The sequence below is a fragment of the Oncorhynchus kisutch genome, linkage group LG17 (assembly GCF_002021735.2).
Source record: "Oncorhynchus kisutch isolate 150728-3 linkage group LG17, Okis_V2, whole genome shotgun sequence".
Taxonomy (NCBI): Eukaryota; Metazoa; Chordata; class Actinopteri; order Salmoniformes; family Salmonidae; genus Oncorhynchus; species Oncorhynchus kisutch.
This window is the reverse complement of record NC_034190.2, coordinates 61,337,974-61,482,152: the sequence shown is the minus strand read 5'-3', so window position 1 is coordinate 61,482,152 and position 144,179 is coordinate 61,337,974. Positions and strand designations below refer to the sequence as shown.

Sequence of the window (144,179 nt, the reverse complement as noted above, 5' to 3'; positions counted from 1 at the left end):
TCAAGCTCTCCCCGTAAATGTTGCGGTGACGTAGTGTCCCCATGAGTGACAGAACACTGAGCCATTCATAGCGCAACAAGAGAACATTACCAACCCCTATGCTCCTTTTTTCCCGCTGGCTGCCCCACCACCCCAGAAAGCACTGAGCTAGGCTGAAACACCTGTTTTTTGAAGCTGCCTTACTCAAGAAAGCAAAAAAGAGACAATTTTTGTATTGTAGCTTTACTAACTCAATGATTTTCTTTTAACATTGTTTGCAAACTGATATGTAACAAGTACAGCGCATTGCAAAAGTATTCACCGCCATTGGCCTTTTTCCTATTTTGTTTCATTACAACCTGTAATTTAAATTGGTTTTTATTTGGATTTCATGTAACAGACATACACAAAATAGTTGAAATTGGTGAAGTGAAATAAAAATAAAAAACTTTAAAGTCATGCGTGCATATGTATTCACCCCCTTTGCTATGAAGCCCCTAAATAAGATCTGGTGCAACCAATTACCTTTAGAAGTCACATAATTAGTTAAATAAAGTCCACTGTGTGCAATCTAAGTGTCACATGATCTGTCACATGACCTCAGTATATATACACCTGTTCTGAAAGGCCCCAGAGTCTGCCACACCACTAAGCAAGGGGCACCACCAGGCAAGCGGCACTATGAAGACTAAGGAGCTCTCCAAACAGGTCAGGGACAAAGTTGTGGAGACGTACAGATCAGGGTTGGGTTATAAAAAAGTATCAGATACTTTGATCATCCCACGGAGCACCATTAAATCCATAATTCAAAACATAAAATAATATGGCACCACAACAAACCTGCCAAGAGAGGGCCGCCCACCAAAACCCACGGACCATGCAAGGAGGGCATTAATCAGAGAGGCAACAAAGTGATCAATGATAACCCTGAAGGAGCTGCAAGAGCGGAGATTGGGGTATATGTCCATAGGACCACTTTAAGCTGTACACTCCACAGCTGGGCTTTACAGAAGAGTGGCCAGAAAAAAGCCATTACTTAAAGAAAGCAATAAGCAAACACGTTTGTTGTTTGCCAAAAGGCATGTGGGAGACTCCCCAAACCTATTGAAGAAGGTACTCTGCTCAGATGAGACTAAAATTGAGCTTTTTGACCATCAAGGAAAAAGCTATGTCTGGTGCAAATCCAACACCTCTCATCACCCCGAGAATAGCATCCCCACAGTGATCATGCTGTGGGAATGGCAGCATCATGCTGTGAGAATGTTTTTCATCGGCAGGGACTTGGAAACTGGTCAGAATATAAGGAATGATGTATGGTGCTACATACAGGGATATTCTTGAGGGAAACATGTTTCAGTCTTCCAGAGATTTGAGACTGGGACGGTTCACCTTCCAGAAGGACAATGACCCTAAGCATACTGCTAAAGCAACACTTGAGTGGTTTAAGGGGAAACATTTACATGTCTTGGAATGGCCTTTGCATCTTCAAAGTGGTCGGCAGGTTGTGTAAATCAAAAGATACAAACCCCCAAAAATCTATTTTAATTCCAGGTTGTAAGGCAACAAAATAGGAAAAATGCCAAATGGGGTGAATACTTTCGCAAGCCACTGTCTAAATGCCAAAATAACATGCAACACAGGGAGAAATAAATACATGTATTTTTTAGCTAAACAGGTGGGGCTCAAACAGGTTGGGCTCTGCCCCACCTGCCCTTAATGACAGGTCGTCACTGGTCTGAACTACAGTCTACCTTCACTGTATTACAGAAAAACTTTATGGACCAGAAATTCAGATTGAATACAGGTAAATCTAAGTCTGTTGTTGTCTAGAGCTCATACAAATAATTTAAACATATGTACTTTGGATGGTGTCCATATTTATGGTGTCCCTGATTACAAATATCTGGGCATCTGGATAGATGAAAATCTGTCTTTTAAAATGCATAATGATGAGTTACTTAAGAAGCTGAGAGTAAATATGTATTCTATAGAAATAGGTCATGCCTTTTGCAAAATAGTAGAAGTAGAAGGCAGATTATTCAGTTGACATTCCTGTCAGTCCTAGACTATGGCGACATCATATGTATAAATGCAGCTGCCACTTTATTAAAGCCGTTGGATTATCAGAGGCGCTTTATTACGGGCGACAGTTTCGGTACTCATCCCTGCATTCTCTACCTGAAATTTGCTTGGCCCTCTTTGATGTCACATAGGTTGATACATCGCTATGTTTTCATGTATGAAGCCCTTTTACAAAAACTTACATAATTACTCAACTTTAGACTTACCCGGTCTAAGGGATGGCTAACCCTGGAAATTATTTCGGTCACTGTGTTAACTCAAATCTGGTTTACCTTTCTTATACCTTATTTGAGGAACAATCATCAAAATGTTATTAAATTACTGACCTTATTCATGACCATGTTTTTCTCTCAGCTTGCATTTTGTATTTTTATTTTGATGTGTGTATTTTCTGTAATTCAGCGCATGTGGCAAATAAAGTTTAATTTGATCTTTAAAAAGAGACCTTAGTGTCAGTATGACTCCCTGACAAACTAAAGGTTCAATAAAAAATAAATATGGTGAAATACTAGAAAAATGATTGAAGCATTGATTAGAATCTATGAATGATCTACAGTTGAAGTCGGAAGTTTATATACACTTAGGTTGGAGTCATTAAAACTCGTTTTTCAACCACACCACAAATGTCTTGTTAACAAACTATAGTTTTGACAAGTCGGTTAGGACATCTACTTTGTGCGTGACACAAGTAATTTTTCCATCAATTGTTTACAGACAGATTATTTCACTTATAATTCACTGTATCACAATTCCTGTGGGTCAGAAGTTTACCTACACTAAGTTGACTGTGCCTTTAAACAGCTTGGAAAATTCCAGAAAATGTTGTCATGGCTTTAGAAGCTTCTGAAGGGCTAATTGACAAAATTTGAGTCAATTGGAGGTGTACCTGTGGATATATTTCAAGTTCTACCTTCAAACTCAGTCTCTTTGCTTGACATCATGGGAAAATAAAAATAAATCAGCCAAGACCTCAGAAAATAAATTGTAGACCTCCACAAGTCTGGTTCATCCTCGGGAGCAATTTCCAAACGCCTGAATGTACCATGTTCATCTGTACAAACAATAGTACGCAAACATAAACACCATGGGGCCACACAGCTGTCATACCGCTCAGGAAGAGATGCGTTCTGTTTCCTAGAGATTAACATACTTTGGTGTAAAAAGTGCAAATCAATCTGCTGAGATGCTGGAGGAAACAGGTACAAAAGTATCAATATCCACAGTAAAACGAGTCCAATATCGACATAACCTGAAAGGCCGCTCAGCAAGGAAGAAGCCACTGCTCCAAAACCGCCATAAAAAAGCCAGACTACGGTTTGCAACTGCACATGGGGACAAAGATCGTACTTTTTGGAGCAATGTCCTCGGGTCTGATGAGACAAAAATAGAACTGTTTGGCCATAATGACCATCGTTATGTTTGGAGGAAAAAGGGGGAGGCTAGGAAGCCAAAGAACACCATCCCAACCGTGAAGCAAGGGGGTGGCAGCATCATGTTGTGGCGGTGCTTTGCTGCACGAGGGACTGGTGCACTTAAAAAAATAGATGGCATCATGAGGATGGAAAATTATGTGGATATATTGAAGCAACATCTCAAGACATCAGTCAAAGGTTAAAGCTTAGTCGCAAATGGGTCTTCCAAATGGACAATGATTCCAAGCATACTTCCAAAGTTGTGGAAAAATGGCTAAAGGACAACCAAGTCAAGGTATTGGAATGGCCATCACAAAGCTATGACCTCAATCCTATAGAAGATTTGTGGGCAGATCTGAAAAAGCGTGTGAGTAAGGAGGCCTACAAACCTGACTCAGTTACACCAGCTCTGTCAGGAGGAATGGGCCAAAATTCACCCAACTTATTGTGGGAAGGTTGTGGAAAGGCTACCCAAAACGTTTGACCAAAGTTAAACAATTTAAAGGCAATGCTACCAAATACTAATTGAGCGTATGTAAACTTCTGACCCACTGGGAATGTGATGAAATAAATAAAAGCTGCAATAAATCATTCTCTCTACTATTATTCTGACATTTCACATTGTTAAAATAAAGTGGTGATCCTAACTGACCTCAGATGGGGAATTTTTACTTGGATTAAATGTCAGGAATTGTGAAAAACTGAGTTTAAATGTATTTGGCTGAGGTGTATGTAAACTTCCAAGTTCAACTGTATATGTTTCCAGTATCACAGGAGGTGAACTGTTACAGCAGCTTTGATTCTGGAAATTGTGACGATCTCTGGCTACTGGGAGAAGTGACAATGGATGACTGTTGTCTTAACCCTCACTACGGATACATTGGAGCAGACAGAAAATGCAAGTCTTGTGGGTGAGTACAGAGTAATACGAAATGCTCTGAGACCAGGTTGGTGTCAATGAGTTTCAGATTTGAACATCCAATGTCCCAGTGCAGGATGTGATTTGTTGTGTTTTTTGACACCTGTAGGCCACCTTCATGGTCTGAATGGACTGCTTGGGGCCGCTGCTCTGTCTCCTGTAAGGAGGGAGTTTCGCAGAGACGACGAGAATGCCAGGGACAGGGAAAATGTGCTCAGACGACTACCCATAGAGAGATTCAGAAACTCGCGTTAGAGACCAAAGTCTGCATTGATTCAAGCTGTTGTCCAGGTACATACCCTCTAACAGACAGGGAACATAAATTTAAAAAATATCAGAAGTCAAAGTATTTTGGGCTTCTTTTGATGATCTTGCCTAACATTTTTAAGAACAAGGCCAATGGAGTAAGTGGGGTCAGTGGCAGCCCTGCTCAGTGACTTGTAATAAGGGCGTAAGAAAAAGAGTGAGGACATGCACCGAACCACAACCTAGATGTGGAGGCAGCTGTGACGGTCCAAGTGAAGAAAAGGAACCCTGCGTGGTTGATCTCATCTGTCCAAGTAAAACCATCAGGATTTAGAAAATACACACTATTCCTTCACGTGCAGTAACCATCACCATACATGATACAAGTTTGGCATGTCTTTCCACTGGAGTAAGTCCGCTCTCCTCTTCTTTTGACTGTAGCTCATGGTGGTTGGTCTAACTGGGATGCCTGGCAGCCATGCTCGGGCACTTGTGGGGGGGAGAATTTACCCAGACCTACACAGCGGCGCAACAGATCATGCAACAACCCACCACCGTCCTCAGTGCCCCCTGGTGACGAATGCCCTGGGTTAGGGAGCAACACTAGGACCTGTGATGAGCTTCCTTTCTGCCCTTGTAAGTGGCATTGCAAAGCAATCCTATTTTCCTCTGAGGTTCTGACTGCTACCCTAAAGTTTTTACTTGTTTACATACACAGAATGTAGCAATGACATGTACTCCTACTGTATGTGAAACAAACCTCCCTCTTTATCCTCAACAGCGAATGGTAACTGGGGGCTGTGGGGCCCCCCCAGCTCCTGCTCCGTTACCTGTGGGGTGGGGATTCATGAAATGCTCAGACAGTGTAACAACCCAGCCCCTAAACATGGAGGTCTGCCCTGCTTTGGATCCAATAAAGACCAAAAAATCTGCAATACCAAAAACCATTGCCCAGGTAAAATATTGACAGCCAGAAGAGAACCCATTCCTTCTGCCCATTTCATCAATTATTTACATTTGAGCAAATATTGTTTTTAGCAGAATAGCCATTTGATAAAATTGCCTCTCTAAGAAGGATTATAGCTGTCAACAGCTGATGTTCAGTTTAGACGTTTATTTCGTCACTGTAATTAGAATAATATTATACACTTTTACAGAAATACTATTACTGTATATGGTACTCTGTAGTGAAAACATTGTATCCTTCTTGTCCTCCTAACAACTGAAAGACTTCCCATGAGGATAATAGTTATTTCTTTCTTCAACAGTGGATGGTCAGTGGTCGCAGTGGGGGAGATGGGAAGAATGTAAATCTAATAGAGGAAAAATTAGTTGTCGAAAAATTGGTGGACAGCAAAGACGGCAAAGATGGTGTGAACACACAGGTTTTGATGGGGAGACGTGTGAAGGAAAGATAACAGACTACAGGGCCTGCTATGACATTAACTTATGTCACTGTGAGTTAAACAAGTTTTAGCTTCCATTTATTAAGCTGTGTTGTTTGCTTTCTTTCATTACATTTTATTCAGCCCAAGTGTTGTATGTTTTTGCAGCGATAATTGGATTATACAAATTATGCATTTCATATGCAGTAGGCTAAAGGCATCCACATGCATAGGTTTGGTTCGCTCCTTGCTGAACTCGGCTAGGTGAAGTGATCGTCTGTGTTCGCATACTCCCTTAAAATACCTTCGCTTGAAAAACAAGAAAAAAGTGGCAAATTACTGTTTGTCCCACTTGAGACGCCGAAGCAACAAGTACACTTCCTGAAAAGAGTCCAAATGAATCATAGATAACTCAATAAATCTGTAATTCATTTTGACGTTTTTGCAGAGGAGGTCTTAGTCTCGCAATTGCTCATTTAACTAAGATGTTTGGGGCAGTATTTCTCAAATGAGAAAATGTGTATGAAAACTAATCATTTGTTGTTTAATGACAAACACTTCATAGGAGAATCCCTACTATTGACCAATCACAGATGAAGGGGCGTAAACTTCAGCTACCAAACTCCAACAAGCCTAAAAATATATATTGTGTGCTCGAACAGCCAGATAAAATACAGCCTAATACCAAAATGAACAAAAACGTCACAAAATGTTTTCATAATATACGTGTGAACTGTTTAGACTGGGAAGAAAATGGTAAGCTTAAGAAGTAATATTCCTCACATAATGCTTCACTTGTGTTTAGTTGATGGTAAGTGGAGTGAATGGAGTGAGTGGAGTCAGTGTGATCCCCCCTGTGGAGAAGGAGCCAAAAGGACCAGAGAACGAAAGTGCATACCTGATCTGTCCGCATATGAGTAAGGAGACTGACTGTATAATATATACTATTCCCTGATTAACCAAGTAGCTTGTGTGTATCCGCTCCTATGCCTCTTAATAAATAGGCTACATACGATTTATGCATGGCTTGGTCTCTGTGGCACATTCAGGATTATCCGGCGCAGTGTGAAATCTATGCACTCTGCTGTGTTTTGCTGTGTCAGGTGTAAATTAGGTGAATCTAACTTTTTATTTGATATTTGTTTCCTTGCCAGTGAGACAGTAGGGTTTCATATTAAGGTTAAAGCCTACTTTGATGGGAAACCATTTGCGAACTGTACACTGTTGAAGGACCCAAAACAAAGTCTGGCCTGTATGAATGTTCCTCCATGTGACACATAGGTAATATCTTATTAACACTGCTTTCAGTTACAATATGAATTTCAAATGGACTTTGGTCAGCGCTAATGCTTTCTCTAAATTTCAGAGTTTTCCACGAATCTTTTGACTGCTTTGAGGAGGACTTAAGACAACTCAATGTTCAACAACCATCAAACCACAAGTCTGGAGGGGAATACACATTGTCAATTTCTAGCAATGTGATTTCACTGCCTTTGGTCATGTGTCTGTGCAGCATTCATGAACCATCAGTAACACAAAGTAGTTTATTATGACTACACTTTTCATAATAGTGTAATTTCCTGAAGAAATAAAAACATTGTTCACTTCCTTTCAGCTTATTACTTTAGTCTGAGACATTTTTTTTATGAGCTGGAGCAATTATGGCAAACTTAATTAAAGCATACAATTTGGTGAAGTGTTTGACTTTAGGCATTTTAGACAAATTATATGAATATTTCTACTCAAAACCAAAATGTAACATTATGCAATATTTACTGTAGTTAGACTGGTGTGATGAGCAATGCAGGGAAATGGATTGGTGCAGTGTGGATGATAATGTGTTGAAAGTGCTGTGTATGCCTCTGGTAGTTTTTATTTATGTATTCCTGTGTTTTCTTCAAACATGTCTGGGAACTCCTGTCTTATATGGGACACCATACAGGAAAGTATCAAATTGCACATTCTGTATTAGCAGAACACTGCTTCCACAGTATTATGTAAAGTATGGTTTATTCTACATGGAACTGTTACACTGGAAAGTTATCAAAACACTTTGTTTAGAGTATCTACATAAGTTCAGCAATTGCCCTCTTCTCATATTACTCTGTAGGCTACTTACCAGTGCAAAGCTTCCTCCTGGAGGAAGGTTTGAATTGGTCATTAGGCAGTAATCTACAGAGTGGTATGAGAAGAGTGCCATCCTCCTGCATCTCACATCTGCCTGTTGTTATTGAACTATGCTTGCTGGACCCATGGGTTGAGGCAAACTGTCATCCAGGATGAAGTGTCATGTACTCTACCCATCCTGCCACCTGACTGCACCTGTCTATAACCTGTAATACATGACATACTATAGATTGAAGGGACTTCATCACCCGCTGGAGACAGAACCTCACCCAGAGTGCTGTGCATGTTAGTGTGTGGTTAGACAGCTGAAGTTGTACGCTACACACAATTTAGAAAATAAAACTAAGTGTATGCATACTGTCTTTATATGCACACCAACATGATACTTACAGCGTAAGGTTGTCTTTGTAGCACGAATACATATCGATTCTTAGTCAATGTATTGTAACGACCCTGGGTGTATACGTGCGGAAATCGACTCTGCCGGAACGAAGATGCTTTTGCGGCACACTCGATAGCGCGCCGGACCTCGGGCTCGAAGGTCGAGGGTTCGAGACCTGCTCCCTGCTGTTTCATTACAGTATCTACACAAGCTGGGCTATGTTTTTGCAAAATTCCCGTTGTAGCCTTCACCTGTTGTAGGGAGATTAGTAGTTCTGGGCTTTGTCTCACGGGAAAGATCTAACAGCGCACATAAGGAGAGACGAGACACAAGTAGCTAGTTATATAATATTGTGTTGTAGGACAGCTGAGCTGACTCAAGACTGGGAATTCAACTCACAGTTGATACCTTTTCCACGGTAACATATTTAACTAGGCAAGTCAGTTAATAACAAATTCTAATTTACAATGGCGGCCTAAGAACAGTGGGTTAACTTCCTTGTTCAGGGGCAGAACGACAGATTTTTACCTTGTCAGCTTGAGGGTTTGATGCTGGCCTAACGGTGTAACCACTAGGCTACCTGCCGCCATTTACATGACGCAATGAAACGTTGAAGCTAAATTGCACGCTACTTTTGTAGCAAGGTGTTGTAGAGTGTCATAAAAAACACATTCCTGACACTGGCTCTTGCCATCTTGACAAAATTTATTAGACAGAGAAATATCAGTTACAGTAGATAGGACTGCCAACTGCAGTTATCAGCAAGCTATGCTAGCTAGCTGCTGTCAGCTTGGCTAAACACAAGGTCAGCGCAGACTTTAGCCTACACATACTGTAGAACTGAATTAGCTCAGCATCTTGAGAGATGGCAAGTCAGTTAGGTGGGGATAAATCCTCAACTTCAGAATGTAGTTGTAAGGTTGCAAGTTCAAACCCCCGAGCTGACAAGGTACAAATCTGTCCTTTTGCCCCTGAACAGGCAGTTAACCCCATGTTCCTAGGCCGTCATTGAAAATAAGAATTTATTCTTAATTCTTAACTGACTTGCCTGGTAAAATACACAAATAAAATAGTTATCTCCTAGCAAAGTTAACTTTGCTTATCTCACTGTACTCACTACTGGCGTAGATAGAACAATGAGCCAGATATATTTTACTGGATGTATGAATGTGAATCATCACGACCCTGGGTTTATGAGCGCGGAAAGTAAAAACGTTGTTAAAGTTAGCCAGCTAGGTAGCTGACTTCTGTGGCTGGCTACAGTAGGTGAGAACCGGGGTTGAAAATGTTTCGAGGGAATCTGAACGTGAAGGTGGAGGTAGGGGACGATTACGGACAATGAGGTGCGTGTGCATGGACGTCGGAGGATCTGGCTGAGGAGATCGCCAGGGCGTCGGAGCCTCGATGTCCGCTTGAGGGAGGACGTTAAAGTGATGGCGGCTATAGCGGGCATGAGTCCTTTGTCGACTGTGCTTCGCGCGGATTCTGGTGGGCGGACCGAAGGGGTGACGTCGACGCGGCGGGACGAGGAATCTGGGGCTCAGGATGTAAACAAACATGGCGGCGCCCAGTTCCCGGCTGCGTCCGTATCTGTTAAGACCCCGAAGTATTCCGGTAAGGCGGATTGGGAAGCTTTTCATGCTCAGTTTGAACTGTTAGCTCATTTTAAGGAGTGGTCTAATGAAGAAAGGGCACTGCAGTTGGCTTTATGCCTCACGGATGATGCTCTGGTCTGTTTGATATTGATTAGCTCCGAGGACAGACATCATTATGGTGCTTTAGTGGGAGCACTGAGGAGGCGCTATGGACAGTGTGTACAGCCCGGGCTGCTGCGCTCCGAACTGAGTAATAGACGCAGGCAGCCTGGAGAGCCTCTACGGGTGCTAGCTAATGACATTGAGAGCCTGTCTCGGCGGGCATATGCTCACATGCCCCCTCCGTGCAGAGCGAGCTAGCACGGGACCAGTTCATACAGGCGCTCCCTCCTAAGGAGCTGCGCATACAGATCCAACTGGCTCATCCTGAGCTGATCCTCATGAGCTGGTGTGGGCTGGGGCTTTGGTGGGGGTGCAGGGAGACAGACCCTCTGTGCGGGCTGTGGGGCAGAACAGCCCAGAGCCGGAAAAGCCTGCATGGGTGGCTGAAATGACAGAACTCATTCGTGCTGTGTCGCTAAAGACTACACGAAACACACACCCTGGTCCCAGGGTCTGCTGGGGTTGTAGCCAGCCAGGCCATCTGCACCGGGATTGCCCCATGTTCCCCAGAGCTCAGGGAAACGGCTCAGGGTCCGCATAGACCAGGTAGTGTGGACCCCTGGCTTTCTTTCCCAACCACCATCATCTTCAGTAGGAGCCCACCGGCACAGACGGGGAAGCAAGGCTCCACTTCCCCCAGAAGCAGACGAGGGCAAGCGGCTGGAGCCTGTTGCTGTGGTGGGCCGGGCTGGACCTGTGTTGGAGACTTTCGTCATGTCCCTGTCACTGTGGAGGGGGTGCCCTGCTCTGCCCTGGTGGACACTGGGTCCACAGTAACTCTGGTGAGGCCGGATATTGTGCCAGGTTGGACTCAGTGTGAGCCCACAACTGTGCAGCTCCGCACAGTCACAGGTGAGCTGGCACCCATATGAAAGGGGATAATGACGCTGACAGTAGGGGGCAGGACTGTGCGTCATACTGTGTGGGTGGTGGCTGTGCAGGACCCTTGTATCCTGGGGTTCGACTTTCTTAGGAGCACAGGCTGCCTGTTAGACCTAAATGGGGGCACAACTGAGCTTCCAGGGAGGGCCGGCAGTCACCATGGCCCCCCCTAATGTCACATTCACACAACCCAACAAACCCTTTACTCCAACAGTTAAAGCAGCAGAGACTCATGGCTGCCCCCCCTCCCCCACATCTGTGTGTGACTTTTCCCCAGCCCCCCTGTCACCTACGGCTGTGTGTTACATTCCCCCAGCTACCTCCACGACACATCTTTCCGTGAGTCTGGGCCGCTCCCCCCCAGCCCAGCTACGCCAGATAGGAGAGGAGAGAACACTGTCTGCAGTGAGGGAGATATGAGGGAGGAACTGTGTTGGTCTTGACCCCGAGCAGCAGGAAAGGTTGTGACAGTTGCTGTTTGAATTCAGAGACAGCTTTGCGCTGAGTGAGGAAGAGGTGGGTCAGACTCATCTGGTGCAGCATGAGATCGACACACGTGATGCTCGACCCATCAAGATGCGTCCCCGCCGTATCCCGCTGGCACACCAGGAGGCGGCAGACAGGGCTGTGTTGGAGATGCAGCGGGCAGACTTCATTGATCCCTCAGACAGCCCCTGGGTGGTGCCAGTCGTCATGGTTCCTAAGAAGGGGGGCAAGCTGAGGTTCTGTGCGGACTACAGGCGGCTGAATGAGGTAACCAGGAAGGACTCATACCCCATACCACGTATCGATGAGTCGCTGGACCTGGTTAGGGGGTCCGCCTGGTTCTCCTCACTAGACCTCCTAGGTGGCTATTGGAAGGTGCCCCTCTCCCCAGAGGCCAGAGCCAAACCTGCGTTCTCCACTATCAGAGGACACTGGCAGTTCAAGGTCCTGAGCTTCGGCCTGTGCAACGCTCCAGCTACTTTTGAGCGTTTGATGGACAGCATGCTGGATGGCATCCCCCGACAGCAGTGTCTGGTATACCTCGATGACATCCTGGCCCATGGCAGCCCCTTCCAGTCAGCCCTGGTGGCGCTTCGGCGTGTGCTGGAGTGGGTGGCTGCCGCAGGTCTGAAGCTCCACCCCGAGAAGTGCCACTTTATGAGGAGAGAGGTGTCCTTCTTGGGCCAGAGAGTGGGGAAGGAGGGTATCAGCCCTATGGAGGACAAGGTGGGGGCTGTCCGAGACTGGCCCACCCCCACCAACCAGCGTCAGCTGAAAAGCTTCCTGGGCCTGGCCTCGTACTACAGGAGGTTTGTACGGGGCTTCTCAAGCGTCGCTTCTCCCATGAACCGCCTGCTGCCGAAGGACAAGGCCTTTACTTGGACCGTGGAGTGTGACGAGGCCTTCAACACCCTCAAACTGATCGAGGCCCCCGTGCTCGCCCCCCCCTGACCTCACCTTGCCCTTTATCCTGGACACAGACGCAAGCAATGTGGGCATGGGTGGGATGCTGGCCCAGGTGGGGCCAAAGGGGGAGAGAGTGGGGGCGTACTTCAGCAAAACATTTGACAAACATGAGCGCCGCTACTGTGTCACCCGGCGGGAGCTCATGGCTGTTGTTGCTTCCGTCAAACACCTCAAGTACTACCTGGGTGGCCTGCCCTTTACTGTAAGGACTGACCACTCTGCTCTCCAGTGGCTCATGTCTTTCAGAGAGCCAGAGGGGCAGGTGGCTCGCTGGTTGGAGGAGCGTCAGCCGTATGACTTCACAGTGGTGCACAGGGCAGGGGCACGCCACTCCAACGCCGACGCCATGTCCCATCGGCCCTGTACTGCAGACGGCTGCCGCCACTGTGAGCGGTGAGAGGGACGGCAGAGAGAGCTGTGTGCTGAGGCGTGCGGGCCTGTCTGCTGTGAGTTGCAGACTGTCGACGTGGCTGAATGGGGGCAGCAGCAGGGACAGGACACAGACCTACAGCCAGTGCTACAGTGGGTAGAGGCGCAGGTGAGGCCACCATGAGGTGACAGCGCTCTCACTCACGACCAAAGTGTTGTGGTCAAAGTTTGAGAGACTGCGGCTGGCAGATGGCGTGCTACAGCGGGCATGGAAAGAGTCAGCTACGGGAGAGGAGAGGTGGCAGGTGGTGGTCCCAAAAGCACTGCGGGAGGCTGTGCTCCAGAGTACTCATGGGGGGAGGGACTGGACACTGGGGTCACAAAAACACTCCGCCGCCTCCATCAGGGCTTTTACTGGGGGCAGCTCAAGAGGGATGTGGAGGACTTTTGCCGCCTCTGTGACCACTGTACAGCGAGAAAGGGCCCCCCAGGCCGCTCTCATGCTCAGCTCCAACAGTTCCCATTGGGGGCTCCCATGGAGAGGGTGGGATGTAATCAAATCAAATCAAATCAAATTTTATTTGTCACATACACATGTTTAGCAGATGTTAATGCGAGTGTAGCGAAATGCTTGTGCTTCTAGTTCCGACAATGCAGTAATAACGAACAAGTAATCTAACTTAGTAGTTGGGCCGTTCCCCACCACAGACAGTGGAAACCACTGGATGCTCACGGCCATGGACTATTTCACAAAATGGCCTGAGGCCTATGCTCTGCCTGACCAGGAGGCAGAGACCATTGTCGACGACCTGATAGCGGGGATGTTCAGCAGGTTTGGAGCTGCAGAGTCCATCCACAGCGACTAAGGCAGAAACTTTGAGTCCTGTGTGTTCGCCACCATGTGTGAGAGGCTGGGTATGCACAAGACCCGCACTACTCCTCTCCATCCTCAAAGTGATGGCCTTGTGGAGCGCTTCAACAAAACGCTTGGACAGTAGCTGGCCATCGTCTCTGCCAAACACCAGCGTGACTGGGACAAGCACCTGCCTATGGTCCTCATGGCATGCTGCTTCGCTGTCCAAGACTCCACCTCCTGCACGCCTGCCCTCATGCTGGGGAGAGAGATTCGCACCCCTGCAGAGACAGCGTTTGGTCGGCCCCTGGATAGCCCTCATGTTCCCCCTGGGCCGGAGTATGCCCGGAGACTCCAGGACCGCCTGGAGACAGCCCACACCTTCGCCAAAGAGCAGCTGGTGAATGCAGGTGTGAGGCAGAAAAGGAACTACGACGTTCACACCCGGGGAAGGCACTTTGTGGCTGGGGAGCTGGTCTGGGTCTACAGACAAAAGAAGGCTGGAGAGGGTAGGGGAGGTTGTTTACCGGGTGTAGCTTCCTCCCAGGGGGAGAAAGGTGGCACTGCACCGGGACAGGTTAGCCTCATACAGCCTCATACAGTCTCATACAGAGGGGCTTCTTCTCCCCAAACTCCCCTCTGTGTCACCGCGTGGTTCCCCCGGAGCCACGGACTGTATTCCCCATTCCCGTTTCCTTGTCCCCCATATCCCTTCCTTCATCCCCTGGGTCCCAGAGGGGCAGCCCTCTGCCACGGATGGAGCCCCCTGTTTCACATCTGGACACTCTGCGACCACCACGGCCACGCAGGCAAAGGAGACCTCCGGGTCGCTTCATGGACTTCGTTTGTTCCCTCGGGGACGAGGGACTTTGTGGTGGGGGGGTTGTGTTGCGGCCCACACAGACAGCTGTGTGTTATGTGTTAGGCTATTAGTGGGTTGTGTTGTACTTACCAGTGTTCGCGGGGTCCGACATGCCAATCAAACTGCTATCTGCCAATCACGAGAATGCCTGGAATGTTCTGATGCCAGGCATCCTGGCGGTTGGCGTTGTGGCGTGGAGGGGGGTTGGGCAGGGGGATGGAGCATTGGAAGATAAGACCAGGTTTAGCCATTGTTCTCTCTCTTACATTTGGCCTTCACAAGAGAAGCTCACGGTTGGTTTGTGGGGTCTTTCATGTATTTGGCGTGGGCTACGGCCAAACAGTAGCCTGTGTAAAGTTGGGTTAATAAACCGTCAATTCGTAAACCCAAGCCTCAGTCTGGACAATTGTTCCTTTATGATCTAGTCAGGTCATTACAATATCAAGTATGGTGATGAGACAAAGCCCAGTGGCCGGCAGTGGGAGAAGATGGAGCGAGATCGATTTTGGCTGACATTCTGCTAATTTTCTCATCTATGAAATATTTGATCTCCATACAGTTTTCTGTTTCCAAAACTAAAATCTATAACAGAGTGGGCTGCGTTTTGTAGACATTACCCTTTGCCAATGATTTTTTTTAAATGCATTGTTTACAAGCGCGCTTCACAGAGTAGGCGTTCCCGAACGGGAAGAGGTCTGCGTGTAGTGTTGTGTCTCTCTTGTCGTGATGAGTGTTTTGTCCTAGTTTTTTTTTTTTACCCACCCCCTGTCCCCGCAGGAGTCCTTTTGCCTTTTGGTAGGCCGTCATTGTAAATAAGAATTTATTCTTAACTGACTTGCCTAGTTAAATAAAGGTTAAAAAAACAAAAATATATCAAATAAATCAATAAGCAAATAAATGCACCAATATGATCTCAATAGCTAGTGCTTGGCTCTACCCTGATGCAGACAGTGTCAAAAAAATGATGCAGACAGTAACAAAGGTTTATTACTAGAACAGGGGGCAACAGGTCAAGGGCAGGCAGAGGTCAGTAATTCAGGTCAGAGTCCAAAAGGTACAGAAGGGCAGGCAGTCTCAGGGTCAGGGCACGCAGTCTCAGGGTCAGGGCAGGCAGAGGTCAGTAACCCAGGTCAGAGTCCAAAAGGTACAGAACGGCAGGCAGTCTCAGGGTCAGGGCAGGGAGAATGGTCAAAACCAGGAAAACTACGAGACAGGAACTTTAGAAAAGACAGGAACAAGGGGAAAAACACTGGTAGGCTTGACAAAAACGAACTGGCAACAGACAAACAGAGAACACAGATATAAATACGTTTATATATTATCTCTTGTTATATAAGTGGGGGTGGAGACAATCACAAAGACGAAACAGGTCAGGGTGTGACACCTTAGTTGTTCTGCCCACTATGATTAATTTGCTTCCATTGGAAACGACATGCTCTGGTCTAGCTTGGGTTAGTTATAAGCAATATTTGCTACTGGCCTTGTTTGTTGTGATTGAATGGCAAAGACACACCCAAGAAACACCCACATTAAACCACATCCCCAAGACAACAAAGGTCACGTATATAACCACAGTTATGTGAGCTATTGGATCACTCCAATATCGTATCTTTCCGCGAGCAGGCACTACTTCCACCTCGTGTTCTTTTCGAGGCACCGTAGATAACTGACAAAGAGGATTGGAGTGATCAAATAGCTCACAAAACTGTGGTTACATAGGTAACCTTTGTTATGTAGCACTATATTCGATCACACCATTATGGTATCATAATACCCGATTTAATCAGTGAACTAGGTAAGGGCCAGACATAGAGCAAAGTCCCGTAGGACTGAGCTCAGACCAGTCCTAGTTGCTATGTCCCTCTGGGAAGTGGAGGCAACTCCCAGCACAGCCGTTCCGACCTCATTTGCAGGGGACAACAATGATTCGATAGTACCTACAAATATAAGGGCCGGTCCACGTCTGTCAAATAAGAATGAATGGTTAAGACAGAGGGTGACACTCTTATTTGTACCCATTCTGAAAAACATGCAGTACTCACTGAAAAGGAGTTCACCCTCTTAGTGGAGGTAGTAGCCAGCAGGAATGCCATGGATAGGTGCCTCAAAGTCATCAACTCTAGGGACTCGAGGGCGGCTTAGCAATCGCTGACAGCACCACGTCAACGTTCCAGTTTGGCACCGAGCGGGCCATTGCTGGTTACAGACGTCGAACTCACTTCATAAATTTGGCGAGCAATGTGTAGACAGCCATGGGTCCCTCTTGGCCTTCGTCATGGCATGCTGAGATAGCGGCTAAATACACTCTCAATGTGGATGCCACTCGGCCAGCATCGAGCAGTGTCTGTGAAAACCGTAAAACCATTTGCACATATGGCTCAGAATATTCCCCACCACATTTGATATGACGCATAGGTGGAAGAAACCACAACGTGTTCACCCCATTGTCCTGAAAGCCTAGACTGGTCCAATAACATCTCTCAGAGGCCAAGCCCGAAGCTGGAGGCGGTGCGGGTCTGGATGCCACAGTGTTCCCCCAGCCTGAAGAGTAGGTCGGGACTTATGGGCAGCTACCATGGAGTGCCCGAGAGGAGAGACAACAGAAGGCTGAACCATGGTGGTCTCGGCCAGCATAGAGCTATCAAGAGCAGCTGGTGGCCAATCAAGATGACCCGGTCTAGCATAGCTGTGATCAGGGGAAATGGTAGGGCTGGAACTGTTGAAGAGCTAGGTGAACCACCCTGAGCTCCAGCACATTGTTGTGTTGACCACTCCATGGGAGGCTCCAGCGGCCAGCTGCCTCTGAACATGGCACCTCAACCCGTCAGAGATGCTTCAGTGCACACCAGCTCTCTGCGGTGGACTCTGATCAGGCTCAACCCGTTTAACAGGGACAACCACTTCGATAGGATCCTCAAACATTCACTCAAAACTATCCATTTTAAAATAAGGCTGTAAAGTAACAAAAAGTGGAAAAACTCAAAGGGTCTGAATACTTTCCAAATGCACTGTACTATGTCTATAGTAAACACTGCACGATACTGTGTAATAGTTAAGATTACTACGGACCTACAGTATCAGCCTTTGTCTCATACACTATCTGAATGAAGGAGAGGAGACATGAATGGTTGTAGCTTTTCCATGAGGAAAAATAATTAAGCCAACAGTGTAAACTGCCAGACAGTGAAGGAGCAGGGCATTCTACCTCACACACGTTTATATCTTATTTCTTGCTTTATACGTGTGGGTCGGCTGTAATTCACGACACATTTATAGATTATTTCTTGAAAAATAAGTGGGGGTGGAGGTTGGCAGGACTTAAGGGAAAGTGTGTTTATAACCGTGCTTAGTCCTGCAATGGTCACCTCTCATTAATCTAGCTACTTTGCATAGCTCGTTATCTAGCTCACTCTCAGGGGAGAACTGCAAGTCCGCCAGAGCGAAACATAAACAGTCTCCCGATCTTGCGGGTTAGGTAAGGTCCCCGAACCCAAAAGCTATAACTGGGAGGGTTCTGGTGGAAAGACAAGTCACACAGACAACTAAGGCAAAATCAAATCAAATTGTATTGGTCACATTCACATATTTAGCAGATGATATTGCGCAGGTGTAGCAAAATGCTTGTGTGAAGCGAAATGCTTGTGTTCCTTGCTCCAACAGTACAATAGTATCTAACAGTTCACAACAATGCACACAAATCTAAAAGTAAAAGAATGGAATTAAAAAATATATAAATATTAGGACGAGCAATGTCAGAGTGGCATTGACTAAAATACAGTATATACATATGAAATGAGTAAAACAGTATGTAAACATTATAATAGTGACTAGTGTTCCATTATTAGTGACCAGTGATTCCATGTCTATGTACAGTGGGGCAAAAAAGTATTTAGTCAGCCACCAATTGTGCAAGTTCTCCCACTTAAAAAGATGAGAGAGGCCTGTAATTTTCATCATAGGTACACTTCAACTATGACAGACAAAATGAGAAAAAAATCCAGAAAATCACATTGTAGGATTTTTTATGAATTTATTTGCCAATTATGGTGGAAAATAAGTATTTGGTCAATAACAATATCAAATCAAATGTATTTGTCACATACACATGGTTAGCAGATGTTAATGCGAGTGTAGTGAAATGCTTGTGCTTCTAGTTCCGACAATGCAGTAACAACCAACGAGTAATGTAACCTAACAATTCCAAAACTACTACCTTATACACACAAGTGTAAAGGGATAAAGAATATGTACATAAAGATATATGAATGAGTGATGGTACAGAACGGCATAGGCAAGATGGAGTAGATGGTATAGAGTACAGTATATACATATGAGATGAGTAATGTAGGGTATGTAAACAAAGTGGCATAGTTTAAAGTGGCTAGTGATACATGTATTACATAAAGATGCAGTAGATGATAGAGGACAGTGTATACATATACATATGAGATGAGTAATGTAGGGTATGCAAACATTATATTAAGTAGCATTGTTTAAAGTGGCTAGTGGTATATTTTTACATCAATTTCCATTTTTAAAGTGGCTGGAGTTGAGTCAGTGTGTTGGCAGCAGCCACTCAATGTTAGTGGTGGCTGTTTAACAGTCTGATGGCCTTGAGATAGAAGCTGTTGTTCAGCTACTGTGGGGACAACGTCATTGATTAACTTATTGATGAAGCCAGTGACTGATGTGGTGTACTCCTCAATGCCACCGGAAGAATCACGGAACAGTCACTGGTTCTTCCTGCTTTAATTTGATTTAAAATATATGATGTAGATAGGGAGAGATTGTGTGAAAGGGTTAGAGAGGCTAGAGAGGCTAGAGGGGATTGGGGTTTGGGTGGTGTAGTGGAGGGAGGAAAGTGGTGTCTAGAGCTCTATTCCACGTTCTTAGAGGAACAAGACTAATGAAGAGAATTTAATGTAGATAGGCAGTGACTGGCCTCACACTCCAGTACAGTAGATGGCGGCTTATGCACCTTTAACGTTGGATGCGATCCTCCAAGCCAATCCCAAAGAAGAAGAAGAAGACGAAGAAGAGGCGGGGCCTCTTTCCTCTCTGAAAGAGGTCAATTCGGAGTTTGCCTCGTGCATGCTCGATACATGTCTGGAAATATAAACACTAGCTGCCATACACTTCTGTTTTAGATAACTGCCAAACACTGGGAATAAATGGAGGCGTTCAACCAGCTGATCTTGGAATATCCTCAATTCATGTACGGAGGAGCCGGAGCAACGGTCTTTATGGCTGGGGGAGCTCTGATTTACAAAATTGCAACAAGGTATGCAGTAAACTAGCTAGTCTGCCATGTTTGCTTATCATATTTCACGCTGCTAATGAGCCAACTAGTGTAATCATACACTACTAACATTTAGTTGCAGCCATCTAAAGCGATCAATATAAGATCCTATGACCAAATAATATTCCTGCAAACCGCCTGTCAACTGGTAATGAACTAGCTAGATAGCTGCTAGCTAACTAACGTTGTCCATGGCGAGTGGGCCCCCGCGTGCGCCTTTGATTAGTAGTAACATTACGCTACAGGATGTCCACCTCGAATGTATCACGTTTCATTTATTTTAACACACCCGGTAGTTCGCTAGCCTTAACCTAGTCTGATATAATTAGTCTATAATACAATCAATTGGTATCTACTAGTGGTGAAACGGTTCACAAAACGGACGGTTCGGTACGATACAGTGGTGTCACGGTTCGGTAACGTTACGGTTTCAAAATTAAGTCACATTGCAGTGCCTTAAACCAAATAGGACCACTTGAGACTGGTTACTTGAAGAAGAAGGAAAAAAACAGATTTTCAAGTTTTCTTAAGTTTAGGGTATCCACATGATCTGCATTGAGCACAGATCGGCTTGCTGTGACAATGTCAGCCGCTGTGGAGAATACCCTCTCGCTAGGGACAGAGGTCCCAGGCACAGCCAGGTAGCGCCTTGCTAACATGGCAACATGAGGGTATATTAACTCTTTGGTCTTCCACCATGTAAGTGGATCAGCATCCAGTGCAATACAGTCCACTTCCCGGTAGGAGGTCATCTCCTCTATGACCTTGGTTCCCTCCTCCTGGAACAATCTCCAAAAAGCTCAGCCATGCTAGACTTATTTTCTGGAGGAGAACCCCTGTCAGCTGCCGTCTCTGGAGAGGGGTTGGCTCCTGTGGTATCTGTGGCTTGACCTTGCAGAATTAAATTTGATGAAAATTGCAATCTCTGAATTGGCTTTAAAAATATGATTTGTTGTTAGAAATATATCATACTATTATGACAATTGCAATTATTACTTAATCATTTTTCGATCACTAATTAATAAAATAATGTCACATGAACAAAATAAATACAATACCTGTTGTATATTGGTCACAATCTCTGCTGTGAGTTCATTGTAGTCTCAGACGAGCAGCAGCATCCTGGTGCAGCAGGGACTTGAACTTGGGGTCCAAAGCAGTGCTCTTGTGTAAGAAGTCTTGGACATCAGGGTCAGCATATCTAGGCTCCTGGTTACCTCTGATAGCAGTCTTGACATCCCTTACTGCGGGTTCATCTTCATCAGATGCCATCATTGTTTTTCATAGGCAGGACCATGGAAAGTGATGGAATGCTCTGTGAATATCAGTGTTGTGACTGTTTTGAGAGATTTGCACACTTTGATAACTTCCTCTGCTAGTCTTATGTCATTTTCAGACAAAGTCACTATTGTTGACATTCTTCCTCACAGCTTGATCAGTCAGTGTAGAATACACCAACTTTCTGCTCAAGGTATCTCTCAGCCATGTCATGGCTTGAATTCCATCTAGTAGGGACATCTTGGATTAGTTTGTGGTTTGGCAGCTCCAGCATCTCCTGTTTTGTCTTGAAAACATGTTCAGCAGTTGTGCTTTTATGAAAGAAGGATATACCACCTTCCTGATCTTTGCTAGGAGGCGAGAGATTGGATTCACTGACATTTCTTTTTGAGATGCTAGATTAATTACGTGAGCAAAGCATCCTATCTGTGGCCCCAATCCAGCTAGTGCAACTGCATTTACAATATTTAATATATATTAGCGTTGTCAGTGGTCACAGGAATTGTTAAATTATCCCTCTCCAACTTCCACACTGCAACTACTTCCCTTAGCTCTTCCTCCAAGTTTACACTGGTGTGACTACACTCAAGGGGACGTGTTTGAAGGACATGGCTTTTTATCTCCCACTCTGCCGTAATGAAATGAGCCGTTACAGTAAGGTAGCACTCTGTAGATCAAGTAGTCCAACTGTCTGGTAGCGAAACAGACAGCGTTTTTGACAACTCGCTCTCAAGTTCTTTATTTTTTAAAAACATTTATTTTAATTTGACCCCCTTTTCTCTCCAATTTCGTGGTATCTAATTGTTAGTAATTACTATCTTGTCTCATCGCTACAACTCCCGTACGGGCTCGGGAGAGACTAAGGTCGAAAACCATGTGTCCTCCGAAACACAACCCAACCAAGCCGCACTGCTTCTTTAACACAGCGTGCCTCCAACCCGGAAGCCAGCCGCACCAACGTGTCGGAGGAAACACAGTGCACCGGGCTACCTTGGTTAATGCACACCTCGCCTGGCCCGCCACAGGAGTCGCTGGTGCACGATGAGACAAGGATATCCCTACCGGCCTAACCCGGACGACGCTAGGCCAATTGTGCATCGCCCCACGGACCTCCCGGTCGCGGCCGGCTGCGGCAGAGTTTGGGCGCAAACCCAGAGTCAAGTTCTTTATTTTAAACATATTTCTGAACCCCGCATTCTACTACAGAGAAAGGTCTTGTATTTGCCGCTATGAATTTTGCTATCCCTGCGCTGATTTTTTGATAGCCCTACCGTAGTCAGCCGCATATTTTTGCTTGAAGGCTGTGGGGAGAGGTGGTTGCTGTTTCATTTTTTTCACGTAGTCCCACCAATTGGCACTGTGGGGTGATGTCTGCGCAAATGAGTAGTCATGTTACTCGTATTGCCACTCGAATAGTCTATTGGCAATGAACAGAGCCTACATATTGTGGAAATTTTATCCACCACTTGTTGGCAATCCTCATTATAGTTTACAGGGAAACCGAAATGTTCCCAGATGGCAGACCTGAATGATACTGGTGTGTCTTCTAGTTCTGGCTTGCCATGTTGCTCCTTTGCATTTACCTAACTGCTAATTCCTTTATCGGCTAATTGCTGCTACGACGGTCTCTCAGCTCTGTTCTCACTGGAGTGAAATAACTAATGAACTTTTTTTTTGTTTTTTTGTTTTTTGAATACAACCTAATTACTATGTGGATATTTTTCCCATGTTAATTTACATGCCATTGGTTAATGCAATAATATTTTCTTTACAATGATATGTGTATATATTTTCCTAGCTATAATATATGATTAAAGTCATGTTCGGTTCACAGTGCGTACTGCACCGTGGACCCTGTACCGAACGGTTCAATACGAATACACGTACTGTTTCACCCCTAGTAATCTACAGCCTTAAAAAACGAATGACTGCAAAATCGTGTAAATGTTCCTTACAATCCAGAAGGTTTCATACAATTACACTCAAACTTAACATACTCTACTGGTTGTCTATGCGGTCTCAATTTTAGACATTTGCTCACCAATACCAGCTATTGAACCAAGCATGCCATGAAAATGGTATATTCTGAATCGGGAGGTTGGAAAACAATCCACAACCTTTTTTTGGTTTTAAGATTGAAATCTGAATAAAGTGTGTTTCGTGGCATGTTTGGTTCAATAGTTAGAACGTTTTATATTGCATATTCAGATTTCTATTGAACCAAGAATGCCATGACAAGGAGATTTATTTATTCGGATTTCAATCTAAAATTAAAAAAGAAAGGTGTGGATGTTTTATCATCCTCCCCTTATTCAGAATTTACCAATGTCATTGTATGTTTGGTTCAATAGCTAGTATTTGTGAGCAAATTGTCTCACATTTTGGTACCGCATAGACAATTGGTGGAGTAAATTTAAATGTAATTTCATTCAACATTCTTGCTTGTAAGGAACATTTACACGATTTTGCAGGCATTCGTTTCAGGCTGTATATACCAATTAATTGTGTGTTATGGCCTGATTAATTGGACTAGCCTAAACCATGCTGTTTGCAGATATAGTTAGCTATTTAGTTTTACATTCAAGTCACACTTTTGCATGACTATCCTATGATGTGTTTCTGCGAAACCGTGTTCCATCTAGCCAGAGGTGGTACCAAGTCACGATTATTGAAGTCGCAAGTAACAAGGTCAAGAGTCTCAAGTCTAGTCACAAGTATAATGGGTGAAGTCCAAGTCATGCATTCTAAGAGCAAGTCTCAAGTCTAGTAAAAAAGAAAATCTATACATGTAGTTGAACTTGTCGTTGCAAATCTTTGTATTTTTATTGAGGCTACCAGGCAGCCCTTTTTCTTATTTTGTCTACAACATATATTTTGATTGTCATTGTAAAATAGGGACCTTGTAGCAGTCGTAAGGGCATGAAATCAGCAGAAGACAAGGCAGGTTGACGTGCTCAGAGTATATTTATTTACAGGTCTTGGTGATCCAATGGTGAAAGCGCCATATCATACTAAATATATGATTAGATTGACCGAATATACACAGCCTGTGTATGAGGCTTAACCTGTCCTGTCTGAACGGACATGGGTAGAGGAGGGTAAGACTGCACAGCTTCCCCTTGAAACCAAATCGAATGTCTAACAGGAGCTCAAACAGGTACATACAGTATAAGCATTTGGCCCCTCCTAGGATCATACAATTACCCACTTGGCAATTCCAACCGATAAACTGGTTCTACAATGTAAAAGACAATTCCCCATCATTGGTACATTCGTCTTAATCAGACTTAATGATATCTCATCACCGTTCACACATGGAACAATAATTAATCTTATTGAACCTACTGACTCAGTGCCTATTTTTATGTGCAGTGAGGCACGTGCACTCCTATAATGCACAAGCTGAATGACAGACCTAGGACACAGAACTCCGACACCCTGGGATATATGAACAAAGAACCATACAGTGAGTTAAATAAACAGAACTTCTACCTCCATGAGTCTTGCGAACGTTCATGTGCGTAATAAACATTGCTCCCACTCGGAGGGTAAGAAATGGTAGGACTAAATTAAAATGTATGGTATGAATCAAATGTCTAAGTGTTGCAATAAAAGGTATGTGGATGGAATGATGAAACCCCAGCAATTATAGATTTGCTACATGCATTTAAATGTGTGAAAGCAACGTCAAACATTTCAACAAGAGAACAAAGCACTCTCCTCCACTGACTTGGCGATCACAAGTGGAGAGATACGCCTACAGTAATTAATTTGAACAGATTCCAAATGCAATCTTCATAAGTAAATGTATACATTTCAACATTTTTGACAGCCTGCTAAATGGCCAGTAGGCCTACGCCAGTAGTTGTTGCTTGGTGCTCCATTGCTGTTGAGTTTGCAAAATAAACAGTTCATATTATTGATCACCAGTTTTTTATGTGGAGCTTCCTATTTATGGCCATCCTCTCGCCCTACAATTTGACGTTTGCGCTGCACCCAATTCTATAGCTGTACGGCAGTCTGTTTGCTAGCTTACCCAACCTCTCTCCAATCAGAGGGCCGAGTGTGTGTTTCACTAGCCAACTCTTTTTTGCAAGGACGGTGCTGCGTCTACTGTCTGGCTGAGTGGAGAGTAATGCATGGAGAACTTAAAGTAATTTTAAAGTAATCAGTCTCAAGTCGAGGGCCGAGTCTTGAGGCTCCAAGCCATTTTAATTTCTATCAAATTTGTGACTCAAGTCCACAACGCTGCATCAAGCTCTTTACCTGGATCAGCAATATCACCTTTAGACAGTGTATCTAAAGTAAAACACTTCTCTTCCCTATACAGAAAGAAACCCACACATGTCAATGTGAATTGCTGGTTCTGCAACCAGGACTCAGTGGTCCCATATGGAAACAGAAACTGCTGGGACTGCCCCAACTGCGAGCAGTACAACGGCTTCCAGGAGGTACTGCAATTCATCTTACTGCACACACAATTAAATCCACACTACTGATTGTCAATGCAGCTGATTGTTGCATGTCATAGATGGTGGACCGTGTCAAAATGATGGATATTGCTTTGTCAAATCAGTAGCCAGGCTTGACTACATTTTTTAGCCACTTGTCCTTTGGACAAGTAGGACAGAATTACTATTATTTTTTTATTTTTTTTACCCAAGTCACTTATCCTAAATTAAATTGTAAAAAATCTTTAACACCATTTTTACATCCATGTATGACACAAAATAAACGCATTACTATATTTTTTACCATTAGAGAATCACACAAATGTAGGTTACAACACTGCCGCTTTAAGGCTCTACTGGAGGATGGTTGGCCCCTCTTGGTAGCCTCTAAAGTATTGTAACATTACAGTTACAACCAAATACTTTTGTCTTTATAAAATAATTCCCTCCAGGGCTTGAAATGAAAGGTATGCCGTCATCCCTGGGACAATAAATAATGTCTGATTCAAAACTGACTCTGGGATGACTGATCCAGAATTTATATCACTGCACATTAAAATGTTTTTAGAAGCAATGAAGCTGATGCAACAGATCAGACGTTTAGCTTAAAATGTTGATCTAGTTTTACTTCTTTATATTATAAGCTCAACAATGTGCACAATGCAATTAGCTGGAAACAATTATCATTAATATATTTGACAAACATGACTGCCGTTTAGCCTGGGGGTGGGGGGTGCCTAATTAAGTCATTCAAGTTTGGCAACATTTTCTGGCGTTTCATGTCCGCATCGGTTTGGACATGAGGCTGTAGCCGATCACGTACACTTTGCCGTGTAGGCTTTTTTTATTTATGTATATGAAAAATAGATTTGAATATTATTCCAACGTTATCCAATTCTGATCAGAGTTATTGTTTGATTTGTGATTATTTTAATTTTTTACTTGTCCATTCAGACAACTTAAATCTATTTTTCTAGTCAGACAATATATTTTTTTTATTGTCTCGGACAAGAGGACAAGCGTTAATGTGGAGCCCTGAATAGTACTTGCACACTTATCTGTAATGCCATATACATTTCAGGGATTCGTGAAAGGACATTTCATTTGTATTATTTGATCAAAAAAATAGCTTCAGGTGAATTTTATAAGGGATAAGAATTGTTTTTATAATTTTCTGTATTATCCATTTCCATGTTTCTCTGCCAGGAAATGCCCTTGTCCTGAGCAAAGGATCATCATTTTAAGCTCAGGAATGAGCAGGGTCAGCTATAGATTACTTGTGTTGTCATAAAACCTAGCGGTCAAACACGGAAATGATTCCAATATTATTCATCAATATATTCGGCTCTATTTACTGATTTGAAAATGCTAATTGGCAACAAAGTAGACAAATCCCTGCAAGCTCTTGGACTTCGTCTCTAGCCAACACCTTTGCTGTCTGCTAGCTACTAGCTGCCTTGTTCCAAAACAAAAGATATATTGAACATTTTCATCTACAGTTCCATATTTTATTTCACTTTGTTGGCTTATTTACATGCTTTTGGTGTTGTACATATTACTATCGTGGTAGCAGTCAGATATTTACAATCCAGGGTTTTTCTGCATACAAAAGTCTCAGGTGTGCTGTTTATTGTTAATATTTTCAGTGTAAATGACTAAAACCAGATGTAAAGTGTGTAGAAAAGATAATGGACCTACATTGCATTCGGAAATTAAAAATAATATAAAAATAAAAAACATACCTAATTTAGATAAGTATTCAGTCCCTTTTGCTATGAGACTCAAAGTTGATCTCGGGTGCATCCTGTTTTCATTGATCATGTTTCTACAACTTGGAGAAGATGATGTTTCTACAACTTGGAGAGGAACTGCAGAGAAGAATGAAATAAACTCCTCAAATACAGTTGTGCAAAGCTGATTTTATTAACCAATACTACTCACCCAACATGTGTGGACCTTGGCTGCAATCGTCTGGTCTGCCACTGCTCCCTTAGCAGCTGCCACTTTGGCACAAGTCAACAAGTTCAACTGTGGAGCGTGCGTTATAGATCAATACCATCAATTGTACCCATTGTGCCGAGTAATGACTTAGGGCAAAGTAATGACAGGGCTGATATATATGCAATGCATGCCAGTCTCTCTTGGCTAAGAATTATGGAGAGACTGACTGCATCACTTCTTTTTTATAAGAAACAGTTGAAACTCAAATGGTTTGCATAGACATGCCATCAGGGGTCTTTTCATAGTCCCCAAATCCAGAACAAATTCAAGAAATTTTACAGTATTATATAGAGCCATTATTGCATGGAATTCCGTTCCATCTTATATTGCTCAAATTAACAGCAAACCTGGTTTAAATTTTTTTATAAAACACACCGCGCAACGCCTCTCCCTTATTTGACCTAGATAGTTTGTGTATGTATTGATATGTAGGCTATGTGTGTACGTTACACACAAGACAACACAAAACAATATAAATAATATACTCAACTAGAAAAAAAAATGGCTTTAAAGACACTACTTTAGACAAGTTAAACACACAGGGCAGAAGGCTACAAAGGTTAAAGGGAAATCTGTAGTACAGGGACAGAGCAAACACCTCACCATTGTTCCTGTAAACAGTCAAGGGATAGAGGTGGAGAAATGCAACCACTCACAGACAGTCATGGCCACAGACTGACCATCCACTGGACCAAAAAAGAAGAAGTTTCCAATGCTTCAAAAGTAAACAATTAATAAGAAAAACAGGGCAAAACAAGCTCACATTTTAGTCTCTGACCGAGCAAGGCATCCGCAGGACATAATCGATAAGCACATCATCAACCTTAAAGTAAGTCCGGAATGGAGCCCAGGCCTCAAAACAGTTTGGTGTTCCCACGTGTATAGATTTTTTTTTCCTTCTAGTTTCAGAGAGCACAACACATCTCTCACACAACATTTATAAGATGGGGGAGCTGCCATCTTCTAGTTCTGTAGTGTTAGCCGTCTAGCTAAAATAGTTGTCTAAGCAACAGTGGATTCTTGATAGGGGGGTACCTATGGGCAGTACACCAAAAATGGCTGTGAGGGGAGATGGATCTATAACAGTGTCCATATATATCAGAGAAACATTTTAAATATGAATTCCCAGAAACCTGACAGTTTGACATCCCCAAAACATATGCAACCGTGTGGCTGGTTCCGTTTTACATCTGACACAGGTAGGATCAAAACCAGAGAATATTCTTCCAAGTTTGGCCCCGGACCAGTGGATACGGTGAACCACCTTGAATTGAATTGAGGCTGTGTCTAGTGCTAAAATAGGACGAATGCACCCTGTGCAGCACAGATTCCCAGGTGTCTTCCCCAAGTTTCTCCCCCAAACCCTTTTCCCATCGAGTCTTTAAAGGCACCAAAGAAGGGTTCTGTAAGTCATGAATGATTGCATATACATCTGAAATTGCGCCCCTGGGAAGCTTGTTCAGTTCCAAGATGCTCTCTGTCGCTGTATTCGCCTATGGGGAAATTCAAGTGTGTTAGCTCTGACAAAGTTCCTAGTCTGGAGATAGCGGAAAAAGTGGGATTGGGGGAGGTTGAACTTTTCCTGTAGCTGAGCAAAAGAGGCAAATGTATCATCAAAGAATAATTGGGCTAGTGAGGAGAGGCCTAGTGAGTGCCAGATGGTAAAAGCCCCATCATTCAAAGATGGAGGAAATAAAATGTTCTGATTGATTGGTCCTGATAGAGAAAAGCCTTGGAGGCTACAGGCTAAACGGAACTGATTCCAAATTTGAAGGGACTGCTTTACAATTGGGTTGACACACCTTTTGCCTAGGGACACTGGGAGAGACGAGCACACAACACAGAAGAAAGTGCAGTAGGTTTACATGATCCAGACTCCACTCTGGGTCCAGATGGTCTAGGGCCAGTTGGATCAGCCTGCAGCCAGTACAAAAGGGCTCTGAAATTTGCAGCCCAATAGTATGTCTGAAAATTTGGTAGCGCTAAACCACCCAGTTCCTTGAGCTTCTGTAAATGTCTTCTACCAATCCGCGGTGCCTTGCCATCCAAAATAAAATACATGAATGTTTGATCCAGTGAATTAAAAAAAGATTTTGTAATAAAAATGGGTAAACATTGAAATAAATATAAAAATTTGGGCAACACATTAATTTTAATGACATTAATCCTTCCAATAAGAGAAAGAGGTAGCGAATTCCAAAAAGTTAAAGATTGTTCCAAACTGTCTGCTAGAGCAACAAAGTTTTCCTGAAACAAATTTGAATATTTCCTTGTCACTTTAACTCCCAAGTAGGTGAATTGATCCCAGACAATCCTAAATTGAAAACTTGCAAAAGAGCACTTTAAAGCAGCCTTATTTACAGGAAAAAGCTCACTATGGCCTAGATTCAGCTTGTACCCTGAGATTGATTCAAACTTTTTAAGAACAGATAAGGCACACGGCAATGAGGTATCGGGGTTGGAGATCAACAGAAGGTCGTCAGCATATAGCGAGACTTTCTGCTCTAAGCCTGTCCTGATTATACCTTGAATGGCATCATTAGAGCGTAGTGCAATGGCGAGAGGCTCGATTGCCAGAGCAAACAACAAGGGGGAGAGTGGACAACCCTGTCTGGATCCGCGGTGCAAGGGAAAATAATCAGAGAACAAGTTGTTAGTCCGTACCGAAGCCATGGGAGAAAAATAAAGAATCTTTATCCACGCAATGAATTTGGGGCCTAAGCCAAATCTGTAAAGGGCAGCTGTTAGGTAGTCTCACTCAACGCGGTCAAAAGCTTTTTCAAGTGAGACCACCACCTCCAGGTCCCCCGATGCTGGGAAACAAATGCCTACTTCTCACAAAGCCAGTCTGGTCAGAGTGTATTACTGGGTGCAGCATGCCTTCCATACGGATGGCTTCAAGCTTGGCTAGGATTTTGTAATCGCAGTTTAAAAGCGAGATTGGGCGATAGGATCCACATTCCAGGGGGTCTTTATTTTTCTTTAATAGTAATGAAATTGAAGCCGGATAAAGACTGGGCGGTAGCTTTGAGGTATTAAGGCACTCTACAAGTCATCGAGACAAGAATGGGCAAAGCAGACCAGAAAACGTCCTGTAAAATTCAGTTGGAAAACCGTCCGGACCCTGTGATTTACCACTTTTTACCACTCATTGCGGACACTGCTGTTGCAATCTCCTCAGGTGTAAATTCTTCTTCTATACAGTTATGGGGGTCTGTATCAATTGAAGGCATATTCAAGCCATTAAAGAATTAATCAATCAGCATAGGGTCTTGAGGAGATTCAGAGGTGTATAGCGCAGAGTAAAATAGTTTAAATTGATCAATGATCTCTTTATGTATAACTGTGGTAGCACCAGACAGGGTCCTTATTTGTGGGATTAAACGTGAGGCCTCAGATTTACGGATCAGTGATTGTACAGTGATTATTTCAATCAGGTGTTAACGCTGGGTTGGGACAAAACCTTTCACACACTCCTGCTCTTCGGGACTTGCAATGACTGAAATATACCAAAGCAGGAGAATAGTCTTCAGGCTCAAACAGCTTACCTATTTGAGAGGTTGGCTTGTGAGTGCCACTTTCAAAATTACTGGCTGAAATTATACAGAACAGTTCTAGCATCGCTTTAAAATAGATTATTAATATTCGGATTCAATGTTAATCATTGTCCTGCAATATATGCTTCATTTATTGAAGTACTTTCTGTGCTAGACATAAAGGATAATGTTTGCGTTATATATCTTGTTTTATGTTCTGAATCTAGAAAAACATGCCAGAATGCTGATGAAATCGCCCCCCCCTGGAGTATTATACAGTGGCATAAAACAAAATACATTTGTATAAAAATATTTAAATAATGTAATGTTGGAATGAAACAATCAAGGCCTTTAAACACTTGTTGGACAATGAAGATAAAATGCCTTTTATGGTGTCTGACGGCGTTGACATGAATACAGTTAGGTGCATTTAATGAAAAATACTTTTAATTAGATTGTTCCATTACATGGGATAATAGCTGATACTTTATGTAATAATATTTATTTCAACAAATAAAAAATCAATATTGTTAATATTAAGAAAAAACGGAAAGAAATGGTCCCATCTTTCAAGAATCCCTGAGCCTCACTTTGGTCCTTGTACTTGTCTTGCTTGCTTCTAGAATGGCGACTACAACAAACCTATTCCGGCTCAATTCTCGGAGCATCTAAACCATGGTGTGTCTGCCGGCGTGCCCTTGCCTGAGACACCAAAGACACTGCAGTGGGTCAACTGTCAGATGCTGTTGTGCAAAAAATGCAACAACAACCAGTCCGTCAAGATCAAGCAGTTGGCCTCATTCATCCCAAGGGAAGATGTATGTATTTTAATTTTTTTTACTGTTTGATTTGTGGAAAACTGCAGTGTGTGTGATCCACGGTGAGTTTGTATAAAGCCAATGTGGTCATTACAAAAACAACAATTCTATTTTGGTTTCCCTACCCTAGGAGAACTATGATGAGGAGATTGAGGTGTACAAGCACCACGTGGAGCAGACCTACAAGTTGTGCAGACCCTGTCAGACGGCCGTGGAGTACTACATCAAGCACCAGAACCGCCAGCTCCGGGCTGTGCTCTTCAGCCACCAGCTCAGACGCAGCAGAGACTGTGACAAAGCATTCGTAAAGGTCACTTTCAATGGAAACAAGTCCATCTGATAAGACTGAGCAAGCATCAGCACTATACTTATAGTAGAAAATGATCTTCTAAGAAATATAAATGCGTTTACCACTGTCAGGTCTTTCGATGAGTTTCAGCAAGAAATGATTTAAGTGGATAAATTGAATACTCCGCAGAAATGGGTGTGCACATTTTATTAACCTTCACAAGGGGTCTAGATGTGGCAGTATAAGAATTTGCATCTATCCTTACGCTCTAAACTTTTTTTTCACAGAGCTCCTACTCCTTCAGCACACCAGTTGGAGTGATATTGCTTCGTGTCATGGCGTTCTTCACCTGTGCCTTCCTAGTTGCAACAGCATTGTATGGCTCTGTGGACCAAACTGCATCCGCTGGGGCACCCCAAACACTAAGTGGGGGGATCATCCCTCCAAAGCCGGCTCCCTCCAACAAATCCACTCCCAAAAACGGTAGCAGCGAGGCTGGACAGGTGTTGCAAGACCTGCTAGAGCTGCTTCCAGAGGAGGCCGTAGAGAATGCAAAGCTTGTCTGGCAGTATGGAAGGAACCATCAGATGGCTGTGGTCTCCATTGGCCTGCTGACCTGTATCACTGGTGTCTGTCTAGGAGGACCTGTCAGGTAATTCATTCCTCTTAGCTCATTGTTTCTATGACAAAGAATTCCGGGTATGCACTGGTGCCTGAATCTGGAGTTTTGTCTATTTAAATTGAAATGATCTTTGTGAATTTTGACCTTTTGGGCATTAAGAGAAGGTCGAAGAGGGCCTGAAAAGAGCCTTTAAAAAAAAATCCAGATAGTAGTTATATACTTTGTTCCTGGTTTTTCAGATTGAGGCGAATTGATGCTGTGGCCTCTGTCCTGTGGTTCCTGGTCTTGTGCCTGTACTTGGTGGAGAGATACCTGAAAGCTGATGTCTCAAGCTGGCTGGATGCAGTCAAACTCGGCACTACCTCCTTATGTTGCCTGGTTGGCTTTGCCGCTGCTGTGGCAACACGCAAATCCATGGGCCCGAGAAGAGCGAGAGGTCGAAGGTCAGAATCTGAACAGTGACACTTAAATGTACTTATAAGACCCACCGAATACACTAGGACACACTTGTGAACACAGGATATGTTTCTATAACGCATATGACTTTCCCACCCTTTCTCATCTTTCCTTTGCTGATATTAACCAACTAATTGATGCACTCATGTTATTAGCCTAATCTGAAGATTTCTTACTTGGCATTGGTTGTCTAATGCAGCTTTCTGATTTATCCTGTTGATTTGAAAAGTAATTTTTACCAACAACCCTATCTAAACTACACAGGGACTCCCATTAAGCATGGAGCATAGCACTTAAATTGTAGCTGTATTTTCGGACTTTTGAAAGAAAATGAAAAAATATATATATATATATTTCTTAGAAAATCGAAGTCAATTGTCTGTGTAACAGATATGAACAGATCGAGGTGCTGCCTTTTTCTTTGACATTAGCATTGCTCAAGCCTCAATCTTGTTTTTAAAACCCTGATGGCTAATACAACATTTTGACTGGGCAAACCACGCCTATCAAATTTAATCGAAGGCCTAAGAATGAGTAATTTTATTTCTAAACCTGATTATTGTGACGAATCCTGGGGTAGTGATTGTAGTGGGAAAGTGGTTTTAATCTGAAAGTTCTACAACACTTGCTAGCCGGCGAAGTATTTTGGCAATATCGTCCGATGCCTCCCATTGTGTGCTGTACGTTTGGTATTTGGTGGACAAATCAACCTTTTGGAAGGAGAGAGTCTGGGGACAGGCTTTGGCAGAGGACTAGTTAGTTTAGATTGGGGGGGAAAAACCTGTTCCCAGAATCAAATTGAGTAGCTGGCCAGCATGCACACAATATTTGTGTTCTAGTTGCTGAGATTATTCAAAACCCAGGATTGTTTGCCGTCCAGTACACTTTGCTCACTGCCTGGGCTACACTACGCATGTAAAATGGAGCCCATAGTCTTTTGGCCAAGTCCCATGTGCGGGTTTCTCTTTGAAGTTATTGTATTCTTCCCATGCACCTGCAACAAGATATCTCACATGTGATTTTTTATGTTTAATGCCCGTGCCCTACACCACTGTCAAGTCCAGTTGTGCTGAATTCAGTAATTCATCCCAACAAGTTTTGCACTGTAAAAACAGTATGGTTTGTTTGACCTAGCCTATTTCACAATAATGATGGAAATCTAGCCGCTGTGATAAGCTTGGGTGAGAAGGTGTCTCATTGTTAAACCACTAGGCTAAATATTGTTACAGCACTGCTTTTTACCTAAAATATTTTCCCCTTTTGTTTTGCAACTATAAAGACCACACTAATATAATGGTGTTGGTTTGCTTTCCTGGCACACTGAATTTATTCTTGAAGTTTTGAATTAAATGATAGTTGGGTAGGTGTTGTGAAGAAAGGTTTTGTTGACACATCTTTACCAATATACCAAAAAGACTGACTACTCTTGGTATTGAAACTCAAAAGTGCCACTGCTTTTGACCTGTATTTCTCTACTGTTGTGTAGCACAGGTCTTGCCTAGTTGTATAAAGAAGACAAACAAGCTTATGATTAAGTGAAAGCTGTATACAGTTCACATGTAGTTTCCCCAGGTAGAAGGTGCTCTCCTGAATATTTTTTTCATATTCTGTGTACACAACAGTATTTATTTATTTTTTATCCCCCAGAGAGGTACATTTTTGTGGCAGTCTTTAGAGGACATTTGAGATGCCAATCCTCTCTAACGTTCTGTCTTTGCATGTTAGGTTCTGATGTAGAATTCAATATCCTCTTGTAAAGCATATGCTAATCCATATTTTAGAGAAAGTAATAGGCCTAACTATACTGCCATCTGCCTCCACTTTACCTTCCTAATTTTGTGTTCGTCCACAGCATATTTACAATATGTAGTCAATATGTAGTCTATTAAAATCCACTGACAGCTCCCGAGCCCTCAAGCATGCACTAATATTGGGTTTGATAATACTTTGTGTTTAATGTAGCTTTTGAAGGTGATGTAAAATTAGACAGGAATGCTACGCATAACATGCTATAACTATTCATGTGTATCTTCTTTTTTTGTTGTTGTGAAAATTACTTTATTTAAATGATAGATGTGAAGAACGACTGTAGATTGTACTCGAGAGTAACATTACTGCACCAACTCATAACTTGTATGTTGTATTCTCAACTTTTTGGTTTATGTACCAAGTCCAGCATCTGTAACCAGGTTTCCATCTAACCATTTCCTTGGAGGAATTGCCTGGCGCATGAAAAAAGTCACAACCGGCCTGATGGAAACAGTAATTTCCGGTACTATTTTATAAATTTGTTTGTTTGGTCAAATAAATTATGAGAGTAATGACGGTGGAAACGCCTTTGTACAAATATTGATATAAAACGCATCATATTGAATATGAACTTGGAGTTAAGCGACGTGTTGTCCTCACACGACGACTCGGGAAAGCTTGCCGTTTATTAGGCTCCAGATTAAATACATTCTGATGAAAAAAGTGCATGGTGATGAGCTTCTCCTTTCCAATAAATATCGAGGGTGTTACTCTGGTGATATAATCATCGATGCTTGGCTGCCGTTTTGACAAATAATCTGTCTCTTATCCATAATAATCTCATGTAGGTAGCCTAACAGCACTGAATCTGCCAGCTGTTGGCAAGAGTACATGTGTCAAGACCATAGTGGGCACATTTGCTATTTAATGCAACAGTTTTTGACGAAACCATCAGAGTTGAAAATGTAATGGAATTTAACCGCAAAAGTTAATTTTGTGCAGTAAGTCAGTTTGATGGAAACACGGGCATATTGTTTTATGCAGATTTTAGAATATCATTAAATCTTTCTCCAATTGGCTGGAAACCTATCTTGAGACAATACCCACAGTCGGTTGTGAAAATCTGGATTTCTGTGATACAGATGCTGTCCAATTATTGTTACATTGCTTTGACAGAGTTTTCAGTCTGCAAAAATATTATGAGTATGTAGCTAATATTTATGTAATATGCGTTACAATGCCAAATGTATTTAACGGGTTCTAGCACATTTCCCTCTGTTAGTAGTTTGGCATTTTCCTCTGAAAGCGGACTTGACTCTTCATGTTTTTCATCATATGAGTATTGTTTATCTCAACCAATGTTTTTAGCAAACATTTGCCTAACCTTATGCTTTTAACTGTGTTGTGAGCATACGTCTCTTAGTGTCACTTGTGTATGTTATGTATGTTCCTATTCACCATAGTAACAAGGGATTACTTGATAGTTATTTTAGTTTATGCCAAATTGGCGACTGTAGGTTATGAAACTTTAAACTATTTGTGCCCATTATTTATGTGTGCCGCTAACAATGTGATAGTAAGAACTAATGAGTTGTGAATCTAGCGCATTTTTTTTGCTTACCTTTTTATACTGTGTATGTGTTGCAGTGCTGAAACACTAAAAGATTCAGTACCCTGAAGGGAGATTGAAGTGTTCCCCATTTTCCCCAAGATTAAAACGATTGTTCAGACAAATGACAAAATAAGTAATCCATTTGTTTCCTTACCTCTCCTTGTCCAAAGACTGCTTTACAGGTAAGGAAACAAAAATATAAATATGAAATTTGGCTGAACTATCCCTTTTAATACACCAAATAATTTATGGTACTTTATCTTATCATTAATATATGAGTATGGAAGGATTAATGCGTATTCCAAAACATACAATATAAGCTTTCATATAATATCCAATGCCCATTTATGTGAATTTCCTATATTTTTGGTAAAGCAACTATTCAAGCTATTCCGTCCATTCTAAAAAATCAACTGCAGCATATTCCAACTGAAACAGGTTCTCTTGGGTACTGCATCTTGAATATTGTAGGTTGTCACTACCCTTCATATAGCCTATTGGGTTCATTTTGTATTAGTAAACCATGTATGCTGGATCACTGTAAATCAAATTAAATAAATTACTGAAATGTTATGCCTTTTCTATTTATCCCATTCTTTTGTGAGAAAAATGCCTGACCTGTTCTTAACCCTTACCGTAATTTTTTTTTATAGCTCAGACACACCCAAAGAGAAACAGCTAAAAGTAGCAAGTAGGTATTGTGTGTTTGCAATCACCTGCACATAGTGGTCACTGACAAACGGTGGACATTCAACAGGTGCAATTGTCAGAAAAGGATGTCTGATGTTCCAGTCAATGTTAATCCTGTATTTTGACCTTTACAAAATATATTTCTGTGGTTTTCACCTTAACTAGTATAGTCTAGCCTACTTTTTAAATGTGCTTAGGAAGGGAGCACTACATTCTGTCAGCACCAAGTAGCCTAGATTTGAAGGGGGTATAGTGTACTGCAGTGTTTCCCAAACTCTGTCCTCGGGACCCCAAGGAGTGCACATTTTGTTTTTTGCCCTAGCACTACACAGCTGATTCAAATAATGAACTAATCATTAAGCTTTGATCAGCTGTGTAGTGTTCGGTCAAAAAACAAAACATGCACTCCTTGGGGTCCCGAGGACCGAGTTTGGGAAACGCTGGTGTACTGTGTTATATAACATTATTTCGATCTATTTATAAACTGGGTGGTTCGTGCCCTGAATGCTGATTTGGCTGACAGCCGTGGTATATCAGACTGTATACCACGGGTATGACAAAACCCTTAGCCATGGTATATTGGCCATATACCACTCCTCGTGCCTTATTGCTTAAATAAATGTTGTGTGTACTGAATGTAAGTAAGCTACTAAATGGACGTGGCAGTTGTGTGTGTACTCCTGACTAAAAACTTTTATGAATTGTTCTGTGTTTGCCACTAGCCCACTAGTATAACAGGCACTGTCAGCTGGTTCATGTTTGTCAGACAGCTGGGATAGACTGTCAATGGCTCGCATTTACATATAGCCTCATCACTATACACAGTATCCCGTGTCTAACATTCACTGCTGGATAGTTGTTTGATCCTGTCTGACCATTACCTTAATGTACACTTGAATAAGTATTGGCAGGGTGGATTGGGGTATACTCTGGGTCACCATTTGTCAGACAAAGGGTTACTGTCATCGACCAGGATTTAATAGGTCTACCTTCATTAATGATGTTGAGTTGCCCTTACTAAGGGGCAATCTGCAGTTAACACAACAGTGGTCATCCTGTAAATGTTTTGGTTAACAGCTGAGGGTTGGGGCTGGAGAAATCTAACCACTCAAATTCATCAACAAAGCAATGGATGCAAGGTCTAACTTTAATCCACTGTTAAATACAATGTGATCCTTCTCGATTTGTGTTTCCCCCCCCCACACCTTTTTATAATTTATGTACAGGGGGCAATGCAGGTATCATTGTAGCTCATTTTCAATTGTCTGTTTTGCGGAAATTGTTTGCGCTAACCTTCAATTTGACTAGTTGGACCTTTACAAATACAATTATTAATATTACATCTGTAAAGTAATTAGAAAATATTATTTTACAGATGTAATATTAATTGTATTTGCTAAGCACATTTCTAGCACAATTTCACAATATAAAAAATGTCTAAAGGCACAAGGCTGCCATTTTTACATCGACATTAAGTCATTTTTGGGTAACAATTAAGTACCTTAACGTAATACATTTACAATAAAAAGGGTCAGAGCTTTTTAGCTAAAAGATTTTCAAGCAACAATTCTGCTAGGACTGTCTGGGAGTGGACTGAGTGGAGAGTTGAAACCTAGCTGTTATTGGCAGAGGTGTGGAACTCTTGGTCTATTAACCAATTTACCACATGGTGATTAGAAGGTCCTATGTCGTTGCTGGTGGAAAATATAATCTATCAGGAAATAACACTGATCACATGTTTTCACACTTTCAGTGTTCGTTTCATCAGTTGTACAATATGATATAAAAACTGAATTTTCACTGCACTGGGCCTTTTTAATAAATACTTTTCTGGAGGGCAATACAGAGAATTTGATATGGAATTGTCACCCCTATTGTTAACAATATTGGCCATGTTAAAATCCCCCAAACCACCTCTACCTGCAAAGTCTCTTCTCCATTTTGATTAATGTATTTACAAAAAACGGAAGGAAAACCCTGTTACTGATTTTCAATTCGCATAGCTATCTGCAGAGGTGTCGAGTTCAGTGGTGGATCGATTGTGCTCTTCTTCTGTTGCAGGTACCTTTCCGGTAGCTCTGTGGACTCGCTGTATGGTGGCCAGGCTCCCCTGCTCTCTCCCATCTCCCCTGGCTCCTCCTCTACCTTCATCCCCACTCCACCCCCAAACCTCTCCCAGCTCATCAATCGACAGAAGAGCCCCCGAGAACGCAAAGCCTCTCCCTCTTCCCTGCCCGGTCGCCTCAACCGAGCCCTGTACCTCGGCACCATCCCATCCCTCGCCAGAACAGGTAAGATGGCTGGCGCCTTAGGTTGTCTTTCGGGTTCTGTACATGACTGTTCTGCCTTTCATTCTATGCACTGTGATTCAGCGCCACCCGGTGTTCATATTTAATTGTGTAGTTTCCACTTCTATGGTACTTTCTTGGCTGATTATCAAATTAGTTATACCATAAGGAGGACAGTACAATGACATAAGGCAGTAACAGGGTTAAGTGGCGCGGTTATTACATGCCTCACAACATTGGTAACTAGCTAGTAGAATTCTAAAACATGCCTACAGAGATCACTGAATGACTTACATTATTTTGTATGCATGTTGCATGGAGGTTTATTTGACCGGGAAATGTTCTAATTCAGGGTTTCACAAGCTCGGTCCTGGATCCCTCCCCTGGGTGCACGTTTTGGTTTTTGCTCTAGCATTACAAAGCTGATTCAAATAGTCAAAGCTTGATGATGAGTTGGTTATTTGAATCAGCTGTGTAAGTACTAGAGCAAAAACCAAAACGTGCACCCAGGGGTAGCCCTCAGGACCAAGTTCGGGAAACCCTGTTCTAATTGATAGTGTGCTCATCATGTATTTTAGATTCCGGCTACCTGTTCAGTGGAAGTAGGCCACCTTCACAGTGCAAAGACTCCCCACCTTCAGGTAACATTGAGCAGTGGATAAATGTTGCAATTTAGATTATCTACAACACGCCCTGTTTTTTTCTGTTTCTTTTCTTGCAGTAGAACAATTTAAGGTAACCTTTTCTTGCACAGAGACCCCCACCCAGGCAAACCGTTGACCCATATGTTAGCAAAAAAGTTTTGTCTTATCAGGTGAATGATAATGGTAAGAAGAAGTAATAACCATTTTAAAATAATAGATTTGGCAGATCGTTTTTTATTTTGACCCCACATTATAATTGGAAGAAGTTTAAACTCTAACATACCTTTCTAACTAATAGGCTTACTCTAAACACATTTTTGGTATTATCAGCTGTGTAAACAACGGTGAGCAATGTGTTAGCCAAAATTGAATGTCTTAAATCAAGAACGATTACCAGCAGCCAGTAGCACTTGCTGTGACTGGTACTCACAGGTGCTTTTTCAAAGCATATGTAAAGCCTTGTTCACAATGGAAGTTTGAAGTGACTCAAATCCTATTTATTTGCAATTTTGTATTTGTCCTCAAGTGATGTTTAGACTGTTATTCAACATATCTTGTTGCTTTCTCGCTACTCTGTTGCCTGTTTGACTAGAACACGTGGTAGCTAACTAGCTTGTTAATTGTTTTCAAACAAATGAGTGAATGTGCTAGAGCGCTAAACAGCTAGCTAGTTGACTGCTGTGACTAGCCAAAAAGGACTCATTTTGAAAGTTGGATCATGTTATCCTTTGAGGCTTTATGTGTTCTTACCCTATGATTTGAACATTCAAAGCAACTGGGAAACGGTCCATGGCAGGCACTGTTGTCAACTTAGCTTGCTACATAACGTCTGAGTGATAGGAAGCACAAGCACCACCACCGATCAGCCTATACCACTGCACACACACCCGTCGTTACTATAACAACTAGCATAGCCTTGTCAGCAAATGACTGATGTCTGTACACACACACATTTAACTTGCTGTCTGGACGGTCAGTGGTCGAAAACGGATTTGAATAACAAAACTAATTTGAGCATAAAGGCCTGTAGTGTGCACAAGTTAGTTGACACCAAATAATATATTCTATTTTCTATTGTAAGCATGCAATTTTCTGTTGTTGCTAGCGATATTTATAAAAACATTTCAACAAATATTTGTTCCTTTTTTTGTTGTATCTTGTGGAACCCCCTGCTTTAGCATCTTCTCGCACAACATTCGATGTAACATGTTAAAATCTGCTATTAATAACAGAACAGGTTAATGAGTTTTGCAGTTGTTGCATAGATTTGACTAAAACAACTTCCACCTTTTTTCTTTCGGAGCAGATTATTTTTCCCTGAAGTCTGGGAGCCGTCCGTCATCCCCAGGCCCCTCCCCGACCCCCTCGGTTGCTGGCTCAGTCACGTCCAGCTCCAGCTCTCGCCACCGCCGCCCCCTCATCAGCCCGGCAAGACTCAACATCAGTGGACAGAAACTCCGCCTCTTCTCATCTGACACAGAGCACCAGCCCCCACCCACCCCGACCCCGCCACACCACTTCTCAGCAGAGCCCGCCCCTTTTCACAGCGGAAGCTTCCACCTGCCAGACGTATCCCCATACCACAGTAGTAATGGTACGAACCACTGGGTGTAGATATGCGTTTATGAATGTATTTTTTTAAGCATGAATATGTGTGGTTGTATTCAAAGATCGTACACGAAATGTGATATTTCAAGTTTTATTATTCATATGTGTAGGATACACGTGGTATACACCATCCAATGAAATGCTTACTTGCTGTTTCCTTCTTGCCAATGCAACAACAATAAGAAATTATAAAAAATAAGAAAAAGAACAAAGTAAATGGCTCAGTAGTATAGAATAAACATTTATAGGCTAATATTTACATGTTACATGTTTTGGAGAAGGAGACGGGATTACACTGATTCTCAAGATTTTTATGCTTTATGTTAATTACTGGTGTTAGCGTCTATCCATTTCATCTCTTTTTAGTCGTATGTGTTCATCGATGACTCACTTAACATAGTCCGATATCATAGCTGTGAGAAAGGACTGACTTCGGGTGCATGTGTGTTTGACTGACGCATGGCTCCACTGCGGTGTGATTCCAGACTTGAGCTCCTTGCTGAAGGAGGGCAGTGTAATCTCAGAGGAGCGTGAGAAGAGACGGGGCAGCTCCTCAGGCTCCTCAGCCTGTATGGTGGACACCACAACAGGAGGCATGGACAGCCCCCCCGGATGGAAAGGTGAGCACTGATATCTAGTAATGATCTAATAGAGAGAAATCTAATAATCAGATCTAACCAAAGACATTGTCATTATTTAATTGCTTGGTTGGTTATGGATGATGGTTGACAAATATAAGAAAGATTGGCAGGAAATTTACCCAATCTACATTTCAATGAAATCAGACATATAAATTAAAGGTGGTTCGGAACCAAGGTCTTGTGACGAGTAGGCCTGCCTTCCTAGTTAGCTGAGAAAATGCCTAGGCTTTAGCTCAGAGTGATAACACACTTGTGGCACACAGGCAACCCAGGTTTGAACCCAGGTCGGTCACACTGACATTTGTTTTCTCTGTTGTGGTTTGCAGGTCTCTTGGGTCGCTCTCTTTGGCCGGGCATCCTCCTAGCGAGCCTGAGCGCCAACTTGTTCTTTACCTCCCTCTACCTGTATCGCAACTGGTGAGACACACCTCAGTCCTTCACAACCTGTATAAAAATAAATAATGTTGCATAAATAATATGCCCCCAACAATTTAATGGGAGTATGATATGTGCAAGCTAATAAGCTGTGGACATATGTTTATTAAGTAGACATGTTCATCAGCGTTTTAAGATCAGAATTCCAGTGGGCATCCCTCTGTAGCAGTAGGGTCTCGATGTTACCTCCTCCTTGTTAAAGTAAGCTGCTCGATATGATGTATTTGACGAAGGCGATAGGATGGTTAGCTTCAACAAAGTGAACTGCTACTGGGTAGCCAGTGTTCTTACCTGATTGAGCTGCTGCGGTGTTCAGGTATTCGTTTTTAATTGTCTGCAGGAACAACATTTGTTAGTCCCATTTGGGAAGGATTATTTTGTCCAACTGAAGCCTTCCCACACGAACAGGGGAGGAGATGACACCACTAACAAACTTTTCAGCCTGCATGTGGGTGAAAAATGTTTTTGTAGTGCTGTTGCATTGTCTGCAGGAACAACATTTGAATTTCCCATTTGGAATGGGTGCCAAGAATGTTTGCGTGGGGGGGGGGGTGACATCACTCGACATGGTCCTAAGACAGACAGCATTACAGGGTGAGTCATCCTTTCCCCTCTCTGGCTATTTGTGTTCGCAGCTCAGCCAAAGACACTCGCAAATGCATCTTGCCATATGTTCAAGCTAGGGCTGGGAATTGCCAGGGACCTCACGATACGATATTATCGGTGCTGATATGTATTGCGACTCTCTCAATTATATATATGTATTGCGAGTCGATGTTCCAAACATATTGCTCAACATGTCTGCTGCAGAGGGATAAGAGCCATGAGAAACGGAGTTCTGATCAGTCATGGAAATTAAAGTGCTGAAAACATGTTGGTTCACCATTTAAAAAGATGAATAACAAGCTAGAGAAGTTGAAATAATGTTAATAATATATACATTTTAAAATTGATACTTGGAGTCATAGAATAAGTACAATATCATCAAAAGTAGTATTGCGATACGACTGTATCGATTTTTACCCCAACCCCATTTATTTTCGTCAGGACTTAGGCTATGCATAGACAGTGCAATCTTACTTCACACAACACTGACTGAAACGTTCTCTCTTGTCCCTGAAATATGACCTGACCTAGTAATGTAATATTTAAGCTAGTTCCTGCTGGTATAAATATCTGACTCCTTAAAATGTATCAACTTGAACAACTGAGCATGTTAAAGTAACTCTTAAATTGACAAAAGTTACAATTGCTTGGTACTATTGTATTTATTTTGGGAATTATAATTATTTATTTTTTACACTTTGGTCATGCTGTGAAATGTGCAATAGACATGTATTGTTGATACAAGCATGTTATACACACGTCTCATTTTTGTTTCCTAAAATGTCAGACTGGGTCTGAATGGTGATGGGATCGGTTTTTTGAGAAACTCATAGAATGTGTTCACTGAAGGACTAGGCCTATATATCTTAATGATAACTCTTTGGAATAACGAATGGAAAATGTTCATATTTTCTTTCCACTGTGAGCCAATTTGGGCTGGGGTGATACAGTACACAGTTTGGATAAGGACGTATGATATCTATACCATTGGATTGCGGCGGCGTAGATTTTCTATAAAGACAATGTCCACTTGCTTTATATCTTTATACTACGAATGAGCACACTTGATTTGTAGGTTCTTCTTAGGTTATTTTGTATTAACATGATTTAGAGCTTGATTGACTCTCCTTTAAGAGTACAGCATGCATAAACACTACCTTGACTTTCAAATCATAACTATTGTAATTAAGGACTAATAAGTGTGTCCATGGTGTGTGATGAATGGTTCTGTGCTTGGCAATGAATGTTTTATATTTGTGCAGATCACAATGGGTTGGTACTTACTTGCTTAACTGTTTTTTTTCTTTTCTTGTTCATTCTCCGTAACTGAATTGTGTTATCTTGACTGTAGAAAAACACTTTCTGAAAAAACAAATACACGTCTGGCTAACTGCATTGCATTGTGTTGTAAGTTTGTAGGGAAAAGTGTTTATCATGTAATATACTGTATAATGTAATTTGTGTTCTGTGATAAAGCCATAGTCGAAAATAAAGCATTTGGAGTGCTTGTTTGGACTTAAACTCAGAAAAGTGCTCATCCTGCTCTCATATATAAACCAAAAGCACTGATATTGATATAATTGTAAGAATATATATTTTTGTCAGAAAAATAGTTTACATGATTGAGATGTCTAGTCCTTACAAAGACTTATTCTGCCTCCATGCTAAAGGATGTTGACATGTCATGAACACCTCATCTTGGGATTGTGGTTGCACTCAATGTTTAATTTAATGACATTGAATAATGTTACTATTTGTATAGCATAAAAGTTATTGGTCTAAAATGACAAACATGTACAATTTGTAAATACTATATCATCTGTTCCTTGTTATTTTAGTCTGTCAAGTTGATTAATATTTGCCCTTTTTTCCTGTTCTTAGTTTAGAAGGAACTATGGACTAATATTCAATTATCTTACATCTTAAGGTATAACTTTAACTTTCTAATGTGTTTGATTTTACAGTGTGAAAGTAACAATGCAATGTCTGGTTGAATTTTCACTTAGTTATCTATTGTCAGTATTAGGAATCAACACATCAATCTGTGTGACTTGTTTTGCTGTTATGCCTAGGATTTCTGTACTTCAATAAATGATTTGTCTAATAAAATGTTGACTTGGTGTGCTTTGTTGACCCATTTACAGAAATCCATGTTTTAGGATGAAGTCAATGAAAAAGCGAATCAGCTCAATTTACTGAAATTGAATATCAATTGTAATTTAATTAGGTAGCTTGATACCGCTTTCTAATCTTCCGCAAGTGCTCCCCCGTGTGGTAGAAAAAGCACCTCACAATAATACTCCAGAATTACTTACCATTGCTCTTGCCTAATTAGGTCTGCATTTGCTTGTTGCTTAGCTGAGTTTTAATGTGGTGTATATCAATTCATATATATCAATCTGTATTTCTGCTTGACAACTTTCTTACAATTGTTTTCATGTTGTCAGATAATCAGCCAAAGGAATATCAAGTCTGTTGGAGGAAATAGATTTTGTGCTTCTGTTCAACTCATGAAATTAGCTTTGTAGTTTCATTATGACCATCTCTAAGACATTAGATGTGTACAATGCATTTTCTATGTTCAGTGAATTATGAGTAGGTTTGGAATTCTGTGTATGAAGAAATATACACTCCCCTCATTTACTTGGGACAGTGAAGCTGAAACTCCTAATTTGGCTCTATACTTAAGTGGGTGATTCTATGAAAAACTAGAACCAAAAATAACATTTTTGGGATCTTATAATTTAATCCACAGAAGGGTCCTTTGGAGGAAGGAATGTTTACATATATTTGACATTTTAAAGTATGACTGAGAAATAATTAGTTGGCATATGACATTTTGGGCTTACCCGGGCCTCTCACAACTTCATGTTTAATCTGTAGGTGCTACAAAGCAGACCTTGGTGTAATATGAAGCTTTATTGCTTGCTCTGTAATATTAGTATTTTGATGTCAATGACACATTAATTTATGAATATTGAAAAATATAGACTTAAATATTGAAAATATAACATATTTGACTAATTGTTCAATATTGCTGAACATAATATACTCTACGGGTATATCAAAGTTCCAGAGTGGGATCTCTGCTACTTTTAGAATTTTGATCCAATTTGTAAGCATTTAAAACGGAGTGGATGTAAATATGGATTCAAAATAGTCGCCTTGATTTGCAGGGCTGTGATTGGTTACATTGCCTACTATGCCAATTTCTATATGTTAAATGGGCCATAACTTTAAAACTAGCAGAGATCCCACTCTGGAACTTTGATATGCACATATAGTATATTATGTTGAACAATCTATATAGAAACATTTGCCAAATCATCTAATTGTGTATACTAAGACATTTCTGAAATGTGATTAATGAATGGATTTTGAATAACAAGAGGCATAAATATCATACCCCCAACATGCTAACCTCCCATGTTATTGTAATGGTGAGAGGTATGTATTTTTTTGGGGGGGGGGGGTTATATTTATGCCTCTTTCTCACTCATCATTATTCAGGATTCATTCATGATTATCTATAATCTGGTAGCATCCACATTAATGGAGAAGTGTTCAGGAACATACTTATTTACAATAGAAGTGACTCCATTCATTTGTATTGGGCACATAAGGGGTCTTTCTAAAGATATTAGGACCTGTGTGTGTCATTGGGATCAAAATTAAAACAAAAATTAATATTTTCATGCAGTTCCACATGTTAGAGGAATAATAGTGAATATATCCAAATTGACCCGTAACTCCTATACAACGACATACAGTTCATTCGAAAAGTATTCAGACCCTTTGACTTTTTCCACGTTATGTTACAGCCTAATTCTAAAATGGATTAAATAGATTTTTTTCCCCTCATTAATCTAAATACAATACCTCATAATGACAAAGCAAAAAAACAAATTTTTCCCGAATTGTTTGCAAATTTATTTAAAAAAATAAACTATCACATTTTCTTAAGTATTCAGCACCTTTTGCAGCGAATACAGCCTCGAGTCTTGGGTATGATGTAACAAGCTTGGCACACCTGTATTTGGAGAGTTTCTCCCATTCAATGGAGATCCTCTCAAGCTCTGTCAGGTCGGATGGGGTGCGTTGATGGTCAGCTATTTTCAAGTCTCTCCAGAGATGTTAGAACGGGTTCAAGTCCTGGCTCTGGCTGGGCCACTGGAGGACATTGAGACTTGTCCCGAAGACACTCATACATTGTCTTGGCTATGTGCTTAGGGTCATTGTCTTGTTCGAAGGTGAACCTTCGCTTTGCCCCAGTCTGAGGTCCTGTGCGCTCTGGAGCAGGTTTCAACAAGAATCTCTGTACTTTGCTCCGTTCATCTTTCATCGATCCTGACTAGTCTCCCAGTCCCTGCCTCTGGGAAAACATCCCCCCACCATGATGCTTCCACTACAATGCGTCACCGTAGGGATGGTTCCAGGTTTCTTCCAGACGTAACACTTGGCATTCAGGCCAAAGAGTTCAATATTGGTTTCATCAGACCAGAGTATCTTCTTTCTCATGGTCTGAGAGTCCTTCAGATGCCTTTTGGCAAACTCCAAGTGGGCTGTCGTGCCATTTTTACTGAGGAGTGGCTTCCGTCTGGCCACTCTACCATAAAGGCCTGCTTGGTGAAGTGCAGCAGAGGTGGTTGTCCTTCTGAAAGGTTCTCCCATCTCCACAGAGGAACTCTGGAGCTCTGTCAGTGTGACCAGGTTCTTGGTCACCTCCCTGACCAAGGACCTTCTCCCCCGATTGCTCAGTTTAGCCTGTTGGCCAGCTGTAGGGAAGAATCTTGGTGGTTCCAAACTTGTTCCATTTAAGAATGATGGAGGCCACTGTGTTCTTGGGGACTGTCAACTCTGCAGACATGTTTTGGTATCCTTCCGCAGATCTGTGCCTCGACAAAATCCTGTCTTGGAGCTCTATGAACAATTCCTTCAACCTTATTGCTTGGTTTTTGCTCGGACATCCACTGTCAATTGTAGGACATTATATAGACAGGTGTGTGCCTTTCCAAGTAATGTCCAATCTATTGAATTTACCACAGGTGCACTCGCAAGTTGTAGAAACATCTCAAGGATGATCAATGGAAACAGGATGCACCTGAGCTCAATTTCCAGTCTCCTAGCAAGGGTTCTGAATACTTACGTAAATAAGGTATTCATGTTTTTTATTTGTAATAAATTTGCAAAAAGATCTAAACCTGTTTTTGCTTTGTCATTATTGGGTATTGTCTGTAGATTGAGTAAAAATAATATATTCCATTTTAGAATAAGTCTGTAACGAAACAAAATGAGGGGAAGGGGTCTGAATACTTTCCGAATACACTGTAGACCTATTATACGTCCTTTAAGCAGAGTTTGTACAGACATTGGCAAGTCAAATTCAAGGCCTTTCATGGACTTTCTCAAGCACTTAATTGTAATTTTGAAGGACCTCAATGTTATACAAGTGTATAATTTATATAAATGTACATACAGAGCCTAATATAGAACATGCATAAAGTGCCAAAGTAGGCCATTACCACTTTAATACAAATAATTTTAAAATGGTCCTGCCAATGCATTGATATTCAAATTACTATTACATTCTAAAATATGTGAGAATAATGTGGACATTTCCTGACTAAATAGTTTGGATGTATGCATGGCAATTTTTCTGTAGCCTATGTGGACGATTTTTAAATAATAAAGCCATGAATAGCGTTAGAATTAATCTCACCATTTTGAATCTCAACAATGTTTTTAAAATGAGAAAGTTACCTAAAACCAGGTTCCTTTTTTCATGGAATGATTTGTATGGGAAGCCAACATTAGATGTTGCCTTCCTCATAATCGGTGGTTCCCAGACTGTGGGGTCGGCAGGTGGGGGGGCGCAGGGGTGGTTTATTACATTTTTATAAAAAATATATATATTTTTAAAGGAACTAAGTCTGGGTTTAAACCTACTCTTCAAAGTTGTAATAATAGAATGCACAAGGTCCCATTTCGAAATTGGGTAGTGCATCATCAGTTACACTTGTCATGTTAGTCATTGCATACCTTAGAGAGATATTTATAAATGGTCTGAAATGACCAGATTAGCCAGCCCGAGTTAGCTAACGTTTTTTTTATTTGGCCCATAGATATTGTTGTAATTTTTCGGTCACTCAAATATCAAATGAATACACATTAGACATGGCAAAATGTATAGAATTACAAATTGCAACATTTTCTTTGCACCCCATGACAAAATGTGTAGAATTGCAGGAAATAAGCTTTCAACCTGCAAAATTCTCTCAACCAACAAGAGTGTGAACAGTTTATCAAGAACAGTGCTTGTGCCCATAGAAATAGACGTGGGGGATGTTCCACAATGCTGGAAGTGGGGGCCCTGGGTGAAATGGTTTGAGAACCCCTGCTCATAATAACGCGTGGTTTTACCACAACACTCTTCAATTGAACAAATGAAAGTGGCCACAAAAACGGATCAAAATGGAAATCACTGAAAATTATAAGGCAGCAGGGAGAAATTATAAATTGGCTACAATAATTACAAGGACTTTTCAAGCACCAAATTGAAGACCTGTGTGATTTTCAAGGAAGGCGTAAACCAGTACTTGAATTTCTGAGCTCCAAGTAGGCTAGGCCACATCAAGACCATTTTATTGTTTAAACTTGCAGGTGTAACATGGAAAACAAAATGAATTTGTCATGTTATTACATTACCAGATCATATTGTGAAAAAGATCACTACTCAGATTTTTTTTGTTTTTGTCATTATATCCATAAGAATTCATAGGAATAGCGTTGGGTGTTGCTCAATAGTCTATCCTACACAATTGCGCACAGACTGTCCAATCCGAGGCACGAAAACCTGAACACATTACCTTGACGTTTTCTCTGTTACATCTAACTATACCCTGCTGTAAATCAAGCAGCCAATGACAGATGATCAACATCAATTCACTAGGAATATTAGATCCAACGTGGATCCAGGCACAACTGTCTTCCCCGCCATAACGAATGAGAGCGACAAATATTCTGGACATTGTTCGCAAAAACCTTTTTTCCAGCACTTGGGATGTTGAATCACATGCGCTATCATAACAGCTGTTTGTCACTTGACTTGGAAAATTCCTTCCTAGATCAGATGTGAAAATATCACGGCATAACTAATCAGCTGGACACCAAATGGGCATCCAACAAGCATTGGATAATTATTGAAGGAAACCACGTTAATGACAGTATCTATTTAAGTTTTAAGTATCAAGGTAAGGTGACTTTCGGTTAGACGCATTCGATTTTGTAATCGTATTTATTATTTTGGATTTGTGTGACAACATTTTGTGTCTGAAAACAATTTATGTAGTTACACTGCATTTCTGAGATCTCTATACAAAAAAACTGACAGCTAGATCGAGTTTTTACAGGGTTCAAGTTCAAAACTAAAAATGTAACTCATTAAGGCTTAATATATGATGAAACGACAACTTAAACTGCCATAAATGCAAGGATGGAAAAGTAATGTTTTGTCACACGATTTTGGACTAATCTTTCAAGACAAAACCATGATAAAGGATGAAACAGGTTTTTAATCAACTTGTGAATTTTTTTGAATATATCTATGATCCCCCTTATATTTTAATGTAATGACATGGAAACAATTGGCAGATTATTATTGCTGATTCATCAACAGCTGTAACAAGTTGTCAAGTGGTAGGAAATCCTCACTGATACCCTAGTTTATAGAAAGACCCATAATTTGAAACGCAACCAAAACAGACTGCAAAAGTATCCAAGTTTGTAGAGTCACAAGCTTCATGTAGACATTGCGTTCTAGGAATATGTAACCAAATACTAAGCTTTTGACTACTTTAATAGACTCCAAGATTGTGTTTTATCCCTGTGTTTTATCCAAAAGGGTCAGGGTCTTCTGTTTCCATCTAAGCTGGACGGCACCAGTGTCTCACTGGGCCATGGCTCCGGCACACCTGCTTTAATTTGAGGCCAAAGCCAGGCCACTGAAACTAACCATCCCACATATACATAACAATGGCTAATTAAACATGAACAACTTCTCACAAAGCAACAGTTTTGATTATACAGAGGTAACAATTTCCCTAGTGTGACACTGGTGTTAGTCAAAACTAACTTTTGACAAACTTTTGACACCTTCAAATCGGGGGACTAGATACACATAGTGCTTTCATTTGTAAAAGGTAAAATTGATATTTATGACAATACTCTCATATGAAACATTTGATGTCAAATCCAAAATGCTGGACTATGGAGCCAAATAAAGTTTTTGTTTCACTATCCAAATAAATACGTAGGGGAGTTTATTTAGTTGATATTTCACTATCAGTACAAATAGACATAATTTGTAAAGATATTGAACAAGACTGACACACATAGCAACCAAACTGAGGTTGAAGACAGTAATACATAGAACCATGGCTAGGTGGAACTCTATTCCACATCAGGTAACTGAGGCAAGCAGTAGAATCAGATTTAAAAATACACCTTATGGAGCAGCGGGGACTGTGAAGAGACACACACACAGGTACAGACAAATATATACATGATAAGACACGCACTCTACACACACGTACACATGGATTTTGTATTGTAGATATGTGGTAGTAGAGTAGTGGTCTGAAGGAACACAATGTGTTGTGAAAAGTGTTATGAAATGTAATGTGATGTAATATTTTAATTTGAATAGAATTGCCTTAATGTTGCTGAACCCCAGGAAGAGTAGCTGCTGCCTAAAAACAAATACTGGGAGGTGAGTATAAAGAGGCCAGACAAAAAGTATATGTCCCAAATGGCACCCTGAACCACAACAACAGATGTGATTTGTTTATGGACATCATAAAACAGTCTTCAATGACTTCAATGTCAGACTGACCCGGATTATGTCCTATGAAATGTTACTCAGCATCGTCTTGATTGAAAATGGCAACTAACAACTGAACATCAAGAATAGCCAGGTGAGCAGGCAACAAAATGATCTCTGCTCCTACAATGTTCAACTATACTAGACAAGTTTGGCCATCACCTTGAGCTCGTGAGCAAAGCCGCCTCCTTGATGCAGACTACGTGCTGCGCTTAAGGCACCTCGTCTGCTAAGGGGCCCCGACCCAGGGGGAAAAAAGGACTTCCTGATGAGTGTTAGAAAAGTAGAATACACAAGGTGCAATTAAAACGTTCGGCAGTGCATTAGCAGGTTCCCAGTTATGTCAGTCACTCAATTAGCCCATGTCAGCTAACATTTTTTACGTTGCTAGGTAAGGTAGTCTAATCAGCTATCAAAATCTTGTGGTAGGCCTAGACATCACCAAATTAACCAACCAGGCACGCAACACATGTGCTCAGGAGCCCTGACCTCCAGGGGGCCCCCTGTAAATTTTGTTCATCACTCTCACACAGATCTCATATGAACATGGCATTGGTCATAGCAAAATGTGTAGAATTGCAGAGCATTAGCTTTAAAGCTGCAAAATGTTTTCTGACCCAAAGCAAATTGTGAGGAATTGACGAAAATGTACTAGAGGCATGCAATATTTTGAAACCCCACTCAGCTGTGTGCAACATCCGTTTTTATGGTTCTTCCTCCTCACTGTTAGATTCACAATAAGTTTGCATGCTGTTAAAAAAAGAATGTTGTTGCTTTCTGAATTGCGTCTTAATATAAATAATTATATTTCAATGATTCCAACAGTTCACCCAAGTGTTTTGATCTATAGTACATCGCAAGTCAAATCACAATTGCAATATTTGGAGAAACACAAAACGCAGTTAGATTTTTGGGCCAATATTGTGCAGCCCTAACACATAGAGACAGTTTCCCAAACACAGTTCAATTGAGATTCCAAAAACTAGGCTAGACCTGTATCTGGGAAACCAAATCATAGCGTGGCACTAAAATGAATCAGAATTGTAGTAATTTCAACTTCCCACTTGGGAACATGCAAACACATGCGACTGGGGACAGAAATGTTGCATATGATATCATATTCACTTCCATTATTAGCCCATCAAAGATGGATACAGTTTGTGGTAATTTAAGATTAAATCTGACATTTTTTAAGCTTTCATCCATTCTGTATACATTTATCTTTTAGGTAACACTACTTCAAGCCTGAAATTACAATGCATTATGATACAATGCATTGTGAGACTTGTCATGAGCATGTATGATCCCCTTTGTGTCAATTTAAAACTTGCACAAGGCAGTTTACAAAATTGTCCATTTAAAGAAATCTAGCCAATTTATTCATTACCACATTTAGCTAACAGGTAGTTAATCCAGAGATTCTTACCGTTGCCTCGATTTGGCAGTCTCATCCAGATAATCATGGCATTTGTAGTTCTTCAGGATATTCTAATTACCTGCTAATGTGACTGTCATATGTTGGGGGTAAATACAGGTGAATATATTGATAAAAGTCACATTTTCTTTGAGAGATATACAAGGTTATCAAAACGCCAGGGTAAGCCTACATGAACACAGCCCTTATTTTATTTATTTTTTAAATCCCACTATGGGAAAAATGAATGGTGGAAAAACGATTGGAACCATTTCCCTGTTTGACCACTAGGTTTTATGGATATTATGACTCATACTGAGGTACTCTATAGACCCCTTTTGCACCAACTTTTTAAATTTGATTGGATTTTGTCATGCATTGTCTTGCACTATGGTGACTGCTCAGTGATGGTGGATGGGTAAGGGCTATGGGGTCTGTAACTTTATATGGCCTGCAGTTTCTCTTCTGCACACTAACTTCCTGTTTTCACCAGCTGGTTGTAAGTGCACTCTTGTTACACATTGGTGTGTTTTTAGACTGATCCAAGTCCTCCAGCTGTTCACATTGATTGTAAAATGCTATACCTAAGCCCCTCTATCTAATGGTTTCCAAGGTAAGATAATACAGCATCCCTATTAAGGTGTGCACTTTTTGGATTCACTTATATATTTTTGGAATTCTTAGTACTGTCCATGTTTTCGTCTAATATTTGTTTATTCTAATTTGGTATCTTATTTCTTTATGCTATATTGTCAGAATTTTTTAAATTTACACTATCATCCTACATGTTTATATACGTTAAACTTCAATCTTTTCTTGACAGTGGTCTTGGGAATGTCTAAATAAGGAAGAGATTCTTATGGGCATTTCAGATCACACAGTTCACTGACTTGAGTCTGACGGTTTCCATTTTCTACAATAGTACTATTGTTGGAGCCAAATTCCCTTACTTACTGTCTCATGATAAATGTTTGTTTTGCCTAATTAGAATCATGAAATGTTGACTAATCAAATATAAATATGAATATTGAATTATGGAGTATGGTTGATGAAATCATGTTATTGGTTTTCTATTATGGTTATCATGGGAAAGCAATATGGAGCCACACCTGGGCACACCCCTTTTTCCCATGTTCCCCTTCACTATACACTGAGTGTACAAAACATTAAGAACACCTTCCTAATATTGAGTTGCACCCCCTCATTTTGCCCTCAATTCATTGGGGCATGGACTCTACATAGTGTTGAAAGCATTCCACATGGATGCTGGACCATGTTGACTCCAATGCTTCCCACAGTTGTCAAGTTGGCTGGATGTCCTGTTGAGCATGAAAAACCCAGCAGCGTTGCAGTTCTTGACACAAACCGGTGAGCCTGGCAACTACTACAATACCCTGTTCAGAGGCATCTAAATCTTTTGTCTTGCCCATTCACTCTCTGAATGGCACACATAAACAATCCATGTCTCAAGGCTTACAAAATCTTCTTTCACCTGTTTCCTCCCCATCATCTACACTGATTGAAGTGGATTTAATAAGGGATCATAGCTTTCACCTGGTCAGTCTGTGTCATGGAAAGAGCAGGTCTTTTATAATGTTTTGTACACTCAGTGTACCTATTTAGTGGTTTGGCATTATGGCTCAGCTAGGGCTCAGGTATGGCGGTACCATACAGTTTTGAACTAAGTACGCTGCTACTATACCCTTTTGTTTTCCTTTGAATCCGATCTCTTTTTGCTTTGATCATGGATAGATTCTAACCTTTGAAATGACCTGTGTTTGGAAACGGGGAGCCTTTTTAGCTGTATTTACAGTAGCGGAGAGTTGAAATCCTTTTTTATGGTTGCTTTGGAAGCACTTCTGATCGCAGAATCACATACCTGTAGCCTCAAGGCAAGTTTTGAATTGTATTAGGAATGGCCTTTTAACTATTCTGGTTTAAGTTTCGCTTTCCATGGGAATGGAGTCATTGTATGCTAAGTCAGTGTGGATTTAGTGGTAGTTTGTGTGTGTGCATGCGTGTATCTGGGGTTTAGTAGGCCCCTGGTGAATGTTGCTTATTCATCATTTTACTGTTTCTGCTATTTCTGTGTATCTTGTGGGTTTTCCTTCACTGAAAGCAGGAAACTGTTGGCTCTGTTAACGGTTAGAGAGAGAAGTTTACTGGAATTGTACCACATGATGAAAAATGGATATCCGTGTTTTTCTGAATGGCTAAAGTCATTGAACCCTTTCCTAATTTTGTGCCGAACTAATCTAGTTGGTGGTTTAGTTGTAACATGAATGGTAAGTGCACAGTACACATCTATTTGGCAGTTTCACCCTAGAACAACTGATCGTCATTGAATAGAGACATAAGGCATTTACATGCTGGGTATCCTGTTTAGGAAGTAATTAGTGCGTTTTTTCCCATTGTCCTTATTTGGAATTTTGAAAATCGATTGTGTTGGTTGCTTGGGGACTGCATGATGTTTGATCTGATCTGTATCAGCTTTGTCTAGTATGAGGAGACAATGTACTGTATACGGTTTGTTGATGGGAAACTACACTCAGGCTACAATCCCTGTTTGATTAAGCCTACACCACACTGAATCAATCTACATGTTGGTATGAATTGTAGAAATTTGACTTTATCAGTGGCCAATCTTTAAGGAAGCATTTTGTGAGGAGGGTTGTGGTATATGGAGTCCGTTAAAACAGATTTGTGTTTAGAGAAGGCTTGAGTTTAATCTGACATGGCTTTTTATGTGGATGAATGCATTATTTATTGATTGATAGATGTTTAACACATTTTGGTTTGAAGTCTTTGCCTCACAGTTGTGTTGCAAATGCTTTGTCCTGATAGGCTATGTAGGAATATTATTTCACACACACACACACACACACACACACACACACACACACACACACACACACACACACACACACACACACACACACACACACACACACACACACTTCCTAGTCTAAACAAACTTTGTAGACGTTCCCTTGGCGTGTTCAGCGATGATGAGGCAAAGCGCATTGTCGTGCAGTGAGCGCACCTCGCTGTTCCTTTAGAATAGACTGACTACGCACTGAAGGAGCTCCTCTCGCCTAGGAGCCTTTCAGATATAAAGCAAATTGCGAAAATTATCTTGTGTCTTGTGTGGGAGAACAGTGATACGACGGAGAACCATAAGAATCATTTTTTGGGCACGCTATTTAGCAATGGATGAAAAGCATTGCCAGCGCTGGTAGAAGATGAAGAGATGAGCAACTGGCTTGTAGCAGATAAAGTGACTGAACCATAATACAGTAGCTATGTTGACTTATCTTTTGTGTGAAACATACATTTGTTTTATGTATTGCACAGTCTGACAACGTTTTTGGGGCATGGGACCTTATTTTAATTTTCGTTATTAGACCATTTTAATGCACGACCATTTGAACTCCTGTAGTAACAGGTATTTTGTTCTTCAATCTTGCTGATGTTTTGTGCTATAGGCTAGTATTTTACTCAATGTCCATTGTTGTAGGGGTACATTACTTTCACAGTTAGCCTACGTATAGTTCTGCGTAAAATAACGGATAAAATGTTTAACAGAATGTCAGCCTCTGTCTTGGCTGTACGTAAGCACTGCAGGCTGCACTCAAGTAGGTTTAATCATTTCATTAGCACAGAATCGACACATTTTTTGAATAGATACAGAATTCAGAAATTGAAAAACACATTCAAATTATGTTGTTGAAATTTTAATTTTACATCTCCATAACCCCCAATGTTCTGCTAGTTTGGTATAATCATTTACTGCCATTGTGAGTCTTTCTATGCCCCACTGGTGACTGGCACTATTCGATTCTGAGACAGGGCTGAATGCTTGAAGGGATCTGGTTCATCGTAGTAGGCCTTCACCAATACTTACTATTCAGTAGTCTACCATGTCTTTAAAATAAAATAAACATAATATTTTTCATATTCTAATAATAATTGTATTTTTTATCATATTTTCAGCCATGGAGCTGTTGCCCCCCATTTAAAATGCCTAGAAACATAAGCCTTCCTGTGATATCAAACGTGAGATACAATGTATAAAGTTGGCCTACACATAAGCCTACAAGTGAGCCTACAAAGCTAGCAGCATGTCTACTAAGACCATAACAGGGTTGGAGTCAATTCTATTACATTTCACGAAGTAAACAGAAATTCCAGCCGACCATTCAGACATCATAGCAGACGCAGCACACAACGGGTTATCCACGTAACGGGTCAATTATATTTATGTTCAGTCTATTCAGGAAGTAAAGAAAGTCAAATGTTCATTGCTTTGCAATTGGAATTCAATTTTACTTCCATATTAGACGGAATTTAAATGGAATTGACCCTAACCCTTGCTATGGTGTTAGTAGGCATGCTGCTAACTTCGTAGGCTCACAAGTAGACCTATGGTAGCTACATACATAACACGTTATATTGAGCATTAATTAAGGTTGCTGCGTTGTCTTTGTGTCCTGAATGGCCGGCTGGGTTTCCTTTCCCGTGATACAGCAGTGGAGCTGACAGTAAATGAGAGACCGTCACGATGCCCCCGGGGGAGTATGGGATGCTGGGCGAGTGGGAGAAGGAGGGGGACCATGACATCATGATGGACTTCCTGCTGCCCACCGGGATCTTCCTGAAATTCCCTGTGTCTCGCAATGACACCATCGGGGCCATCAAAAAAGTAAGTCCTCGTTTCCCGGTCTGTGGCTGCATGACCCACGTTTAGCTGACTGTGTAAATGTGCACACGTATCAAGAGAGACCTGTATGTTGTCATATTTTTCGGTACCTTACAGATATTGTTAATTTGCTTGAACATGGAAACAAATCATATGGAATCGATAAAAATTACACGTGCAAATGACAAGAAATCGATAAAAATGCATGTGCAAAAGGTTTGGGCCATACAGTATATTGTCATATATTGAAATTGTTCTATGTTTGTTCCCTGTTCCAAGGCAGCACCCTGTATTGCATTTACTGTTGATTGACTTGAGTATTATTCTGTGGAGAGTCCGATGGAGTTGAGCCAGCTCAGTGCAGTAAAACAGGTCTGATTCCTTTAGTACCAAAATGGAACTGGTATTTTAGTGCCAAATGGTACTTAATACCGCATTCTCAATGAATCTCAAAGAAACAGTCATATTTAGGAAATATTGGGTGACTTTGAGATTCTACTTGTAATGAAAAGCGGTATATAAAATAAATATATTTACTATTATTAATATTATGGTGAGTCTTATTTTGAAGTAAAAACCAGGTATAGCCAGGTCATTATAATAAAATGTTGTTCTCAATAACCTACCTCTTTAGATAAATGTTGGATTAATAAATTAACTTCACTACCTATTGAATTGTAGCTTGTTATGGAAGGGCATGTTTGAATGTGATGGTACAGCGGTAGAGAGAGTTAAGGTCTCATCTCTCTAATACAAATCTGTCTGACAATTTGCTGTAGCAGTCAAAAATGCCCTCAAATCCATTGAATTTGCCTGTTTCTATGCCAACAGTCATGCCTCTTCATACTGTTTGATTTAGATGTGTTAAATAAGGATACTGTTGGCAGCTTGCTTCAGAGATTTTGCTTCCCTTTGAGTGGTTTTATTTACAGGCATTTAGACTTTCCCCTGTAAATTACTCAATTGGGTGATCACTTGTTTTATAATTAAATTAATGTTTTGTAATTTTGAATAATTTAAGATGGAGATTTAAAAACCCTGGCGGCGTGACCACTTTTTTGTTGTTTGAATCCCCGATTGCCCCTTTAAAACATGCAATACTCCATTTATAACACCTGATTTGAATGCAGTACCAGTAGTGTTGTAGATATTCCTGTTCATTTTAAATGGTGTTGTTTCTTGCTCTAGTGTGTGCAGTCAGCTTCCTCTTTCTCATGGTGTGATCAGTTGATTTGTGTGTTTGGGTATGGTCAGCTACTCTGTGTATTTGCCAGTCAGAATGTGACTGGGTGTGTAAATGGTCAGTATTGCGCATATTGGTTATGAACCCTGTGTGTGCGTGTGCTTGTGTGTGTTTGTATAGATGGTGTGGAGGAACGCTAGCAGCGAGCCCCTGTATGGAGCGCTTAGCGACGCGGACGCTTACGTGTTCACCTGCATCAACTCGACGGCAGAGCGTGAGGAGCTAGAAGACGAGACCCGTCGTCTGTGTGATGTCCGGCTCTTCATGTCTGTCCTGAGGCTGGTGGCCCGGGAGGGTGACCGTGTGGAGAAGCTCACCAACACCCAGATCAGCCTGCTGATTGGCAAAGGTCTACATCACCTCTTTCCCTAAGTAGTCATAGGTTAAGTAGTATGTATTTTCTCTCCACAATCTAGTCCACACAGCCACGAGAGAATAACAATTATGAAATCTACATTTGACGGACAGTCTTCGATGTATGAACTAATGAAAATCACTTTTCTGGTCTACGAGTGCCGTGAGTGTGGGTCATTGAGAGAAATGATTTACTACGTTAGCTACGAATGCTTTGGGAAACCCACCTAGGCCTGTTAGATCTTGGGTAGAGGTAGCATAAAGTTTGTGGAAAACATCTTAGGACTAGCTTTTTGAAAATGGCACCTAACAAACATAGATGTGAATTGGCATAATTGGTTATTAGCTCATTGTCACTGAATCACCAAATGCACTGTATCCTGCTCGTTTCCAACACCAGACCTTGTGTCCACTCCTGTTCATGTCTCTCAGGTCTGCACGAATTTGACTCCCAGAAGAACCATGAGGTGAACGAGTTCCGGGTGAAGATGCGGTCCTTCTGTGAAGAGAAGGCCCAGGACCGCCAGCGGTTGCCATGGTACCAGTGGATGGAGTACAGCTTCTCGTGTGATCTAGAGCCATGTGTTTCCCTGGCAGAGCCTGGGGGCATCAAGACAAAAGGCACTAAGAAGATCTTTGTCAATGTCAAGTTTGAGGCCAGCGATGTAAGTGCCTTGTTCCTCTGGCCTTTTTTACTCTTAATCTCAATGTTTGTCCTAGTAAATCAATCAGTTACTTTTTGTGAATTTGGGAAGGGACATGGGATATTGTGATTGGATTGGGATGTGAATATTCACCTTCTGTCAGCAATGATATCTTTGACTGGAATTCAGAATTTCTACCAATGCATAGACCAAGTTAAATTCTGGAGGATGACTTTAGGTATAAAAAAATATAAAAAACGTACACACTTTGGAAATTCCCTTCCCCTCCCACACACCACAAACACCACTCACTGTTACTTTACAAGTCTTCAAAACAACAGTTCGGAATCACTATGAATGTAGAAAGAAAAAAGAAACAGTTGAAACAGAAAATCATTAAGATGTGACATTTTTGCACAAAAACGGCCATAGTGACGATGGAAAGAACACAGTTTGACGTTATAGCTACTACATGATATACTTACCAAGCCTACTGTCTAAAGTATTATTTTATAGAGTAGCCTTCATACCAAACATAACTACAAAATGTACTGTAAAAACAGCACTCATAAAGGACTTAGCTTGAAAAGAAAGCTTTTAGTTTTCTTTTTTTTATCAAGCTACTGCCTTTTCAAACTGCCTATCATCTGAAGCTATGGAAGACCATCGTTCAAGAATTACCAGATCAATATTTTTTCAAGTGACGTTGAAATTCTGATTGTAATGAAAACCGTTATATAAAATGAATCTATTATTTTCTGTAGGAAAGCTTTATGCTTCAGCAGGAGCCCCAGGACCTGCCGGTGATCTTAATGCGGAGTGCCCTAAAGAAGAAGGCCACTGTGTTTCGCTCAGTGCGACAGGAGAAGCCAGAGGACTACACTTTACAGGTCAATGGGAGGTGGGAATTCATATACGGGAAATACCCCCTGTGCCAGTTCAAAGTGAGTAAACACAATAATACAAGCATACTTCACTTTGAGTTTACCCATTTTCTCCATTGATGTTAACTGTTTATTCAATATGTTGTGCCTGGTATGTTGTCTGAGTTTGTCTGTATTTGTTTCTTATTTTGTCTACATGTTGCCTCTGTCTGCTCTGTGAATGTGATCTATTTTGTCTGTATATGCTAGGTATGTAATGAGAGCCTTTGGCTCTCTGGTCTCTAGTGGAATGACTCAATGTTTCGGTGGCAGGAGACTCCGTTGTTGGTTTTGAAACTCCTGCTACCTTCAGACCAACGATGACTCATATCTCTAGCAGCCCTCAGAAGGGAACTGCATTGCACATAATTCAGCTGCATTATTAAGCTTCAGTAAATAACAGCCTCCAGTTCTTGAACATGAGTACACCAGTGAATATCTGGACAGAGTAGGGTGGAGTCACCCCTAGACGCTGGTCTTGCATTTTGCCCAACAATTGAATTAGGATTGGGGGAGGGGAAGCTGATCCTAGATCTGTACCTAGGGGAAACTTCTCCCCGGAGTAAACTGGACCCCGGGAAATATGTGTGGTTGGCATCCAACCCTTCTTCCTCTCTTCCCTTCTTCCCTTCTCTACTCCTTCCTCAGTACATCTTCTCCTGTTTGAGAGGGGGTCAAACCCCCCACCTGACCATGGTTCATCACTCCACCGTTGTCAAATACCAGGAGGAGCAGGGCTGCCTGGGCAGCCAGCTGTCCAAGAGTCGCTCCTTGTCTAAGCCCCCCCCTCTACCCGTGAAGAAGGTGAGTGGTCAGCCACTTGGGACCACAGTCATTTTTTATTAACAGAATGTCAACCTTTTTTGTACCTCTTACAGTTGTTCCTCTGCCAGTGTTATGGACTTTGACATGCCCAAAACATGCTGGGGTCTGCCTGAAATCATTTACTTTTTACACTTTTGCGTGCATGAACTTTGCTGATTTGAAATCGCTGAGTTTTCTTGTTGTTAGTGGTTTTTACTGTCTGCTTTAGTTGTATGATCTTCAGTGTAGCTTTGAAATGGTAGCACCTATCTCTCCCAATTATCACACACAATGCTGCTAAATGACAATACATTTGTGTGTGTAGTTTTGTATTGGTTAAAACTCTACTTCCCATAATTGATACCAACACAGAAAAGATGAACCAGGTTAGCCTTGTGTCAGCTTCAGCTTTTGGAAGCTTTAGTTCCTCTTCTCTTCTCATGTTTTGTTGTTGTTGTTGAAGGTAAAACAAATTCACATTTTGGGCCTTGCATGTCACGCTGACATTAATAATTCACACAAAGCAGGAAACAATTTCAATGTTAATCTAAGCACATGTCCTATTTCTTTCTTACTATCAGCAGAACACGTCGTCTTTGTGGTCCATTGAGGAGCCTTTCCACATTCACTTGCTACAAGGCTACCGAGTCAACGCAGATGAAGGAATGAAGGTTGGTGTGGTTTCATGTGGGCTTTCGCGCTCTGACTGTTGCTCAATGAAGTGCAGCTTCGAGTTGTTTACCAATATCTCACTTTAGGGTGTACAAAGGAGAGGTGAAATGTAAACGATGGGGGTCATATGACCCTTACCGCACATTTCCCATAATTCATCAGAGGCAGTTGGTTAAAACTCTACAAAACAGGAAGTGGGGAGGGCCTATCTGGCTTTCACGTTACACTCTGGTGCCTAGATTCTTAGAAAAGGACAGGCTTTGCGCTCTCGCTCGCCACTTTAACTTTTTTTGTTGATAGGAGAGATGGTTGTCGTTACTATTGCAGATAGGGCATGTTGATGGCTCTGACCTATCTTGAAATTTGTTGAGTTTCTCCGCCCTCTAATTACTCTACATAGGATTGTGATACTGTACTGTTGCTATTGCATTGAATAACTGGGCAATATTATGTAGAAATGGACTATGCTGCAAATGATTTGATATACATGTCATATTTTCATTATAGAAAGGTTGTTTAACTTGGATCCTGTGAATTGGATGTAAAAGAACAACCAAGAAAAACACATGGGGAATTGGCTTAATGTTTTGTCTGTGTGTGTTTGATTCAGCTTTTTTCTTACTGTTACTGTTTAGATTGGTTGTTGTGTAAGTGCACTTCCGGACTCTTACCTCAGAGCCGAGCATGACTCACAGTAAATTATTTGTCCTGTCACATTGTTGGCAGGCAGAAATTTGCCAAGATACCCTAGGGGGAAATATCCACTCATACAGTGTGCGTCCCAAATTGCACCCAATTCTCTATGTAGACCAATGGGACCTGGTCAAATGTAGTGCCCTATGTAGAGAATAGGGTGTCATTTGGGTCATACGCACACAGTACTTTTCTAATCTGGCTACAACCCAGCCTGGTTTGAATATATCCAGGGTAGGCAATACACTGAGCCTTGAGGAATTGACTGCTTGATATTGAGTTAATCACATTGGAAAAATAGACTCCACTGTTCATTCATGATTTTTCATTTACTGTAGCCATTTATTGTTCTTATGAAGGCAGTATGCATTGCTTATGAAAGAACAGATTCAGACACCGTACCATACCTTACCCAAAGCAATTTTATTTGCTTTGTGGAAAAAAGAAAAAAAACAGATCAGTTAACACAAGGATGTCCAACTCAGTCTCTCATGTGTGTTCTTATTATTTGTTTGTGTGTGTGCGTGTACGTACGTGTGTGTGCGTGTACGTGCGTGTGCATGCGTTTATGCACGTGTCTGTGTCTCCCAGCTGGTCGTCCAGGCAGGTCTGTTCCACGGCAGTGAGCTGCTGTGTAAGGTAGTGACCAGCGGTGAGGTTAACGTGTGCTCCGAGCCCTTGTGGGACCAGAAGCTGGTGTTTGACATCAGCGTGAGCGACCTGCCTCGTATGAGCCGCCTGTGCTTTGCTCTCTACGCCGTCATCGAGAAGGCCAAGAAGCCCCGCTCCACCAAAAAGAAGAACAAGAAAGCTGTAAGTCTGCAGCTGTAAGAGCTGTTACACCTTGATCACAACGACAGCGTCATTGCGCAAAATAGTACGCAGCATCATCTGGATATGTGTGCAACAAAAGTTAACCATTCAACTTCTTTTACGATTTCTATCAACAAGCCGTCTACGCATACAGTTTGACGCATATGTTCGATAAATCCAATGTATGCACCACACAGAACGCACTGCAACTGCCTCTGCAACACAATGCTGCAAGGCAAATGCAGCGTTCCACTGGAAATGAATATGCTTCTGGTGTGCCAAAATGCAATGTCGATGTGTAAGAGCTCAAGTTTAAAAATATATATTTTGAATGAATTTGACAAGTTTTATTGACAGAGGAGAGAGTTAAAAATGTAGATGAGGATACAGTAAGTGGCAGAACGGGGGTTTCGTACCACTGCTGCCAGGGGTATATGTGGTCTGGGGGAGGCAGCTCTTAAAGCAGAGTTTTGTTTCGGCACTGTAGCTGTTAAAGTGATGGTCTAGAGCTTTTGTATAATTTCAGTCCCCGAAAATGTCTATTTTGTAAGTGCGTAACCCTTTAATCTTGTACCTGTATACGTGTTGAAAATTGCAGGATTTGGGCACTGATAAGTGCCTAAATTGGAACTCAGTGACTGTACACTAACATAATATAAATGAAGTCAGAGCTCAGGCTCTGTGCTTCACATCGCTTTATGGGTTTTGACTGACAGACGTTCTGTTCTTGAGCACCTCACTTGACAAGAAGTTGCCCCCATCCCTCCTGCAACTTTTGCACATTTTTGTTCGCTGAGTGAGGGAAATGCCGTAAATTAGGGGGACTATGTATTTTGAAAGATGAGACGCTGATAATTATAATAAATATCGCTATGATGTCATACATGCAAGCCAAACACCCATGAGTCTGAATGTGCACTTCAATTTTCCATATCATAAAACTCATGTCATGTACAGTGTCAATGTTTATGATCACTATGTTTGATGTACAGTTACAAGATGACATGGCGTCCAACCTTGAGTTGTTCTGAACAGAATGAGCCTATGTTAGTCTATTGTGAAGAAAATGTGCCATGGAACACGCACCTGAATACACGCATATAAACTACTTACTATGCGCACTGAAATTAGGATGTGTTTCTCTGAATTGCGCTGTGGAAGACTAAGACTGTAAGATCATATTTTATACAGTGCCTTCAGAAAGTATTCAAACCCCTTTACCCTTTCCACATTTTGTTGTGTTACAGCCTGAATTAAACATTTCTTAAATTTTGATTTTGTGTCACTGGCCTACACACAATACCCCATAATGTCAAAGTGGAATTTTTACAAATGAATTAAAAATGAAAAGCATTGAGTCAAAAAGTATTCAACACCTTTGTTATGGAAAGCCTAAATATGTTCAGGAGTAAAAATGTGTTTAACAAGTCACATAATAAGTTGCATGGACTCATGATGTGTGCAAGAATAGTGTTTAACATGATTTTTGAATCACTACCTCATTTCTGTACCCCACACATACAATGATCTGTAAGGTCCCTCAGCCGAGCAGTGAATTTCAAACGACAAAGACCAGGGAGGTTTTCCAATGCTCGCAAAGAAGGGCACCTATTGGTAGAAAAAAATAGACATTGAATATCCCTTTGAGCATTGTGAAGTTATGAATTACAATTTGGATGGTTTATTAATGCACTCAGTCATTACAAAGATAACGGCATCCTTCCCAACTCAGTTGCCGGAGAGGAAGGAAACCGCTCAAGGATTTTACCATGAGGTCAATGGTGACTTTAAAACAGTTACAGAGTTTAATGGCTGTGATAGCAGAAATCTGAGGATGGATCAACAACATTATAGTTACTCTACAATACTAACTTGGATGACAAAGTGAAAAGAAGGAAGCCTGTACAGAATACAAATATTCCAAAACATCCATCTTGTTTGTAAGGCACTAAAGTAAAACTGCAAAAAATGTGGCAAATTAATTTTATGTCCTGAATACAAAGCCTTATGTTTGGGGCAAATCCAACACATAACTGAGTACCACTCTTCATATTTTCAAGCATGGTGGTGGCTGCATCATGTTTTGATGGCAGTCTAACAAGGAGCAACAACCAATTTGTAGATTTTTAAAAGAATAATGGGCAAATGTTGTACAATCCAGATGTGCAAAGCTCTTAGTCTTACCCATAAAGACTCACAGCTGTAATCACTGCCAAAGGTGATACTAACATCTATTGACTCGGGGTGTGAAAACGTATGTAAATTACATATTTCTGTATTTCTTTTTCAATACATTTGCAAACATTTCTAAAAACATGTTTTCACTTTGTCGTTATGGGGTATTGTGTGTAGATGGGTGAGATTTTTTAAAAATTCAATCCATTTTGAATTCAGGCTGTAGCACAACAAAATATGGAATAAGTCAAGGGATATGAATACTTTCTGAAGGCACTGTAATTTAGCTAGTCATATTGGCAGTAGAGCAAGCTTTGAAATGATGCCCACCTGAACCAGATTGCAATTTATAATGGACTGTTTTTGGATTGTGTAAACAACAACAGCAATTGTGTGAGTGCAAGGATGCAGGGTTGTGTTCCAAACAAAACAATTACAAGTGTGCTTGCTCTAGTTCCTCAACGGCACAGCTAGTAGAGCTCAAAAAGCACTTTATAGTTGAAAAGTCTTCTTTGAGTCGTAAGTGCATTGAAATTACTTATGCTTATGCATATACTTTTCATATTTCTTTTGTAAGAAATATTTCACCCTATCCATACAGGCCAATTCCCACGAGTGTTAAGGGTTAAGATCCCGGACTGCACCTTTAAGATAACTGACTGAGAATTCAGTATAATGGGGGGGTAGGGGGACACGACAGTTTTAGTTGAAGAACATATGTCACTGTACATGAAATCCCTATCTGAATTCGGAAGAAATGTTGGCACGTAAAACTGCTTTACAGTGAGCTCCAAAGGTATTGGGACAGTGACACATCTTTTGTTGTTTTGGCTCTGTACTCTAGCACTTTGGATTTGAAATGATACAATGAGTAAAAGTTAGAGGCATAAATATTATACTGCCCAAAAAATGCTAACCTCCCCTGTTATTGTAATGGTGAGAGGTTAGCATGTCTTGGGGTATGATATTTGTACGTCTAACTTGGGGGGGGTGCCTGCTATTTTTGCAGCTACAACCATGTTGCTATTTCAACGTGCTCTGACACACTTTGTGTTTCTGTGGTTGCATGGGTGTCTGTGTGGGTGAGTGTCAGTGTGTGTATTTGTTTGTCTGAACAAAACATGTTTCTTTGTGTGTGTGTGTGTGTGTGTAGGAGGCGGTGTATGTTTTGCTGTTGTCGGATTGTGCAAGCATTTTATTCGCTTCTACTCTTATCTGCTACACTATCACTCCAAGGAAGGAAGAGTAGAGCGTCAATTTCAAGGAATTATAAATGAAGTTTCTAAGCCAACCCACAGATATTTGTTGTATGTACCTCTTCTCTTAAGTACTTCCACTTTCATTGCAAAGACAACTTCCTTAAAGTGGAACTGACAGTGTGTTAACTACTTTACAAATATGAAACAATCATATCAGTACAAAAATACCAAACTTTCTAAGATATTTTAAAACTAGATTATATTTGACTGAAAATTCCATCACGTACAGTAAGGCATTGTTGGCAGAATAGATGGATGCAGTTCAATGCATGGTTAATATAATTCATCAATACATTTCTTGGTAGTCCAAAATATATTGTTATCAGGTTGTAAATCACAGCTTGTCTGGTACATTGTTTGCTGCCTCCACCCATTCGGGATGCACTGTTTCAGTTTCAATGACTCAATATTTTGGACAAGCATGCATTGGCAGGCAAGCTGCAGAAGGACGAGCAGGCTACTATTCCTCATTGTTTATCAGTGCAATTCTGACGGCCAACTAGCTTAAAAAGTTTGAGAGCGTTTAACTAATAGTCCCTCATTAGATTTCAGCTAATATAGCTCTGGCTAGCATGTAGTTGTTCATCTTGTTGTTGATGTGAGAGGATACATTTTCATGGTTGTTTGGTCAATAGGACTGTAAAGTTCCCAAATGTAAGATGACTCCCGTGGTATTTACAGTTACACTAAGTTGACTCTTCCTTTAAACAGCTTGGAAAGTTCCAGAAAATTATGTCATGGCTTCAGAAGCTTCTGATAGGCTAATTAACATCATAAGTCAGTTGGAGGTGTACCTGTGGAGGTATTTCAAGGCCTACCTTCAAACTCACTGCCTCTTTGCTTGACATCATAGGAAAATCTAGAAAAATCAGCCAAGACCTCAGAAAAACAATTGTAGACCTCCACAAGTCTGGTTCATCCTTGGGAGCAATTTCCGAATGCCTGAAGGTACCACGTTCATCTGTACAAACAATAGTACGCAAGAATAAACACCATGGATCCACGCAGCCGTCATACCACTCAGGAAGGAGACGCATTCTGTCTCCTACAGATGAACATACTTTGGTGCAAAAAGTGCAAATCAATCCCAGAACAACAGTAAAGGACCTTGTGAAGATGCTGGAGGAAACGGGTACAAAGTATCTATATCCACAGTAAAACGAGTCCTATATTGACATAACCTGAAAGGACGCTCAGCAAGGAAGAAGCCACTGCTCCAAAACCGCCATAAAAAAGCCAGACTACGGTTTGCAACTGCACATGGGGACAAAGATCATACTTTTTGGAGAAATGTCCTCTGGTCTGATGAAACAAAATTAGAACTGTTTGGCCACAATGACCATCGTTATGTTTGGAGGAAATAGGGTTAGGGTTGCAAGCCGAAGAACACCAGCACGGGGGTGGCAGAATCATGTTGTGGGGGTGCTTTGCTACAGGAGGGACTGGTGCACTTCACAAAATAGACTGGTGCACTTCACAAAATAGATGGCTTCATGAGGAAAGAAAATTATGTGGATATATTGAAGCAACATCTCAAGACATCAGTCAGGAAGTTAAAGCTTGGTCGCAAATTAGTCTTCCAAATGGACGATGACCCCAAGCATACTTCCAAAGTGTGGCAAAATGGCTTAAGGACAACAAAATCAAGGTATTGGAGTGGCCATCACAAAGCCCTGACCTCAATCCCATAGAAAATGTGTGGGAAGAAGTGAAAAGGCGTGTGAGCAAGGAGGCCTACAAACCTGACTCAGTTACAACCACTCTGTCAGGAGGAATGGGCCAAAATTCACCCAACTTATTGTTTGTTGGAAGCTTGTGGAAAGCTACACAAAACGTTTGACCCCAGTTAAACAATTTAAAGGCAATGCTACCAAATACTAATTGAGTGTATGCAAACTTCTGACCCACTAGGAATGTGATGAAAGAAATAAAAGTTTAAATAAATAATTCTCTCTACTATTATTCTGACATTTCACATTCTTAAAATAAAGTGGTGATTCTAACTGGCCTAAAACAGGGAATTATGACTAGGATTAAATGTCAGGAATTGTGAAAATGAGTTTAAATGTATTTGGCTAAGGTGTATGTAAACTTCCGACTTCAACTGTAAATATTTGTGAGTCGTTTCAGGAAACAAGGTGTATGTTGCGCGTCACTACTTCATAGGAGTGTTTTTTGGCAGAAATGCCTTCTGGAACATGTGACCTTTCATGTGCCTTTATAGCAAACGTGTATGCCATCTGTAAATACAAATAAAGTTGTTAAATTATGAGCCTAGTTGGTTTAGCCACGGAAACTAAGCAACCTCCCCGCTAGCCATGATTGGCTGAGTTAATGAGTTGGCTGGACATGCCGACAGATGAGTTCGGATTGGACTGCCATGTAGCACACTTCTGTCTATAATATGAGCTGGTCAGTATGTGTAGGTAATCCTTTATAACGCAGCTTTTTTGAAAGATATCACATAGTAGAACTGCACAAGTGTTGCTCTCCACTTTCTGGAGGATCGAGTTTTTAAATCAGTGGAATTAGAGTATGGTAGCTAAGGAGATTAGCTAAGGACAATTCTGGCGTTTGATTGCAAATATGCAGACGGAGTAGAAAAGAGAACACACAAAAGGCTGTTCTATAAAACACCTGTCTCTGGATTACATTTTCAAACTAAGGGCAACCATGGCACCTGTAACAGAGAGGGAGAAGCGTCCATCCATGTATGAGGTAGAGAGTCTAGCTAGCTAAATTTTCAGATATTACATGTTTCTAATTTTGTCAGAAAGTAATTTATTTCAAGTTAAAGTGTACTGATGCTAACGTTGCGTGTGATTTGTGTAGTAATATTATCCGTATCTCAGAGCCATTTCCATTGCTAGTTATAGCCTAATGTTAGCTAGCTAATTTTGATCCTGGTTGGTTGGTTAGCTACCTGCAGATTCATGCAGGGTAGTAATGTTATAAATTGGGATTATGGTTCATTGTTTAGCTTGCTAGCTGTCTAAACAAAAGACTCCACTATGCAAGTAACTACTTCACTTTGACAACTGTCGATAGACAGTAAATTCGCTCTGGCTATCTATTCCGATTTCAGAGCACTCTCGTCTGAGTGTGCCAGAGCGCAGAATAACTGATGAATTTACGAACGCTCAACCCCCATTGAATATGGCCGGTGTCAGTAAACTTAGGCAACAAAAACGTAATTAAATTGGTGCCATTCAGCACAGTTGCAGTCACCAACGATCTGGATAACATAAAAACAGCCTAACCAGCTCTGCTAAGGCGAGTAAAATGGTCAGTGAGCTGTTCTCTCATTTGTGACTGGAAGTAGTTAGCAAGCTAGCCACCGTTAGCCAGTTAGCTTGGATGATTGACTGTTGCTGTTAGTTCAGAATGCTCAGATAAACCCTACTTTTAGGCCAGAGCGTCCAGTGTGCGCTCGGAACGCTCCGAGAGCGAAACGCTCTGAATGTACTAAAGGCCAATCTTTCTAGTAGGCTTTCCAGTAGGTACCAAAACATTCAAGGGCCATTTTCTCAAGTAAGGTTATAAATTCATCAACTTTCAAAGCAGAATTACATTCCCATTGTTCCTCAGCTGTAGTGTATGATACAGTGAGGGAAAAAAGTATTTGATCCCCTGCTGATTTTGTACGTTTGCCCACTGACAAAGAAATGATCCGTCTATAATTTTAATGGTAGGTTTATTTGAACAGTGAGAGACAGAATAACAACAAAAAAATCCAGAAAAACTCATGTCAAAAATGTTGTAAATTGGATGGCATTTTAATGAGGGAAATAAGTATTTGACCCGCTCTCAATCAGAAAGATTTCTGTCTCCCATGTGTCTTTTATTCAGGTAATGAGCTGAGATTAGCAGCACACTCTTAAAGGGAGTGCTCCTAATCTCAGTTTCTTACCTGTATAAAAGACACCTGGCCACAAAAGCAATCAATCAATCAGATTCCAAACTCTCCACCATGGCCAAGACCAAAGAGCTCTCCAAGGATGTCAGGGACAAGATTGTAGACCTACACAAGGCTGGAATGGGCTACAAGACCATCGCTAAGCAGCTTGGTGAGAAGGTGACAACAGTTGGTGCGATTATTCGCAAATGGAAGAAACACAAAAGAACTGTCAATCTCCCTCGGCCTAGGGCTCCATGCAAGATCTCACCTCGTGGAGTTGCAATGATCATGAGAACGGTGAGGAATCAGCCCAAAACTACACGGGAGGATCTTGTCAATGATCTCAAGGCAGCTGGGACCATAGTTACAATTGGTAACACACTACGCCGTGAAGGACTGAAATCCTGCAGCGCCGCAAGATCCCCCTGCTCAAGAAAGCACATTTACATGCCCGTCTGAAGTTTGCCAATGAACATCTGAATGATTGTGGGGGAACTGGGGGAAAGTGTTGTGGTCAGATGAGACCAACATGGAGCTCTTTGGCATCAACTCAACTCGCCCTGTTTGGAGGAGGAGGAATGTTGCCTATGACCCCAAGAACACCATCCTCACCTGCAACCAGCACAGGTGTAACACATGCTTTGGGGGTGTTTTTCTGCTAAGGGGACAGGACAACTTCACCGCATCAAAGGGACGATGGACGGGGCCATGTACCGTCAAATCTTGGGTGAGAACCTCCTTCCCTCAGCCAGGGCATTAAAAATGGGTTGTGGATGGGTATTCCAGCATGACAATGACCCAAAACACATGGCCAGGGCAACAAAGGAGTGGCTCAAGAAGAAGCACAATAAGGTTCTGGAGTGGCCTAGCCAGTCTCCAGACCTTAATCCCACAGAAAATCTGTGGAGGGAGCTGAAGGTTCGAGTTGCCAAACGTCAGCCTCAACCTTAATGACTTGGAGAAGATCTGCAAAGAGGAGTGGGACAAAAACCCTCCTGAGATGCAAACCTGGTGGCCAACTACAAGAAACGTCTGTCCTCTGTGATTGTCAACAAGGGTTTTGCCACCAAGTACTAAGTCATGTTTTGCAGAGGGGTCAAATACTTATTTCCCTCATTAAAATGCAAATCAATTTATAACATTTTTGACATTCGTTTTTCTGGATATTTTTGTTGTTATTCTGTCTCTCACTGTTCAAATAAACCTACCATTAAAATTATAGACTGATCATTTCTTTGTCAGTGGGCAAACGTACAAAATCAGCATGGGATCAAATACGTTTTTCCCTCACTGTATACCAGTTTCTAGCTTTGAGTCTCTACTTTTATCCGATGTAAAAAAAAACATAATTTCAAATTTTGCGACATAAAACCGAATCGAGTCAGTCGGGCACATTTGCAAAAATCCATTCAGGTGTATTTTGTGGCATATGGCGAATGCGTGCTAATGATGTAAAATCGTGCTGAACTTGCTTACTGCCTGTAAAAACACTGTCCAGTTGAAAGTGAATGATGGCAGACTTATAGGCATATTTGCATAAAGAGCTACTGTAGCTCTGATTGGCTATGGCGTAGACTCCAGTCCTGGGCCAGGCAGATGTTTTTATTTACTGCAGTTTCTATTAATAGTCCAAATGCACGGCCGGGTTCCCACTCTATATTGCTGTATTATTTTCACAAATGCCTTACTTTACGTCATTCTCAAACATTCTATGAATTGATGAAAACGTGAAAATGACCATGTCTAAGTGCTCACTTGTCAGAAAATGTAAAAAAAAAATTTTTAAAGTGTATTTCTTCCTAGGGGTATATATGAACAGATTTTAGTCAAATGTAATGTTGCTAAAAGGCTGTCAGTTCCACTTTAAATGGCTATTACACTGTTTCACATTACATTTAGAGCTGTGGATACTTTAAATGGAGGTGTATGTTACGTTCACCAGCAAGAAAACCAAAAATGTCGCTCAAACAGAAGGGGGAACTAACGAAGAGTCACTGATCAACAACTAAAACGAAAACAGGTGGGGTTTTAGGAGGGATTCTGAAAGACACTCATGGGGGCATCCAATGAAAGTTGGCTAGCGAGAACAACTGGAACCTATTGTGTCAAGAAGCAGTGCAGCTTGGTTGGGTTGTATTTCGGAGGACGCACGGCTCTCGACCTTCGCCTCTCCCAAGTCCGTACGGGATTTGCAGCGATGAGACAAGACTGTAACTACCAATTGGATACCACGAAATTGGGGAGAAAAAAACACACCCAACAAGCAAACCAAAAAGGTAGAGCAAAATTAAATAATCTTCCCAATAACAAGACTGCAACCAGCACAGGTGTAGCACAGGTGTAACACATAACACATGACCAATGAGGTGACACCAATCGGTGCCCCTATGTGCTAATGAGCTATACACGCTAAAGTCCAACCTCAAAACATAAATGGAAAAACCAAAGCATGTAACAATGTATATCTGCTTAGAAACATTACCCAAATGTTTGTTCACTTATCTTTTCATCCTTCCGACCCCATTGTCAGTTTATTTGAAAATGTACCTAATAAGCAGTTTGCATGTGTCATATGGCTGTTATAAGGACATACAGAAAAAAAGTAATGTCTGTGTTCTGTATAGTTTTTTTTGTTTCGATCAAGTCAAGGATATCTCTTATGTTCCCCTTTTCTGCGAAATGCCATAATAGTTTCACTTCTAGACATGAACACACAGTTAACACCACCTCTTTGAATCCCCATGCCATTGGTTACTATGGACTTGTTTGCCATTGCTTTCAGGAAGTGGAACGTGTATGTAGTTGTTGTGTATAATACTGTACACTGAGGCCTGGGCTCAATTTCCCCTTCTTAACGTGGCTCTTGTCACATCCTGGGTGTATTCATTAGTGCACACCGTAGAAAAAAACTTTCGCAATTGAAAATGTTTTGCTACAAAAACAAGGCTACTCCCTCCCCGTTTTGCCCTGTTGCTTACTAGTGAATACGCCCTGGTTTAAAAGAGGCATGGTGCGAGGCCACATGTGTGCTGTGGGGAGCTAGGCCTCAGCGACTCCACTTCTGCTTTCTGGGCCACTTCTCCCTTCCGTCACCCAGAGGAGAAGTCCTCTCAGCAGGCCAGACAGTGGGCCTGCATCCCTTATAGCACCCTATTTCCTGAATAATGCATACTTTTGATCAGGGTCCATAGGGTCATGTTCAAATGTAGTGCACTGTGCCATTTGGAACACACAACAGGAAGCGAGAAGTTATTTTGGCTAGCCATGGCCACTCGCATCGGCTTATTTTAATTTAGCTTGTTTTTTTAGCAAGTTCACAGCTGAGCGATGCACTATATTGGTTTTCCCGCCTTAGCTTGAGAAGCGCTTTCCCCTGACCATTTACCACAAGTCATTCTCATTAAACCTTGTACCAGGAAGGGAGATTTGGACATTTAAGATTCATTACAATCATTCAATACTTACAATACAATGACAACTCAATTAACCTTTATTTTATAACTCTAATATCAAGTGTTTAACAGTTTCTGAGGTTAATTGAAATCCTTGTAATGGCCAATTAGATATTGTGTCTTGTATTGTTTTATGTATACTGTATATTGAAATGCATTTCAAGCAATTTAATGTAACCATAGAGGCCTACAACACAAATGGCTTGCGAGACATAATGATATCAGTTATTATACGAACGAAGACCTGTTCGTTAACCACAGTGGAAACTCTTTCGCAAAGTGACTGTGCTTTTTGGTGGTGCAAGAATAAGTCTGTTGTTCATTGCACCATTGCCATTCTCAGTCATTCATTTCAAGACTGGAGGCTCCATTTAATCAATCTGGAAGTTTCCAGTTTATGGCAACACATCATTCCTCCCATGCAGCCAGGTATCCAGTTTGAATTAAATATCAAGTTGTAGTTATTTTTATTTCACAACGTGTGTTATTGATTGAAAGAATCCAAACTTCAACTTAGTGACACTGTGGGCCACATACTGATTTTGATTGAATGAAGCCCAAGATGTACTCACACACATTTGGGTTCTTCTAAACAGATGTAAACGAAAACAGGTTAGAAAGTTTGAATTTGTAAATAGTGTGCTAATGACTATCAACCTTGGTCGTGTTCAGTAGGGCACACCGTAGCAAAACGTTTCGCGACGAGAAAAACAATATTGTTCTTATTGGACTAGTTATGGTAGTACCTCCCGTTCCACTTTTTTTTCCTCCTTTACTGAACATGACCATGGTGTTTCTCCCATAGAATTAGAATGGACGTTCCCATTCAAGTCATGATGCTATAATGGATGGACTGGGGCCATTTTGAGGGTCCCAATTGGAGCAAAGCTAGGTTGAAGATATCCAGGTTAAGACAACGTCCAACGTCATTCACATGCGGAAGCATTCAAAAATAAACAGATTCATGGTCCCTTAGTTTTAGAATTCTTCCGCATGAATGCAAAGAGTTATGGGATATTAGAATCCTTTTGTCTTAACTTTTGTTATCCTCAACCTAGGCGCAAAGCAGAAAGTCAAAGCATGGAAGTTCGGTATTCAATCTGTGCTTTATTAACAGTCACCTCATTATGTGGTTTCTTCCACCAGGACTGTCCACTAGCCTGGGTAAACACCATGGTGTTTGACTATAAGGATCAGCTGAAGACTGGGGAGTTCCTTCTCTCCACCTGGCCTTCAGTCCCTGGTACAGTAGAAACACACACACACACACACACACACACACACACACACACACACACACACACACACACACACACACACACACACACACACACACACACACACACACACACACACACACACACACACACACACACACAAACTAGTTGTTTTATGAACTGCAAAATGTACACCATTGTTCCGATACAATTTTAATCATTGTACTATTTACCTACAGTTGTTTAAAATGTAATTAAATGGGTAGTAATAATAAATGTAAAAAGCAGCAACAACATTTTTTACATTTGAATTACAACAAATTTGCAACTTTTTAAAATATATTTATACAGTGCCTTGCGAAAGTATTCGGCCCCCTTGAACTTTGCGACCTTTTGCCACATTTCAGGCTTCAAACATAAAGATATAAAACTGTATTTTTTTGTGAAGAATCAACAACAAGTGGGACACAATCATGAAGTGGAATGACATTTATTGGATATTTCAAACTTTTTTAACAAATCAAAAACTGAAAAATTGGGCGTGCAAAATTATTCAGCCCCCTTAAGTTAATACTTTGTAGCGCCACCTTTTGCTGTGATTACAGCTGTAAGTCGCTTGGGGTATGTCTCTATCAGTTTTGCACATCGAGAGACTGACATTTTTTCCCATTCCTCCTTGCAAAACAGCTCGAGCTCAGTGAGGTTTGATGGAGAGCATTTGTGAACAGCAGTTTTCAGTTCTTTCCACAGATTCTCGATTGGATTCAGGTCTGGACTTTGACTTGGCCATTCTAACAGCTGGATATGTTTATTTTTGAACCATTCCATTGTAGATTTTGCTTTATGTTTTGGATCATTGTCTTGTTGGAAGACAAATCTCCGTCCCAGTCTCAGGTCTTTTGCAGACTCCATCAGGTTTTCTTCCAGAATGGTCCTGTATTTGGCTCCATCCATCTTCCCATCAATTTTAACCATCTTCCCTGTCCCTGCTGAAGAAAAGCAGGCCCAAACCATGATGCTGCCACCACCATGTTTGACAGTGGGGATGGTGTGTTCAGGGTGATGAGCTGTGTTGCTTTTACGCCGAACATAACGTTTTGCATTGTTGCCAAAAAGTTCAATTTTGGTTTCATCTGACCAGAGCACCTTCTTCCACATGTTTGGTGTGTCTCCCAGGTGGCTTGTGGCAAATTTTAAACTACACTTTTTATGGATATCTTTAAGAAATGGCTTTCTTCTTGCCACTCTTCCATAAAGGCCAGATTTGTGCAATATACGACTGATTGTTGTCCTATGGACAGAGTCTCCCACCTCAGCTGTAGATCTCTGCAGTTCATCCAGAGTGATCATGGGCCTCTTGGCTGCATCTCTGATCAGTCTTCTCCTTGTATGAGCTGAAAGTTTAGAGGGACGGCCAGGTCTTGGTAGATTTGCAGTGGTCTGATACTCCTTCCATTTCAATATTATCGCTTGCACAGTGCTCCTTGGGATGTTTAAAGCTTGGGAAATCTTTTTGTATCCAAATCCGGCTTTAAACTTCTTCACAACAGTATCTCGGACCTGCCTGGTGTGTTCCTTGTTCTTCATGATGCTCTCTGCGCTTTTAACGGACCTCTGAGACTATCACAGTGCAGGTGCATTTATACGGAGACTTGATTACACACAGGTGGATTGTATTTATCATCATTAGTCATTTAGGTCAACATTGGATCATTCAGAGATCCTCACTGAACTTCTGGAGAGAGTTTGCTGCACTGAAAGTAAAGGGGCTGAATAATTTTGCACGCCCAATTTTTCAGTTTTTGATTTGTTAAATGTCGTTCCACTTCATGATTGTGTCCCACTTGTTGTTGATTCTTCACAAAAAAATACAGTTTTATATCTTTATGTTTGAAGCCTGAAATGTGGCAAAAGGTCGCAAAGTTCAAGGGGGCCGAATACTTTCGCAAGGCACTGTATATGGGATAAGGAGTGACATTTAAATGCTGCGTGTTAAAAAAAATGTAGTTACTGATATACTAAAAAAGGAGTGAGGCTGGTCAAAATCTGTTTCACATTTACACTTTACCACTACATTTACTGAAAATATGCATGTAAGGGTTTTAAAGTGCCATCGACTGGTTATGTTTGACGTAGCCACTATTCCTTTGCAAAGTGGTTGTGATGATTTTGGAAATATCAATATGTGCTTCGGAGTGGACGTTTCTTGTAGTGTCCTTAAGCCGCACAATCAGTATCATGTTGATGAATCAAATAACAGTTAAATCATTTTTAGTTTAGTTGGGCTTGGGGTGGGGACAAATTTGACATTTTCTTGGTCATCTGTTGATGACATTTCTTGCTTTTCGCAAACTCATTAGCGACAGGGATCGTTAAAATATCGTCATACTTTTGAGTGAATCAGATTTTTGGTTCATGAAATGTTTCAATGTTTGTTCAAACATACAAAAGGGAAGGAAATCATGTTGGAGGTCATATGTCCTTTAGGCAAATTTTTTGCCATATGCTGAGAAACACTTTTGTACAGACTTTCGAAGCTCTACGTCAAACAAAGTGGTGGGGCTGCGCTTTTGACATTGAAGTGCTCATCATATCATCACCTATGGGCCATTCAGTTCGGGATTTGGCCCCATAATAACTCCATTTGTGTTATATGTGTGTTCTATTTATTTTACAATCTGGCCTTTAGATATTTGCCCCATGCAATGACAAAAAATATAAGGCTTCCAACCACTAAGGCTTGGAGCATTAAATAGGAAATCAGCAGTTGGTACATCTATTTAGCAGTTGTTACATCCAAATTATTGATATGTTCCTAGAATCCCAATTATTTTGTAAACAAAGTAAATGCAATGTTATTATCATGGATGGACAGTCATTGCATTCATAGCTCTGTCTGTGAATTTGAGAGTGGTTACATTTCTCCAGCCCCATCCGACAGTGGTGGGGAGAACGCTGTATTGTTTCTACTGCTGATTGCAGCTTTAACACATTGATTTAGCTAATAGCTGAATATGTTTATTTCGGTTTAATTTGGCCTCCCAGATGATAAAGGCGACCTCCTGAATCCAATGGGCACAGTGGAGAAAAATCCCAACGTTGATAGTGCAGCAGGACTCCTCATTCACTTCCCCAATATCCGACCTCACCCTCTCTACTACCCCCATTTCGACAAGGTACACCTTATATTGCACACACGTTTCAATAGTTGACATTGTACATTTGTAGCCAACCTCGTACATTTGTAACCATTACACTTGTAACCATCATGTACTGTACATGTAAAAAAAAAAATCTATATTAGATCTCACTATAGATTTTATGAAATTAGACATTAGAAATTGTATTTTTAGAACTATATTAAGATATCTACACATTTGTATGCTCCTCCTATTTTCAGTTGAGGGACCTAGAAAAAAATGGAGGGAAGGTTATAGCCACCAAGGTAGAGGTAAGGGACTCTATTGTTTGTTTGAAATGTATAAGATTACAAGGTAATCCTTTGAAAACCACATTCAACTTTTAAAACGCATAAACCATTTATTATTTGTATTATCTTATTGTATGTTTGAACTTTGAATTCATTATCAATACCATTACGTATAAATTATGTTTCTCACAATTACCAGTGTTTTTTCCAATTACTTTTACATCAAAGTATAGATTCATTGCTAAGAAATTACCATTCTAGTACCTACAGATCTACAGTATGTTCACTCAACCCCTTCCCTGTTGACTTTGTATTGTGCTGCCCAGCATATGAAGCTAAAGGAAATAGTAGACAATAAGAACTACACAGAGTTCTTTGAGGACGAGAAAGAGCTTCTGTGGAAGCTACGCGGTGTGGTGCGGGAGCGCTACCCAGAGAGTCTGTCCAAACTTCTCCTCATCACAAAATGGAATAAGCACGAGGATGTAGCACAGGTAGGACACTTTCCTCTCGCAAAGACAACTGAGGTGTGAGTTAATGCAATGCAAGTGAAATTATCATCTGCATCTTGACTTAAAAGGTTACTTACAAAATAAGGGAGTCACCAACATAAAATGTCTAAATAGGGCGTTGGGCCAACACGAGCCAGAACAGCATCACTGCACCTTGGCATAGATTATACAACTCTTGCAGGAATACGACACCATTCTTCCACCATTTATTGATGGTGGTGGAAAATGCTGTCTCAGGCGCCGCTTGAGAATGTCCCATATGTGCTGAATTGATTTGAGAACTAGTGACTGAGACGGCCGTGGCATATTGTATACATTGTTTTCATGCTCATCAAACCATTCAGTGACCACTCGTGCCCTGTGGTTTGGGGCATTGTCATCCTATTGGGGCATAGCCATGGTTACCAAAATAATAGCCTGCCCAGCATTCTTTTTACATGAAGGGATGTTAAGCATGAAGGGATGTTAATTACTTAATTAACTCAAGAACCACACCTGTGTGGAACAACCTGCTTTCAATATACTTTGTATCCCTCATCTACTAAAGTGTTTCCATTATTTTGGCCGTTACCAGTATGTTGTAACTTTTCTTTAAAAAATTCCACGAGAGGAACTTTGGTTGAACCAGAGATTTAGTTACCGTGCGATACATATGCAGTGCATCTGTTTTTGCAATTATTAAATATGTAATTATTTTCCATTATCATGTTCAAATTGATTCATGCTTGATTCATGCATTAGCAATGCTCATGTATGCTGAAAATGAATTTAAAGTTCCAGTAGGTTCAATGTCAAAAAACCTGACCTGTGCCATTGTGTCCAGATGGTGACATTTCTGCAGAAATGGCCGGACCTCCCTGCTCTCCATGCCCTGGAGCTGCTGGACTACAGTTTCCCTGACCCAATGGTCCGCTCCTTCACCATCAGATGCCTAAGGAAGCTGAGGTATTGTAACCTTAGGCATTTCCCAGACACAGATTAAAGATGCACTATGCAGAAATCGCTCTGCCATTTCCTGGTTTAAAAAAAATGTGAATAGGTTGCCTAATTTCAGTTTATGTGACAAAACAAGCATAGTGAAGAGAATCTAAACCACTGTGAAATATATTTTCCATAACCAAAAATATTGTATTTTCATCTGTTTGAAGCTGGTTTACAAATCCACAAGTAAATGACACAAAAACTACACGTAAGAAGTATAGAAATACCACACACAGAACAGATCTACCACTTCTTACATTTGCTTTTAATGAGAATGACAGATCTATAACATACATTTTTATGTGAATTTGGTCGGGTCCCCCAAAAAGTTACATATTGCAGCTTAAAGCCTAGTCCATGACTAAAAAGCATGTTCAATGGAGAATTCTCATTGAAAGTGCTTTTTATTCCAGGACTAAACTCAATCCATGTCTGGGAAACCAGCCCTAGGTGACTAGAGAGCTATCCTTTGGCGTTCGCCATGGCCTCTTTTCTGCTTTTCATTTTGATAGGTACTCAAACTCCAGAAAAAAAGTGACATGATTATATAGGGATGTATAGGTTTTTTTCTCCTGAAATACAAACAAGTGGTACAAATCAAAAATCAAAACAAGTGGTACCTCTTTAACAATGGTGAGAAAACAATGTTAAGAATTGGGTTTTAGAAGTGTCAACAAGTTCCAACCATACTGGATGCCCGTCAATGACTTGGTTGCTCAGCTGGCAAAAAATAATTGTTTTCACAACATTGTGAAAATGTTGCTGTAAATGACTCTGTTTAATCTCCCTCCCAACAGAGATGAGGAGCTGCTCCAGTACTTGCTGCAGTTGGTTCAGGTTCTGAAGTATGAGTCTTACCTGGACTGTGACCTTGCTACTTTTCTGCTAGAGAGAGCCCTCTCCAACAAGAGGATAGGTCACTTCCTCTTCTGGCATCTCAGGTGAGTGAGTGAGTGAGTGAGTGAGTGAGTGAGTGAGTGAACAACATATCCTAAAAACAGGACAGATCAATGTAAAATGGACAGTATGCAATGTAATCAGGCTACTCACAACTGCTGTCTATGAGTTAAATCCTGTGGGCTAAATTGTTATGATCAGTGGTTTCAAGTTTGTATCTGTCTATTTTTGACGAGCTGATCATAGCGAACAAGAAAGCACCTCTGCATTTCCCGCTGTGTAAACACATTGCAAATAAAGTTGGGTAGCTGATATTCAGAGCTTAAATAGCCAAATTGATTAGTCACAGGAAGTGTCAACCCCATTTTATTTTCATGTCACTAAGACACGTGATGCCCAACTTCCATCAACACGTCTCCAATGCCACTAGCATTAACAACCTTCCCTCGTCTGACATTCGGCAAATCAGATCATAACTCCATACTCCTGCTTCCTGTTTACATGCAGAAACTCAAACAGGAAGTACCCGTGAATCACTCTGTTGAGAAATGTTCACCAGAATCACAGATTATGCTACAGGACTGCTTTGCTAGCGCTGATTGGTATTTGTTTAGATACTCCGCCGTTAACATAGACGAGCTAACCACCTCCGTCACTGGCTTCATTAGAAAATGCATCAGCGACGTTGTCCCCACGGTGAGGGATCGCTGCTTCCCCAATCAAAAGCCCTGGATTAACACGGAGGTTGGCGCTAAACTAAAAGACAGGGCTACCGCACACAGAGCTATAGTAGACAACCATTAGGCTACGGCCGAGGACAGGAATAAGTACGATAAGTCCCGCAATGACCTCCGCAGAGTCATCTAACGAGCAAAGGACAATATAGGAGTAAGTTAGAATCATATTACATAGCGAATGTGACAGGGGCTACAGTCCATAACGGTTTACAAAGGAACCCAACCGTGATCTGCCCAACAATGCTTCTCTACCAGACGAACTCAATGCATTTATACATGATAACAACAACATCGTGCCAGGTGGGAGTGTCGTCACAGACTCAGAGGATTGGGTGATCTCACTCTCCAAGGCCGACGTGAAAAAGGTCTTTAATCATGTCAAGGCTGTGGGGCCCGACTGTATAGCAAGCAGGGTGCGTTCTCAGAGCATGCGCAGAATAACTGGCAGGCATATTCACTGTAGTTTTCAACCTCTCATTGTCCCAGTCTGTAATCTCCACATGTTTTAAGATGACCAACATCATTCCTGTCCCCAAGAACATGTCATATTGACTACAGCCCTGTAGCATTCACTTCTGTAATCATGAAGTGCTTTGAATGGTTGGTTATGGCACACATTAACTTCACCATCCCAGACACACCACTCCAATTTACATACCGCCCCAAAAGATCCATAGATGATGCAATCTCAATTGCTCTCCACAGTGCCCTCACCCACCTAGATAAAAATACCTATGTGAGAATGCTGTTCATTGACTACAGCTCAGCGTTCAACACTATTGTCCCCTCCAAGCTCATCACCAAGCTAAGGAGGACTCTGGGTCTGAACACATCCCTCTGCAACTAGATCCTGGACTTTCTGACGGGCCGACCCCAGGTGGTGAAGGTGGCAACATTACCTCCGCCACGCTGACCCTCAACACTGGGTCCCCACAGGGGTGTGTGCTTAGTGGCTCCAACACCATCATCAAGTTGGCTGACACTATGACGTTGGTAGGCCTGATCACCAGCGGTCCTACAGGGAGGAGGTCAGTGACTTGGCAGTATAGTGCCAGAGCAACAAACTCTCCCTCAACGTCGGTAAGACCAAGGAGCTGATGGTGGACTACAGGAAACGAAGGGGCGAGCACGCTCCCATCCACATTAACGAGGCTGCAGTGGAGCAGGTCGAGAACTTCAAGTTCCTCAGTGTCCAAATCACTAAAGACTTAAAATGGTCCTAACACAGATGCACATCGTGAAGAAGGAGCGACAGCGCCTCTTCCCCTTCAGGAGGTTGAAAAAGTTTGTCATGGGTCCCTCAAAACCTCTAAACTTTATACAGCTGTACCATTGAGAGCATCTTGACTGGCTGCATCACTGCCTGGTATGGCAATAGTACCACACACACTCACACTGCTCACTCACACATAATATGCACATACATTTATGCACACCCACTCACATACAAGCTGCTGCTACTGTTTATCTTATATCCTGTTGCCAAGTCACCTTACACCTATACATATCTACATCCATCACTCCAGTATCCATGCACATTGTAAATATAGTATTGGAATTTACCCTTTATATAGTATGCTTGCTTACTTACTTATTGGGTTCTTCATATTTATTTTTATTTCTCGTGTTTTTTCTAGTATTACATTGTTATTGATTATTGCATTGTAGGGTTTTGAGTTTGCAAGAAGGCATTTCACTGTACTTGTGCATGTGACAATACAACTTTAAACTTGAATCAGGACTAATAAAGCCAATGGCCTGTTTTACAAACGGTGGTCCGACATGGTAGGCTACACCCCAGTAAGCACCGACCGACACCAACGTCTTTTGGACGTCTTTTTTTGGTATTTTACAAACGGTAGGCCTACCACATAGATGGGCATTCATAAAATTAAATATCACTCGACACTGTAGGGTATACCTCAGTAAGCACGGACCGACACCGATGCCTTTTAGATGTCTATGTTTGGTTCAGATTTGGTCCAGTCTGGACCAGCCTTGGGGAGGCAGGATATTTTTTTTTGTCTCGTCTAGAACGGCCCGGACCAGCCGTGTGTGTGCGCACCTGGCTGTGTGCACGATTGTGGAACAAGCACTTATAACTCTGTATATGAATTGAACACTAAGGTGGTGTTGGTAGAAGTTGTGACAGAAGCCTTTGTCCTCACTCCAGGTCAGAAATGCACGTATCCTCGGTCAGTCTGCGTTTCGGCCTGATTCTAGAGGCTTACTGCAGGGGCAACATCTATCACATCAAGAGCTTATGGAAACAGGTGAGCACACCTTGAGACTATATACTTGTTCATTCTTAGACATCTGCCCATGATATTTGACCATGTCTTTTGTACAATGGCCAGATTCCTTAGAAATAGCATGTGTAGAGGACTAGGGGAGACTGGGGACAATTGTAACATGTTTTGTATTTGACTTTATTGCTCAGAGACCACTCGAACTAGGCCACTAATGTTTTTATATGAGAAACGTACATCTGTCCGCTAATCATTCATACCATTTATAGGTCTGTATATAAGATGGTCTGATCATAATATTGATTTTAATCCGAAAAGTCCGGATGTTACATTTGCCGCTGTGTCAGGGGCAATTGCAACAGTAGGTGGGGTTAAATGTAACACCTACAAAATAAACAAAATAAATTCACTTAACTTTGATAAAATGTATGTTTATGAATTATCATATTATAGACCTACCGTATGTAATAATTTTGCAAGAAATATAAGTATTTCTATGTACGTAACCAACATTTACAGTAACAGTGTGCATGGCCATTCGGTAGCTCTCAAAACATCTGAAATGTCTGATGGTGTACAGAATATATCTGTTTACAACTTATTTGGCACTGTACAGGACCCCAAGGCTATTTAAAGTTAGTAATTGTATAGTTAATGTATAATTCATACAACCTTAAAGTTTAAAAAATTAAAAATAAATAAATGTTGCTGCTTGGCTCAGGATCATTTTAACACTGTGTTACAATTACCCCCAACCCAGCAGCCATGACAAAACCTCATGTGCCTAGCAATAGACAACACATGTCAATCATGCCAATGTTTAGCCAACACATAGTGATGAAAATGTTGCTATTTTGAATTCTTGGACATTAATGCTCAGGACAGCATAAGAACAATACAACCGGTGGGGGAAAAAACTACATTCACCCCTAAAAAACTAAAATTTGCTCATGATAGTGACATATATATTTTTTACATTTGACCCCCTTTTCTCCCCAATTTCGTGGTATCCAATTGTTAGTAGTTACTATCTTGTCTCATCCCTACAACTCCTATACGGGCTCGGGAGAGACGAAGGTAGAAAGCCATGCGTCCTCCGAAACACAACCCAACCAAGCCGCACTGCTTCTTAACACAGCGCGCATCCAACCCGGAAGCCAGCCACACCAATGTGTCGGAGGAAACACTGTGCACCTGGTGACCTGGTTAGCGTGCACTGCTCCTGGCCCGCCACATGAGTCGCTAGTGCGTGATGAGACAAGGATATCCCTACCGGCCAAACCCTCCCTAACCCGGACGACGCTAGGCCAATTGTGCGTCGCCCCATGGACCTCCCGCTCACGGCCGGCTGCGACAGAGCGAACGCAGAGTCTCTGGTGGCACAGTTAGCACTGCGATGCAGTGCCCTAGACCACTGCGCCACCCGGGAGGCCCAATAGTGAGATATTTTGCTGAAACTTTTCAAGCAATAACCTAAATGGGCATGTACTGTGTGAGTTTAATCTCTATCTTGTTTATGTTTGGAGAAAGTCAAGATGTTACAATTGCCCCTTGTTACAATTGCATGGGCTCCCCTACTGGTTTTCTTCCCATATGAAATGACCAACCAGTAGGTGCAAAAATGAAACAATACAGTTTTGAGTGGAGAACACAAAGAATGTGTTTAGCAAGTTTTGAGAATGACACAAATATTAATTTCCACAAAGTTTGCTGCTTCAGTGGCTTTAGATGTTTTTTAAGTATAACTGAAGTATAATTACAAACAATTCATAAGTGTCAAAGGCTTTTATTGACAATTACATAAAGTTGATGCAAAGAGTCAATATTTGCAGTGTTGACCCTTCTTTTTCAAGACCTCTGCAATCCGCCCTGATGGCAGCCCATTCTTCCATAATCAATGCTTGGAGCTTGTCAGAATTTGTGGGGTTTTATTTGTCCACCCGTCTCTTGAGGATTGACCACACGCTCTCAATGGGATTAATGTCTGGGGAGTTTCCTGGCCATGGACCCACAATATCGAAGTTTTGTTCTCCGAGCTACATAGTTATCACTTTTGCCTTATGGCAAGGTGCTCCATCATGCTGGAAAAGGCATTGTTCGTCACCAAACTGTTCCTGGATGGTTGGGAGAAGTTGCTCTCGGAGGATGTATTGGTACCATTCTTTATTCATGGCTGTGTTCTTAGGCAAAATTGTGAGTGAGCCCACTCCCTTGGCTGATAAGCAACCCCTCACATGAATGGTCTCAGGATGCTTTACTGTTGGGATGACACAGGACTGATGGTAGCGCTCACCATATCTTCTCCGGACAAGCTTTTTTCCGGATGCCCCAAACAATCGGAAAGGGGATTCATCAGAGAAAATGACTTTACCCCAGTCCTCAGCAGTCCAAACACTGTACCTTTTGCAGAATATCAGTATGTCCCTGATGTTTTTCCTGGAGAAAAGTGGCTTCTTGCTGCCCTTCTTGACACCAGGCCATCCTCCAAAAATCTTTGCTTCACTGTGCGTGCAGATGCACTCACACCTGCCTGCTGCCATTCCTGAGCAAGCTCTGTACTGGTGGTGCCCCGATCCCGCAGCTGAATCAACTTTAGGATGCGGTCCTGGCGCTTGCTGGACTTTCTTGTGCGCCCTGAAGCCTTCTTCACAACAATTGAACCGCTCTCCTTGACGTTTTTGATGATCCAATAAATGGTTGATTTAGGTGCAATCTTACTGGCAGCAATATCCTTGCCTGTGAAGCTCTTTTTGTGCAAAGCAATGATGACGGCACGTGTTTCCTTGCAGGTAACCATGTTTGACAGAGGAAGAACAATGATTCCAAGCAACACCTCCTTTTGAAGCTTCCAGTCTGTTATTCAAACTCAATCAGCATGACAGAGTGATCTCCATCCTTGTCCTTGTCAACTCTCACACCTGTTTTAATGAGAGAATCACTGACATGATGTCAGCTGGTCCTTTTGTGGGCTGAAATGCAGTGGAATTTTTTTTGAGATTCAGTTCATTTGCATGGCAAAGAGGGACTTGGTGATTAATTGCAATTCATCTGATCACTCTGGAGTATATGCAAATTACCATCATACAAACTGAGGCAGCAGACATTGTGAAAATTAATATTTGTGTCATTCTCAAAACTTTTTGCCACGACTGTACTATCCCAAAACTTTATCAATATTCCATCCTCCTTGTCTCTCGGTGCAGAACGAGGCTCTGAACAAGATGAAGGCTCTGAATGACTTTGTGAAGTCGGGCTGGCAGAAAACATCGCGCCAGCAGATGACAGACGACATGAAGCTGTGTATCAAACAGGAGGCCTACAAGGATGCCCTCTCATATCTGCTGTCCCCGCTCAATCCCAGCATCAAGCTCTCAGAGATTTGGTGGGTACCTGACACACACTAATGCAGGCACTCACTCACAGATGCACACAAAGTTGCAGACAGACAGACACCCAGGAATGCACACACACACGGAAGCATCATGCACGTCCATGTTTTAAGGGCACTGATAGCCACATTCAGCATCTTTTAATTAATGATGTGTTCAATTTTTTTTGTTTTTCCCTACAAATGGGTAAAATTATATTATATAATGAAAAGTCTTCTCCCAGTGTGAACAAATTTGCTTGATGTTGCAGTGCGGACAGATGCAAGTTCATGGACTCCAAGATGAAGCCCCTGTGGCTCATGTACAAGAACAAATGGGTGCAGGGGGACGCTGTGGGCATAATCTTCAAGAACGGAGATGGTGAGAAATCCAAATAACACAGGGGATTCCACATGATACATCATTTTTTTTAGGTTATATTTTGTATTTTCATTTTTGGGGGGACACTGTAATGGTGACCGGTGGTGTTGGTTCTGTATGTCGCCTTAACTATTGTTATATTATATATACTGTATGACTGTATGTGTATGACTGTCCTCTTCGTGGGAGTGTGTTAGTCAACCGATTATTGGAGGACCAAAAAAGCCGATAACGATTAATCGGCCGATTTAAAAAATATATATATTTGTAATAATGACAATTACAACAATACTGAATTAACAATTATTTTAACTTAATGTAATACATCAATAAAATCAATTTAGCCTCAAGTAAATAATGAAACATGTTCAATTTGGTTTAAATAATGCAAAAACAAAGTGTTGGAGAAGAAAGTAAAAGTGCAATATGTGCTATGTAAGAAAGCTAACGTTTCAGTTCCTTACTCAGAACATGAGAATATATGAAAGCTGGTGGTTCCTTTTAAATATGAGTCTTCAATATTCCCAGGTAAGAAGTTTTAGGTTGTAGTTATTATAGGAGTATTTCCCTCTATACCATTTGTATTTCATTATTAGATGTTCTTATAGGCACATTAGTATTGCCAGTGTAACAGTATAGCTTCCGTCCCTCTCCTCGCTCCTCCCTGGGCTCGAACCAGCATCACAACGACAACAGCCACCCTCGAAGCAGCGTTACCCATGCAGATCAAGGGGAACAACTACTAGAAGGCTCAGAGCGAGTGACGTTTGAAACGCTATTAGCGCGCGCTAACTAGCTAGCCATTTCACTTCGGTTACACCAGCCTCATCTCGGGAGTTGATAGGCTTGAAGTCATAAACAGCGCAATGCTTGACGCACAACGAAGAGCTGCTGGCAAAACTGTTTGAATTAATGTTTACGCGCCTGCTTCTGCCTACCACCGGTTAACCCACCGTTCCTAGGCTGTCATTGAAAATAAGAATGTGTTCTTAACTGACTTACCTAGTTAAATAAAGGTATAAAATAAATAAAATAAAATAAAAAAATTGTCAAATCGGAGCCCAAAAATACTGACTTCTGATTATTATGAAAACATGAAATTGGCCCTAATTCATCGGCCATTCCGATTAATCGGTCGACCTCTAATCTGAAGTGCATCCTTGGTGGTATCCATGGAGATGCAGGATGCAAGCAGTATCCAGATTGAGAGAACCAGGTGCATCGGGACTAATGTCGAGGCTGGAGAAGAACCACTACTAGCTTCATGGGCAATAACATTGAACTGGAGAGCTAAAGAGACTCACCCTGGACCCTCCAGATTATCTCAAAGTTCCGTCAATGTAGTTAGCTTTGTTAATTAGCTGCCTACCTGCTAGCCAATGTCTGTAGCCTAGGCTACGCACAGCCCGCTGCTCCATAAAGTATATCAGATATCTTCCTCAGCTAAGTTCAGAGACACCAGTCAGCCAACACCATGGAGAGTAGCACAATTTTTTAAGTTTGCTTTTTTATGTTGTGCTATCGTCGTCCAGTCAGCCTAGTAGCTAGGTCTACTGTGTGTATCCCCAAGCTACTATGTTAATTTCTTTATTTTCTGAACCACTCAAAAAAGAAGATGCCTTCAAGAAATTTAAGTTATTCTGTTCTTACAACGGTTAGAAAATATACCCTTTTTCTACTGTATTTACCTAATCTATGGCCATGCAGTTATTTGAAAAGATTTTCATAGATTAATCATTTGCTGTGTTATCCCCCACTCCATGGCCCATCGATTTGTGTGTATTGAGTTATGTCCCATTTATATTGGTCCAATGCGGGAATATTAGATACTGTCACTTGTAAATTAAAGTTATGAACTATTTCTCTTCAGACCGACCTTTAATCATGCTCATTTTGCGCGAATGCCATGGGGAGCATACTGGCCTAAATTGTAAGTCTGGCCACCATGAGAAAATTCAATGGAGTCTGCATCTGGGATATTCATCCCATTTCTGGTTGGATATACATGTACCTTTAGCCTGACATAACTTCTATACTTTCAGATCTCCGACAAGACATGTTGACCCTCCAAATGATCCAGCTGATGGAAATCCTTTGGAAGAAAGAGGGACTAGATCTAAGGTATATGTTCGCAGCAGGGGTTGGAACCAAAATTATTTTCCAATCGTTTCGTTCTGAACAAAACCATTATTTGTTTTGTTCCATTTCACTGTTCCGACCTGCAAAATAAAGTTCTAAACTGGTTCGAACCAAAAAACTGTTCTTTATCGTTCCTTTCTGTTCCTTTTTAAACCTCTAAAATCCTTTTTTATATATACACTGCTCAAAAAAATAAAGGGAACACTAAAATAACACATCCTAGATCTGAATCAATTAAATATTCTTATTAAATACTTTTTTCTTTACATAGTTGAATGTGCTGACAACAAAATCACACAAAAGTTATCAATGGAAATCAAATTTATCAACCCATGGAGGTCTGGATTTGGAGTCAAAACACTCAAAATTAAAGTGGAAAACCACACTACAGGCTGATCCAACAAGTCAAAATGAGGCTCAGTAGTGTGTGTGGCCTCCACGTGCCTGTATGACCCCCCTACAACGCCTGGGCATGCTCCTGATGAGGTGGCGGATGGTCTCCTGAGGGATCTCCTCCCAGACCTGGACTAAAGCATCCACCAACTCCTGGACAGTCTGTGGTGCAATGTGGCGTTGGTGGATGGAGCGAGACATGATGTCCCAGATGTGCTCAATTGGATTCAGGTCTGGGGAACGGGCGGGCCAGTCCATAGCATCAATGCCTTCCTCTTGCAGGAACTGCTGACACACTCTAGCCACATGAGGTCTAGCATTGTGTTGCATTAGGAGGAACCCAGGGCCAACCGCACCAGCATATGGTCTCACAAGGGGTCTGAGGATCTCATCTCGGTACCTAATGGCAGTCAGGCTACCTCTGGCGAGCACATGGAGGGCTGTGTGGCCCCCCAAAGAAATGCCACCCCACACCGTGACTGACCCACCGCCAAACCGGTCATGCTGGAGGATGTTGCAGGCAGCAGAACGTTCTCCACGGCATCTCCAGACTCTGTCACGTCTGCCACGTGCTCAGTGTGAACCTGCTTTCATCTGTGAAGAGCACAGGGCACCAGTGGTGAATTTGCCAATCTTGGTGTTCTCTGGCAAATGCCAAACAACCTGCACGCTGTTGGGCTGTAAGCACAACCCCCACCTGTGGACGTCGGGCCCTCATACCACCCTCATGGAGTCTGTTTCTGACCGTTTGAGCAGACACGTGCACATTTGTGGCCTGCTGGAGGTCATTTTGCAGGGCTCTGGCAGTGCTCCTCCTGCATCCTCCTTGCACAAAGGCGGAGGTAGCGGTCCTGCTGCTGTGTTGTTGCCCTCCTACGGCCTCCTCAACGTCTCCTGATGTACTGGCCTGTCTCCTGGTAGCACCTCCATGCTCTGGACACTACGCTGACAGACACAGCAAACCTTCTTGCCACAGCTCGCATTGATGTGCCATCCTGGATGAGCTGCACTACCTGAGCCACTTGTGTGGGTTGTAGACTCCGTCTCATGCTACCACTAGAGTGAAAGCACCGCCAGCATTCAAAAGTGACCAAAACATCAGCCAGGAAGCATAGGAACTGAGAAGTGGTCTGTGGTCCCCACCTGCAGAACCACTCCTTTATTGGGGGTGTCTCGCTAATTGCCAATAATTTCCACCTGTTGTCTATTCCATTTGCACAACAGCATGTGAAATTTATTGTCAATCAGTGTTGCTTCTGTAACAGTATAACTTTAGACCGTCCCCTCGCCCATACCCGGGCGCGAACCAGGGACCCTCTGCACACATCAACAACAGTCACCCACGAAGCATCGTTACCCATCACTCCACAAAAGCCGAGCAAGGGGAACCATTACTTCAAGGTCTCAGAGCAAGTGACGCAGAGCAAGGGGAACCACTACTTCAAGGTCTCAGAGCAAGTGACGTCACCGATTGAAACGCTATTTAGCGCGCACCACCGCTAACTAGCTAGCTTTTTCACATCCGTTACACTCACCCCCCTTTTGACCTCCTCCTTTTCCGCAGCAACCAGTGATCCGGGTCAACAGCATCAATGTAACAGTAAAACTTTGGACCGTCCCCTCGCCCATACCCGGGTGCGAACCAGGGACCCTCTGCAGGGACCCTCCGATTGAAACACTATTTAGCGCGCACCACCGCTAACTAAGCTAGCCGTTTCACATCCGTTACACTTCCTAAGTGGACAGTTAGATTTCACAGAAGTGTGATTGACTTGGAGTTACATTGTGTTGTTTAAGTGTTCCCTTTATTTTTTTGAGCAGTGTATTATTATTATTATTATTTTAACATTTAGCTCAACATTAAATTACTTTGTGGATAGAAAAGCTTGCTATGGAGAGGGAAAGCTATAGCTCAGTGAATTATTTACCTTTGTGATGGAAAGACAAGTGAGAGTGAGTGGAGGAGGCGGCTTGGCTTGAAGCACTGGGCATCTTGTGATAACATGCATTATCTAAATTAGGCCCACAGAATTATACCTACAGAGGAGTGGCTTTTATGCAGGAACTTTTAATGACTTCATGGTTTATCGTTGGAGCTAGCTAGCTTGTGTGTGCAGAGCGGCACCAGAATTAAAAACACATCTTACCTTTTTGTAGTTAATAAAGCCAATGTGAAATGTGATAATTATAGTATCCCAAACTAGCATTGAAAAAGTTAATCCATTCTTCTCTAATAAAAAATCTCTCCCTATTTTCTGAATCATGCTTGTAATGTAAGTAGACTACAGCTTTGCTTCGGAAGGTGACGGGCAGGTAGCCTACACACATTCACTGGCAAAGATTTTCAGCTGGCAGACAGACACTGGAAAAAGTTTCTGATTGACAGAGGAGAGGGCTTTGCATTGGTGCTTTATTGCGTTTGTTGTGGGACTGGAAAAAAATCCTGTAATGTAAAATAACGTTATTAACCGGTTCCCATGCTTTTAAAATAACGGTTCTGTTCCAGAACAGTATAGATCACTTTCGTTCATGGTTCTGATTCTGTTCCTTGAAAAACTGGATTATTTTTCTGTTTTTGGTTCTTTCATGAACTGGTATCAACCCCTGCTTAGCAGTGGACCTAGTTGTGGGTTCAGAGGTGGGTTCAGTGAACCACACTTACAGGATGAGTAACCTTGCTTGAGACCCATTGAATACCTGCATTAGCCCCGTAAGCTAATACCTAGGGTTTTGCTTGTGGCGCGCAGGAATCCTGGATTTGAATTCAGTAGGTGACATTGCAGTCAAACGGTCCTACAGACATACTGGGAACAGGTTCGGGGAAAATTGATATGATGGTTTTGTAACAATGTACTTAGGGCATACAGTTATACGTTATTAATTGGTATGAGCATATAATAGGCCTTATAATGTTTTATGAATTAACTTTTTCTACTGTCTCTGTAAGGATGATCCCCTACGGCTGCCTCTCCACCGGGAACAAGACAGGACTCATTGAGGTGGTGAAAAACTCAGACACCATCGCCAACATCCAGCGCAACAACAGCAACAGTGCCGCAACTGCTGCCTTCAACAAAGACGCCCTGCTCAACTGGCTTAAATCCAAGAACCCAGAGTAAGTGTGACAGAGACACACTTGGGGGTGGTCTAGCAGTCATGTCTACGGTGACGGCATGGGTTTGTATGGAGCCTACTGCCCTTTGACACAACCTCTCTCTATCTTTTCCCACTGTCATCCACTGTCTCTATCTGTTCAATATACACTGAGTATACAAAACATTAAGAACACCTGCTCTCTCATTACAGACTGACCAGGTGAATCCAGGTGAAAGCTATGATCCCTTATTGATGTCACTTGTTACATCCACTTTAATCAGTGTAAATTAAGGGTAGGAGACAGGTTAAAGAAGGATTTTTAAGCCTTACTACAATTGAGACATGAATTGTGTACCATTCAGAGGGTGAATGGGCAAGACAAAAGATTTAAGTGCCTTTGAACGGGGTATGGTAGTAGGTGCCAGGCGCACCGGTTTGTGTCAAGAACTGCAAAGCTGCTGGGTTTTTCACACTCAACAGTTTCCCGTGTGTATCAAGAATTTGCCACCACCAAAAAGGGTATACAGCCAACTTGACACAACTGTGGGAAGCTTGGAGGCAACATGGGCCAGCATCCCTGTAGAACGCTTTTAACACCTTTTAGTATCCATGCCCCGATGAATTGAGGCTGTTCTGAGGACAAAATATATACACTGAGTATACAAAACATTTGGAACACCTGCTATTTCCATTATATAGACTGACCAGGTGAAAGTGAAGCTTTTAGCATTTAGGGGGGGGCTTATTAGGAAGGTCTTCCTAATGTTTGGTATACTTAGTGTAATCTGAAAATATCTTCAACTACACTACCGGTCAAAAGTTTTAGAACAGCTACTTATTCAAGGGTTTTTCTTTATTTTTAATATTTTCTACATTGTAGAATAATCAAAACTTGATGTAGACATCAAAACTATGAAATAACACATATGGAATCATGTACTAACCAAAAAAGTGTTAATCTATTTTATATTTGAAATTATTCAAATAGCCACCCTTTGCCTTGATGACAGCTTTGCACACTCTTGGCATTATCTCAACCAGCTTCATGAGGCAGTCACCTGGAATGCATTTCAAATAACAGGTGTGCCTTCGTAAAAGTTCATTTGTGGAATGTCTTTCCTTCTTAATATGTTTGAGCCAATCAGTTGTGTTGTGACAAGGTAGGGGTGGTATACAGAAGTAGCCCTATTTGGTAAAAGACCAAGTCCATATTATGGCAAGAACAGCTCAAATAAGCAAAGAGAAACGACAGTCCATCATTTTTTAAGACATGAAGGTCAGTCAATATGGAACATTTCAAGAACTTTGAAAGTTTCTTCATGTGCAGTTGCAAAAACTGTGATGAAACTGGCTCTCATGAGGACCGCCACAGGAATGGAAGACCCAGAGTTACCTATGTTGCAGAGGATAAGTTCATTAGACTTAACAGCCTCAGAAATTGCATCCCAAATAAATGCTTCACAGAATTCAAGTAACATAGTCTATCGGTAAATAGCCCACCCATTTTTACCTACCTCATCCCCATACTGTTTTTATTTATTTACTTTTCTGCTCTTTTGCACACCAATATCTCTACCTGTACATGACCATCTGATCATTTATCACTCCAGTGTTAATCTGCAAAATTGTAATTATTCTCCTACCTCCTCATGCCTTTTGCACACAATGTATATAAACCCCCCTTTTTTTCTACTGTGTTATTGACTTGTTAATTGTTTACTCCATGTGTAACTCTGTGTTGTCTGTTCACACTGCTATGCTTTATCTTGGCCATGTCGCAGTTGCAAATGAGAACTTGTTCTCAACTAGCCTACCTGGTTAAATAAAGGTGAAATAAAAAAATAAAAAAAATCAGACACATAACAACATCAACTGTTCAGAGGAGACTGTGTGAATCAGGCCTTCATGGTCCAATTGCTGCAAAGAAACCACTACTGAAGGACACCAATAAGAAGAATAGACTTGCTTGGACCAAGAAACACGAGCAGCGGAAATTTTTCCTTTGGTCTGGAGTCCAAATTGGAGATTTTTTGTTCCAACCGCCGTGTCTTTGTGAGACGCGGTGTGGGTGAACGGATGATCTCCGCATGTGTATTTCCCACCGTAAAGCATGGAGGAGGTGTTATGGTGTGGGGGTGCTTTGCTGGTGACACTGTCTGTGATTTATTTACAACTCAAGGCACACTTAACAAGCATGGCTACCACAGCATTCTGCAAGATACGCCATCCAATCTGGTTTGGGTTTAGTGGGACTATCATTGACCCAACACACCTCCAGGCTGTGTAAGGGCTATTTAAACAAGAATGACCGTGATGGAGTGCTGCATCAGATGACCTGGCCTCCACAAACCCCCTGACCTCAACCAAATTGAGATGGTTTGAGATGACTTGGACCGCAGAGTGAAGGAAAAGCAGCCAACAAGTGCTCAGCCTATGTGGGAATTCCTTCAAGACTGTTGGAAAAGCATTCCAGGTGAAGCTGGTTAAGAGAATGCCAAGAGTGTGCAAAGCTGTCAAGGCAATGGGTGGCTATTTGAAGAATCTCAAATATAAAATATATTTAGATTTGTTGAACACTTTTTTGGTTCCATATGTGTTATTTCATAGTTTCATTATTCTACAATGTAGAAAATAGTAAAAAATTAAGAAAAACCCTTGAATGAATAGGTGTTCTAAAACGTTTGACCGGTAGTGTATATCTTCGAAGAAATGAATTACAGATAGGGTAGCTCTCAAACATGCTAAACTGAACCTATGATTTGACCTTAGAGGTGAATTGCACCAGCTCTGAGCTTATTAACTGTTTAAACCTCTAAATCCAAGACAATCATACTGGCTAGTTGTGACAGCGTTTTTGCAGTTGCCTTTGATGCTGACTGGCGGGACCTCAATCCTAATCTCTCATAGACAGGCGCACGTAACATAGGATGGTATCGTAGCGTCTGTCAACAGGCTGTGGGAGGCGACGACTAACAAGGAACTTTTTTCCCAGTGCGCAGATGTTTGTCACTTATCATTTAGACCAATCACGATTTCGCAGGTGAATTCAGGTGTATTCATCTTTTGAATTTCGGAAGGCAAGGGGACATTTGGCCAATTCTTTGGCTCACAGTTTCCATTTAGTGGGGTGGAGTCTCATTAGTGTCTTTTCTCATACATTTCCCTCAAGAAGCTAATCGACCATCTGATGCAATTACGCAAAAAATTACATTTCTGGCTTTGCAAGATTAATCTGGAGGCAAAAGAAACGCACACCTGTTTAGGCGAGGTGCTGGCTAGCGGAGTAGAACACTTGGAAAAGAAAAGGAGAGACGCACACTCTAGGAGCTCAGATGCAATAATTGAATAACCTAATAACCAATGTTTCGACAGACAAGCTAAACCTTTAAATAATGTATAAACTATTGGCGTTATATAAGTAATGTTGGGTGGGTGCGGTACAAGGGCTGTCAAAACAGCTCCACATCATACAGAAGCTGCAAAGTGTTAAAGCCTCTTGGTTAGAATGGAATGGGGAATAGCTGTAATAGTTTAACATAGTGAACCCAATAGATGTCTAGACAGGACCGTGTAACATGGCTGTCAATCATCTGTCACCCTCCGAATCTTCTCTGCAAATATTTAATAGAGCTGTGACAAAAACCTGCCTCATGCCTCAACTATATTGAGAGAGAGAGGGTCAAGTGTGTGCGTGCGTACCCCACTGTTTCCACTTGACTTGGGAATGTGAGAGAAAGGTAAAGAGATATAACATTCAATGGAGGAAGGGATAAAAGAAAGTGCGGAGAAAGCAAACTGATCCCATGTGGTCTCTCCTCTCTCTCATCTATTTTGTCAGCAGGGATAAACTTGACCAGGCCATTGAGGAGTTCACACTATCATGTGCTGGTTACTGTGTAGCCACTTACGTGTTGGGTATCGGAGATCGCCACAACGACAATATCATGATCAAGGAGACTGGGCAGGTGAGATGCACAGGATTTCCTTTTTTTTATGTGTAGAAACTTGATAATTTGTATAAGTCTGATTAGAGTGGGTATTCCTGGTAGGAATAGAACTCATTGTTTATACCTAAGAAACAAAAATGTTTAGCTTTTTTATCTTACACAATTAATCATTCATAAAGTAAACTGATGAACACTTATTCTTAGACAGACAATGGAAATGCCAGTAAGTCAAAATAATCACACTTGACCTCTCAAAAACTATGATACTGACTCTACTACATGTGATTGGTGGATGGATCGATAGATGACAAAAGTATGTGGACACGTGCTCGTCAAACATCTCATTCCAATATCATGGGCATTAATATGGAGTTGATCCGCCCTTTGCTGCTATAACAGCCTCTACCTCTTCTTGAAAGGCTTTCCACTACATATTGGAACATTGCTGCAAGGACTTGCTTCCATTCAGCCACGAGCATTAGTGAGGTTGGGCACTAATGTTGGCCGATTAGGCCTGGCTCGCAGTCGGACTTCCAATTCGTCCCAAAGGTGTTCGATGGGGTTGAGGTCCGTGGCTCTGTGCAGGCCAGTCAAGTTGTTAAACACTGATCTCGAAAAAACATTTCTGTATGGACCTCGCTTTGTGTACAGGGGCATTGTCATGCTGAAACATGAAAGGCCCATCCCCAAACTGTTGCCACAAATTTGGAAGCACAGAGTTGTCTATAAAATGCTGTAGCATTAAGATTTCCCTTCACATGAACTAAGGGGCCTAGCTCGAACCATGAAAAATAACCCCAGACCATTATTCCACCAAACTTTACAGTTGGCACTATGCATTGGGGCAGGGAGCCTTCTCCTGGCATCCTCTAAACCCAGATTAGTCCGTCGGACTGCCACATGGTGACGCGCGATTCATCACTCCAGAGAAACTGTTTCAACTGCTCCAAAGTCCAATGGCGGCGAGCTTTACACCACTCCAGCCGATGCTTGGCATTGCGGGTGGTGATCTTAGGGTTGTGTGCGGCTGCTTGGCCATGGAGACCCATTTCATGAAGCTCCCGACGAACAGTTATTGTGCTGACATTGCTTCCAGAGAAAGTTTGGAACTCTGTAGTGAGTGTTGCAAATGAAGACAGACGATTTTTACGTGCTAAGTGCTTCAGCACTCCGCGGTCCCTTTCTGTGAGCTTGTGTAGCCTACCACTTTGCGGCTGAGCCGTTGTTGTTCCTATATGTTTATACTTCACAATAACAGCATTTACAGTTGACCAGGGCAGCCCTAGCAGGGCAGACATTTGAAGAACAAACTCGTTGGAAAGGTGGCATCCTATGACGGTGCCACGTTGAAAGTCACTGAGCTCTTCAGTAAGGCCATTCTACTGACAATGTTTGTCTATGGAGATTGCGTGGCTGTGTGCTTGATTTTATACACCTGTCTGCAATGGGTATGGCTGAAATAGCCAGATCCACTCATTTGAAGGGGTGTCCACATACTTTTGGATGGATAGATACATATGTGTAGTAGTTAGTTCTACCACAAAGTGGCACGTCTTACTACACACAGCAATGCTAATTGTCTTGAAAACACAACCCTAGGCAACAGCAGTGACATTGGTCTGGGATCAATGACAGACTTTCTTAGTAACTTCAAAAAGGGAATCAATCACGAGGCAGACATGCCAGAATGTCGTCATTTAAAACCAGTGGTGGAAAAAGTACTAAAATGTCATACTTGAGTAAAAGTAAAGATACCTTAACAGAAAATGACTCAAGTGAAAGTTACCCAGTAAAATACTACTTGAGTAAAAGTCCCAAAGTATCTGGTTTTAAATGTACTCAAGTACAGTGGTAGAAAAGGTACTCAATTGTCGTACTTGCGTAAAGTACAAAGTAAAAGTAAATGCTATACATGAAATTCCTTATATTAAGCAAACCAGACGGCACAATTATCTTATTTTTTTAAATGGACAGACAGGCACACTCCAAAACAAAGTGTTATATTGATAGATGCCCTAATACTGTCCTGGTTGAGCATTATAAATGTAAAAAAGTACTTTTAGGTGTCAGGGAAAATGTATGGAGTAAAAGGTACATTATTCTCTTAAGGAATATAGTGGAGTAAAAGTAAAAGATGTCTAAAATATAAATAGTAAAGTACAGATACCCCCAAAAACGACTGAAGTAGTACTTTCAAGCATTTTTACTTACAGTTGAAGTCGGAAGTTTACATACACCTTAGCCAAATACATTTAAACTCAGTTTTTCACAATTTCTGACATTTAATCCTAGTAAAAATTCCCTGTTTTAGATCAGTTACGATCACCACTTTATTTTAAGAATGTGAAATGTCAAAATAATAGTAAAGAGAGTGATTTATTTCAGCTTTTATTTCTTTCATCACATTCCCAGTAGTCAGAAATGTAAATACACTCAATTTGTATTTGGTAGCATTGCCTTTAAATTGTTTAACTTGGGTCAGACGTTTCGCATAGCCTTCCACAACCTTCCCACAATAAGTTGGGTGAATTTTGGCCCATTCCTCCTGACAGCTGGTGTAACTGAGTCAGGTTTGTAGGCCTCCTTGCTCGCACACGCTTTTTCAGTTCTGGCCCACAAATGTTCTATAGGATTGAGGTCAGTGCTTTGTGTGATGGCCACTCCAATACCTTGACTTCGTTGTCCTTAAGCCATTTTGCCACAACTTTGGAAGTATGCTTGGGGTCATTGTCCATTTGGAAGACCCATTTGCGATCAAGCTTTAACTTCCTGACTGATGTCTTGAGATGTTGCTTCAATATATCCACATAATTTTCCTAGCTCATGACGCCATCTATTTTGTGAAGTGCACCAGTCCCTCCTGCAGCAAAGCACCCCACAACATGATGCTGCGACCTCCATGCTTGTGTTCTTCGGCTTACAAGCCTCCCCCTTTTTCCTCCAAACATAACGATGGTCATTATGGCCAAGCAGTTATATTTTTGTTTCATCAGACCAGAGGACATTTCTCCCAAAAAGTATGATCTTTGTCCCCATGTGCAGTTGCAAATCGTAGTCTGGCTTTTTTATGGCGGTTTTGGAGCAGTGACTTCTTCCTTGCTGAGCGGCCTTTCAGGTTATGTCGATATAGGACTTGTTTTACTGTGGATACTGTGTATTTTACTGTTTCCTCCAGCATCTTCACAAGGTCTTGGATTGATTTGCACTTTTTGCACCAAAGTATGTTCATCTGTAGGAGACAGAATGCATCTCCTTCCTGAGTGGTATGACGGCTGCGTGGGTCCATGGTATTTATACTTGCGTACTATTGTTTGTACAGATGAACGTGGTACCTTCAGGCATTTGGAAATTGCTCCCAAGGATGAACCAGACATGTGGAGGTCTACAATTTTTTAAATCTAAGGTCTTGACTGATTTCTTTTGATTTTCCCATGATGTCAAGCAAAGAGGCACTGAGTTTGAATGTAGGCCTTGAAATACATCCACAGGTACACCTCCAATTGACTCAAATTATGTCAATTAGCCTATCAGAAGCTTCTAAAGCCATGACATAATTTTCTGGAATTTTCCAAGTTGTTTAAAGGCACTGTCAACTTAGTGTATATAAACTTCTGACCCACTGGAATTGTGATGCAGTGAATTATAAATGAAATAATCTGTCTGTAAACAATTGTTGGAAAAATTACTTGTGTCATGCACAAAGTAGATATCCTAACCGACATGCCAAAACTATAGTTTGTTAAAAAGAAATTTGTGGAGTGGTTGGAAAAAAAAGTTAATGACTCCAACCTAAGTGTATGTAAACTTCCGACTTCAACTGTAAGTACTTCACACCACTGTTAAAAACAAAGTTTGAAAGCAAAACCTTTGCAGTGGTTTTAGTGAAGACAGATGATGCAAACTAGCCACTTTATAAGAATGTATATCATTCATAATAATCTGTAAAGCGTTTAAAAAATCTAATGAAATGTTATTTGTCACATGCACCAAAGACAACAGGTTTTTGTTAAATGCTTACTTACAAGCACTTAACCAACAACGCAGTTCAAGAAATAGAGTTAAGAAAATATTTACTAAAGAAGCTAAAGTAAAAAATTCAATAAAAAGTAGCACAATAAAATAATTATACAGAGGTTATATATATATACTGGTACCGAGTCAATGTGCAGGGGTACAGGTTAGTCGTGTTAATTTGTACATGTAGTTAGGGAAAGTGACAATGCATAGATAATAAACAGCAAGTAGCATCAGTGTAAAATCAAAGGGTGGTAGGGGGTGTCAATGTAAATAGTCCAGGTGGCCATTTTGTTAATTGTTAAGCAGCCTTATAGTTTGGGGGTAGAAGCTGTTAAGGAGCCTAGACTTGGCGCTGTGGTACCGCTTGCTGTGCGGTAACAGAGAGAACAGTCTATGACTTGGGTGACTGGAGTCTTTGACATTCCTCTGACACCGCCTAGTGTAGAGGTCCTGGATGGCAGGAAGCTTGGCCCCAGTGATGTACTGGACCGTACACACTACCCTCTGTAGCACCTTACGTTTGGATGCTGAGCAGTTGCCATACCAGGCGGTGATGCAAACGATCAGGATGCTCTCAATGGTGCAGCTGTAGACCTTTTTGAGGATCTGGAGACCTACGCCTAGGGCTGTTGCGGTGACCACATTACCGTCACACCAGCGGTCACGAGTCACGAAAGCAGTCAAATTCCACATGACCGTTTAGGTCACAGTAATTAGGCTTCTCCAAGCTCTGATGGTGCTGCTGGTCATTAGTAGTCTACCAAACTTGCTTAACTGCCTGTTACTCAGCACTCTATTGTCCCTCTAATCACTTTGACATCAATGCAAATGTATATGAAAATCTAATCAAACACGTCATGAGAGCCCATTGCGCAACATTTCTATAGGCAATGCAATTGCGGGAGAAAACAGAGTGATGGCCGCTAATAAAAAGACTTGAATCCCATCAGCTTTCTACAGGCTAGGCCTACTATATTTATTTCTCAACTTTCCTAATATTAAGCACATTGCTTATATTTACAACAGGAGTATAGCCTTCCTGGCTGGCATGAAAATAAACTACGGGGAAAATTGTCCTCCATTCGCTATTTAAGTGCATAGATGACAGATTTTTTTCCCACTGACCCTGTTTCGATACAGGTGCATGATAAGGGTCCATTCTAAATCAAAACAAATTTCACACATATATTATTTAGTATATGTAAAGACAAGATGAAATCAAGAATAGTCTGATGGGTGACAATATTAGCCTATCAATTGTGAATTATATATTATCACTTGTGAATGATGCCCAGCATAAGAAACTGTCTTTTTAAAAAACTTTTTGGAATCATTGTCGCACACCTCACGTGGCCTAGCCCATAGGCCAATGTGTTTTAATGAGATTTGTATCACAACTAAAGTGGCCAATACTTCTTAAAATTAAGCACATTAATTTGTTTTACAAGCCTAACTGGCATAGATAAGCAGCGCTGAGTTTCCAGTTTGGGGAAGATCAATTTCACCATAAAAATGCACCATTATAATATTAGCATTACATGAATAATTGCATTTGCAGTGACTTTTGATAATGGTGTTTTCCGCTAATGGAACATTTGCGCTTATAGCTGACTACCATGTGCGCATTGCTGCGCTTATAATTTGAAGAAATAGCCAAATAGTTTAAGTTCAACTTTCTGATCTGTTGCGTCATCCACATTGCATAAAAAACGTTTTTTTGATGCTAGTGGTTGTATTAATTTGGGCTCTATCGTATCCCACACCTGTCCCAGAATGTTTGGAATATTTATTTATTGCACAGAATAGAATAGTTTGACTTTTGTGCTAAGGGGATAGTAGATTGACATAGGCTAGTACTTTTGCTGTTCATTAGGCAGCCATCTTGTTGGCTGATGAAAAGTAAATGTGGACAGTTCTTCCAATATCTTCTCTATGCACCTCGGAATTGAATAAGCACGTGCGGAGTTGGGCAATGTGTCTCTTCACTTGTAGCCTATGAGAAAGATCTGATCACATGATGGAGTGCGCAGCCCTCAGGGAGAAGGGCACAACGGTCACTGGCCGCAAAAGGCATAGATTTTTTTAAAAGGTGCATTACGGCCACACAAAGGGGATGCTGCCGTGAAATTCTAGGCATTATCAAGTCCTGGTCAAATTGTGAATGATTGACTGATGTAGTGTCTACAGGCTGCACAAAAAACAGAGCAGAGTTCATGCCATTCAAGCGACTTTTTTCAATTCATCATTAGTCGCACCATGCAGCCATACAATGTATTAAAAATCAAAACATACACTACCAATCAAAAGTTTGGCCTACTCATTCCAGGGTTTTTCTTTATTTTTACTATTTTCTATGTTGTAGAATAATAGTGAAGGTGTCAAAACTATGAAATAACACATATGGAATCATGTAGTAACCAAAAAAGTGTTGAACAAATCTAAATATATTTTATACTCTTCAAAGTAGCCACCCTTTGCCTTGATGACAGCTTTGCACACTCTCAACCAGCTTTACCCTGAATGCCTTTTCAACAGTCTTGAAGGAGTTCCCACATATGCTGAGCACTTGTTGGCTGCTTTTCCTTCACTCTGCGGTCCAACTCATTCCAAACCATCTCACTGGTACTTTCTGCTTTAGTTTTTGCTTGTAAGCAGGAATCAGGATAGAATTGTGGTCAGATTTGCCAAATGGATGGCAAGTGAGAGCTTTGTATGCTTCTCTGTGTGTGGAGTAAAGGTGGTCTAGAGTTTTTTTCACTCTGGTTGCACATGCTGGTAGAAATGAGGTAAAACGGATTTAAGTTTAAAGTCCCCGACCACTAGGAGTGCCGCTTCTGGATGAGCATTTTCTTATTTTCTTATGGCCTTATACAGCTCGTTGATTGCGGTCTAGTGCCAGCATCCGTTTGTGGTGGTAAATAGACGTTTACGAAAAATATGGTAGATAGTGTGGTCTATAGTTTATCATGAGGTACTCTACCTCAGGCGAGCAATACCTCGAGACCTACTTAATATTAGAAATCGCGCACCAAATGTTATTGACAAATAGACACGTAGGTGTTCTGTCAATGCACAGACAACCCAGCCAACTGAATATTATCTGCGTCGTCGTTCAGCCACGACTCGGTGAAACAAGATATTACATGTTTTAATGTCCCGTTGGTAGGATAGTCTCAAGTGGAGATCATCCAGTTTATTTTCCATTTAATGGCTTGTTCATGAGTTATTCAATACTTGTGTTACCAACATATTTAATCTGATCCATTTTTAAGACCTCACTTGCCTGCAGCTACAATGGAAATCTCGAATAATGATGTTTCATAATAATGTTTGGATGGTGTGGAAAACGTCTGTTAATCTCCTGCTTGTCTTCCCTCTTTTTTTCTCTTTTAGCTGTTCCACATTGACTTTGGGCACTTTCTGGGAAACTTCAAGAGCAAATTTGGGATCAACAGGGAACGTGTGCCTTTTATTCTGACGTACGACTTTGTCCACGTCATCCAACAAGGGAGGACCAACAACAGTGAGAAGTTTGAAAGGTAAAACATGAAATCTATCAATCCCTTATCATGTGTTCAATTCCCACTGGGACCAACCATACGAAAAATGTATGCACGCATGACAGTAAGGCTCTTTGGATAAAACCGTGTGCTAAATGGCATATTTTGTGTTATATAGTATTATATAGTATTTATATTGTATTATATATTGTTCATATCCAACACTGTATTGTCTCTGTTAATATAGAGTTGTACCAAGATAAAAAATAAAACAGAAAGATACATAATGATGTTTTACGAATCTGTCACCGTATTCATATAATTCTATTTGTTGTTTTGACTCCAAATCAGAGACTATAGGGGGCACATCCGATCATCTTAATGTATTTGTCAATCTCATATTATTGGTGATTTGTTAGCACCCAACTGTGAATAATTTTACTTATACCTGTACGTACTTATATAACCATGCATACTTATTTTACGGTGATCCTGAAGCTCCATTATAATGGTGTGGTACATCTCGTATTGTGCCACCAACAGGTTCAGAGAGTGCTGTGAGCAGGCCTATAAGATCTTGTGTCGCAATGGGACTCTGTTTGTTAACCTGTTTGCCATGATGAAAGCAGCCGGACTGCCTGAGCTGAGCTCCTTCAAGGACATCCAGTACCTAAAGGTGAGAGGGGCGCCTCCTTTTATTGCCGTATATGTTGAACGGAGCATTATGTATACTGTAGTACATCACTCCTACACACACAATGATTTATGCTATTTTACACTTGTTAGTTCCTCTAGTTTTAGCCACAGTAGTCAGATAACGTCTATGCAAGGTCCTACACCTGAGATCAGTGTCCTTTTCAAAATATGGCTATGATTTGGTGATGGTTACAAGGATACGTCTGCAGCTACTAATGATGGTGATGATGTTGATGACTAGTGCGATTAATGATAATGGTGATGATGATGTTGGTTGCAAGGACCTCAATGATGGTGATTATGATCATGTTGATGGTAGTGGTGGCAGGGACCTTGCTAACAATGATGATGATAATCTAATGATCATGATATTAATATTGATGATGATTACCAATATAGTAATGTGAGTTGTTTTAAATGGTAAAGGCACATCCGTCATCCTTCTGATATTTTTGTTCTTGTCTCACCCTTTTCTAAGGACTCATTGGCTTTGGGGAAATCGGAGGAAGAAGCGCTGAAGAATTTCAAAGTCAAGTTTAACGAAGCTCTGAGAGAGAGCTGGAAGACCAAGGTGAACTGGATGATGCACTCTCTTGCCAAAGATAGCAGACTTTGAATAAAAGCCACTGCCCGGAGAAGCGTTCTGAACCTTAATACCCCTGATTTGTTGATCTGATCAGGGTTTTCAGCTTATGGAGCCAAAAGGAATGAAAATGCACTGAAGTCTTTGTCGTAAAATAAGAGCATTTGGCAATGTTTTACAGATGTTTACACCTGACTGGCAGTCATGGTTATGGTTTATGAACTGATGCAAAACTGCAAGTACTTGTTGACAGTCACATTTCATTGGGAGTAATTGCCATTGTTACTATATCATACAGACAGTACAGGGTTGAAAATCATTTGCAGGTGGGCACGCCCCGTGTCAACCAGACCTATCACCACATGAATAGCGCCCTGAAAGTGACAATCTCAAACCAAATTGGGAGCAAACATAATGATGCCTAATGAAACAATGTATGAACATTTTGTCAGGAGAGTAGTAAGAGAGAGGAGTTAAATTATATGTGAAATACTGTAATAGAAGATTGATTCAATGACTTGATAAGTTGTTTGCATTGATTATAGTTAAATGACCAGGCCAGAGAGAGGTACGTAGGACCTCAAGTGTTTCATGCGGTTTACATTCATTCTATGAATTTTTTTTTTTTTTACTTTTGAATTTTATTATTTTCATTGAAATATACTGTATCCTCTGTTGTACAGTGAGCTCCAAAAGTATTGATATGTTGTTTTGCTGTTTTGGCTCTGTACTCCAGCACTTTGGATTTGAAATTACACAATGACTATGAGGTTAAAGCACATACTGTCAGCTTTAATTTGAGGGTATCTTCATCCATATCGGGTGAACCATTTAGAAATTACAGCACTTTTGTAAATAGTCCCCCCATTTTAGGGGACCCAAAAGTATTGGAACAAATTAACTTATGTGTATTTAAGTAATAAAAAGTGAAGTAGTCGGTCCCATATTCGTAGCGCGCTGTGACTACAAATTGGTTGGATGCATTTGCTGTTTGTTTTTGTTGTGTTTCAGATTATTTTGTGGCCCTATTAGAAATAAATGGGGAATAATGTATTTGGGGGGATGATACTTGTGCATCTGTACATTTCTCACTCATCATTATTCATGATTCATTCAGAATTATCCGTAATCATGGTAGCATGGTCCACATTAATGTAGAAGTGTTTAGAAACATATTATATTCTTATTTACAATAAAAGTGAGTCCAAAATTACTCTACATTATTTACCATCAATTTCTATTGGGCACAAAATAATCTGAAACACAACCAAAACAAACAGCAAGGGCCTCCAACAAATGTGCAGAGTCACAAGCTTGATGTTGTCATTGTATGCTATGAATATGGGACCAAATACCTAACTTTTTACTACTTAAATACACAAGTGAATTTGTACCAATACTTTTTGTCCCTTACAATTGGGGGACTATGTACAGAAAGTACTGTAATTTCTAAACAGTTAACCCAATATGGATGAAAATACCCTCAAATTAAAGCTGACAGTCTGCACTTTAACCGTATAGTCATTGTATAATTTCAAATCCAAAGTGCTGGAGTACAGAGACAAAAACGAAACAATTTGTCACTGTCCCAATACTTTGGGTGCTCACTGTATTTAAAACCTTGAATGTGTGTTAAAGGTTTTTGTACAAAGAATCAAGCTTTCTTTGTAAAGGTACTTTTTAGGTTTTGCCATGATAATGTCATGTAATACGGTCTTATTTGTCTATTGTGTATGTATGAGATTTTGCCATCTGGGATGTTTTATACCTTGTGGAATGAGATACCCCAGTCTGTTGTTTGTAACAGAGATGGAGTCAAGAGTATATTTCCTTCAACAACATTGCATTCCAGCCCTGCTCCTACATAAGTAAAGCAAGACGTTTTGCCAGCCAGGATTTTGAGTCACTGCTACTTGGCCATTTAACTCAGGAGTTGATATTCATACGGTCTTGTCAGAGACTATTACACGAGACCCAGACCCATACACTGGTGCCAGGACTCAAGCCCAAAACTTGGACAGTGATCCCCAGACCAAGTGATCTTGTGCGGTTCTTCAGACCAAGACCACAAGTTTGAGTCTATAATAAATTTGTAATAAGCCATAGCTCTTTATCTCAAGTGTCGCTCTTCAATGTCTCTATGTGGTGTCATTATACATAAGCTACCTGCTACATGCTGTGAAATGATGTAGGGTCGATTCTCATGATAGGTCAGTTGAATTGATCTACAATACCTTGAAGAAAATGCAGGGACAGTTCTGTATGTTTTAGCTTTCAGATATGCACTGTATGTTGTCCCGAGTGGCAGTCCTGACCTATGTGCCTATCTATGCCTTTTACTTTTATGCTTGAGAAAATTATTCTAGAAAATAATACTGTACATACCTATCGGGCTTTATCTCTCTCATCTCAAAATGCTGTGTCAATGCTGTGTAGAGTGACTGATGTTCTGTGAAAACAAACCATGATATTACTGTATTAATGTACATTTGTTGTTGAATTATGCATTCTGTATCTATTCTCTCCTGATCAGAGTATACTGTGGACAGAATCCACTAATGATTGTTTTAACCATAGGATGTGTGTGTGTGGGGAGGAAGCGTTGCTATTGAACACTGGTGCCTATTTAATTGATTTATCTTGTATGTCCATTATTTTCTGTTGTTGCAGATTGCAAACAAGGGTCAATTGTAAAACATAGGGCATTGCTGTGTGGAACACTGAAAAGCATGAATTGAAGAAGAGCTTTTATATGCATTCCATTGCTTAACCTGCTCAGTAATATCTGCACTGAATGTTAATATAGCCAGGTAAATGGATATTTTAATAAATTACTATGTTTTAGTATTTTGTTCATTAGTCCACAATCCCATCTCTTGTATTTGCATGTCAGCAGTCAACTTTTCAAGATGGAGCACTTTCAGTACAGAGTAAAAACTGTGATTATGCGTTTATCTTGAAAACAAGGTAATAAAAAACAAGATTTTAAATATATTTTCACACTGAGGTTGGAATAATACTGGGAAAATTATGAAAATGCCCTTCTAGTTTGAAAAGACCACCTGAAATGTCAGCCTGTTATGGTGGGATGGCGTTTTGGCCTGCCTGGTGACATCACCAGGTTAATTAGTCCAAATTTCTCTGCCAATAACATCTAGTTTTCTGTTTTTACCGCCCCATTCCCAGACAAGAACAAAATTCTTGCTTGAGAAATTGCACTTTGCTAAGAAGCAATTTTTGTTTATTTTTTACTACTTTAATTGAAAACAATCACAGTAAGGTATTTAATTGTTACCCAGAAAGGATTTGATATTGAGATAAAAACATCTGCATTGGACCTTTAACAGTGGAATAAGGAATAAATTACCAATAGTTTTTGAGTAAGGTGATCATTTAAGTCAGGGCTCTCCAGCCCTGTGCCTGGAGAGCTACCGTCCTGTAGTTTTTTTCTCCAACCCTAATCTACCGCAACGGGTTGGATTGAATACCTACAGGAGTGTTGCTCTCCAGGAACAGGGTTGGAGAGAACTGCTTTAAGGGTGTTCCAGAATACCAATATTTCCAGAATAGCCATATATTTTTAAAGGCCAGTGTGGAGCAAGATGTCTTTGTTAGGCATATGTGCCTTTTTGGTTTTCGCTATTGATAATCTTTATGTGCTGTGAAATACATGACCGTGTCTTTATTATTATTACGGCCATCATTATCATCAATATTATTGTCATCATTATCATTTCAAGCTTTATAAATTGATGGTGGACAGCCTCTGTGCTTTTCATTGCAGCATCTTTTTATGATCAAATATATTTGTATTTATGACCAGGGCTCTGAACATGTGCATAGACTTATTCTGAAAAAAAAATAGGAATTTGAGAACCATAGTTAATTTCCCATGAACCTTGTGCTCGCAAGTATACTGGATTGGCTGGAAATGTATCCCTGCTTTTGAACTACCTGAATCAATTATCTGAATGAGTAATACTATTAATCAATGTTTTACCATCATGAAGTTCAAGTGATAGACTCAAACATACTGTGTTATACCTATTCAAGTTAATGCGCTTTATGGCTCTTTCAACTCAACATAAATACACTGTAGACTTGAAGGAGGGAGGGCCTTTGTTTTTAATTTGGCATTTGCTAATTTGTTTAAACCGTGTGGAATCAAGTTTGTGAAATAAAAAGGGGACACTATACCCTGTGTAGGCCAATTACTACTAATGACCTCTATAATAATCCTCATCCGTTCTTTAGAAATAAGCAGTCCTTAAAAATATCCACATCGCTATAGACGGGTTGGTTGTTTAACAAACAAAACCGTTGCGTGTACAACCATTGGGCAAAACCGACAGGGTTGCCTTTGATTGTTGACATGAAAACTATATTTTGTCTCCAAGGTTTATTGAAACCAGAAATACATTTGCACTTGTCTCTCCCATACATCGTTACCGTTGTTGGTTACCTAGTTTGCGAATTTTATATTAGCATAGACAATCAAAATGCATCAAAACAAGACATGGTATCTAATCAAGAACAAGATATAAAATAAAGCTGCAAGCAGAAATTCTGGAATTCAGCTGTGGGCCTACTGTGCCACCATTAGGACAAATTGGATATCACCCTAGGATGAGCTACTTCTGTGCTGCTAACCACACTTGGCCAATATCAGAACTCAAAATCAAACTGATCATGCAATATGCTTTTGATGTATTTCTGACTATTTTGTATGATATTGACTACTTTAAACATCTTCTCCAGAACCACTGGACTGATTGACACATTTTGTGCATCACATCGATGGATGCACATCTTAAAACACAATATTTTCCAGGACTAGCTGAAACAATATGGCCACTATAAGCCAATGAGCTTTCATAAATGTTTTTTTCCTGTCCAACTGCACCACCATGCAGCCAAACTGAACTATAGTTTACAGGTTAGCTAGACACATCCCTGAGCATGTGTGCCAAAGTTCATCCTGAGTCAAATTGACCAAGAGATATAAACATGTGCCGGTTATAGCGCCACCATGTGGTCCATCTGAATGTGCCCGCTTATGTTGAGTCTTCAGTGTTTGGATCTTTTGTACCAAGTTTTGTTAAAATACGAAAATCCATATCTGATTTATATGCATTTATGTTTCAGACCACGCCCACGCGAATGTTTATTGATCAATAGCAGTCATGTCGTTTGAGATGTTAGCCTGGAAAATATTGCGTTGCGAGGCATTGGTCTAAAGATACTATATATCGCGTTTTGTGCAGATCCGTCATTCGGTGCTAGAGGAATAGCATTTTGAATGTTTTTCACACAATTCTAAATGGCGAAAAATCCTTCATGGCAGACATTATTGGTCCTGTAGCAAATGTGTTCCTTGTGAGCAGAGGGACCTATGTACAGAATTTCATGACTCTAGGACACAGCATGAGGGGCGTTCGCGTTCCAAGTTTGCATTTTCAATTGTTTGTTATAGCGCCAGCATGTGGCCAATTGGCATCGCATGAGAGGGTGTGGCCCATGGTCCTTTACCATCATGCAAAATTCACGGGAATTAGATTTGTTTTAACCAAATTGACGGAACCAGTATAATAATAAATACAATCGAGTTTCATCAGCTTAGCTGCTGAACCCCCAACTAGCTGACATGAGCCACCTATACTTCCCTACATGACAGCTTGTCGCTATCTATCTTGCCATCCAGAATCACAACACACGGCCTTCTTCCCCATTGAAGCTTGCGCATGGTTTTCGTGACGTCAGCTAACCTGTCTATAAATTACTTAAATGTAAATAACAAAATAATGCATAAAAAAAGTCAGTCACAAAATTACATTTTGGGCGGACGGCTCCCCTAGTGGTCGCCTGGAACTAAAACAACAACGGGAGCCAGCTCCACCACGCAGCTCCAACTGGAGGGTTTACACCAGATTCCCAACTGGAGGGATGTGACCCCGGAACAGGACGCCTTCGTAAAACAACACACCATTAAAATAAAACACAGAAGAAAGGAAAACTGGACCAGGAGGGGTAAGCTCAAATGTAAAATGTTCTGACGTCGGGTAATTCTCCTCCGAGTTTGGGGGACGTTGTATTGTTAGAAATATCGCATTTACTCCGTTGAATACTTACAATCGGCTAGCGGTACCTGGATGGAATTGCACCCCCCATAGCATAGGAACTTCATTCACAAGGCTTTTGTCTCGAGCCTAGTGCTGTTAGCATTATTTGGTGGCAAAGGGAAGCTCTGTTGTTACAGACATATGTAAAGTTTGCACGTTAGTAAGTAGTGTGGGTTTCGTAATATATTTCCAATGCTTTCAGTCCTGGTTTGCATGAGGGGATTTGCAACGATCCACGAGTTCGTCAGTTAATAGCAACCGACCAAGCTATACTGGGAGACAGGAAACGGCGTTGAGTGATTGCTGGCTAGCTCGCTAACAAGCTACAATGTTACACTTGGTATGCTGCAACAGTAACAACCAAGTAACTAATAGCTAGCTATAACCGGTGTAGTGTTCGTTTTACACTCAATACCATGTGTACAAAACATTTACGTTATCCCTATCAGGAAAATGGAACTTATGAGTTTTCTGTGATTTCCTCTAGACATTTCTTATAGCCAAATATGATATATTATATCGAGGAGATATATTCTATCAAATAAGCCTCATGTAGCAATTTAGCTATTACATTTTTTGTTGACTCACTTCGTGGTCTATTTTTCGTGGACAGATTTTGGGCAGAGTAAACCCTCTTGCTTCGCCTCGTCTGTTGTAGCTTATTGTTTGAATGTTTCAACATTCCGGACGTAACGTTATCAGTGATTTACGTCCTGATATCAAACAAGAGGTCCTGATATCAAACAAGGGGTCTTGAATCGAACAAAAAATAGGGATGTGTTGGGTATGAGGTGTTATATTTGCCACATAATTAAAATAATAAAAGTTACTGACTTTAATGCTCAACCTATTTGTATATATACAGTCAAACCTATTGTTATAAATGAAATTGTCCTTTTTCAACTTTCCTACATTATTTTCAATAATATAATAGCCAACAGTAATTCATGTTTTGTTGAGGCATTTAAAAATAAAGCGCTCTACCTAGCTAGGCTACCTCTTCTACTTCTAAAACCTCATCACATTGACTTCTGTAGGCTATTTTAGTCTCTCTCCACACCCATGAGAGCATTGTGCTCAGCCTTGCAAGGTCTTATTTCCCCAACTGGCAGATGGCTGACAACACATTCAGCTGTGAGGCTGGCATATTGCCTGCAGTGGAGCATTGACGAGTGGGTGTTAGGGCAGGCTACGGACAGGGGCTTGAGATTCTCCTGGAAATGTGTGAACTTGGTTGAACCGTATGGCTCTCTTAGTCTGCACATTCCCCTGTGTGTCTGGGGTTTGGAACCAGATTAGGACCCTTGCCCTACCCTCCCTCTCGGCCCCCCCCCTCTCATTATGCCAGGGAGGTGCTGTTATCAAGTACAAGTAGGGTACTCGTACATACAACACCAAACCTAGTGTAAAATGGACAGTGGACTCAGTCCACCACCATAAGGTGTTGGACTTGCTGAAAGTACTGAACTAGGAGGATGATGCTTCGACCTAGTAGATTGTATGCAGCAGATGCCTTTTCAGTGTAACTGGGTGGTTGGTTCAAATTATCCTGTTGCTGTCATTTCCCCCTAAAATGTCTTCTCAAATACTGGTAGTATCAGCCCAGATCTTACCTTGGCAGTAATAGCCTATGCCATTCTTTTTGTAGAGCTGGCACTGATTAGCAGAAATTATTTTATTATTTATCTATATCATTGTTTAATAGGTGCCAGACATCTTTGTCTCTTTCAGATCTCACAGCCATGTCCCAGTGGGACCAGATTACTGCTGCCACTTCTGTCTCAATTCCTTAGAGGTTGTGTAGAGCAAGAGGAAAAAGCTATGCATTGTATTTCGTAATGCAGTAGTCCTACTTCGTCTCTGAAATTCTTTATTTGATGAAGACCAACTTGTGTGTATGTAGTATGTACTGACGTATGTGTAACTGGTGCACAGACACTACATGTTGATGTTTTTACATGTATGGAAATTGTAAAGTTTTTTGTCTGTGATGTATTTTTTGTTATGTGTCGGACCCCAGTAAGACTAGCTGTCGCCATTGGCGTCTGCTAATAGGGAACTTAATAATAATAATAATAAATCAAATCAAATCAAAAAATCAAATCAAAAAGCAATCATGGAAAAAGGGCAGGCAAATTTTTACTCAGGTTAATTGACACAGTCACATTATTAGTCAAGTTGACACACAATATTTCTGTTTGCTGCTGTTTGTAGGCCCTTCCACTTAGCTTTTCAACAGACTTAGTCATAATGATATTAGTCATAATAATTATGACTTAGTCATAATGATATAATTTTGTAGAATTATATGAATTTATGCCTCACATGGTGATAACAAGACATGACCTACTTATCAATCATATTTTCACAATCCAGTTCATCACCATTGTCTTCAAATACTGTGGCCATTGTTGCTGAACTGCAAATGTGAAGAGGTAGACTAGCCAGTAGTCACAAAAGCAGCCTGCTGCAGATATACAGTAGCCTAGATCAGGGATGGGCAATAGGTGGCTCATGGGCCGCATGCGGCCCCCCTTTTGTAGGCCGCAGACCAATTTCACCAAACAAATAAACAAAATGTATATTTTTTTACTATATTAAGAACGGCACATTTTTCTCTCCGCCACATGGAAAAATGTGCAGAATTGCATGAAATTTACTTTAAAACTTATAATGTTCCTCTTCGCTGTCACGAGGGGGGCCACCCAAACATTTTTGCTCACAGGTGGGGATGTGGGTACGCAGACCCACCCCACTGCGGACCCTCATGAAGAGTTCAGATTTTTGTACCCCCCCCACTCCCATCAAAGTTGCCCATCCCTGGCCTAGATGGAGCCATCCACAGCCTGGCCTACATCGTATGACCCTCTCCAGTTGAGGTCCTTTTTCAAAACAAGCCTGCATTTTATAAAAGCAATTTCCTTGATGTGCTACTTAGGGCTTGTTTTCACAACCATAGAAGGGATTGTTACAGTAAGCAGGAGTTGGTGATCACGTGCTGATTTTAAGAGAACATTTTCATGAGAAGTTGTCTGATCAATTGGAATTGACCTGCAGCTCTGTTCACTTCCCAAATGGAAGAGAGGCCCATAGGGCCTAGGCCCTATGTAAATGTGTTACTGGTCCATGCCTGGACCTGCTTGGCCGCAGAGAACGGCCTAGTAGTTGGCAATCAAGCTGCCAGTGTGCATACAGGACTTTTGTTTCTGACACATTGCTTATGAGATGGACTTAGGCCTAAGATAACTCAGAGAATGCAAGCTAAGCCATTTCTGCCCATCAACCCTGCCTACAACATGATTTGGTTAATAGAAGGAGTCCGAACTTCACTCAATGCCAATTCCCAAGTCAAATTCTATCGCTCCTATTTGGCTTCTTTCCCAGGCCCACTGTACAAGCATACTATTTCTGAACAATCAGACATTGTGAGTGACTTTAATATCAGGGTTAAATGGACAGACATGATGTGTGGAAAGGGCTCCTATTTGTCATCATTGGGTTGGTGCACCGTGGAGGCCTGTGGCCTTCCTGACCCTGTCACATGCGAAGGCCTATCGTATTGCACACTAATCCCTGGCTGTGGTCCCTTCCCTGGCTGTGGTCCCTGGCAGCTAAGGGTTGAGTGTAAGGGGAGTAGGCAGTGTCAGAAAGCTCATGAGGAGCTGTGTTCTTGTCTCTCTCACACAAACTCAGTCACGCATGCATGCAGAAGATGCTTGGTGGATAATCGCAAATGGATCTTGAAGCATTTCCTCTGTTTATGACGCATTTGTAGCGACTTATTTCAAATGTCACATCCCTGTTCTATAGACAGTCCAGACTTCAGATGGCACTGGGTGTGTCCCAAATGGCACCCTATTCCCTACATAGTGCACTACTTTTGACCAGAGCCCTGTGGACCAGATCCCTGATATTAAGCTGAGATTTAACAGCACTGCCCAGTAAGTCTCAGACAGCTAGCCTCCTGGAGTGCCTGCCTGCTCCGTGCTGCAAAACATGGCAACACTGACAAGAGCCCAAACAGAGTCAGAGACAAGGATTAGTTTGGGCCTAAAGCAGCGTTTGATTGCGTCTGGCTGGGTTATTAACCCCGTTGCTCTGAGCACCCCTTGTGGATCAGTGTTCATTTACCACAGAATTAGCCTGTCCATTAAAGGGATGCATCGGGATTTTTTAAACGAGGCCCTTTATCTACTTCCCCCAGAGTCAGATGAACAGTCTATGGGTATCTGCTAGCAGAGATTATTTTATTGTTTTCTTCATGTTTGTGGTAAAAGCAAAGAAGAATCCCATTTAAAACAGCGCCATTGTTAGCTCATTTCAATGAAAACCAACTGCATATTTTAACAATATACTGAACAACGATATATAAGTGTTGGTCCCATGTTTCATAAACTGAAATAAACGTTCCCTGAAATTTCCCATATGATTTTGTGCACAAATTTGTTTACATCAAATGTCACATCCCTGTTCTATAGGGTAGATAGCGGGTAGATAGCAGACAGAGTGTATGGTGTCGTGTGGGCGAGCGGTGTGCTATTGTCAACATTATGAACAGAGTGCCCCATGGTGGGGTTATGGTATGGGCAGGCATAAGCTACAGATAATGAACACAATTACATTTTATCGATGGCAATTTGAAGGCATAGAGATATCATGATTTCATCGCCTCATCTTTCATCATGATAATGCATGGCCTCATGTTGCAAGGATCTGTACACAGTTCTAGAAAATGGCCCAGTTCTTCAATGGCCTGCGTACTCACCAGACATGTCACCCATTGAGCATGTTTGGGATACTCTGGATTGACGTGTACAACAGCGTGTTCCAGTTTCCGCCAATAACCAGCAACTTCGCACAGCCTTTGAAGAGGAGTGGGACAACATTCCACAGGCCACAATCAACAGCCAGATCAACTCAATGCTAAGGAGATGTCGCACTACATGAGACAAATGGTGGTCACACCAGGCACTGACTGGTTTTCTGATCCACGCCCTTACCTGCTCTGTGACCAACAGATGCATATCTGTATTCCCAGTCATGTGAAATCCATAGATTAGGGCCTAATGAATTTATTTCAATTTTCTCTTTTCCATATATGAACTGTAAATTAGAAATTGTTGCATGTTGCGCTTTTTTGTTGTTCAGTGTAGTTACATAATGAATGCTTGTTTTATATTACCTCGTTTTGTGCCTGCCAGTTTGCTGTAGGCTACACCGCTAGCAGCTTGCTAGCTAGCTAAAAACAGCAAAAGAGCTAGCCTTTTAGCTTCCCACATCTCCCCAATGTGCAATGATCAGATTTATAATTAAATGTACCCTGGCCAAATATTATTTACTTGCCAGTGTAAAATATTCTAATAAGTTAAATAAATAAAAAATATATATTTAAAAAAGTAGGCTACTTTAAAGCATAGCCTATAGATCAGATCAAGGAACCAGTTAACATTAACCTATTAAAACATTACTATAGCAATGGGGTTTGTTCAGTAGGCTATACGCCCAATACATTATCATCACATTGGCTTTGCTTGAATTACAATGCATTGTTCTTCTCAGACCTCTATTTAAAAATGTTAATTTCAAAAAGTGAGGTTGGCTATATGGTTACACCGGTAATAGATCTGTTGTTGTATTACTTGAGGCACAGCTGAGTGATCATACATTTAAATAACTAGCATTTATATATTTTTTTCTGGACTGATGCCTGCATCTGACGGTCTGTCTCAGAGGAAGGCGAGAACAGCAAACTGAGGGTCCACTTCTCAGCATCCCTCCACTCCACCTTTCCTCCACTGACAATTAGCAGCAAGGGGACATTGTCTTCCAGCTGACGGCGTAACTCGAGTCGCACCTCATTATTTCTGCCTCATGCCAAAAGTCCCAAGCCGCCAATAATAACAACGTAAGCCTATCAATACACTTTCGTACTCATTCATTGTAGCTGCAGTGCTGGTTGTAGCACAAGTGGAAGTAGGGAGAACATGTATTTTATGGCTTATAAAAGTGTTGATAGTGCTGAGTAAACTTATGAACTCACTCAATCAGCAAATCTTTATTGTATTTGTTGACAGTCTCTAGTTATGGTTTTGAAATCTCACAGACCCTCTCAACGTAGACTTTTATCGGAAGCCATTCTTGTGATTATTGTGATTTTGCTATTGTAAATGTTTGTAGGCTTATGTAGCCAAATTGTATCTATGATCGTACGCTATCCATTTATGTTTTTTGTATGCTATTTTTACATATGACAATTAACTAATGATATCAGGCAACACCCGGCCATGATTAGACACCTGTGTGTGTCTTTTGACACTATATAAATTAGTCACCCCGCAGTGTTTGTCATTATACCCTGATGAAGACAGCTTGTCTGTCGACATGTTGGACATTGCATTTTTGCATATGAGCTCCTAGTGTGTGCGGCTATCCTTTATTTTTTTTAAAGGCTCCAGACAATTACAGATTATAAAGGGAACAACAGCCAAGTCGCGGTCACCATAGCCTTGCTTCCGGACGAACTAAACACCCTCTTCACCCGCTTCGAGGGAGAAAAAAACATGAATCCGCCGATGCGGGTCCCAGACGCTCATGCTTCGTGGCTGAAGTGAGTAAGTCATTTAAGCGTGTTAACCCTCGCAAGGTTGCTGGCTCAGACAGCATGTGCAAACCAGCTGGCTGGAGTGGTTACAGACATATTCAATCTCTCCGTATCCCAATTGCTTCAAGATTTCCACCATTGTTCCTGTACCGAAGAAACCGAAGGTAACTGAACTAAATTACTATCGCCCCGTAGAACTCACTTCTGTCATCATGAAGTGCTTTTTTAAGGCGAGTTAAGGACAATATCACCTCCACCTTACCCGACACCCTTGACCCACTACAATAAATATATCACCCCAGATCAACGGACGACGCAAACGCCATTGCACTGCACACTACCCTATTCCATCTGGAGAAGATAAATACGTATGTAAGAATGCTCTGACTACAGCTCAGCCTTCAACACCATAGTGCCCTCAAGCTCCCTGTGTAACTGGGTCTTGGACTTCTTGAAGGGCCGCCCCCATGTGGTGAAAGTAAGTAACAAAAACCCCTCTGCCACGCTGATCCTCAACACAGGCCCCATAGGGGTGCGTACTCAGCCCCTTCCTGTACTCCCTGTTCTCCCATGACTGTGTGGCCACGTACGTCTTCAACTCAATCATCAAGTTTGCTGACGACACAACAGTGGTAGGCCTGATTATCAACAACAATGGGACAGCCTACAGGGAGGAGGTGAGAGCCCTGGTGGGGTGGAGCCAGGAAAATAATCTCAACGTCAACAAAACAAAAGAGCTGATTGTGGACTACAGGACACAGCAGAGAGAACACGCCCCCATCCACATCGACGGGGCCGCAGTGGAGAGGGTCAAAAGCTTCAGGTTCCTCAGCGTGCACATCACTGACTTCCTGAAATGGTCCTTTCACACAGACAGCGTAGAACAGTGCCTTTTCAACCCCCGTCTGAAAAAAATTGGTTTGGCCCCCAAGACCCTCACAAGCTTCTACCGATGCACCTATGAGAGAATCCTGTCAGTCTATCACCGCCTGGTACGGCAACTGCACTGCCCGCAACCACAGGGCTCTCCAGAGGGTGGTGCAGTCAGCCCACTCTCTGCCCTCCAGGACATCTACAGCGTCCAGTGTCACAGGAAGGCCATCAAGGACCTCAGCCACCCGACCATCTAGAAGTCAGTGACAGTACAGGTTTTAACTAGGCAAGTCAGTTACAAATTCTTATTTTCAATGACGTCCTAGGAACAGTGGGTTAGCTGCCCTGTTCAGGGGCAGAACGACAGATTTTTTCCTTGTCAGCTCGGGGATTCGATCTTGCAACCTGTCGGTTACTTGTCCAATGCTCTAAACACTAGGCTACCTGCCGTCCGCTACATTGAATATGCATCAAAGCTGGGACCAAGAGACTGAGAAGCAGATTTTATCTCCAGGCCATCAGACTGTTAAGTCACCACTAACCAACATCCTCCCAGTACCTTGCCCTGAACCTTAGTCACTGTTCTATCCGGCTACCACCCGGTTCTCTACCCTGCACCATAGACTACTGCCCTGTGTATACAAAGTCATTGAACACTGGTCAGTAATGTTTACACACTATTTCACCCACTTTATATGTACACTGAACAAAAATATAAATGCAACATATAAAGTGTTGGTCTCATGTTTCAAGAGCCAAAAAAACAGATCCCCAACATACACCGAAAGCTTTTTCCCCCCCCGCAAAAATTGCTTACATTTGTTTACACCCCTGTTTGTGAGCATTTCTCCTTTGCTACGATAATCCATCCGCCTGGCAGGTGTAGCATATCAAGCTGAGGAATATTTCTGTCTGTAATAAAGCCCCTGCCCAGTCATGTGAAATCCATAGATTAGGGCCTAATTTATTTATTTCAATTGACTGATTTCCTTGTTAACTGTAACTCAGTAGGTTTTTTGAAATTGTTGCATTTATATTTTTGTTCAGTGTATATACTGTATTCGATTCATGGCTCATCATATATAACTTATTTCTTTTTCTGAATTATGTATGTGTTGTTTTTTTGCTAGGTATTACTGCACTGTTGGAGCTATTGTATATAACATCTGCGTATGCGACCAATAAACTTTGATTTGATTTGACATATTGCTGTCTGTGTCCAAGGGAGGGACATTTGATCAAAAGTGTCACCACTAAGGCTCTGAGCTACCATCCCAACCCCATTTTTCCCAAACGTGTACGTCTTTAATGTTCTTCTCACTTTGAGTCCTGTAAAAAGCAGGCTCTCTGTCTATCCATCTCGCTCTGTCAATATGAAGAGCTTCTATTGAAACCTTTTGTTTACGTTTATGTTGCACTGCATCATAGATATCTTGGGTTTTTAGTGTGTAGGTAGCCTAGTGGTTAGAGCGTTGGGCCAGTAACCGAAAGGTTGCTAGATCGAATCGAATCCCCGAGCTTATAATGTAAAAATCTGTAATTCTGCCCCTGAACAAGGCAGTTAACCCACTGCCTACATTAATTGTTATTTCTGTAGGCCTTTTGCTTGCAGCATGCAGCTAAGAGAGTATAAAATCAACCCACCGTGTAGAAATTATCCACATACAACTAAGGTCGGGTGACCAATGTTTTTTTGTTGCCAATGTCTGGCTGTCCCCCTCAATGACACCCCAGCTAACGGCAGCCGCAGCATCCTTCTAAAAAGGGGGCTGATCCAGCTTTTCGATTAAATCAAACAGCCTGTCAACATGTGTTAGCAGCCCTTTGTATAGGAAGAGGCCCAACAAATGTGAACGAAACCCTATCAGACTCGGTGTCTCCCATAGGATTCTCCTGTGATACCCAGCCCCAGGGAATTTATTTGTAAAGGATTAATCTTTCTCTTCTTGGTTATCCAACTTTTTACTTTCCTTTTCAGTATTCCACTTTGTAGAAAACAGCTTTAGGCTTTTTTGGGAAAATATGGAAATATTTATTGGTGCACCACGAGAAAGAAATCAAATTCGACAACAACAAATCTTGTGATCGGCAGCAGCCTGTCACAAAGGAACCTATCCCTTCTGTCATTTGCATTAGCAATGGAAGGGCTTTTTATCGCCTCTGTTCCCTTCCCATCTCTCCGCAGATTGACTGTGAAAATAGGTCATTAGTAACAGAGGGAGAGATGGAGGGAGCAAGCAGGGGCGAGAAAGGGAGCTCTGTGAAAACTCCCATGCAATATTAATGAGAGCTGTTTCTACTGTGATGTACCAACCTGCACTGACTTAGCATGCATCCTAAATTGAACCCTATTCCCTACATAGTGCACTATGTATGGCATAGAGTGTCAGTTGGGATTCAGCGTTAGCCCATGATAGGCCTCGACTTTCAGCATCATCATTGACCCGCTCTCAGTGGTTTTAAATAGGGGGGTCGGCATTACAACTCCTTGAATTAACTACTCCTTCTAGTTTGCAGCTTTCTAAGAAAACACTATTAAGTGAGTTTACATTACTCTATTTATACATGGGATATTGCTTTTCAACAGGAAAGTTAAAGAAATAGCTGGAGGATGCCTTTCACTTTCTAAAAATGTACTTTGTGTCTCAGAGCTACAGGAGCAGGGGGGATGAACCGTGAGGAGGCCCCAGGGAAGTCTCCTGAAGAGATGTATGTCCAGCAAAAGGTGCGGGTCCTGCTCATGCTGAAGAAGATGGGATCAAATGTACGTATACCCATATATTGTATTAGTAGCATAGATATTTGGTGCATTATCAATTTCAAAGCTCTTGTGGTTATAAATAATTGATTAATTTGTATGTGCGGTGTCACTACAGTCTGGGGTTTGATCTCAGGCTGTGTCATTACCGGCCGTGACCGGGAGTCCCTTAGGGCGGCGTACAATCGGCCCAGCGTCATCCGGGCCAGGGGAGGGTTTGGCCGGGGGAGCTTTACTTGGCTCATCACGCTCTAGCGACTTCTTGTGGTGGGCCGGGCGCCTGCAGGATAACTTTGGTCATCCTGCAGGCGGTGTTTCCTCCGACACATTGGTGCAGGTGGCTTCCAGGTTAAGCGAGTGGGTGTAAAGAAGCGAGTTTAGGCGGCTCATGTTTCGGAGGATGCATGACTCTACTAGAGGTCGACCAATTATGATTTTTCAACGCCGATGCCGATACCGATTAATCGGTCGATTTTTATTTATTTGTAATAATGACAATTACAACAATACTGAATGAACACTTATTTTAGCTTAATATAATACATCAATAAAATCAATTCAGCTTCAGGTAAATAATGAAACATGTTCAATTTGGTTTAAATAATGCAAAAGCAAAGTGTTGAAGAAGAAAGTAAAAGTGCAATATGTGCCGTGTAAGAAAGCTAACGTTTCAGTTCCTTGCTCAGAACATGAGAACATATGAAAGCTGGTGGTTCCTTTTAACATGAGTCTTAAATATTCCCAGGTAAGAAGATTTAGGTTGTAGTTATTATAGGAATAATTCCCTCTATACCATTTGTATTTTATTAACCTTTGACTATTGGATGTTCTTATAGGCACTTTAGTATTGCCAGTGTAACAGTATAGCTTCCATCTCGCTCCTCCCTGGGCTCGAACCAGCAACACAACGACAACAGCCACCATCGAAGCAGCGTTACCCATGCTCTAAGCCTTCTAGTAGTTGTTCCTCTTGCTCTGCATGGGTAACGCTGCTTCGATGGTGGCTGTTGTCGTTGTGTTGCTGGTTCGAGCCCAGGGAGGAGCTAGCTAGCCATTTCACTTCGGTTACACCAGCCTCATCTCGGCCTCATCTAGGCTTGAAGTCATAAACAGCGCAATGCTTGACGCACATGCTGTTTGAATGAATGTTTACGCACCTGCTTCTGCCTACCACCGCTCAGTCAGATACTTGTATGCTCAGTCAGATTATATGCAACGCAGGACACGCTAGATAATGTCTAATAATATCATCAACCATGTGTAGTTAACTAGTGATTATGATTGATTGTTTTTTATAAGATAAGTTTAATGCTAGCTAGCAACTTACCTTGGCTTACTGCATTCGCGTAACAGGCAGTCTCCTTGTGGAGTGCAACGAGAGAGGGGCAGATTGTTATTGCGTTTGATTAGTTAACTGTAAGGTTGCAAGATTGGATCCCCCGAGCTGACAAGGTGAAAATCTGTCGTTCTGCCCCTGAACAAGGCAGTTAACCCACCGTTCCTTGGCCGTCATTGAAAATAAGAATGTGTTCTTTAACTGACTTGCCTAGTTAAATAAAGGTATACCAAAAATATTTTTTTAAATGGCAAATCGGTGTCCAAAAATACCCATTTCCAATTGTTCTGAAAACTTGAAATCGGCCCTAATTAATCGGCCATTCCGATTAATCGGTCGACCTCTAGACACTACCTTTTCCTCTCCTTAGCCCGTTGGGGAATTGCAGCGATGAGACAAGATTGGGGAGAAAGGGGGGGTAAAAAATTACTAATATATATATATATATTTTTTTTTATACGTTATTAATGAATTGTTTCTCAGCTGACGCCGAGTGAGGAGGCGTTTCTACGGAATTACGCAGGCGTGGTCAACGCTCAGATGAGCCAGCTACCACAGCACAACATAGACCAGGGTAAGGGCCACACCCATACACACAGCAGATAGAAAATCATTATGTAGAACAGATTTTATTGTCTGTCACATGGAACTTTGGTTAAATTTTTATCTGCATTATTGTAAACGTTTCGCCTTAGTGAACACACCCGTGTGCTCTGGTCTACCAACCCTGATGGATTACTCACCAGACCAACAGGCTGTCTGGGTGGAGCTGTCAGTGACTAAGAGGTGTCATTATTCCCTGCCAAGCACACATTTGGGGAAATTGTTTGTAGACACTTAATTGATGGAATAAAGTAATATCCACTGTACATGAGTCGCTCAGCAAGGCACAAGACGTTATGGAGCCTCTCTCGCTCTTGCCGATACACACATCAACACAAGAGGGCGCCAAGTCAATAGAAATAAGGACTTGGTTGGTTGGTTGATGGATGTCACTGCCTGCTGGTGCCTGTACTTCAAGGAGCAAACAAATGCATTGATGAGGTCCTCTTGATTCGACCAGACTTATCAGTTGCCTTCCAGGCTGAATCCCAAAACGGCTGTGACTGGAGCCTTGAAAGCCCTTGCTGTCCTTCTTCCGTGACCCTGCTGGGTCTTGGGCCTAGTTTATCCACATATTTTATTATTGCCTCAGGCCAGCAGTGGCAACCAGAGAAAATTGCCTGTGACATCGTACCTGAAATAATATAATCTTATCTCCCTCTGTCTGGGTGGTTGCTGTTTGCTGGAGAGTAGTGATCTTATGGACTGGACTATTGTGAAAGATAAGCTGGTTTATGTGATGTATTGGGAAGCAGCATTGTACTAGACCAGTGGTATTCAAAGTCTAGGTCAACTGCAGTGGTGTTGCCAAAATTAAACAAATATATACACTGAGTGCACAAAACATTAGACACACCTGCTCTTTCCATGACATAAACTGACCAGATGAATCCAGGTGAAAGCTATGATCCCTTATTGATGAAGAGGAGGAGATGGGTTAAATAAGTATTTTTAAGCCTTGAGATGTGGATTGTGTCTGTTGCACTGAGGGTGAATGGGTAAGACAAAAGATTTAGGTGTGGGGTATGGTGGTAGGTGCCAGGTGCACCAGTTTGGGTGTGTCAAGAACTGCAACGCTGCTGGATTTTTTAATGCTGAATCAAATAAAATGTATTTATATAGCCTTTCGTACATCAGCTGATATCTCAAAGTGCTGTACAGAAACCCAGCCCAAAACCCTAAACAGCAAGCAATGCAGGTGTTGAAGCACATTGGCTAGGAAAAACTCCCTAGAAAGGCCAAAACCTAGGAAGAAACGTAGAGGAACCAGGCTATGAGGGGTGGCGATTTATAACAGAACATAGCCAAGATGTTCATAAATGACCAGCATGGTCAAATAATAGGTCTGGGACAGGTAGCACGTCCAGTGAACAGGTCAGGATTCCATAGCCGCAGGCAGAACAGTTGAAACTGGAGCAGGAGCACGGCCAGGTGGACTGGGGACAGCAAGGAGTCATCATGCCAGGTAGTCCTGAGGCATGGTCCTAGGGCTCAGGTCCTCCTCCGAGAGAAAGAGAGAATTAGAGAGAGCATACTTAAACTCACACAGGACACCGGATAAGACAGGAGAAGTTCTCCAGATATAACAAACTGACCCTAGCCCCCCGACACAAACTACTGCAGCATAAATACTGGAGGCTGAGACAGGAGGGGTCAGGAGACACTGTGGCCCCATCTGATGATACCCCCGGACAGTTTCCTGTGTGTATCAAGAATGGTTCACCACCCAAAGGCCATCCAGCCAACTTGACACAACTGTGGAAAGCATTGGAGTCAACATGGGCCAACACCACTCAACATGAATATAAAAGCAACATGTAAAGTGTTGGTTTCATGAAAAATACATTTGAAAAAATCCCAGACATTTTAAATATGCAGAAAAAGCTTATTTCTCTCAACATTTGTACCCACATTTCTTTACATCCCTGTTAGTGAGCATTTCTCCTTTGCCAAGATAATCCATCCACCTGACAAATGTGCCATATCAAGAAGCTGATTAAACAGCATGGTCATTACACAGGTGCACCTTGTGCAGGGGACAATAAAAGGCCACTCTAAAATGTGCCGTTTTGACACACAACATAATGTTACAGATGTCTCAAGTTTTGAGGGAGTGTGCAATTGTCATGCTGACTGCAGGAATGTCCATCAGAGCTGTTGCCAGATAATTGAATGTTAATTTCTCTACCAAAAGCTGCCTCTATTGTCATTTTAGATAATTTGTCAGGACCTCCACATCCGGCTTCTTCACCTGCAGGATCGTCTGACTGTAATAAAGCCCTTTTAAGGGGAAAAACTTGTTCTGATTGGCTGGGCCTGGCTCCCCAGCGGGTGGGTCTGGCTGCCAAGTAGGTGGGCCTGTGCCCTCCAAGGCCCACCCATGGCTGCACCCCTGCCCAGTCATGTGAAATCCATAGGTTGGGGCCTAATTTCTATATTTCAACTGACTGTGCCTTTAAACAGCTTGGAAAATTCCAGAAAATTATGTCATGGCTTTAGAAGCTTCTGATAGGCTAATTGACATCATTTGAGTCAATTGGAGGTGTACCTGTGGATGTATTTCATAGCCTACCTTCAAACTCAGTGCGCCTTTGCTTGACATCATGGGAAAATCAAAAGAAATCAGCCAAGAACTCAGAAAAAATATTGTAGACCTCCACGAGTCTGGTTCATCCTTGGGAGCCATTTCCAAACGCCTGAAGGTACCACGTTCATCTGTACAAACAATAGTACCCAAGTATAAACACCATGGGACCACACATTCGTCATACCACTCAGGAAGGAGACGCGTTCTGTCTCCTAGAGATGATGGTGTGAAAAGTGCAAATCCGTCCCAGAACAACAGCAAAGGACCTTGTGAAGATGCTGGAGGAAACGGGTACAAACGTATCTATATCCACAGTAAAAATGACATAACCTGAAAGACCGCTCGGTAAGGACGAAGCCACTGCTCCAAAACCACCATAAAAAGCCAGACGACGGTTTGCAACTGCACATGGCGACAAAGATCGTACTTTTTGGAGAAATGTCCTCTGGTCTGATGAAACAAAAATATAACTGTTTGGCCGTAATGACCATCATTATGTTTGGAGGGAAAAGGGGGAGGCTTGCAAGCCGAAGAACACCATCCCAAATGTGAAGCATGGGGGAGGCAGCATCATGTTGTGGGGGTGCTTTGCTGCAGGAGGGACTGCTGCACTTCACAAAATAGATGGCATCATGAAGTAGGAAAATTATGTCTATATATTGAAGCAACATCTCAAGACATCAGTCAGGAAGTTAAAGCTTGGTAGCAAATGGGTCTTCCAAATGGACAATGACCCCAAGCATACTTCCAAGGTTGTGGCAAAATGGCTTAAGGACAACAAAGTCAAGGTATTGGAGTGGCCATCACAAAGCCCTGACCTCAATCCTATAGAACATTTGTGAGAAGCACTGAAAAAGCGTGCGCGAGCAAGGAGGCGTACAATCCTGAGTCAGTTACACCAGCTCTGTCAGGAGGAATTCACCCAACTTATTGTGGGAAGCTTGTGGAAGGCTACCCAAAATGTTTGACCCAAGTTAAACAATTTAAAGGCAATGCTACCAAATACTAATTGAGTGTATGCAAACTTCTGACCCACTGTGAATGTGATGAAAGAAATAAAAGCTGAAAGAAATAATTCTCTCTACTATTATTCTGACATTTCACATTCTTAAAATAAAGTGGTGATCCTAACTGCCCTAAGACAGGGACTTTTTACTAGAATTAAATGTCAGGAATTGTGAAAAACTTTAGTTTAAATGTATTTGGCTAAGGTGTATGTAAACTTCCGACTTCAAGTGTGTGTGTGTGTGTGTGTGTATATATGTGTGGGGCAAAACAGTATTTAGTCAGCCACCAATTGTGCAAAAAGATGAGAGGCCTGTAAGTTTCATCATAGGTAGACTTCAACTATGACAAAATGAGAGAAAAAAATCCAGAAAATCACATTGTAGGATTTTCTAATGAATTTATTTGCAAATTATGGTGGAAAATAAGTATTTTATTTATTAATTTATTATTATATATATATATATATATATATATATCCCAAAAAATAAATTTAGTTGGGGGACTCCATAGGCCTATGTATGGAACCTTACTGTACAATATGTCCCTTTTTGCCCTTGAATTTACAGCTTGCAGAGCTCAATCTGGGAGCCGTACTGTGTCCACAATGCGCTCTTCGTTCAAGGAAGAGCCAAGCCTCATCAATTATACACTAGCATGACTCGTCAAAGGTGCACACGAGACAAATATTTATGCTACGTCCCAAATGGCACCATATTCCCTACAGTGCACTACTTTTGACCAGGGCCCATAGTGTTCTGGTGAAAAATAGTGCACTATGAAGGGAATAGGACGCCATTTGGGATTCCGAGTTAGTCAATTGGCAGTGTGCCACCCACTCAGTATGATAAATTATTAGTAATTTAGGAGTTGTTTTAAGGACTGGGATTAGGAAGAGCGGCGATAACAACTAAGAATAGTGGCTTAATCACTTTTAACGAATATCCCCCAGAGCCCAAAGATCACACTAGATAAATGCTACAGTGCTACAAGGCTGCTTTCATGTGTGGTGGCTCCAATATATCATTTTAAGAAGGAAGTCCAGAGTTGTATGGACAAATGTAATTAAGCACCCAATCATTCCTCAAAAGGGAAAATCTTGTTGCTATCAATACCTAGGAGAGCCAGGGTAAGGAAACCAACATGTACTTTGGGTGAACTATTCCTTTAACTAGTAGATGGTTGCACTTTGTAAAAGCTATTTTCCTCCAGCACTGCTGATGCTTTGTGAAGGTTCTGCTATGTCATAACTGTCCTACCATGCTGTTGACCTACTTACCAATAGAGTACAATACAGAGATGGGCTATATGTGACAGCATCTCCAAGAGGGAGGTTGTTTCTGTCTGCCTCACCACCCAGTTATAGTTCAGGCCAAAGCCCCACTGGGACCCATTATTACTTTGGTAGATGAGTAGCAGAGAATGTCCTCGTACATTAATGGTGTAGAGGTTTTGTACAGGTTAAGGAGGGATAGCTATATCATTTTTGGCAAAAAAATTAAACATATGACTTCAAATATTCTTTCTTGGCATGCTTGGTTTGGTGGACGAGTGCCATTTTATATATACGGTACATCTTGTAGCTATCTTCATTTCATCCCACCTCATGTAGGCCTAAATAGCTACAGTACTTACTAGGTTACGATAAGAATGAGGCCTATATAGCTACAGTACTTACTAGGTTACCATAAGAATGAGGCCTATATAGCTACAGTACTTACTAGGTTACCATAAGAATGAGGCCTATATAGCTACAGTACTTACTAGGTTACCATAAGAATGATGGATAATCCATTATCCTAGATTTCTCTGTAACACTGAGCTAATGTAAAACTGCATAGGACTACATACAACTAGATTACTTGTTGAGGTCAGGTGGACTTCATCCAAAGAGCCAAAGGTGTCTTTCTGACTGCATAGTGAAACCGAATCCGCCTGCCCAGCTACTAAAAGCTGAAAGGGGATGAGGTCCTTGGTGCTGAATCCTGCTGACTGCAGGGGGTTTGGTATGAACTCTCAGAGGTGAGTCTAGGACTGTCCTGCAGTGACGGTGTCATATGTCAGTCATGGATTTATTGATCCAAAGAGAGCTCGGAAAGTACAGTTAGACTCCAGAGGACGTAATGTAGACCTTTTATGAGGCAAATTAGCATCAAAACATTTTGTGAATTATTAGCATTTAGTGCTGTAGTTTGCTATTGTGGGTTTGGTGATACAAAGGGGTATTGGTAGGAAAATGTTCCTCCTTGGTCCTTCTTTACAAAGAGAGAGCCTGTAGACTGCTTTATGTATAAAGTGAAGCTTTGTGTTCACCATGAAACACTTTTTCTGTTTGGATATTGTGTGATTTTTATATTGACGACTGGTCTTCATCTTACCACCCCAAGTAGTTGGATCATGAACAAGATGCACTATTCGGTTTTTATACAACTACAGATTCCAGATTCAGCATATGGACTGTGAGATTGGTGTCGTGCAGTTCTTAAGTGTTTCTCCCAAAGACTGAAATGGTTCTGCTGCTGGCGTTAATGAGAACGGCATAAAGGAAAGCAAGTTTTGAACAGGCAACAGTGAACTGTTTGTGAATGGATGCCAGCGGCAGCAGAATAGGACTCTGTCATAGAGTGAGGCCTCTGTTTGCCTGATAGTCTATGCTCCCCCCTTGCTCTTTCTCGCTCTCTCTTTCCCTCTCTCTCTCTCTCTCTCTCTCTCTCTCTCTCTCTCTCTCTCTCTGTCCCCTCATCCTTTGATGTGCATCAAGCAAGCTTATATGTGAGAATTTTCTAGACAAGTGCACTGGAATGCATTTGTGAGTGTCTCGGGCATCGTAATGCTTTTCACTCTTTGTCATGCTCGGTTTGGAAATATTGCCTAAACACAGAGAGATCTTGATTATAAATCATCACATTTATTTCAGAGCATGCACTGTCAGAGGTAAGAGGGAACTGGTGCATATGCTGCTAGTCATGTTTCTTTTAGCGACTGGGTCAATGAATTTGCATTTCAGGTGGTTTTAATTGGCAGATTAGCATATATGCAAAATAGGATGTTATGCTATTTTAATCTAGCATGAGGAATGTTGCTCCTGATGCTGTGAAATTTTTCAGATGAAACACTGATGATATTCTGTCTCGGAGCGGAAGCTGGTGGATGAAGACTGTGTGCTGTGTATATGTAGTTATTTTGTCCTGAGTCAAAGCTTTAAGGGCTAACGCATTAAATCAGGCCCAAGGGCTTAAAGGACCCTGCTGCTGGACACTCCCTTCATTTTGCATATTTATCTTGAATAAACATGACTGTTAACCTAGAAAGTAACATTAATTTGGAGCCAGATTCACGGTCATTTGACACAAAAGGCTGAAAATACTTTTAGACAGGAAAGGAGCATTCTTAATTCTTATTAGATAGGTTTTGTTCCTAGCCCGTCATTGAAAATAAGAATTTGTTCTCAACTTAGGAATTGAGCTTTATGCAACATTTTTTTGAGTGTGGACACATCGCACCTTTTTGCTGGTATTCAGACATAAAAATTTAGGATTTTCACTTATTGTGAGCCACCACCAAATGACTACCCTTAATGATACAAAGGGAGATTCCTCAATATTGCAATAAATCTAGTCTCCATCAAATCAAATGTATTTATAAAGCCCTTCTTACATCAGCTGATATCTCAAAGTGCTGTACAGAAACCCAGCCTAAAACCCCAAACAGCAAGCAATGCAGATGTAGAAGCAAGCAGAAATCTCCAAGTTATGGTGAGCATTCTGACACAAAATAGCCAGCCTGGGGGAAGTAAATTACCGCAAGGAGTTGCCCCATTTCAATATTGCAATAAATAACAACTTTATACTCTATTATAAACTGGGTAGTTTGGGTCCTGGATGCTGATTGGCTGGAAGCTGTGGTATATGAGACATTATAGACTGGGTGGTTCAAGCCCTGAATGCTGATTAGCTGACAGCCGTGGTATATCATACCGTATACCACGAGTATGACAAAAAAATATTTTTACTGCTCTAATTACGTTGGTAACCAGTTTATAATAGCAATAAGGCACCTCGGGGGTTTGTGGTATATGGCCAACATACCACGGCTAAGGGCTGTATCCAGGCACTCCGCGCTGCATAAGAACAGCCCTTAGCTGTGGTATGTTGGCCATGTACCATACCTTCTCGGGCCTTATTGCATGCTATGAGAAAATGGCTACCATGGGTGTGGTGTATTACCTACTGACCACATGCAAGCCTCTATCTCAACGCCTCTTAACCCCACTGGAGTTTCTGCGGGGGATTCCATGTCTTTATCCTCTCGGCCTGCACAGATTGTTATCTCTCTGCACTACTAACACAGTCATGATTTGGTCAGCCTGTCTGCGACCTCATGTAACAAGGTGGTTTGGTGAACCACGCTGGCGTGATGAGTAACACTTGCTTGAGACCTGGAAACTCCTTCAGCTAATGCTTGAGCTTAGTGGGCTAACATGGGGTGTGCTTGTCCAGAGAGTGAAACTCTATTGTTTCAGACACGTAGACCGCATATTAAAATGTTTCTCCTTTTAGTGCATGAGGATATTTGAACAAGTCATATGTGTAGATGAATAAATGGCTTTTTAATATTTTGTAAATATGAAGAAACCATGTAATTAGTCAATGTGTTAGTGAAGGCCTAAACAAATGGGTCCAATATCTAAAAAGGCGCAGTACGCCATGTAGAATATTTGTGTCACAAAGGCATGTTGCACATTTTTTGGCAAAGCTCTTCCGTCATACTTGTACAAAATGTCCGCTTCAAGAAGAGCAACCAAGACCCAGAACTGTACACAAAGGTTTCTATGGCAAAGTGTTGCTCATTTTGTCTTTTCATTTGCAAGGAGGTAGTTATTTCTTTGCTTAGTGGGGACAGGACTGGTCGGTTTTGATTTCGGCTCCTCACATGCCACACTCCTCACATGCTATATACATAAGGGTGGGAGGTAGCCTAGCGGTTAGAGCATTGGGCCAGTAACAAAGGTAGCTAGTTCGAAAAAAACCATTTCCAATTCACACATGCTTATTAATACACACTTGTGTAAAATAGGACAAATATAAGCACCAACTAAATAGTCTGGTGGTGCATAGGAGACCTGGGTGTCAGCCCTGTCTGTCACTCTGACCAGCAAGACATCAACTGAAACATTGCACCATCTCCCTTACACAAATATTTCAGTTTAGAACCAGCAGTAGAAATGCAGTAACTGCAGTCGACTGGTATTTTGGACACAGTAATTGCAGCATACTGCACTCTAACTGCAATATGTTTCTTAAAACCTCTAGTGACTCCCCATCCCGCATGTGGGAGCGTAATCATCGCCTGACACTAATTAGCATAACGCAACGGACATAAATATCCCTAGAAAATATTCCTATTCATGAAAATCACAAATGAAATATATTGAGACCTAGCTTAGCCTTTTGTCAGCCAAAGCTAGACAAGCATTTGTGTAAGTTTATCGATAGCCTAGCATAGCATTTTGTCCAGCTAGCAGCAGGTAACTTGGTCACGGAAATCAGAAAAGCAATCAAATTTAAATCGTTTAACTTTGAGCTTCGGATGTTTTCACTCAGGAGACTCCCAGTTAGATAGCAAATGTTCCTTTTTTCCAAAAATATTATTTTTGTAGGCGAAATAGCGCAGTTTGTTCTTCACGTTTGGCTGAGAAATCGCCCGGAAATTGCAGTCACGAAAACGGCGAAAAATATTCCAAATTAGCTCCATAATATCAACAGAAACATGACAAACGTTGTTTATAATCAATCCTCAAGGTGTTTTTCAAATATCTATTCGATAATATATCCATCGGGACAATTCGTTTTTCAGTAGGACCGATTGGAGTAATGGCTACCTCTGTATTCTATGCGAGAATCTCTCTGGCAGCATCAGGTGACCACTTGCTCAATGTTGTCGCTTACGGGTATTCTTCAACATAAATGCGTAAAACCATGTCACAATGCTGTAGACACCTTCGGGAATACGGAGAAAGAGTAATCTGGTTGATAGCCCATTCACTGCTCAATAGGGACTCATTGGAACGCATCGCTTCCAAAACATGGGGCACTTCCGGATTGGATTTTTCTCAGGCTTTCGCCTGCAACATCAGTTCTGTTATACTCACAGACAATATTTTTACAGTTTTGGAAACTTTTGAGTGTTTTCTATCCTAAGCTGTCAATTATATGCATATTCTAGCATCTTGTCCTGACAAAATATCCCGTTTACTACGGGAACGTTTTTTTTTCTTCAAAAATGAAAATATTGCCCCCTAGTCACACCAGGTTATTAAGAGCTCTGACTTCAATCGATATTACGTTTGTACATTTGGTTAAAAATGATGTTTTTATTTATTCTTGCTCTGAGCTGTAGTAACCTAGTAACCTGCTTGTTAAACATCTCATTCCAAAATCATGGACATTAATATGGAGTACGGAGGTTGGGCACTGATGTTGGGCGATTAGGCCTGGCTCGCAGTCGGTGTTCCAATTCATCCCAAAGGTGTTTGATGGGGTTGAGGTCAGGGCTCTTTGCAGACCAGTCAAGTTCTTTCACATCACATCGATCTCGACAAACCATTTCTGTATGGACCTCGCTTTGTGTACGCATTGTCATGCTGAAACAGGAAAGGCCTTTCCCCAAACTGTTGCCACAAAGTTGGAAGCACAGAGTCATCTAGAATGTCATTGTATGTTGTCGTGTTTAGATTTGCCTTCACTGGAACTAAGGGGACTAGCCCAAACCATGAAAAACAGCCCCAGACCATTATTCCTCCTCCACCAAACTTTACATTTGGCACTATGCATCCCTGCAGGTAGTGTTCTCCTGGCATCTGCCAAACCCGGATTTTTCCATCGGACTGCCAGGTGGTGAAGCGGGATTCTTCACTCGAGGTGGCGAGCTTTACACCACTCCAGCCGACACTTGGCATTGCGCATGGTGATCTTAGAGAGAAAAGGCTGAGGTGGGGGATCAGTGAGAGAGGAGGAGAGCGAACAGGCTGATGTGGGGGATCAGTGAGAGAGAACAGGCTGATGTGGGGCATCAGTGAGAGAGAACAGGCTGATGTGGGGGATCAGTGAGAGGGGAGGAGAGAACAGGCTGAGGTGGGGGATCAGTAAAGGAGGAGGGAGAACAGGCTGAGGTGGGGGAGGGAGAACAGGCTGAGGTGGAGGAGGGAGAACAGGCTGAGGTGGAGGAGGGAGAACAGGCTGAGGTGGGGGATCAGTGAGAGAGGAGGAGGGAGAACAGGCTGAGGTGGGGGATCAATGAGGGAGAGAGCAGGATTGGAGCAAATATTAGCCAGCAGCTGTTTGCTCATAGGCGGTAACAGCCTGCCGGGCAGTGATGCAATCTGATTTGACTCTGTTGCTAGGCAATGGCTCAGAGGGCCTGACGTTTCTATCCTGTCGGCTAGCGCTTGTGTGACACTGCAAGGGAGCGTGTGTGTTGACTGTGCAACAGGGTGTGGCCCACACATTATGACTGTGAAACAGAGGGCTCCTATGAGGCAGATCCCCTCTTGCTTCAGTTCATCAGTAGTCCAGTGGTGTATTCCACTCTAATGGCCGTCGGCCCTGTATCTCTGTCGGTTTATTCTGAGCCTTTCTGCTGGTCTGCCTGCTCGAGTCTTTGTGCTAGACACATGCTCAGTCTGAGCTGCCCGTTACGCAAGAGCAAGCTCCCTTATGCAACCACAAGATCAGGGATTTTTCTTTATCAAAATGGGGCTTAGGTGATGGGCGAAGCGGAGGCGTGGCCAATGGTGCGGTCACTGACCAAGTATTTGAGGCCCTCCTGTTGGCCGCAGTGACAATGTAGCTGTTTCAAAACACATTTCCTGCAATTCTACACATTTTGCCATGTCAGGGAATGTTGCAATTTTAAGCTTATTCCCTGAAATTTTACTAGGGCTGTCCCTGACAACAAAAGACTATTGGTTGACCAAGAGTGGTCTGTTCTTTTTACCAATTGATTGATCTAAATTTTAAAATCCAGCATTTTTCAATATAGACATATAGTACCCTATGTGTTTTAATCAAATCAACTATGTGCACTGAGCTTGTCTGATGCTTTAAGCACACTATTTGATTAAATAATTACGATACACTAATGACTCAAAAGGGAGCCAGATCAAGATGGCCAGAAGGAAAAAAACTTCTTCCCGAACCACCACCTCCCGCTTCCCTTTGTAGATGCCGGTAATACGCTAAACCAGGGGCCGGCAACCTTTTTCATGTCGAGTGTTAATCTATCATACCATTTCTACCGATTTGCATGCCAGGTATGATTTGCATATTTTTATAGAACAGTTTCATAGTCTTCGTATCGCAAAATAATTGTCATCTGGTTAATGTAAACTACAGAAATCTACATTTAAAATAATACAAATCTAAAAGTAACAACTATGTAAAAATAGCCTACATAAAGCCAACAAATAAAATCAGGTATTTTATGACAAATAGATGTATTATCATTCTGATTGGGTGTGCCTGGCAGGGCCTTTTCCCTCCCCGTAATGTATTTTTAAAATAAGAATAAGAATAATAACACTTAAATATGACCTTCTCTGTTGTCTTCTCCCTGCACCTTTATAATGTTTATTGTATTGTTGCATTTATTTGATCCTTGTATGATTACTGTGTATGCCATTTTTATGAGCTTTTTAACATTTTATTTGTCAATTGAATTTGACCATTTTATGGGCCAAGTCCATTTCATGTGAAGTGTAAAAGCATATCAGTTCAATATTTTTTTTATAAAATTTGTCAAAACGTGTGCCACATTCAAATTCAGTCAGGATTTGTGCAATTTATTTCTTCTGATGTGCCGCGTCTCGTTCTCCTTCCCTGGCAGGGCCATTTTGTAGCATAGGGCTGTTCTTTGCCACATCCTCATTGGATGAGGTCTATAGGGGACTGGGAAACTGAAAGGAAGAGCAAGTCCAAAAATAAAAAGATCCTTCCCCAGATCCTTCTCACTTATTTAGATTATGCCGACCCAAGAGCACCATAGAAACATCTTAATTATCTCCTCTTTAGAAACAACCAAACTGAACACCGAGTCTACGCCTGGTTGTGTCTGCGCACGATCTTCTGAAAAGGGTCCACCCTATGAGCCAAATAGATATGGACGCAGTCTGTGTGACCTACTTTCATTTCCCCCTGTAATAATGAAATCTAACAAGCAATGATACTTTTTATAGTAAAGTTGTGAAAAAAGAAACCTCTGTTACGAGTGCACCTCTCCACTTTCAAAAGTGATATTGGCATTCTGATAGCGCTTGACAAATCGGTTTGGTAAAACTTGAAACAAGACCAGCATTTACTGGCAAATACAAGCTCTGCCTCCTCTGATGTTGGCATTCAAGTATGACTGGGCAATATTCATTTTGTTACCATCAAACCTATTCAGCATAAATCTAGGAAAGTTAAACCTGTTTAAGGCCTCCGGGGTGTCGGGGTAGCCTAGTGGTTAGAGCGTTGGACTAGTAACTGAAAGGTTGCAAGTTCGAATCCCTGAGCTGACAAGGTACAAATCTGTCGTTCTGCCCCTGAACAGGCAGTTAACCCACTGTTCCTAGGCCGTCATTGAAAATAAGAATTTGTTCTTAACTGACTTGCCTAGTAAAATAAAGGTAAAATAAAAATAAAATAAAAATTTGAAATAAATGCAAATATGATGAAAGTTACTAATGTAAGCAAAGTCTATTTTTGAATAGCTAAAGGTTACAGAATATGCTACAATCAGATCATGCTTCAACTCAAAAATGTTTCTCTAACTTCGGAAAATGGGCAGGGCAGTCTGAAGGTGCTCACTGAGGTTTTGGTGTAGAGTTTGGTTTTCTGTCGTTTTCTCCCAACTCCACACCCTGGCATGTTCTCTTTTGTTAACTTTGGCACGGCAGAATTTGTCATCTGGGATTGGTATTGATTAACCCTCAACATGATAGAAGTAAATAGAATACAAAGGGAAGACAAGCCAGACCTCCCAATGTACACCAGTGATCACTGCATTTGTCTGCCTTTTGGTACCTATATACTGTAGCACAGCATTGCTTTTCTTTCTTCGCAATGATATCTCATGGCTTAGTGAGATTGGCTACGCCAGCTGTACTCTAGCATTAGCTCTCCACAGGTATTCCATGCCTCCTGCAGTTTGGGTTGGAATAGAGTTGTGGGTGGAAGGGTCGTTTAAGGCCTCCGATGTATTGCTTATCAGGGCAGGACACAGGACTGGATTATGTCTGCAGCTGGGTACTCCTAGGGAGACCTTGATTTTGAGTTGTGTGATTGAGGAGACTGTGCCTCTGGACTGTAGGGAACATGGCAGTAGTTTGGAATAGCTAGATGCATTTACCTATCCCTAAACCAAGTGATGTCGAGAGACTTTCCTATTCCATGTGCGATGTGGAAGTCTTGTGGCACGGGTATATAGTGTAGTGTGTGCTGTCGCTTTGGTGATTCACCATATTTAACCTCACCACACTCAGTCATGATGACGTCAATTAAGTCAATGGCACACCCAACATGAGCTCAAAGTCAGAAAGTAAACAATGAGAATAGGCATACTATTAATTCATTCATACAAGCAAAGATTTCAAGAAATTCCCCCTAAATACAGAATTTATTGAAATATAATGTAGATTCAGTTATGTTACTCATGCTTATGATTACTAAATGTTTTATTCACATATATAATAGGACTTGTGTAGGTGGAAGGAATATCGAGATGGAGTTTTGTTGTTGATATCTACTGACCTCTGTTTGTGGATCTGGGTCACCAGGTGCGGAGGATGTGGTGATGGCTTTTTCAAGACAAGAAACCGAAGACCGGCGGCAGTGACCCTGGGGCACTCCCCCATCGTCTACGGCAACCCAAACTCCACCGACCGACACAACACTGTTGAGTTTCTGGGGAGAGGATGGGCACCTGTGATGGATGGAAGGAGGGTGGGAAGGAGCACTGGGTGTTGGTTACCTTTCGCTCTCCCCCTCCCTTTCAACCAGCCTCCTTCCCATTCAAACGGATACACCATTGCCTCAGCCACAGTAGGTATGCATTACCATGGGTTAGGGCCTTGGTGTCGAGCAAGTCGATGAAAACACTTACAAGTTGTGTGAATGCAAACCTTGTCTTTTTGTCTCTTTTTATTATTTTATTTTTTTATCGGGCAGTGTTGTTTTCGTATCTGCTCTACTCAATGGTAGAACTGACCAAGGACATAATTTTTCCATCAAATGAAAGAGAAGCGTGAGTGTTTTAACTAATGACCTTGCGGGAAAATAATTCATTACTTTCTTTGGTTGAATTATATATATTTTTTAACTGTACACAGGGTCCCTGTAGGTGGAAAGGTTAAAAACGTGTTTAATGGTTTTCATATTCTTTCAAACCAATTGTACTTCTTCCTGCTTATTGTTGATTTGAACAATAGGCTGTTGAGATGTCAACTTGGCTTCCCATTTGGGACATTAGAATCAATGACACTAGCACAAACACACACAGTTCACATAGGTGCAGATGGCCTTTCCCCAAGCAAACAAGGTCTTGGGGTTATTGTGAAATTATATAACTTTTTTTTATTGTACAGATATTAGAGGGAAAATAAAATAATAATGAATTGATTGTGCCAATTATTATTTTATTTTTTTTTATCTGTAAAATAAATGTAACATGATTTTTAAAAGTTGCCTGACGAGGGACATAGTGTAGTTCTAATTTATTATTGATAGAATTGACTTTCTTCCAAACTATTGTTTAGGGAAAAAAATCATCATTAGAAGAAAGTCTACACGGATCGAAATGCCTAATCTTATCAAAAGAATCCAATAGCATAATATTGTCACTCTTTAGATTGGACAAAGCTTACTCTTGACTCACACTAATATAATTATATCAACTCGAACCACATCCATGGAGCTACTAGAAACATGGTGAATACTCGCAAAAGAAACTACAGTGTTTTACTGCCTCCTCATACCCTTCAGCAATTGACGTGCTGTAAAAAAAAAAACGATCCGTTTTCTGTGTTCGTTGATTGCAACTGGAATCTTTCCATTCAATTGAATATTTGTAGTTTTTTTTCAATCCGACTTTTATTTTTTTATTTTTTGTAACATACTCTATATTTAATGTGTGGAAGTACCTTTTTGTTAACTCGCTTAACTTAAACAATTGTTACTTGATGTTTTGAAACCAAGCATGCCTGCCTTGTGGTTAACAGTGTACATTTTAAGTAGATCTGGGAGGGTCTTGAAAGCCGTGCCACAATGACCATTGCTTGTACATTCTCAAAGTTTATGGACGCTACTAGCTCTTTAAAAAACATTTCAGAAAAATAGTCAGCTATTTAAAAAAAACAAAAAAAATGTCATCCATGTTATCCTGTTGGCAATAATTTCAGGATCAAATTTGCTCAGCGATCATGGCTACATACATTGCCAACAAATAGTTACAGTATCTGCCTATGACAAAAGTTTGTCCTTTTAATGTTTACTCTTGTTTTAACTTTCTTGAACCTAATTTCTCTGTGCATTGTTTTGCTTTCATCTTAAAGACAACAATGCAAAGGTATCTTATATACTATACCTGTCATAGTTGACCAACAGCCTTCATTTTTAATCTTTGTGTGTTTGAGTGCGTGCATGTGTGTGATTTCCTCTGTTAAAAAATTATACAAATCAGATTTTTCAGCATGCTGTTAAGTATGACTAGAGCTGTGTATCTTTCAATGTGATGACCTGTCTTTGCCTAGTTGTCGTTTGAGTTATTTTGTGTTGCCTTTGTATTTCTCTGTTGACATCGATTAGTTGGTTCTTGCTGTATGGCTGCTGACTAAATGCTTCCAAATCCTATACCAATTGAACCATTAAAGGAATTTTTAAAAACAAAGACTTATTTCATCTCATCATTGCAGACATTGTTTTGTGAACACTGCCTTTAGTAGCGCTCTGCCCACATATCAACCTTTCAGTCTATGAAATTAGGCAGAAGATTGACCTATTTCCTTTCGGTGATGAGAAAGTGGGAGTAGGTTGTCCCTAGACACTAATCTTAGGTGTTTCGAATTTTCCCACTGATGTTTATGATTAGGATTGGGGGAGGTGAAGCTGATCCTAGATCTGTACCTAGGGGTGACTACACCCCAGAGTGAGAAAGGGACACTTAAAAACAAGTACAATCGGCTTATCACACTCAATAGAACCTTGATAATAAGGGTTACATCTCGTCTTTTGAACTCTTTCTTTACAGTTGCGGTCAGATAATGATGCTGTTCAATCTGATACATAAAACAGTTGTACATTTGAGCTATTTAGCAGACACTCTTATCCAGAGAGACTTACAGGAGCAATTGGGGTTAAGTGCCTTGCTCAAGGGCACATCAACAGATTTTCACCAAGTCGGCTCGGGGACTTGAACCAACAACATTTTGGTTACTGGCCCAACACCCTTAACCACTAGGTTACCTGCTGCCCCATACAATAATGTGGCTTGTATACAGATATGCTGTATGTAAGTAATTATGCAATACCGTCTCAAATTGTTCTTCAGTTTTCTCACCATGAACATTTGGAAGTCGTTTCTCATCATTTAGTCTGGCAGTCTATTTAAATAGATTGTCATTCACAAGAGGCCATATCGGTTAAGGGCACACTGTTTGCCACAAATGAGTGAAAAGCACCTCTGCCATAGGGCGGCGCACATTTGGCCCAGAGTCCTCAGAGTTAGAGTTTGGTCGAGGTAGGCCGTCAATGTAAATATGAATTTGTTCTTAACTGACTTGCCTAGTTAAATAAATGGTATTAAATATCATTATCTTTTAGGTCTACTCACGTTATGTAAAACAGGAATGACAGCAAGTTCCTTTGGTACCATTTTGTGAAATACACCTGGAATAATGACAACAGTAATAGCTTCCCTCTACTTCGATCAAGCGTTATCTCTCAAAATAGTCACAGCCTCTTAAGGGTAGCTATCAGGTGGTAATTGCCGAAGATGTTTGAGGATTGGTGGCATGTTTTTCCTCTGCTAATGACGAACATCTGTTCACTGGTCCTATGCTATCTTTCACAGATGTATCAAAATCCTGCGATTTCAAGAGAACTGATTCTGGGAATAAAACGACAGCTGTTGGTGAATATTAAATGCTGAGCTGAGAGTGGGAACGAAGACTGGTTATGTGCGTTTGAGTGGCGTGCGCTACCTCTGGAGGAGCAGTCAAGACGTGACAAGTTCGCAAGTTTACATTGCAGTAATATGTATAGGCAAAGGTATTTTTGTGAATAGCAATTATTACTATATACACTAGATGACTACAAGGGTCGCTGTTTTGAAGCCACCATGCCGCCATCTTGGCATCCCCACTGTTAAAAATATTTGGGAAGGTATAGAATGACTTAATGTCCACATTTATTTTCCATGTTTGTTCTATTACAGACACCTTAATGCATACATTTTAAATTATATTATACGA

The 144,179-nt window shown here is 41.4% G+C and overlaps 4 protein-coding genes across 14 annotated transcripts in view; all 4 read left to right on the top strand.

The window, feature by feature from the left end:
* Positions 1-7,642, top strand: part of LOC109908043 (properdin) — an 8,861-nt gene extending 1,219 nt beyond the window's left edge. Inside the window, exons 2-11 of one of the 2 annotated variants that reach the window (XM_031794245.1) lie at positions 1,747-1,783; positions 4,240-4,384; positions 4,502-4,683; positions 4,782-4,952; positions 5,080-5,274; positions 5,420-5,593; positions 5,907-6,095; positions 6,829-6,940; positions 7,178-7,304; positions 7,390-7,642. In XM_031794245.1, the coding sequence (XP_031650105.1) occupies positions 1,756-1,783; positions 4,240-4,384; positions 4,502-4,683; positions 4,782-4,952; positions 5,080-5,274; positions 5,420-5,593; positions 5,907-6,095; positions 6,829-6,940; positions 7,178-7,304 (1,323 nt within the window). In that variant the 5' untranslated portion in view covers positions 1,747-1,755 and the 3' untranslated portion in view covers positions 7,390-7,642. The remainder of the gene's footprint in view (positions 1-1,746; positions 1,784-4,239; positions 4,385-4,501; positions 4,684-4,781; positions 4,953-5,079; positions 5,275-5,419; positions 5,594-5,906; positions 6,096-6,828; positions 6,941-7,177; positions 7,305-7,389) is intronic. The other variant, XM_020506433.2, reaches the window with a different exon arrangement.
* Positions 7,643-19,750: 12,108 nt separating this feature from the next.
* Positions 19,751-45,839, top strand: tmem201 (transmembrane protein 201). 2 transcript variants are annotated; one of them, XM_020506431.2, is made up of 11 exons: positions 19,751-19,988; positions 25,615-25,735; positions 31,896-32,090; positions 32,221-32,400; positions 32,667-33,031; positions 33,241-33,444; positions 39,570-39,799; positions 40,375-40,437; positions 41,747-42,034; positions 42,534-42,668; positions 43,016-45,839. In XM_020506431.2, exons 1-11 carry the CDS (start codon positions 19,879-19,881, stop codon positions 43,108-43,110), a joined length of 1,986 nt encoding a protein of 661 aa, XP_020362020.1. In that variant the 5' UTR covers positions 19,751-19,878; the 3' UTR covers positions 43,111-45,839. The 2 variants fall into 2 exon arrangements, with proteins under 2 accessions (XP_020362020.1, XP_020362021.1); XM_020506432.2 differs by lacking the exons at positions 39,570-39,799; positions 40,375-40,437; positions 41,747-42,034; positions 42,534-42,668; positions 43,016-45,839 and having other exon boundaries at positions 19,752-19,988; positions 33,241-37,391.
* An 8,678-nt stretch (positions 45,840-54,517) lies between these two features.
* On the top strand, positions 54,518-110,653 carry pik3cd (phosphatidylinositol-4,5-bisphosphate 3-kinase, catalytic subunit delta). Of its 9 annotated transcripts, none has more exons than XM_031794242.1 (23): positions 54,518-54,635; positions 58,550-58,724; positions 60,085-60,313; positions 60,751-60,983; positions 61,727-61,906; positions 62,534-62,689; positions 63,274-63,360; positions 64,646-64,867; positions 76,798-76,894; positions 79,914-80,044; positions 80,269-80,319; positions 80,625-80,792; positions 81,634-81,755; positions 82,589-82,732; positions 85,599-85,698; positions 88,878-89,056; positions 89,314-89,423; positions 91,466-91,544; positions 94,903-95,070; positions 98,893-99,016; positions 106,409-106,554; positions 107,059-107,191; positions 107,690-110,638. In XM_031794242.1, the coding sequence occupies exons 2-23, from the start codon at positions 58,584-58,586 to the stop codon at positions 107,825-107,827; spliced, it is 3,138 nt and encodes a 1,045-aa protein (XP_031650102.1). In that variant the 5' UTR covers positions 54,518-54,635; positions 58,550-58,583; the 3' UTR covers positions 107,828-110,638. The 9 variants fall into 9 exon arrangements, 8 of the variants coding, with proteins under 8 accessions (XP_031650102.1, XP_020362016.1, XP_020362014.1 ...); XM_020506427.2 differs by having other exon boundaries at positions 54,615-54,635; positions 63,271-63,360; positions 98,890-99,016; positions 107,690-110,646; XM_020506425.2 differs by lacking the exon at positions 54,518-54,635 and adding an exon at positions 57,030-57,299 and having other exon boundaries at positions 63,271-63,360; positions 98,890-99,016; positions 107,690-110,646.
* A 2,765-nt stretch (positions 110,654-113,418) lies between these two features.
* Positions 113,419-142,597, top strand: ctnnbip1 (catenin, beta interacting protein 1). Its single transcript, XM_020506423.2, has 4 exons — positions 113,419-113,821; positions 124,037-124,151; positions 125,965-126,055; positions 140,490-142,597. The coding sequence occupies exons 2-4, from the start codon at positions 124,056-124,058 to the stop codon at positions 140,546-140,548; spliced, it is 246 nt and encodes an 81-aa protein (XP_020362012.1). The 5' UTR covers positions 113,419-113,821; positions 124,037-124,055; the 3' UTR covers positions 140,549-142,597.
* Positions 142,598-144,179: the final 1,582 nt, after the last annotated feature.

Coding starts and splice junctions, on each gene's coding strand:
- tmem201 (XM_020506431.2), top strand. CDS start 19,879: ATGGAGGCGTTCAACCAGCTGATCTTGGAATATCCTCAATTCATGTAC. Junction 25,736..31,895: donor AGTACAACGGCTTCCAGGAG/GTACTGCAATTC, acceptor GCTTGCTTCTAG/AATGGCGACTACAACAAACC. Junction 32,091..32,220: donor CATTCATCCCAAGGGAAGAT/GTATGTATTTTA, acceptor TCCCTACCCTAG/GAGAACTATGATGAGGAGAT.
- pik3cd (XM_020506427.2), top strand. CDS start 58,584: ATGCCCCCGGGGGAGTATGGGATGCTGGGCGAGTGGGAGAAGGAGGGG. Junction 58,725..60,084: donor CCATCGGGGCCATCAAAAAA/GTAAGTCCTCGT, acceptor GTGTTTGTATAG/ATGGTGTGGAGGAACGCTAG. Junction 106,555..107,058: donor AACAGTGAGAAGTTTGAAAG/GTAAAACATGAA, acceptor TGCCACCAACAG/GTTCAGAGAGTGCTGTGAGC.
- ctnnbip1 (XM_020506423.2), top strand. CDS start 124,056: ATGAACCGTGAGGAGGCCCCAGGGAAGTCTCCTGAAGAGATGTATGTC. Junction 124,152..125,964: donor TGAAGAAGATGGGATCAAAT/GTACGTATACCC, acceptor ATTGTTTCTCAG/CTGACGCCGAGTGAGGAGGC. Junction 126,056..140,489: donor ACAGCACAACATAGACCAGG/GTAAGGGCCACA, acceptor CTGGGTCACCAG/GTGCGGAGGATGTGGTGATG.